This window comes from Candoia aspera, chromosome 8 (genome assembly GCF_035149785.1).
Source record: "Candoia aspera isolate rCanAsp1 chromosome 8, rCanAsp1.hap2, whole genome shotgun sequence".
NCBI lineage: Eukaryota > Metazoa > Chordata > Lepidosauria > Squamata > Boidae > Candoia > Candoia aspera.
In genome coordinates this window covers 64,503,677-64,624,160 of record NC_086160.1, presented here as the reverse complement: position 1 = coordinate 64,624,160, position 120,484 = coordinate 64,503,677, and the positions used below count along the sequence as shown (strand labels likewise).

The window sequence follows — 120,484 nt, the reverse complement described above, 5'->3', positions numbered from 1 at the left end:
AATGTGATTATACTCTTGGTCCTTTGTTTTTACATGCATGTGGGATTCAGTGGTTTATAGAGATAGTTATCATTAGCAGATGGTAAATGAATAAGCAGATTAGACTCAGTGACTTAACAGCTTGTGAAACTCTCCTAGCTGCATGTATTTGCCCTGCTAACTGCCCATTTTTATATATATCCTTCAATGTCTTCGTCCCATCCCCAGCCCATACCAGAGACAGCTCATACCCTTAAAGTCTTCTTTAGCTGTTCCAGTTTTAAAGTATTTTCTTCTCCCAATACAGTTTTTGCCAGGAATACAATCTAAGATGCTTCATGGACAATGTGGTTGATGACTTGTCAGGGGTTGGGATCTACCCAGCTACTATGAATACATTAGGCTGCTGTGGCCACATCCACGCTCTCTGGTCACAGCCCTGAATGGCAATTTTTGCTTAGGCTGCAAGAGAGACCGGACACCTGGGTTCAGATACCTGGGTTCATCCTGTGTAAAGCCTGGCCAATACTTTATGAAGGATTTGTCTTGACTCTTCTGTATGGCATCAGAGGGGGCAGAGAGAAACTGTGGAAGGCCTTTGAGATTCTATTATTATACCCTACAACAATAAAGTGGAGTTCCGGTAGTCCTTGTGGTGTCTGTTTCCTGCTCTGACCTACTGCAAAAGGCTGACATTCTTCTCTGATTTTCTCCCCATCCTGAGTATGCTAAAATGGGCATTATTTGAGGTTGGGGAAGGAGAAGTGTACTTGTGGAGAAAGAATAATGTGCAATTGCTTTGGACACACACTGGTGGTGACGGTTGCATGGACAGATCAGGGAAAGGAAGAGAGGAGAGGAGCCAAAGATCAGTTGTCTCAGGGAGAGAAGGCTGGGCATCTCCTTCCTTAGGAAAGCCCCAGAGAAGGCTTCTGCCCCTGGTGTCCATTCCATATAGGGGATTTGCCTTGGAATGTATTTATTTTTTACTTATTTACTTGACTTACGTGCCTCTCCAATCATATGCACCTCTGACATGTTGTGTTCTAGAACAAAGATTAAAGTAGCAATGAATAAAAGCCATAACATAATTGGCTCACTCACTGAGGAACAACCAAGAAACTAAATTGAAACAGATACTCATACTGCATGAAGAATCAGCCACAACATATCAGCCTCCAAGGCCTTCCAGAAAAGCCAGGTTTTAATAGCTTTCCAAAATCTCAACAGGGTTGGGATTGGAAGAGTATTTTGGACATAAAGAAACCACCAGCTAGCTGAAGCAGGCAGGAACTGCAGCCCCAAGGAATTTATATTTTATATAAATTTTAAATATTTTATATATTTTATATTTTATACTTATATTTTTATGATGTACTTGTTTTTATGATTTTAATCTCTTGTTATTTTAATTGAATTGTAAACTGCTCAGAGTCGCTTGCAAGATGGGCAGTGCAGAAATGTGAGAAACAAACAAATAAATAAATAAATGTTTGAACAGAATGTAGCCTCTTTGAAGGCTTGCCCAGCAAAGAATTTCTTCTAGTGATCATGATGGATAATGAAATTAATGAACTATATAATAAACACTCAGTCTAATGAAATATATGCAGTTCATTCAAATGCATAGGTGCATGGATAAAAAGAGATTAAGTGTAACATCATGCTAGGGTGGATTAAAAGAATGATGTGCCAGACTCTGAGAGAAGATCTAACAACTCTCCAAGAACAGGAGAGACCCCTCCCTAAATTTTCTTCTAAATTTAACAATACTCCATGACAAGACTGATGAAAGCCATCTGGTCAGAATCCAACACTTTTAGGTTATAAAATAGGAGAGGAAGAGATGCTCTGTATAACATGTGGAACTGATGCCTGTAGTGTATAAAAGCCTCTCTGGTCAATAGATTGCTGTTTTGTTTGCTGTTTTTTGTCTGATACCTCTCTTGCTATTTTTTCCACAATGGGAAATCTTTCTGGAATTAAAGAGATACAAGACAATTTTTGATAACTGATTACTAATCTAAATAACCTCTCTGTTTACATTAGTTGAGAAAATTGTGTTGATCGGTAATGTGTACCTCTACTTAGATATGCTGGAACTGAGAAATGAAAGAGACAACTGTATTCAAGGTCTGAGTCAATAAACCTATGCAAGTGTTGTACAGTATGCTTTTGCCTTCTGCGGTAATTGTTCCCATAAGGGACAAGTGGGAAGAAAGGGATTCCATATATTTTCCCTTTTTTCCTTAAGACAATTGCAAAATATTGCCCCCACCCACCCACTATCTGTCCTTGTAAGTCATCCAGAAGAATACATGATTGATGGTATTGAATGCTGCTGAGAGATCAAGTAAGATCAGCAGGGTGGCAATTCTTCCATTCTGGTCTAGCCAAAGGTTATATAGAAAAGTATTCTAGGTATCATACACTAGACTTGTCAAAGAATAAGACGGAAATTAACGATTTGGAGTTAGAAAGAGAATTGGACAACATTGTTTTCCTGGAATATGAAGAAAATGAAGAGAAGGAATTTAAGGTCCCAGAAGAGAACTTGGGGTTCTTAGGATGGGAAGAAGAATACACTCTTGCGTGTCTGCAGAGTCCCAAAGACTTAGCAAAGCCCACCACCTATTATGTCTGTCCTGGTTTTCCTGACTTACCTTACAATGATAGTGTTGGGCAGCCATTTCAGTTTCCCACAATGCTTCTACAATATGGTCAGGTTCAATTCCTGTATAGGATAATGGTTTATAATGGCCATGGGTATGTAAATGAAGGTTTTGTTGGGCTGTAAAGCCAAGAGAGGCAGCTTTGTGTAGTGATGAAGGTATCAGGCTAGAAACCAGGAGACCGTGAGTTCTAGTCCTGCCTTAGGCACAAAAGCAACTGGATGACCTTGGGCCAGTCCCTCTCTCTCAGCCCTAGGAAGGAGGCAATGGCAAACCACTGCCAAGAAAACTGCAGGGACTAGTCCAGGCAGTCACCTGGAGTCAACACTGACTCGAAGGTACCAAAAAAAAAAAAGGCAAGATGTTAACAGAATCTTTTTTTCCATCTCTAATAACAACATTCCTGTTTGCTTCTCTTGTTCTTCAGGTTATTGTAAATGGAAAATGAAGAGACTTTGACCAGGCTGGACAAGTCATTTATAAAAATGAGGATTATTTCATCTCATTATCCAGAGTTTAAAGTCCAAGAGGTTAAAGTCCATGTGTGTAAATGTATGTGTATAGACATGAAGGAGGCCCAGATGCCTAAACAAAGGGCAGCCAGACAGCAGACTTGAGTTTGCATAGTTGTCCTTATTTTGTACCACATTGTTGTTGTTTATTTGTTCAGTCACTTCCGACTCTTCGTGACTTCATGGACCAGCCCACGCCAGAGCTTCCTGTCAGTTGTCAACACCCCCAGCTCCCCCAGGGATGAGTCCATCACCTCTAGAATATCATCCATCCATCTTGCCCTTGGTCGGCCCCTCTTCCTTTTGCCTTCCGCTCTCCCTAGCATCAGCATCTTCTCCAGGGTGTCCTGTCTTCTCATTATGTGGCCAAGGTATTTCAGTTTTGCCTTTAATATCATTCCCTCAAGTGAGCAGTCTGGCTTTATTTCCTGGAGGATGGACTGGTTTGATCTTCTTGCAGTCCAAGGCACTCTCAGAATTTTCCTCCAACACCACAGTCCAAAAGCATCTATCTTCCTTCTCTCAGCCTTCCTTATGGTCCAGCTCTCGCAGCCATATGTTACTACTGGGAATACCATTGCTTTAACTATGCAGACCTTTGTTGTCAGCGTGATGTCTCTGCTCTTAACTATTTTATTGAGATTGGTCATTGCTCTTCTCCCAAGGATTAAACGTCTTCTGATTTCCTGACTGCAGTCGGCATCTGCAGTAATCTTTGCACCTAGAAATACAAAGTCTTTCACTGCTTCTACATTTTCTCCCTCTATTTGCCAGTTATCAATCAAGCTGGTTGCCATAATCTTGGTTTTTTTGAGGTTTAGCTGCAGGCCAGCTTTTGCACTTTCTTCTTTCACCTTCATCATAAGGCTCCTCAGTTCCTCTTCGCTTTCAGCCATCAAAGTGGTATCATCTACATATCTGAGATTGTTAATGTTTTCCAGCGATTTTAACTCCAGCCTTGGATTCCTCAAGCCCAGCACATCCCATGATGTGTTCTACATACAAGTTGAATAGGTAGGGTATGAGTATACGACCCTGCTGTACTCCTTTCCCAATCTTAAACCAGTCTGTTGTTCCGTGGTCTGTTCTTACTGTTGCTACTTGGTCATTATACAGATTCCTCAGGAGGCATACAAGATGACTTGGTATCCCCATACCACTAAGAACTTCCCACAATCTGTTATGGTTCACACAGTCAAAGGCTTTAGAATAGTCAATAAAACAGAAATAGATGTTTTTCTGAAACTCGCTGGCTTTTTCCATTATCCAGCAGATATTGGCAATTTGGTCCCTAGTTCCTCTGCCTTTTCTAAACCCAGCTTGTACATCTGGCAATTCTCGCTCCATGAATTGCTGAAGTCTATCTTGCAGGATCTTGAGCATTACCTTACTGGCATGTGAAATGAGTGCCACTGTTCGATAGTTTGAACATTCTTTAGTGTTTCCCTTTCTTGGTATGGGGATATAAGTTGATTTTTTCCAATCTGATGGCCATTCTTGTGTTTTCCAAATTTGCTGGCATATAGCATGCATTACCTTGACAACATCATCTTGCAAGATTTTGAACAGTTCAGCTGGGATGTCATCGTCTCCTGCTGCCTTGTTATTAGCAATGCTTCTTAAGGCCCATTCAACCTCACTCTTCTGGATGTCTGGCTCTAGCTCACTGACCACACCGTCAGAGCTATCCCCAATATTGTTATCCTTCCTATACAGGTCTTCTGTATATTCTTGCCACCTTTTCTTGATCTCTTCGTCTTCTGTTAGGTCCTTGCCATCTTTGTTTTTGATCATACCCATTTTTGCCCGGAATTTACCTCCGATGTTTCTAATTTTCTGGAAGAGGTCTCTTGTCCTTTTTATTCTATTGTCTTCTTCCACTTCCACGCATTGCTTGTTCAAAAATAATTCCTTATCTCTTCTGGCCAACCTCTGGAATTTTGCATTTAATTGGGCATATCTCCCCCTATCACTCTTGCCTTTTGCTTTCCTTCTTTCTTGGGCTACTTCCAGTGTCTCAGCAGATAGCCATTTTTCCTTCTTGGTTTTCTCTTTCTTTGGGATGTATTTTGTTGCTGCCTCCTGGACAATGTTGCGAACTTCTGTCCATAGTTCTTCCGGGACCCTATCTACTAAGTCCAGTCCCTTAAATCTATTCTTCACCTCCACTGCATATTCCTTAGGAATATTAGTGAGCTCATATCTAGCTGATCTGTGGGTCTTCCCTAATCTCGTTAGTCTGATCCTAAATTGTGCAATAAGAAGTTTGTGATCTGAACTACAGTCAGCTCCAGGTCTTGTTTTTACCGACTGTATAGATGTCCGCCACCTTTGGCTGCAAAGGATGTAGTCAATCTGATTTCGGTGTTGTCCATCCGGTGAAGTCCACGTATAAAGCCGTCTCTTGGGTTGTTGGAAGAGAGTGTTTGTTATGCAGAATGAGTTGTCTTGGCAAAATTCTATCAGCCTAAGTCCTGCTTCGTTTTGTTCTCCCAGGCCATGCTTACCTGTAATTCCAGGTGTCATTTGACTGCCCACCTTAACATTCCAGTAATAACAGAGAAGATAACATCTCTGTTAGGTGTGTTGTCCAGTAGGTGCTGCAGATCCTCATAGAACTGCTCTACTTCAGCTTCTTCAGCATCTGTGGTTGGGGCATATATTTGGATCACTGTGATGTTAGATGGCTTGCCCTGAATTCGAATTGAGATCATTCTATCATTTTTTGTACCACATACTTTTATTTAAACCCATTTTTAAATGGATATGAACATAAACATTGGCACATGTTTTCCTTTGTTGGGTTGTGGATGTAATAATGATAATCCTAATAATGCTTGCAACTTGCAAAGGTTCAGGCTAGATTTAGTATCAATGCAATTATGCAGAGCAACACAAATCAAAGACAGAAGCAAGTCTGTGTTCACACACACCTAAACAATTTAAACAACAACAACTGTGCAGAACAGCACAAAGCCCTTTGAGGGATCTTGCTCAGGCTTAGTTAAAGTGCCACTCACTGCTCCTTGAGTTGCCAAAAAATCTGCTAGCATAAATTGGACCCCTCCCCACCCCTTGCCTTGCCCTCCATAGTACTGAGGTGGAAAGTGATGCTATCCTTCATGCCTATTGTCCAACTGCGAACCCGGTTAAGGAAAGTGGTTGCCGGATCCCTGTGGCTTCATTTCCCCTCCCACCAAGCATCATCTGTCAATGGGAAAGCAACCACCAGTCACTCTCCATGAACTGGTATGAGGCATGATTGGACAAGTTTAGGCTGATGCTTTGAATGGTAGGTTTAATCACCTGTCAGGTTGCCTAACAGCTCAGAACTGGATCTGTGGGATGAAATTGGAGGGAGCTCTCCTGAAGCTTTCTGCAATCCTCTTCCACACCCATTAATTGAGCTATTTCTGAACAGTGGTATAGTGCTGTTCTGAAAGATGCTGATACAGGTGTCAAAATTATGCATCCTACTACATCTTGTGATAATTGGTGATCTTGCAAAATGCTGTCTTTTCATTTTCTTTCTTTTCTTTTTTAATTAAATACTGTGGTCCTGCTGATGTCATCTAATGAGATCCTTGGTACCTGTAGGTGGAGTCCAACCTTAAGTGGTAATCTATGTAAAACTTTCATTGATGGTAAAGGAGGGTTATGATAATCGCACATTTCAGATTAGTATATTTAACATTGTCAGGGTGTAAAAACGTAATCTTGAAATCTGTAAGAGTAAATTCCCAGGTGGATTTACAGTGAGTTAATTAAGGCAGAATCTCTTTGAATCATCTCCTCCCCAAGGCTCCCACATTTGAGCTGTGTAGCCTCTTCTCACATACAGCCCTCTTCTATCTCCTTCCCATGCTTTTTCAAATTAATTATTCTCCCTCCCAGATGCCAAAGGGTTGCAGATTTTACACACTTCGAAGCTGTGATAGAATTGTGTCAGCTAAAAGGGAAAATACAATCTATATTTCCCAAATATTTATGAATTAAGGCTGTTTCATTCATGAGTTGGGAATGAGATGAAGACAGTGGCATGGAACTACAGGACTGGAAGTGTCAAATCATAAAGGCTCTGTGCAATCCCATAAGCAAGGAGAGGGCTGGAGAAGTGATGCAGGCTGAGGGTGGGAGCATACCTTGTGCTAAGCTAGAACGTGATTTGTTTGTTTTGGGTTTCAAGTGTTATAAAACAATTATGATTTATTCATTAAGCCACAGTTACTGCAACCTTAGTGTGCTGTGTAAATCATTACTCAGGGACTTCTGGATAATGATTCACATCAGTTCTTTTAGTGGAGAAATATATGACAGTTATTCATGTTAGAGTCTGCTGAATTTTTTTAAAAAAAGGTTTAACTTGAGTACTTACAAAGAGTTGGGTTCTTGGTGTTCCCTGTGCTTGGTTGTTTTTGTGCAGATGCTTCATTACCAGGCTAAATAATAAAGCATCTCCAGGGAAACAATCAAGCTCAGAGAACACTTGAAGCTAAACTGGTAACCAGCACAGAGCCTGCAATATAGGCGTAATATGCTCCCAATGGTAGGAACAAGTTGTGATCTGGACTAATTTTAATTTGCAGGTAGTCTTTAAAGGCAGTCCCATGTAAAGTGTATTGCAGTAGTCAATGCAGGTGATGATGAGAGTATGAATTATGGCTGCTAAATCCTCCACACTAGGTAAGGACACAATTGGTGCACCAGCCAAAGGTAGGCAAAGGACCCACCAGCCACAGCCTCCACCTGCTATTCAAGAAGGTACAAGTCCAGAAGGACCTCCAAATCATGAACCTGCTCCTGGATGAGTAGTGCTTGTCCATCCAGGGATAACACTGGCACCTCAATGTATGAACAGCAACTCGGTCTTCCTTGGGTCCAGTTTGAGCCTGTTCTCTCCCATGTAGATCCTCACAGCCTCCAGACGTCAGTACAGAACAGCAACAATATCTCCTCCACAACCCAGGACAGCCATGTATAGTTGGGTATCTTCACTATACTGATGATATACCCCATATTGTCAGATGACCTACCTTAGCTGGGAAACAGGATCCATTAGGAGCCTGGAGATCATGGGTAGCTCTTCATCACAAGTGAATCAGGGCACAATCTAACTATACAATGGAGAAAGCCCCTCCATTTCCAGATCTGTTCCAAGGCAACCATGAGGTCTGAAATATGACCACCCACTTGAGTCAGGCCAAAGTTGACTTGGAACAAGCCCATGGAGGCCATGAATTCCTGGGCCTTGGCAGGGAGCTGAGGTAAGGATGGTGAAGTCATCCAACACCAAAAGGCACCAAAAGGCTTTCCACTACTAGCCTCAGAGCTCCAGCAGGCTGGAAAGGGATCCCACTAGGCAGCAGAGCAACTGGTTCACCAGTAGGAGCCCTAACTTTTCTCTATAGCTCAATTTAACATGCAGGCCACGGCATCCCAGTATTTCAGGAGCAGACTCCCTGTCCACAGTGGCATGGAACTACCACTGTGAGTGAGTGTCCCTCACAAGCAAGGCCCACCATCACCCTGATCTTGGTGTGAAGATAACTCCTGAATGATTAAAGTATCACCTATTTGCCTGAAGAAGTTACTGGTTGTGTACATCTTACCGAATGTGGAGTTTGCCCAACAGTCTGATGCAAGTATTTGCTTATGTAATCTTTGGATATGTTTGCATATTTAGAAATAGCACTGAGGTAAGGCATATTTACACTACAGTAAGCAAGCTTTATTACTGATCACCCCTCAGAAGGCAATTGTAATGGTTGCCTATTCCAAACACTCAGACTCACAGGAGGTTGCTTAAATGAAATCTGGTTTATTAGGGAAATTATGGCAGATACAGAGAAAGCTGAGAATGACTAAAAGCGCGCCAAATACAAACTAAAAACCCTCGGCTCCAAACGTAATCCCTCCCCCCTACCAGCCATAGCAACCACCCCCCTCCCAGGTGCTGGTAACCGTTTTCCACACATCCTGGGAAAGCAACCTTGAACACATGAGTTAACCCAAACACATTCCAACCCAGCGGCCAACAGATAACAGCTCCCTGACGAGGAATCCTCCTCTCTCCCGAGATCAAACACGTATCAGGCAAATGACATGCGAAACGTTACGATGTACCAAGCACATTGAAACGGTGAACATGACAGCAATCCTCCCCCAAAATGTATGTAAATGTTTCTTTCATGTTTAATTGCAAATAAAGCCAAAAATTATTTACATGAAACAAGCCCAGGAAATCTGCATTATCCAACTCCTGATGTCAGTATTTCCATCCATAACAAACTTGAGTGAATGCATTAAAATGTACAAGTATATCCAAATAACACTTGAACATATGTTGAATTATCAGTCCTTGAAATTTTGATGTGTTGAATGGGCTCCCTGCTGGTAAACAATCCCCAAATGCCAAAGAAAGCATTATTATTAAAAGCTTAATTGAAAACATTCCAAAACTCTGAACTACATACAATGTAATCTATGTAAGTATGTCTAAACAACATACGGTATGTAACTCAATCATGGGGAGAATAATAAAAGTTTGTGGGGGAAAATATTTTGATTTTAATTATGATATGCCAATTTGGAGCTGATGTTACAGTCTTTATCTGTTTCCTACCCATTGTGGGACTTTAGCTGAATACCTTAAAATAAATGGGGAATTTTATACCAAACCATTATGGGACATTCAAAACGTTATTCTGCTCAAAATTTTTAAAAAATGCTTTCTTGTTTCTTATTTATGATTATATATTTATTTTATGATTGTATTTGTATTTATATTTATTTTATGATTTATTTATGCTATATTATTGCAACCAATAACATTGCAATGCTTTGCAATTCATCAAAGGTTCAGGAAGAAATAAAGTTCTTACAATTCCAGCCCAAGTTACTTGGTATTTGTTTATTCATTCATCCATTCATTCAATTTATATGGCTGCTCATCTCAAACATCACTCTGGGTGGCAAAGAGAGAATAAAAACAAGATAAAAATATAAATAAATAAATAACAAATATAGGAGCCAAAAGAAAACTGACAACACAATCAACATAATTAAGATATGGGTTCAACCACATAGCCTGGGCCCCAGGCTTGGCAACCAAACCAGGTCTTTAAGGCCTTGTGAAAAACCAGCAGGGGTGGGGTGAGCCTGATCTCCAGGGCAATGATGTTCCAGAGGGCAGATGCCACAACAGAAAACACTTTTCTCTGGGAAAAAGTGTGTCCAAAGTATGCACTCAACAAAGGACAAACTTGACCGAACATGGGTTAGAGCCACTATTAAGGTCAACCTTGTGGCGGTAAGGGCGGCACCAATATTTCTCTGCCCTTATTGCGTCTGCAGCTAGCTGCCCCCTGGCCCTATTCCGGGTGACAAAAGCCCTCTTGGGTAGAGGTGGCTGGGAGAACCTCTTGCAGGGATGTGTGGAGGACTTTGTTCAGCATCTGCAGGACAGTCACTTGGATTCTCTCTCAGTTGGACATTCGCCTTGTTGCAGGTCTAGAGGAGATGCCTGGGGAGGAGTTTTGCAGATTATATCTGCCTGACCCATTAGATTGGGCAGAGAGGGCATGCGTCAGGCCCTGGTACGGACTGACACTTGGCGGGTCCCAGGAGATGGGCCTTCTCTGCCATGGTGCCCACTTTATGGAACATTCTTCCACCCAAAGTGAGGTTATCTCCATCCCTGCTAATATTCCAGAAGTCCCACAAGACGTAGCTATGTCATCAGGCCTGGCAGTGCCAGGGGACCAGTGACATTTTAAGATGGCTCCATCATTAATATCTACTCTCTCCTGTGCCTGGTGGTTTGCATTTTTTAAATAATGACTGTTTTATATTTTTAATGATTGTTTTTATATATTTATTGTTTTATTTTCAGGTAGTCCTCACTTAACGACCACAATTGTGACCATAATTTAGGTCACTTAGTGATGTGGTCTTTAAGTGAGTCTGGACTCAATTTTATGACCATTTTTGTAGTGGCCATTAAGCGAATCACATGATCATTAAGCAAACCACGTGGTTGTTAAAAAATCATACATTTCCCTCTTGATCTTGCTTATTGGAAGCCATCTGGGAAGGTAAAAAATGGTGATCACGTAACTGCGGGATGCTGCAAACATCGTAAATGCACAATGGTTGCCAAGTGCCCAAATTGCGATCACATGACTCCAGGGATGCTGCAATGGTCGTGAGTGCGACAAACGATCATACAGTAAGTCAGTTTTTTCAGTGCTGTTGTAACTCCAGACAGTTGCTAAATGAACCGTCTAGCTCATATCAACTATTGTGTTAACTGGGCACCTCTTATTTTCAGTGTCACCTTCAGGAGGGTGTTTAATATAAAAAGGCTACCCTATTATCATTTTTTCCATCTTTTAGGTTTCTCCCAATTGGTGCAGCTGCAGCTCTCTGGAGACTATGTGAAACAACATTTGATTCTGACCATGGATACAAGGAGACGGAAAACTGAGGAATTTTATTACTCTTCTAGCTTCCTCTGGATATCAATTCTATTCCAATTTTTAATCTTCAGAAGGTTAAGTTGGAATAAATTTAATCTAACCCTCTGTAGACAGAAAATGTATACCAAAACTGTAAACAATGTTTCTGTGTATAAATGGAACAGAGAATATATTTTTTCCAGCAATTGTTTTATCTCTTATTTTAAGGATATTGTTAATCCATACCCATTTTAATCTCTTAACAAAGAAATTAGTGTGCTCCCCCCCCATAAATAAATATGGACCCATATCAGTTCCAGGGAGAACAAAAATGATAATACTATCTGGGTGAAAGTAATACAATTTATCACTGAGAAGTGGCTCAGATACCCAGTAAGAACTCTTTGTCAATATGTCCCTCAAAGTAATCAGTAATGCAGCAAAGTCTCATCAACAACCAGGGATCTGAAAAAGGAGAATACTGAGTATTATTGTCCGATCATGAAGGCAAAGAGGGATAGGAAAACATGGTATTCCCTGTACTTCAGAGACAGAGGAATGTGGGATCAGATGATATAGTCTGTCAGTTGCCTGACTGCTTAGGGGCACTTCTACCTTTTTTTCTGCCTACTGTATGTCATATGGCTTCCCACCTGGAAAATGTATGATGTTCCAACCACCCTTGCAATTATCTTGTTGCTCCTTGCTTTGGGTTGGTCACAGTTCTCAACAGAGATCTTTAGATGAAGAACACCTCGATGGGTTTCTACCAAAGCCTCTACAACCCATTTAGCCTAGGTATTCCTGCTTTGCACTAGGAGACTTGTTCAATTATTTTTAACTTTGTTTGATAAGGGAAACATGGTTTCATAGTAAAGGTCTTCACACATGGTCCCTTGCTAGACTGCTACACTTAGGTAGGGTTGCCCAGTTCCTCACAATGTTGAATGTGGCTGAAAATCCTTGTCCACCTGTGGCCAGTTGCATTCCTTCCTTCTGGAACAATCTGTCTTGCGATTAATTGAAGTCTTCTAGAGGAACATTTGTGAGGACGTTAGAAGAGCATACTGTCCTGATGATGGCAATGCTGTTCAGTATTCAGGCCAATGGTTGGATGTCTCGCCTCCATATCTTTCCCTGCCTGCCACCCAAATTTAGTCTTTCTTCAGAAAGTGCCCATTCCTAACAATTCAAGGTGTTCCTGCCATCCTGGAAGGCACTTCTTCTGAGATATTGTGCCATGTAATTAATTCCCTTAGACGCACATGAGATCGAAGAAATAAAGCAAAAAAGAAGCAGGATCACACAGAATTTGCAGAGCGGTTTTGCTCTAAGAACATGACATCAGAATCAGTGGGTTTGAAGTTACGTTTATGTCTTTTTATATGCCAGGAAGAAATAAACTCTTCACAGTGTTGTACTAGCACTTTAAAAGATATCTTAATATAGATTTGTGAAGAAGAATGCTTGGGATTCCTTTGGCAGGTTACATATTAGGAGTATTAAACGGTGACATTAGAAATGTGATTCCACAGAACCTAAAATTAGGAAAGCTTCTGAAGATCTGAGACTTTGAGTCATTCTTTTTTCTCCGTATCAAATTTGATCTTCATTACTTTATCCAAAGCTACCAAAGCACGCTCAGGGAGAATTCTGGGGGGAAAAAACATGACAGGACCATTAAATAAAAACCTCAAAACCTGCTTAAATACAAGACCTTGATTTCACTGCTTGTTTTTTTGTCTATGCTATAACATGTATTTTAAATCTAACTCCCAATGCAGAAATTCAGCCCTTAAGCACCCTGCATACGTACACTTCCAGCAAAGGATACAATTTAACGTGAGATGGCATAAAAATCGTCTTTTGATTGCAGAGTATCCCATCCATGAGCTTACTTGCAACTTCTTCGGGTTTCAGAATAGGCAATAACCTGGAATTATAAGAAACAAGATTGTTGATGTTATTAATAGTGAAATATCAATTCATTATATTTGAAAAGAAGGGACTGGCAGGTCTTGTGGACTATAGCAATCTGTGATACTGATTCCATCTGCCCAAGCATGGTGGTGAGAAACCCATGGCTCCAGAGGTGCATGACCACGAGCCCCCCTTTTGCAGCTGACAGTATACCTTATTTTTATTCATGAGAATGCTTTTGGCCTTGCAGGCATTTTTCAGGAAAAAAAAGGGCATGGGGAGGGTGCAGCTATACTCCAGGGTATGGTTCAGAAGTCTGCCTACATTGCCCAGAAAAATAAAGGTGGAAGATGGAGTGAAAGACCTTCAGGGGATGGTGGGGGAGAAGCTCATCAGCTTTCCTCTGGTCACCAGGGTGTTTGACCGGGCAAACCCTTCCCATGGCAGCCATTTTGGGAGAGGCTCCACAACATGCTCTCCAGATTCTGTTGACTTCAAAAGGTTAACAATGTGCATCTAGACTAACTAGGCCCATCCTGACTCTTACCTTGACCGTGGGTTTTTAAAAAGCCCAGTATTTAAAAAAACTGGACAAAGGCAGGTGGTCTTGATCCCATCTTTTCCCAAAGCAGACAATTCTTTAGTGAAGCCTTTATGAAACCCTACAGCAGCAAACTTGCTTGAGCTAAACAGGAGGGGAGAGAAAATAGATTTATACGATTAGGGGAGAAAAGAATCTTATTTCTTTATTGTTAATTTTAACACATTTTTTCCCAGTGTGGTACTCAACTTGCACAATCCCAGACCAGTGTGGCTGAAGGCATATTTGTAATATTTATTTATTTCTTGCTTTTATATAGCCACCCATCTCACTTCTATATGATTCCGGGCGGCTTATAGAATTAAAACAAGAACAATCAATATAATGTATCCATTAAAAGAGTTAAAAACAATTAAAAACTATAACAACAAAAAGACAGGGAAGAATGCAGTCAAAGTTATACCAGGGCTCCACACTTCCATGCGATCTCCATGCCTGATAGCAAAACCAAGTTGTAAGGGTCTTCCAGAAGGCCAACAGGGTTGGGGCCAACCTCCCCTCGGAGGGAGTGATGTTCCAAAGTGCAGTTGCCACAGTAGAAAAGATCTGTATTCTCTTACACAGATCTGAGTTTCTCTGCAGGTGCTAGTTGTCACAGCTGCCTATGGCTCTATGAATATGCCCATATAAATCCTCTCATTGTGAAATCCTGTTTTATTTGTCTGCCATTATTTGTCTCCCTTCATGCACATGAGAGGAAGGCCAATGCAATTTGTCTCCCACTGATTCTATTCTCTGAACTAGCACGAAGCAAAAATGGTGCAAAAGAGCCATATAAATATCGACACAGTTCTTAAAATGATTCCCTTTCTTTCCCTTAGGTGCGTTTTTCCTCCAAAACAAACCACTTTTTGATTTTAACAGAAAAAAAACCTCTTATACGTACCAATAAGGCACCAGAAAAGGGACAGACAGAAACCCACCAGCTGATGCAACAGTGACAATATGACCATGGTTATTTTTCATCATAGCTGGCAGGAACGCTTTTGTTGTCTGCAATTAAGATTTCAAATGTGACCCAAAATACCCCACACATTGCCAGAGGCTTACATTTCTGGTATTTTTCAATCAAAACCACATACATTCTTAAATTGATTAATTCAAGAGCAAGCTATTTGTAATTAGACGATTTCTCCCTCACCAATTATTGGATGCAGTGGTGAACTTAGCAATTTTATACATACCGTGGTGTATGTGGGGCAGGAGTACTGATAAATACATAGGAATTAACTTTCTTAAAATGTATTATTTTTTCATATAATAGGAAATATTTAGCTGTAGTCATATACTACTGTATTTCTTTGAGAACCATTTATCTGGAATGATTTGGCTCTGGGTTTTAGTTATATTAGGTCTTTTCCATTCCAGCTTTAGACTCGGTTTTGGCACAGAGACAGCTCTAGTAGAGTTACCACAGTACTCTCTAGGCCAGAGCAGTACACTTTATGGGATCTTCACGGAACAGCCCTTGAAAAAAGTCTGGTGTGAGGGAGTGAAGTTGGGAAAGGTGGCTTCAGCCAGGCAGAAACACCTCTCAACCCATTTCCCTCATACATTCATTCAATAACCCACAATGTTACTCACGGCGTTCCAGCTACCTGTGATAATTAAGCTACACCCTAGGGTTTTCAAGGATGTGCTAACATCTAGAGGCTGCCTCACCCCACCCAGGCCCTTACCTTAAAAAAACAAATGCTAAGAGTGAAGTGGTGTGTATAGGAAAAAGGTGATAAGCAAACGGCACACAGATAGGGAAGTGGAGGAGATATCTGGAAATTGGCAGGTATCACAAGCGGGCAAGAGGACTGTCATTCAACTGCCAGGACCACAAGTTATGGTGATCAGCATTTCCTGGTGGGAGTCCCTCCTGGAGCTTGGGGCTTGTCATGAGCACCGTTGAGCTGAATGCATCAGCACAACGGCACACATGACAATACCTCGGAAACTAGAGGAAGGGATTTAAAGATAAGCAAAGCACGCACAACAACAGACACAGACCCCGAGGAGAAGAGAACGACCCCGGCCGTATGAACCAGCCATTAGAACACAAAGGCGGAAGAAAGAATGACAAAGACACGGCGGATCACAAGGCACACCTGAAGCTGTCAGCAGGAACGCAACAGATATCGCCCAGCTGACAGCAATCACCGGCTGGAGGAAGAAAACGATTATGAGCGAAGCCCAGGGCACCAGCAGGGGCCCCGCGACCCCTCACCTACCGGCAATGAAGCATACAGGACTTGGGGGGATGACACAACCCAAGGTGGGGGGGGGGCGCTGACCAGCGTGGGCTATTTAAACCCCGCACCGGTGCGCTCCCTTCACTCTCAGCTTTTTCTAGCTATGCACTATGCTGAAATAAACCTGAACCTGCTCTTCCCTGAATCAGTCTGTGTTTTACTCAGTAGTAGGCAGTGCATGACATAAAGCTGAGAGTCATAAACTCAGCCTCGCCAAGCTCCACCGGACAACAACAAGCCGCGGGAGGAACAGACGGCGAGAAGAACCCGAGCGGAGGGCGATGGAGCCGACGCGTCGCAGCCAGGACGGGCGAGCCGCACGGCGAGAAGCGGAGGAGGACTGACAGAGGCCAGAGGCAACGTGGACACCAGGAGCCACGGACACCCTCCCGGCCCATCCAGAGCCTCAGCCCCACCCCCGGAGGGAAGCGGAGGCGACCCGACCACGGGAGGGAGCAACATACCTCCCGAGACCCGCGGAGACCTCCCCGCTCCACATCGCACCCCAGCCACAGGCGTGGAGCTTCAGCCCAACTGCAACAAACGCGGTGGAGGACGGAGAGGCGAACCAGCCGATTCGCTCCCAAGTCGAGGGAGCTGACCAGCGGACAGAAACGCCTGAACCCCACCGGTGGCCCAACTATGCGGAGACGCCGACCAGTCCGATCACAGCCGCGGCGCGGACCTCGGACCGAGAAACGCAAGCCAGACTCACGGCCATGGAGGCCCAACTAAGGGACCTCGGGACCATGCTGCAGTCGCTGATGTCCTCCATGCCTCACAACCACATTCCCGTGCAGGTACACACCCCTATTCAAACCCCGAGCGGGTCTTGGCACCCCCATAGGCCAAATGCTAACCAGCAAGCGTCCCTGGTGGACAAAGCCATGGGATGGGAAGCGAGGAGAGGGGATCCACCAAACACCAGGGCCCCAAAGGACTTCCCCATTTTCTTCGACGGGAACCCCGCGAAGCTGTCGTTTTTCATCACAAACGCCAGGGAGTTCATGGGGCGGCATGGACACTCCTTTGACTCCGAAGCGGACAAGATCGCAGCCATGGCGATCAAGTTACAAGACAGGGCGGCGGACTGGTACGTCCAAATGTACGAGTCCAATTCCCCCGCCCTCTCTGACTTCCACGCCTTCATCACTGAGATGAAGCACTATTTTGAGGACCCGCTAGCCAAGGAGAGGGTTAAAAGCGCACTTCAAGCCCTCAAACAGGGCGCACGAACTGTCGCGGACTATGCCCTCGAATTTAAAGCCCTCGCAGGGAAGATTAACAACTGGTCCGAGACTACCCTGCTAGAGATGTTCAAAAGGGGCCTCAACCGCGAGGTACTCCAATGGGCACTCTACCGCGACGACCCGGAGACACTGCAAGGCTGGATCTACCTAGCGGGGAGACCGGAACACGCGCACCGCACTTTCTTAATGGCGACGGCAGAGGACAAAACAAACACCAGCCCAAAGGTACCCACGCTACACTTGGGGCCGGCCGGTCCCACGTATCAAAAGAAGTTTACTCGCGGACCCTGCGCGAAGTGCGGAAAAATGGGGCACAAAGCGGCAGATTGCTTCTCCAACCGAACACTAACTAGCGCTCCCAAACCCGCACCGAAAACGACGTTAAAACCAACTAACCCGCCGCCGCCCCCCCACCGCCGGATGACCGGAGCCACAGCGACACCGGACGAAGACTGGGACGCTTACTTGGCGGGGGAGGACGCCGAAGTCCCAGACCGGCCGGCGGGAAACGCTTCCCGCCTGCCTTAAAACGCGCCGCGAGGCAGGTGGTGGGACAGGGGCGCGAAACACGTAGACAGAGCGACGAAAGCTCCGTAATAATGGGGTCAATCAGGCTTTCCGTCAGCAACAGAGCCACCACGGCCGCGGCGCTAGTGGACTCGGGGTGCTCCAAGAACATGATCCACCCCGACATAGTTGCCAAGCTCGACCTGCCTTGCCTCCCCCTCCCCACGCTGCTGGCTTTCCACCAGCTGGACGGCTCAACAGCGGGAGGGAAACCAGCCACGACGCAGACCGAGCTGGTCACCCTGCAAATGGGCACCCACACCGAGCGAACATCGTTTGTGGTAACCTACATAGGGCGGCCCATCGTAGTCTTAGGAATACCGTGGCTCGCGACCAACAACCCACGCACTAACTGGAAGACCCGCACCTTCCAATTTGACGACGGCACGTACTGGGTGCCAGTTCCGGCGGGCAGGATCAACCCCACGGTGGGACGGGCAGAGGCGGCAGCCCAGGACAACACAGCAACCCCAGAAGACCTACCTGAGCAATATGCTGATTTCTCAGAGGTCTTCGGAGAAGAGGAGGCGGACCAACTACCCCCCCACCGCAAGACGGACTGTAGAATTGAGCTGCTTCCCGATGTCCCCTTACCCAGGCCGAAGATTTACTCAATGACCCCGAAGGAGATGACAACCCTCCGGGAGTTCATCGATAAAAACCTGGATAGGGGTTTCATAGAGCCGGCATGCTCACCGGTCGGAGCGCCCGTCTTATTCTGGGAGAAAAAAGATGGCACCCTACAGCTCTGCACCGACTACCGGGGCCTCAACGCGGCGTCCCTATTCAATAAATACCCCCTACCCCTCGTGAAAGACATGCTCGCCCACCTGTCCACGGGTAGAGTATTCTCCAAGCTGGACCTTCGCGAGGCGTATTACCGGATCCGAATCAGGGAGGGGGATGAATGGAAAACAGCGTTCAACTGCCCCCTAGGCGCCTTTCAGTACAAGGTGCTGCCATTCGGACTAGCAGGGGCCCCGGGAGTGTTCATGCAGCTCATCAATGAGGTACTGCATGAACACCTGTTCAAAGGGGTACTAGTCTACATAGATGACGTCCTCATCTACACCCAGACGCACGAAGAACACGTAACCCTAGTCAGACAAGTCCTCGAGAAGCTAAGAAGGGCGAAACTCTATGCCAAGCCCTCAAAGTGTGAATTCCATAAAGCACGCCTAGACTACCTGGGGTACCGAATCTCCGGGGAAGGCATAGAAATGGACCCCGCAAAAGTCGAGGCGGTGGTGAATTGGGAACGCCCACGTAACAGGCGCCAACTCCAAAGCTTCCTCAGCTTCGCGAATTTCTACAGGTCATTCGCATGGGGGTTCGCGGAGATAGCCCTCTCCCTAACAGACCTCCTCAAAACTAAAGGAGTTGGGGACACACGGCGAGCCAAGAACCCAGGGACAGTACTAAATTGGACTCCCGCGTGTCAGACAGCGTTCAACAGGCTGAAAGCGCTGTTCACCACGGAGCCAATCCTCGCACATCCGGACCCAGAATGGCCGTTCGTGGTCCAAGCGGACGCCTCAGACTTCTCCCTGGGGGCCATACTGCTCCAAAAGGACCCCACAGGAATCCTGAAGCCATGCGCCTACCTGTCAAGGAAATTCTCGGAGACGGAAAGGCGCTGGCACGTATGGGAGAAGGAAGCGTTCGCGGTAAAATCGGCGCTAGAAACATGGAGGCATCTACTGGAAGGAGCCACCCAACCATTCGAGGTCTGGACAGACCACCGGAACCTCGAGGCCCTCTGGACGCCCAGACGCCTCAGCCCGAAACGGGTCAGATGGGCCCAATTTTTCAGCCACTTTAACTTTCAACTGAAGTTCATGCCAGGCAAAAAGAACTTCCTGGCTGACGCCCTCTCCCGACTGCCCCAAGACGAAGAGCCCATCCCAGATATGATTGGGACGGTCCTATCCGCCTCCCAGCTGGGGATGGCTGTGACCACCCGGAGCGGCGCTCAGAAATAGCTCGACCCGTCTCAACCGACGGCAAGCCAACCAGCGACCAGATGGCACCACCCGCGACTGCCAGGAGGAATACGCGCGGACCTCACCGCCGCCCTCAAAACCGACCCATGGCTACTAGCAAACCCTGACAAGGTGACGGTGGCACAGGACTTAGCATGGGGTGAAGGTAGAATATATGTCCCGGACTCGCAGCGCCAGGTGATCCTGCGCAGATCACACGACAGCAAACAAGCGGGACACTTCGGGTTTCTAAAGACCCTACATCTAACACGACGACAATTCTGGTGGCCCGCATTGAGACGGGACGTGAAGGCCTACGTAGCGTCCTGCCTGATATGCGCGATGGCCAAACGGGCACCGGGTAAGCCCCCGGGACTCCTACAAACGGTGGCGGAGCCCTCCCGACCATGGGAGGAAATCTCCATGGATTTTATACCACCCAGCCAGAAGAAAACATTTGGGTGGTGAAAGACTACTTTTCGAAACAAGCACACTTCATCCCCTGCTCATCAGTCCCGTCCACCCAGCAACTGGCTAAACTCTTCCTTATACACGTGTACAGGTTACACGGATGTCCCGTACACGTGGTGACCGACAGGGGCACACAATTCACCTCGAAATTCTGGCGGGCTTTCCTAAAACTGATTGGGACCCAACAAGCCCTATCCACGGCCTGGCATCCCCAGACGGACGGAGCCACAGAGATCCTCAATGCCACCCTAGAACAATTCATACACTCATATACCAATTACCACCAAGATGACTGGGTCGACCTGCTTCCGTTCGCAGAAGTCGCATACAATAACGCCGTTCACACAAGTACAGGGAAAACCCCATTCGAAGTAGTCTCCAGGCGCGAGTTCATACCCATACCGGAGCTACCGCAACCCCCGGGACCCCAAGTGGGTGCTAGTGACTGGGGACGGAAGATAGCGGAATCATGGCCAATAATCACGGCAGCTCTGAAGGAAGCACAGTTGGCCTACAAACAACAGGCCGACAAGCACCGGCGGCAGCAACCGACATTCCAGGCAGGGGATATGGTCTACCTATCCACCAAATTTATGAAATCACCTCAACCCTCGAAGAAACTGGGGCCTAAGTATATTGGGCCGCTTCGAGTAACACAGATAGTGAACCCGGTGGCAGTACGCCTGGACCTGCCGCACAATCTAAGGAGACTCCACCCGGTATTCCACACCAGCCTCCTGAAACCAGCAACCACCTCCTGATGGCACCCAAGCACGCCACTGCCCTCCCCAGTGATGATCGACGGCCAACAACATTTTGACGTAAAAGAAATACTCGATTCCCGCCGTCAACAGGGCACACTACACTACTTAGTGAAATGGAAACACTTCCCCCACCCAGAATGGGTGGCGGCTCAACACGTCAAGGCACCGGACCTGACCCGAGCATTCCACACGACGTACCCCGACAAACCAAAGGGGCACCCAGCCGAACCGGCCCCTAGAACACACTTCCCCCCTCGGGCCTCCCCCCCCACCCGCCTCGCCCCCAGGGGAAGGGGCCCCCCAAGCCTGCGACTTGAGTAGACCTCCTCCCCCCTGGGACTCACCCTCCCCCCGCCCTCCCCGGGCCCACTGGGGAGAGAAGATTGGTCATAAGTGCATCGCCAGGGGGCAAACACCCAGGATGCACACATGACAAAACGACGAACATCAACATAAACAAGCAACAAAACAAAAAGATAAGGATCCTACCTGGAGCTGAAAAGCACCCGACCAGCCACGCCTCCTCTCACGACGAACTGAGCACGAACAAGCAGGGTGTGGTCGAGGCATGCGCACTCGCAGGGTGTGGTCGAGGCATGCGCACTCGGAACACACCCAAAAGATGGACATGAGGTAGAGGGCGGAGCGAGGGGAGGGGTAAAAGCACTCCGGCGGGGGGAAAAAAAAAAAAAAACTTTTGACAGCTCTCCTGGGAAAAACCGGAATGCCGGGGGGGGGCACTATTCGAAAGGGGGGCAGTATGTCATGAGCACCGTTGAGCTGAATGCATCAGCACAACGGCACACATGACAATACCTCGGAAACTAGAGGAAGGGATTTAAAGATAAGCAAAGCACGCACAACAACAGACACAGACCCCGAGGAGAAGGGAACGACCCCGGCCGGATGAACCAGCCATTAGAACACAAAGGGGGAAGAAAGAACGACAAAGACAGGGCGGATCACGAGGCACACCTGAAGCTGTCAGCAGGAACGCAACGGATATCGCCCAGCTGACAGCAATCACCGGCCGGAGGAAGAAAACGATTATGAGCGAAGCCTGGGGCACCAGCAGGGGCCCCGCGACCCCTCACCTACCAGCAGTGAAGCATACAGGACTTGGGGGGATGACACAACCCAAGGTGGGGGGGGGGGCAATGACCAGCGCGGGCTATTTAAACCCCGCACCGGTGTGCTCCCTTCACTCTCAGCTTTTTCTAGCTATGTACTATGCTGAAATAAACCTGAACATGCTCTTCCCTGAATCAGTGTCTGTGTTTTACTCAGTAGTAGGCAGCGCATGACAGGGCTTTGCCAGGAGCTCGGCAGCAGCTAGAAGAGGAGCAACCACACTGAGACAGCACCTCAACCTATCTAGTGCAAGAACTTTTGGAAGGGGCAAAGATTGTGCTGGCATTATGGAATCTTCTTGAGTTGGTTCTTCCTTTGTTCTTCCTGTTCTCTGTCCCAGCCCATTTTTTGGCTTTCATATTGTCATACCTCACTTTTGTTTGCAGAGTTTTCTGCTGCCAGAAACTGTTTTACGGGCAGATGAGCCCCATCCTAAACTTCCCTAATGACACACCCTAATGGCACGCTAAGCTAATATAGGCTCAGTTAAACTTGAGCACTCTATTACTATTATCTACTGTATAAAGTTTAAACTCTCAGTGATACCTACCCAGTGATGAGCTAGAATGTTGACATCAAATATTTTTTCTATTTGCTTGTCCTGGATGGAAAGGAGATCTCCTGTTGGTGCCACACCGGCATTATTCACTAAGATAGTAACATCTCCAACATCTTTTCTCACCTTTAAAAGTAAGAAACAGAAATTATTGTACTTTGCACTGTTTAAAGTTGGTCTTCTTTTTTCTTTTGTGCTGCCATACACATCTTGCACAGGCTGAAAGGCACAGTAAAGATTGAATGTTTGAAAAGAAAAAAACCCACACACTTACAAATTCTAGATCAGTCCCAGCATTCTCCAGATGTGCTGGGACTGTAATTCAGTATGTTGGCTCTAAAATTTGGGGAGCTGCAGTCTCAACGTATCTGGATAGCCAAGGAAGGCTGATGTAGAGGGTAGGTGACACGGTCGGCCGATACGTACAGTGACTCTCTGAAGAAGCTATTTCTGTAAAACTGGAAGTATTCTGTTTTTGTTTTAAAATTTTGTTGGCTGCTTTGACTGCTTGCCAGGGTAGAGAGGCGAGGTGTACATGAAATAAGCAAGCAAGAATTCACAGGATCTCACTGACCAAAATGTGACCCTGAAAAGCAAACATAGCAGCATTTCTATGTTCCATTTCTTTCTTCAAGTAGCAATAGGTGAGAGAACCAGGAGAAAATTCATCTGCAGAAATCCCTACATGATGTGGACTCATCCCAAGACTGATAACAATATATTGGGAGTCCTTGACTTATGACAACAACTGGAACTGGACTTTCCATCGCTAAGCAATACGGTCATAAAGTGTGACCACATCGCTTCGCGATGGCAATCCCTACAGTCCTGGTTGCTGTCATCAACTGAATCCCATGGTCATTAGGCAAGGCAACTTCCTGACAGCTTTCCACAACTAAAGTCAGTGGGTACCCGACAGGAGGTTGCAAGTTCCAGGCCTGCAGGCAGGTAAGAGTCTGCTACCAGGTGGGGGAGGGAGTGAGGAGGTGCGTGTGGGTCCGTGGGGCTGCAGGGGAGGTCAGGGAAGGCATGTGAGAAGTGCCACACAGCACAGGGAGGGCGCTCGAGGATGTGAGGGAGGGTTGGGGAGGGTGTGTGAGGGTTTGCGAGAGGTGTCGCATGGGTCAGGGAGGATGAAAGAGTGTGCAAGAGGTGTGGGTCAGGGAGGATGTGTGAGAAGCACTGGTCGGGGAGCGCGTATGAGGGTGCACGAGTGCCTGGCACTGCAGAAGTGCAGAAGGGCTGGGGAGGGTGTGCGGGTGGGGGAGACTTACCTCAGTGACTTTCAACCTTCCCTGCTGGCTCCCACATTGACTTTCTAGTGAAACCAGCAGGGAAGGTTGCAAATGGTGATCCTGTGATCGTGGGGCGCTTGGCAACCAGTCATAAGTGCGAACAGGTTGTCAAGCACCCAGATGGTGATCACGTGACCACGGGGCTTCTGGGAGAGCCAGAATTCCAAGCACTGGTCATAACCGCCATTTGTTCAGCGCCTCGTAACTTGAAACAGTCATTGACCAAATGGTTGTAGGTCAAGGACTACCTGTAAAAGTCTATTTTTCAATATTCCTGATGTTTCCAACTTTTGCAGACTGGTAGGTATGCTTGAAATTTTGAGAACTTGTTGTGAAGACTCTCAGAAAATGGTTGATTAAGGGCCTTTCCATTCACAAAATTACTACCATGAGAACCTCACCAATCACCAACCATCACTTTACCAGAATGCTTCTCTCTAGCTTCTCTCCTCCAACAAGCTCCCGACCTCTGCTTAACTTCGTTCTTCTTCTGGACAAGGGGGCAGTCTCTGAAAGGCAGCACTTGGTAGCAACTCTACATCAGCTTCATTTTTTAAGAAGCTTTATGGGGGCAACCAGGACCGAGAAGCCTTCCTCAAAGTAAAGATTATGCTTGAGGCTGGCATTTTACTTTGCAGCATAACAACTTCCTTTTTTAAAACATTTTTTTAAATCAAGAGTATTTCTAAGGCAGGTGTTGCAGAAAGCTTGGTGAGGACCATGAGAAGTGTTTGCCAGCACATTGGCACCCCCACACTCTGCACTCTGGACAGCAAATCTAGCCAGTTTTGGAACTCTCCGCTCAGGCAAGACATAAGGAATTTTGTATTCATCTATAGGTTTTTTATATTAATTTCTATCAATAAAGACTAAGAAATGAAAGAACCGGAAAATCTTTGATCATTGTTATACAGTAACTATATTGTGCTACGTAGGAAATATACCAATTTCTAAGCTCATTACAATGTGATATTCTTTTTTTGAACAGCTTCTTTTCCAAAGCTTCATGAAAGGAGGGGAAAGAACAGACATTTACAGAATTCTCACTTTCTCGGCCGCACAGTAGATTTCCTCCTTCGAACTGCAGTCTACCACAGAAGGATATGCTTTGGCTCCCAGCCGTCTGCATTCTTCAGCTGTTTCCTCTACACCAGGCTACAATGAGCAGGAAAGGTTAATGCATCAAAGAAGAGGAGAAGGTTACTGTGAGCAAGACTGTAGCTCCAGGATTGAAAGTTAGTGTATGACCAAACCAAGATAGACATTCTGAACAGTAATGGATGGGCCTCTCTGAAAGGACACTCCCTTCCGCATGGACCGGTCTGTTAACGGGGCAATGGTAGAGGCTCTTTGTCTTGGCTACTTCATCCCCACTTTTCCAACTGTTTCCAGTGAATAGTCAGCACTTGGTGGCCACTACGCTTGTTTAGTTTTCACCGGGGAATTCATTATGCCACGTAAATAGTGATTTTAAAGCAGAAGGACGAATTCGGGTCATGTAGACTTCGTATGATCACCTATAAAATCCCATTCAAATGTATGGAGCACTGGGACTCATCTCCACGGCAGATGTGCTTGGTCTGAGTAACCTCCATTGCAATGTATTGGGTCATCCCTACTAAAGATATCATCAATAAAATTACATCTTTGTTTCTCAGTTAAGTTTGAGGCTGTAATCCTAGACTCTCTCAAACCTGCTGGGAATCTTCCTGGGCAACCCAAAGCATTCTCTCTTTCTTAAGCATGCATAGGGCACATTCCATGTCAGTAACACCTTTCGCCCATTGAATGCTATGCCGTCTAGATAATTCCCTTTCCCTAGCTTCATCCCATCCACTAATCAGTAATTCTACAAGGTAAAGTTTGACCCTGGAGTTAATGAACGGAGGCACCTTGCAGAAATTAGGTTGTCTTATTTCTGTTATGTAAACAGGACTCTTCATAGGAGGGAGGGTCAAAAATGTTAAGATGGCATCCATGACCACATACCTGAAGCCCCATCCATAAAGGGCCAGAGCTTTCATTGCACGGCTGTGGACACAGTCTTGACTCCTTTTACTCCCCAGAATACCCCAGTATGTAAATCACATTTTCTTCCTTGTGTTTCATGTTTTATACAACTTTGCCAGAGCTACAACAAAACAAGCAACTAACAGCAAAATTTACCCTAAACTGTTTATACAAACACATGTGTTCTTGTCCACACACACATATATACACAAACACAAACATTCTGCAGTTGTAAGAAAAACTTCCTTTGTTCCTTTATTTGGAAGGAAACAGCATTTTGCTGCAGAAAAAGATGGCATTCAAAACATTAAAATAATAAAACTAGCACCTGCAATTGGTCAACCACCAGTAGCACCTGTCAGTAGCCAATCGTCTTGAAAAAGCTAAGCAGGGTTGCAATGGGATATATGCGGAAGGGAGATCTCCCAGAAGTAGCAGGTTGTGGACTACATTGGAAGGTTGGAAAAATAATTCCAGATATTATTGTCAAAAAAACCAGTAAGGACTGTCCATGGAGTAAGCAGAAGACAAGGCTGGCCTCAGGGAACCTCGACCTTTAAACTGTGGCATGGGCTACACCCCCCCATTCTCCAAACTCTTGTCTCCCATGTACATATTTACAGCATTTTTATACTGCCCATATCAGTCAAACATAAAAACAATCCATACAACAAAATACCATAAGACCCCCCTCCTCCAGTGTACAAACCTATACAAGCGTATGCAAGAACAAACAGCAGCAGCCCAGTCACCACTGAGCTTCAAAAGCCTGTCTGAATGAAAGCGTTATCACAGGCTTGTGAAATGTCTGTGAGGAGGAGCCTTGGCACACCTCTAAGTTTAAATGTAAATTCTTGATTTGCTTTAAAAAGGACAGCGTACCCAAAGATGCAACAATGTGAAACACGGCTCACCGTAAAGAATTAAGGTCAAGTATATAGGAAATCCATGGAAATTCTTTGCTGAATAAGAATGAAGGTTGGCTCAGCACTGGATGAGCAGGTTCAAAGTCTTCATTGCATGCACCAGTCCAAGGCTTTTGGGCCCTTTCCTACAGCCTTCCCTTTGCTTTTACAATCCCTCCCTCCCAGCAAGGCTTTTTAGAAAAGAAGGAGCAGCCTGACCCCAGTCCAAATATATTTTCCCCAATGCTCTGAAATAATGTACAGTATGAAGAGGGCCACCTGATTTACCCTTTCTACAGAGTAAACTGCGGTGGACGCTAGGTAAACGTGCTTTAAGCTCTTTGAGAGGAAACTTTATTTCTGTTAATTACACACACTTGCTTCCACAAGCAGCTTACAACCTTTCCAAACATAACAGAAAGCAGGTTTCCATTGAAATCGGTTCCACAGAAATCTTTAGATCTTATTTCCAGGAATGTTTGTGAGCGTTTTGCTTGTTCTTCGTTTCTCTCTCCCACTCCGCCCCCCCCCCCCGCCTCTTTTAATTCCCTAATTCTAAAGGAGAACAATTGCTATGTTGTACCTTGTTTATGTCCCAGAGAACCAATCGGCTCCCGTGTTTGGCAAATTCAAAGGCTGTGAGTCTTCCGATGCCGTGTGCAGCTCCAGTGATAAGGACAATTTCACCAGTGACAGATTTCCTCTTCACAGGAATAAAACATTTCACCAAAGCTTCAATATAGGAATAGATTGTAATGACCAAAAACCAGAGGAGATCAAATATTAGAGGCATCCTTGCTTCCTTCTACAAAGAATCCCCTGCGATTTGACCGGCCCTGGGTTGGACTATGCAACTCCACCCTATGCAAATCTACTTACAAAATAAAGCAGAGGAGTAAGGAGATCCACTTTTCAAAGTAGATGACAATCAGCAGGCTGGCACAGAGCTATCACTTAGGGGTGCTTCCAAATAAGCCTTTTTCTTTTCAGCAGTTCTGACTCACCCAGAGTATTTTATGATAGGATAAATGGTGGTATTATTCAATTCTTCCATTCCTTCTTCTATTAAAAAAAATACAGAATAGCTGACTTCTGGTGAGGGAATGGTAGCTTGAGATGTGTCTTCGTAATCCCCCCGGTAGACCAGTCAGCGTGGATTGTTTTTTTTGGGCTCAGGCAGGTTTTCCGAGAGCTCAGAAGTGTTTTCTGGATTAAGGAGAACCCCAGGAATCTCCCTGTGTGCTCTCCGGATGGCTAGTCACAGCCAGAAGACCGCAAAACTCTGTTCGCTCGGAGGCGGGATTATCATCTCTTCCTAAGCTGCGCTGAGGCTGAAAACAGGCTCTAAAGCTGCCCACCCCATTTCTAAAACACAATTTTCCCCCTGTTTGTTATTAAAGACAGGCTTTTTACAAGAAAAAAAATGAGGAACCTCTTGGTGATTTTAATTATTTTTAGAATTTATTAATTTGGAAATTTGACTTTTTAAATAATTAAATCATAATGTGGGGACTTAAAGATTGTTGTTTGCTTGCTGCTATTTTTTTTAATGTTTTGAGGATTATAAAAGATCTACCTACTTCACTGAATCTGCGGAGCTGAATTCTGATCTGAATTCTGCTTTTACTTTCCCGTGAGAATGGCTTCTGTTTACACTTTATTTCATGTTTATAGAAGACTTCCTGAAGATTAATGTCAGAATCCACAATCAAATGATCGATGAATCGTTTGACCGTGTTCATCTGCCATGATAAGTCAACACGTGTCAAGTGCCGATGGGGAGGGGGAACCAGCAAGACGTGTGAAAGTATACCGTTTGGGCTAACCAGGAGAGTCAAGATTGTACCAGCAGAAGACATCTGTGCTTGGCATGCATGGCCGTTGGAATTAGATGGGAAGAATAGAAAGGGGGGTGGAGTGTGATTGCTTGCTTTTAATTAGGTAGTTTAGGTGGGAATCTTCAATCACAGCCTTTTTCCTTGATCTGTACACATTCTCAATAAATCTGAATTCTGCATATGTTACTTGTGCATGAGTCGGACTATTATTGGGATCCAAAGGGTCACATTCTTACAATTAACTGAAGGACTTTCTCAATCTCCTGCCTAATGCACGTTTGAGGCACTAGAGGGCACAGTAATGTTCTATGGAGGGACATTGAAGAAATCAAAGCAATCTTCAAAGAATTTTATCTTAGGGTTACCCATGTCCAGGAACATCTATCAGAACTTGTGGAATCTAAAGTTTACCAACAAACTGAAGAAGATGACAAGGGTGAAAACTACTTTGAGAATAATACTCCTTCCTTAAAGAAGAAAATGAGGATTAATGTTTTGAATCCAAAAAGTGAAGGGAGGAAAATTGACCTCTGGAATGTTAACCCTAATCTTGAAGAAGGAAAAGCTCTGGGTGTAAAGGGAGAGATGGAAATGGCCGCATTCCTGGAATATTGAAAGCAAAGAAAAGAATCAAGCTTCAAGGGCTGGAAGGTTTCTGAAGATTATTTGGACTTCACAAGGCAGGCTGCTAAATTTGAGATTTGTAAGGAGAAAGCCCTGTCTCTAATACTAAGACAGGTAAATGCCTTGAAGTGGGATAATTGTATGATTGTGTTTATCAGGATAGTCTCTTAAAGGTTTAGATGGATGCTTTTTGCTTTTGGGATAATGACTTTATTTTGGGTAAAAGGATATTAATAAGGTTCTTGTTTAAATATGTAATGTATATAAATGCTTTGGTCAATTGCATAAATATGTTTATTAGGATGTAGAGTGCATTGCAGTAACCCAGTTGGGAGGTGACCAGGGCATGAGTGACAGCGAGCAGAGCCCCCTGATCCAGGAACAGGCGCAACTGGTGTGCAACACGAAGCTGTGCAAATGCCCTCCTAGCCATGACTGCCACCTGCTCTTCAGTCAGGACTCATGAGTCCAGGAGGACCCCCAGATTGCACACCAGGTCTGTCTGGGGCAGTGCCACCCCATCCAGCACCAAAAATGGCATAGTCTCCAGACCACAAAGGCATTCCTACCATCAATGATGAGGAATAACCAGGGTCAGATTGTCACTTTGGCTTCTGCTGGGGTGTGATGATTGCCTTAGCCTAAATAAAACTCCCAGACTCAGAATCTTGATTCAGGTTCTTGGTTTATTTAGAAAAGAGTGCAAACATGTAAAAAGCTGAGAATGAGGAAAGCGCGCCCAAACTCAAACTAAATAGCGTCTTTGCAAACATCACTCCACCCCCTCCCTCACAAGCAGCCCTCCCCACATTCCCAGGTGCTCCTAACGAGCTCCGCTGATCAACGGGCTAAAAGACCTTGACATTTAAGAGATAGCCCAAACACATTCCTCCCTGGCACAATCCAGCCCGTTTACTGTACAAGTTTCCCAGCAGTACCCTCCCAACCAGTACACATATCAGCACCATGGCAAGCGAACCGTTACGATGTAATAACACCTGAACGGTGAACATGACATGGGGGTCATATTGTAGCTCCTTTTCTCTTGGCTTATTGGTATGCATTGGACAGGTATGGCTAGTTAGCAGAAAGGATTTTTCCAGTTCAATTATTGGAAAAATATTCTGGAGAGTTTATGTTACCATTAGCCAACATGTATCAGACTGTTTTTTTCCCTTCTTTTTCCTCAGTATTTGCATGGTAACAGCATTGCTGCTTATATCACAAACCCCTTGAACTCAATAGCATGTCCTGCATGTAGCTTTAGACCCCCAATCCGCTGAGACGATCCAGAAGGATACGGTGGTCAATGGTATTGAAAGCCACAAAGAGGTCAAATAGGGCAAGGCGCGACCAATGCTGTATCCTCAAAATAGAGTCATATTTTTGCAGCCTCTCTGAAGCCCAATAGACAAGTCATTCCATAGAAGAGGAACATCACTAAACAGCTTGACTACAAGGTCCATATAGATGGCATTACCTTGGTGCAGGGAATCTTTATAAGCCTTCTTCCTCCGCTCTTACTGGATGGGCAGATTCAACCTGGAGAAGGTGGTCTCAAAGATATCCAGGTCCTGAGCCTTGAAAGGCTTTCATGATGACAATCAGCATCGTGAATTATATTGGAAGCTAACTAGCAGCCAGTACTGCCAGTTAGCTTCCAGGTACAGTTGCTGTAGCAGTGGTGTTACATGGATGAACCCTGGCATGTCTATACCTATCCTGGCAACTGCATGCTGCGCCAGTTGAACTTTCTGGATGGCAGCCCCATGTGTGAGGTGGGCAGGACTTCTGGCTCGAAGACCCTGCAATAGAACAAAAACGAAATCCCTGAGAGCACTGAACCTGAACAAGCCTTCTACAACAAATGTAACACAGCCTTCTGTAAGCAGGATTCTTCCTTCCTCTTTTTGTGTTGGAAGTCCTGGCAAATCCAGCATGCCTCATTAGCATATGGATGGTTGGTCTAGGATGCAAATTCTGCATGCTATTGAGGAAGCTGTTTGTTGACACTCCCACTTCCTCTCTCTCTCTCTCTTCCTCCTTCTTCCACCCAGGGATAAGCAAGCACGTGCTCTGCTCTCCATTCATCAGGGCCATGTGCTCAGGCCTTGATGAAGGATTCTGTCCCTTTCTTTCACACAGCCCTTGGCAGCAAATAGGGCTGAGGGTTTAGGACAAACTAAGTATTTAGAAAGGAAAAAAGAACAAAGGAACTTCCATCTTTTCCACCAAGATGGATGTGACAAAACCAACAATAAAGTCAGTAAGGTATTATTTTACTTCTCTTAACCTAAACTGTCTAAGTGTGTGATTCTTTATGCTTGGGAGGGCTGAGTGTGTAAGATCAATAACCTGTGTTTCTCTGGTGTGCTCGTTAAAGCTATTTTAAAGATAATATTATTTTTCTGTGCCAGCGTCTCAGCTGTGTTATGAGCTCTGCTCCATTTCAGGGGTTCTAGCAGGCCACTAAATTGGCTTCCTTTTGAAGGTGAAACAAGAGATTGGCAATGTGGATGTCTTGATGAACAATGCTGGTGCGATAACGCCTACAGATGTGCTCTCAGCTCAAGATCCTGAGATTCAGAAAATATTTGATGTCAGTATTCCTGTTCATTATTGGGTAATAGCAATTAAAATGCTCGTTTAGTATAAGCAGATTAAAACGGTTGGTTTGAAGACAGATACCTGCATAATAGCATGCTTCAATGATTGTTGCTGATGCAGAATGAAGATGTCCTGCAGTGAGCCCCGGTCCTCCAGATGCAAAGGCATCCATCCCGAGGCACAGCGATGCCAAAATAACGAAACAGGTTGTGATGTTAGGATGCAAGTGTCAACTTGAACTTGCATCATGATTTGCGCAGAAGTGTGTATGTAAGGGACAGAGTTTGCGATGTGCTGTTGTGCTGCCCATTTGCTTCCCTATGGCAGATGTGTTGGATTTCGACCCCCAAATATCCTGACTGGTATGGCTTCTGTCACTTGGGTATTACGGCAGTCAAATCCCAAGTTAGCTGAGCAGCAGGCAGCTAGAGATGATGGAATACGTCCTAAGTAATACAGATGATGTTGACATCATACTGTTAGAACAGGCTATGAATAACTGCTGCAGTGTTGTGACTCAGAACAAAGCTGTAATGGGTTCCAGAAGCGAGTTACTAATACTACATCTGAAAGGTATCAAATTTGGGAGGGTGGTTCTAAAAAGAGATGGTTTCCTGTATGGTCTGTTTTCCTCCCTTAAGGTTATAGTTGCTATGTTTAATTAAACATAGACTTTCCTTCAGCAAAGGATCATTACCTCGCCATGGTGCTGGAGCTTGAGCACCTCAGTGATGCCATGAGCTAAACGGTGAAGGGCCACCCAAGACGGGAAGGTAATGACAGAGAGGTCAGACTAAATGCGATCCCTGGGGAAGGTAATGGAAACCCACCCCAGTATTCTTGCCATGAAAACTAAATGGATCAGTTCCACCAGAGATATGTCGGTATACCATCGGAAGATGAGACCCCCAGGTTGGAAGATGGACAAAATGCTACTGGGGAGGAACAGAGGATGAGTTCAACTAGCCCCAGACGTGATGACGCAGCTAGCTCAAAGCCGAAATGACGGCTAGCGGCCGACGATGCTGGTGGTGAATGACGAATCCGATGTTCTAAGGATCAACACACCATTGGAACCTGGAATGTAAGATCTATGAGCCAGGGCAAATTGGATGTGGTTATTAGTGAGATGTCAAGATTAAAGATCAACATTTTGGGCGTCAGTGAACTGAAATGGACTGGAATGGGCCACTTCACATCAGATGACCACCAGATCTTCTACTGTGGACAAGAGGACCACAGAAGAAATGGAGTAGCCTTCATAATTAATAGTAAAGTGGCTAAAGCAGTGCTTGGATACAATCCAAAAAAAGATAGAATGATCTCAATTCGAATTCAGGGCAAGCCATCTAACATCAGTGATCCAAATATACCACAGATGCTGAAGAAGCTGAAGTAGAGCAGTTCTATGAGGATCTGCAGCACCTACTGGACAACATGCCTAAAATCTTATTTTTATCACAGGAGACTGGAATGCTAAGGTGGGCAGTCAAACGACACCTGGAATTACAGGTAAGCATGGCCTGGGAGAACAAAATGAAGCAGGACATAGGCTGATAGAATTTTGCCAAGACACCTCACTCTGCATAACAAACACTCTCTTCCAACAACATAAAAGACGGCTTTATACATGGACTTCACCAGATGGACAACACCGAAATCAGATTGACTACATCTTTTGCAGCCAAAGGTGGCGGACTTCTATACAGTCGGTAAAAACAAGACCTGGAGCTGACTGTAGTTCAGATCACGAACTTATTCTTGCACAATTTAGGATCAGACTAAAGAGATTAGGGAAGACCCACAGATCAGCTAGATATGAGCTCACTAATATCCCTAAGGAATATGCAGTGGAGGTGAAGAATAGATTTAAGGGACTGGACTTAGTAGATAGGGTCCCGGAAGAACTATGGACAGAAGTTTGCAACATTGTTCAGGAGGCGGCAACAAAATACATCCCAAAGAAAGAGAAAACCAAGAAGGCAAAGTGGCTGTCTGCTGAGACACTAGAAGTAGCCCAAGAAAGAAGGAAAGCAAAAGGCAAGAGTGATAGGGGGAGATATGCCCAATTAAATGCAAAGTTCCAGAGGTTAGCCAGAAAAGATAAGGAATTATTTTTAAACAAGCAATGCGCAGAAGAAGACAATAGAATAGGAAGGACAAGAGACCTCTTCCAGAAAATTAGAAACATCGGAGGTAAATTCCAGGCCAAAATGGGTATGATCAAAAACAAAGATGGCAAGGACCTAACAGAAGAAGAAGAGATCAAGAAAAGGTGGCAAGAATATACAGAAGACCTGTATAGGAAGGATAACAATATCGGGGATAGCTTTGACGGTGTGGTCAGTAAGCTAGAGCGAGACATCCTGAAGAGTGAGGTTGAATGGGCCTTAAGAAGCATTGCTAATAACAAGGCAGCAGGAGACGATGACATCCCAGCTGAACTGTTCAAAATCTTGCAAGATGATGTTGTCAAGGTAATGCACGCTATATGCCAGCAAATTTGGAAAACACAGGAATGGCCATCAGATTGGAAAAAATCAACTTATATCCCCATACCAAAAAAGGGAAACACTAAAGAATGTTCAAACTATCGAACAGTGGCACTCATTTCACATGCCAGTAAGGTAATGCTCAAGATCCTGCAAGGTAGACTTTAGCAATTCATGGAGCGAGAATTGCCAGATGCACAAGCTGGGTTTAGAAAAGGCAGAGGAACTAGGGACCAAATTGCCAATATCCACTGGATAATGGAAAAAGCCAGGGAGTTTCAGAAAAACATCTATTTGTGTTTTATTGACTATTCTAAAGCCTTTGACTGTGTGGACCATAACAAATTGTGGCAAGTTCTTAGCGGTATGGGGATACCAAGTCATCTTGTATGCCTCCTGAAGAATCTGTATAATGACCAAGTAGCAACAGTAAGAACAGACCACGGAACAACAGACTGGTTTAACATTGGGAAAGGAGTACGGCAGGGCTGTATACTCTCACCCTACCTATTCAACTTGTACGCAGAACACATCATGCGACATGCTGGGCTTGAGGAATCCAAGGCTGGAGTTAAAATCGCTGGAAGAAACATTAACAATCTCAGATATGCAGATGATACCACTTTGATGGCTGAAAGTGAAGAGGAACTGAGGAGCCTTATGATGAAGGTGAAAGAAGAAAGTGCAAAAGCTGGCTTGCAGCTAAACCTCAAAAAAACCAAGATTATGGCAACCAGCTTGATTGATAACTGGCAAATAGAGGGAGAAAATGTAGAAGCAGTGAAAGACTTTGTATTTCTAGGTGCGAAGATTACTGCAGACGCTGACTGCAGTCAGGAAATCAGAAGACGCTTAATCCTTGGGAGAAGAGCAATGACAAATCTTGATAAAATAGTTAAGAGCAGAGACATCACACTGACAACAAAGGTCCGCACAGTTAAAGCAACGGTGTTCCCCGTAGTAACATATGGCTGCGAGAGCTGGACCATAAGGAAGGCTGAGAGAAGGAAGATCGATGTTTTTGGACTGTGGTGTTGGAGGAAAATTCTGAGAGTGCCTTGGACTGCAAGAAGATCAAACCAGTCCATCCTCCAGGAAATAAAGCCAGACTGCTCACTTGAGGGAATGATATTAAAGGCAAAACTGAAATACTTTGGCCACATAATGAGAAGACAAGACACCCTGGAGAAGATGCTGATGCTAGGGAGAGTGGAAGGCAAAAGGAAGAGGGGCCGACCAAGGGCAAGATGGATGGATGATATTCTAGAGGTAACGGACTCGTCCCTGGGGGAGCTGGGGGTGTTGACGACCGACAGGAAGCTCTGGCGTGGGCTGGTCCATGAAGTCATGAAGAGTCGGAAGCGACTGAATGAATAAACAACAGGACTTGATTTCAGAGAAACTAATCTTCCTTTTGGTTTCTTTCCAGACCACAAAGGCGTTCCTACCACCAATGATGAGGAATAACCATGGTCATATATATTCCTCATCATTGGTGGTAGGAACGCCTTTGTGGTCTGGAGAGAAACCAAAAGGAAGATTTTATTTATTTATTTATACACACAGACACACACACACACACACACACACATATTTATCAAATTTGTCACTGCCCATCTCCGCCGAATGCAGGGACTCTGGGAGGTTTACAGCATAAAACAATAACTATACAATAAAATTCCAATATAAAATATAGACTAAAACAATTTTTAAAACTACCAAATATAATAAAATCCTGATGGCTATGGTCTCATTCAATCCTTGTGTAGGAGGGGCACTTCAAGGCACTAGCCAACCCCAAATATGATTATTCTCCTCCCTGCCCCAAGCCTGATGGCAGAGCCAGGTCTTCAATTCCCTCTGGAAGGCTAGGAGCAATGGGGCTAATCTCACCTCCAGGGGCAAGATGTTCCAAAGGGTGGGTGCCACTGCAGAGAAGGCCCGCCTCCTGGACCCTGCCAGATGGAATTCTCTTGCAGACGGGGTCCGCAGCATGCTCTCTCTGCATGACTGGGTGGGACAGGCTGATGAAGCGGGGAAGAGGCGGTCCCACAGGTAACCTGGTCCCATGTCATGTAGGGCTTTAAAGGTGATAACCAACACCTTGAATTGGACTCGGAAGCAAACTGGCATCCAGTGCAGCTCACGAAGCAAAGGTGTTATATGTGCCCTTCTAGGGGCACCAAAGATAGCCTGCGCGGCTGCATTCTGGACCAGCTGAAGCTTCCGGATACCCTTCAAGGGTAGCCCCATGTAGAGCACATTGCAATAGTCTATATGGGAGATAACAAGGGCATGAGTGACTGTCTGAAGGGCCTCCTGATCCAGGAAGGGGTGTAACTGGTGCACAACTTGCAGCTGTGCAAAGGCCATTCTGGCCATCGTTGCCACCTGCTCTTCAAGCAGGAATCATGAGTTCACAAGGACCCCTGTTACGCACAGGTCTGTCTGGGGCAGTGCAACCCCATCCAGAACCAAAAATGACAAAGTCCTGGATACAGCAGAGCCCTTAACCCACAGCCTCTCCGTCTTACCAGGGTTCAGCTGAAGCCTGTTGTTCCCCATCCAGACCCCCACAGCCCCCAGACACTCAGAGAGGGTGGTCACAGCATCACTTACTTCACCCAGGATGGAAATATACAATTGAGTATCACAGCATACTGATGATACCTCATCCCATGGTGACGGATGATCTCACCCAGCGGTTTCATGTAGATGTTGAATAGGAGAGGAGAGAGAACCGAACCCTGCAGCACCCCACAAAGGAGGGGTCGAGGGTCGGATCTCTCACTTCCTATCACCACCAATTGGGACCGGCCCTGGAGGAAGGAGGTGATCCAGCGCAGAACCAAGCCATCCACGCCCAACTCCCTGAGCTGACCCAAAAGGCTACCATGGTCAATGGTATCGAAAGCCACTGAGAGGTCAAGAAGAGCAAGGATGGATGCACTACCCCCATCCCACTCCCGCCAAAGATCATCCATAAGTGCGACCAATGCCATTTCTGTTCTATATCTGGGCCTGAAACCTGACTGAAAGGGGTCTAGATAATCTGTTTCCTCCAGAACCCTCTGGAGCTGTAATGCTACCACTTTCTCAGCCACCTTTCCCAAAAAGGGGAGGTGGGAGACTGGACGAAAATTATCCAGTACAGTAGGGTCCAGCAATGGTTTCTTGAGGAGGGGTTGTACCAGTGCCTCCTTAAAGGCAGTTGGGAACACCCCCGCCCCAAGGATGTATTAACCATCTCCTGGACCCAGCCACATGTCAACTCCCGAGCTGCCTTCACCATCCAGGAGGGACATGGGTCTAGATGACAAATGGTGGCATTTACTGTCCTGAGGATCCTGTCCACTTCCTCAGGTCCAACAGGATCAAACTGTTCCCAGATAACATGGTAAGTACACTCCCTTGGTATCTCCACAGACCCTGCCTCACGCTTGGAGTCCAATCTGATGGCCGTTCTTGTGTTTTCCAAATTTGCTGGCATATAGCATGCATTACCCTGACAGCACCATCATTTTTCCACCTACGGTATGTCATATGGCTTCCCACCTGGAAAATGTATGATGTTCCAACCATCCTTGCAATTATCTTGTTGGTCCTTGCTTTGGGTTGGTCTCAGTTCTCAACAGAGATCTTTAGATGAAGAACACCTCGATGGGTTTCTACCAAAGCCTCTACAACCCATTTAGCCTAGGTATTCCTGCTTTGCACTAGGAGACTTGTTCAATTATTTTTAACTTTGTTTGATAAGGGAAACATGGTTTCATAGTAAAGGTCTTCACACATGGTCCCTTGCTAGACTGCTACACTTAGGTAGGGTTGCCCAGTTCCTCACAATGTTGAATGTGGCTGAAAATCCTTGTCCACCTGTGGCCAGTTGCATTCCTTCCTTCTGGAACAATCTGTCTTGCGATTAATTGAAGTCTTCTAGAGGAACATTTGTGAGGACATTAGAAGAGCATATTGTCCTGATGATGGCAATGCTGTTCAGTATTCAGGCCAATAGTTGGATGTCTCGCCTCCATATCTTTCCCTGCCTGCCACCCAAATTTAGTCTTTCTTCAGAAAGTGCCCATTCCTAACAATTCAAGGTGTTCCTGCCATCCTGGAAGGCACTTCTTCTGAGATATTGTGCCATGTAATTAATTCCCTTAGACGCACATGAGATCGAAGAAATAAAGCAAAAAAGAAGCAGGATCACACAGAATTTGCAGAGCGGTTTTGCTCTAAGAACATGACATCAGAATCAGTGGGTTTGAAGTTACGTTTATGTCTTTTTATATGCCAGGAAGAAATAAACTCTTCACAGTGTTGTACTAGCACTTTAAAAGATATCTTAATATAGATTTGTGAAGAAGAATGCTTGGGATTCCTTTGGCAGGTTACATATTAGGAGTATTAAACGGTGACATTAGAAATGTGATTCCACAGAACCTAAAATTAGGAAAGCTTCTGAAGATCTGAGACTTTGAGTCATTCTTTTTTCTCCGTATCAAATTTGATCTTCATTACTTTATTCAAAGCTACCAAAGCATTCTCAGGGAGGATTCTGGAAAACAAAACAAAACCAGGACCATTAAATAAAAACCTCAAAATCTGCTTAAATACAAGGCTTGTTTTTTGTCTATGCTATAACACGTATTTTAAATCTAACTCTCAATGTAGAAATTCAGGAATTCTGGGGGAAAAAAAAGAAGGACAGGACCATTAAACAAAAATCTCAAAACCTGCTTAAATACAAGACCTTGATTTCACTGCTTGTTTTTTTGTCTATGCTATAACATGTATTTTAAATCTAACTCCCAATGCAGAAATTCAGCCCTTAAGCACCCTGCATACGTACACTTCCAGCAAAGGATACAATTTAACGTGAGATGGCATAAAAATCATCTTTTGATTGCAGAGTATCCCATCCATGAGCTTACTTGCAACTTCTTCGGGTTTCAGAATAGGCAATAACCTGGAATTATAAGAAACAAGATTGTTGATGTTATTAATAGTGAAATATCAATTCATTATATTTGAAAAGAAGGGACTGGCAGGTCTTGTGGACTATAGCAATCTGTGATACTGATTCCATCTGCCCAAGCATGGTGGTGAGAAACCCATGGCTCCAGAGGTGCATGACCACGAGCCCCCCTTTTGCAGCTGACAGTATACCTTATTTTTATTCACGGGAATGCTTTTGGCCTTGCAGGCATTTTTCAGAAAAAAAAAGGGCATGGGGAGGGTGCAGCTATACTCCAGGGTATGGTTCAGAAGTCTGCCTACATTGCCCAGAAAAATAAAGGTGGAAGATGGAGTGAAAGACCTTCAGGGGATGGTGGGGGAGAAGCTCATCAGCTTTCCTCTGGTCACCAGGGTGTTTGACCGGGCAAACCCTTCCCATGGCAGCCGTTTTGGGAGCGGCTCCACAACATGCTCTCCAGATTCTGTTGACTTCAAAAGGTTAACAATGTGCATCTAGACTAACTAGGCCCATCCTGACTCTTACCTTGACTGTGGGTTTTTTAAAAGCCCAGTATTTAAAAAAACTGGACAAAGGCAGGTGGTCTTGATCCCATCTTTTCCCAAAGCAGACAATTCTTTAGTGAAGCCTTTATGAAACCCTACAGCAGCAAACTTGCTTGAGCTAAACAGGAGGGGAGAGAAAATAGATTTATACGATTAGGGGAGAAAAGAATCTTATTTCTTTATTGTTAATTTTAACACATTTTTCCCAGTGTGGTACTCAACTTGCACAATCCCAGACCAGTGTGGCTGAAGGCATATTTGTAATATTTATTTATTTCTTGCTTTTATATAGCCACCCATCTCACTTCGATATGATTCTGGGCGGCTTATAGAATTAAAACAAGAACAATCAATATAATGTATCCATTAAAAGAGTTAAAAACAATTAAAAACTATAACAACAAAAAGACAGGGAAGAATGCAGTCAAAGTTATACCAGGGCTCCACGTTTCCATTGGATCTCCATGCCTGATAGCAAAACCAAATTGTAAGGGTCTTCCAGAAGGCCAACAGGGTTGGGGCCAACCTCCCCTCGGAGGGAGTGATGTTCCAAAGTGCAGTTGCCACAGTAGAAAAGGCTCTCCTCCTGGGCCCCATCAAACAAAGCTCCTTGGCTGATGGGACCTGCAACATACCCCCCTGCTGGACCGGATGGAAGGGTGGATGTAGTTGGGATGAGGCCGTCCCTCAAACAACCTAGATCCATGCCATGCAGGGCTTTAATGCACCTGAAGAGGAAGTCTGGCTTGATAAATGTCTGATATGCAGGGTCTGAATGTATAACCACAATCACTGACTTGCACAGATACATGCAATAAGCCTTTCCAGAACTAATAAAAATAAACAACCTTGCAGAGTGAAGCAACATAATATTGACCAGAGTTTTATACAACTCTGATCTGATGGCTTTCTCCTCTCATGAACCACCAGTCTTTAGCTTTTAAATATGAATAACTCTTAACATGTAGCAGAAGGCTAGTGAAATGTTGTCATGGAAACTTGAATGGTCCATTAGATTAGAGGCAGAAGTTACTCATCATTTTTATTTGCTCCCTTGAGCCTGGATGTGGGAGCAAACTGTAAGAAGGGAGCAAAAGCAAAAAATGTGGTTTGATGTAGTGTGAATCAGCTAAAGACATAAAGTTGGGGTCTCTGGATGTTTCTCAGAAAGTTGGCTGCCTCCTTGGAAATTTGAATTGAGAACCATAGATTTTGGCTCTCTGTTGGAGTAGTCACTCTGTGCCTTTGTACATAAACTAAATATTACAATGAGTCTCTTGAGATTACTTTCAAAAGGAAAGAAAATGTGGGAAAACCCTAGTTGTTCTCACTACTGGAAAAACCAAGATATACTGTATACAGCGGAAATTCTTCACCAAATCCTAACCGATTCCAGACAATTCCCTAAACTCAGATGAACTTGCAAGGAGGGCAGGGTACTGCATAGGAGGATTCCCAAACACTGGAAATCTTGCCTTGTACAAGAAAAGCATTGTGTTTGCCAGAATGGGAATCACTGTTCTTGTTTGGAAAATCATTGCCACCTTAATGGCTTACACTCAAGAGTCCAGTGTGGATCTTGCACAGATCTCAGTTTCTCTGCAGGTGCTAGTTGTCACAGCTGCCTGTGGCTCTAGGAATATGCCCATATAAATACTCTCACTGTGGAATCCTGTTTTATTTGTCTGCCCTTTGTGCACATGAGAGGAAGGCCAATGCAATTTGTCTCCCACTGATTCTATTCTCTGAACTAGCACGAAGCAAAAATGGTGCAAAAGAGCCATATAAATATCGACACAGTTCTTAAAATGATTCCCTTTCTTTCCCTTAGGGGCGTTTTTCCTCCAAAACAAACCACTTTTTGATTTTAACAGAAAAAAAAACCCTCTTATACGTACCAATAAGGCACCAGAAAAGGGGTGGGCACAAACCCACCAGCTGATGCAACAGTGACAATATGACCATGGTTATTTTTCATCATAGCTGGCAGGAACGCTTTTGTTGTCTGCAATTAAGATTTCAAATGTGACCAAAAAAACCCCACACATTGCCAGAGGCTTACATTTCTGGTATTTTTCAATCAAAAGCACACACATTCTTAAATTGATTAATTCAAGAGCAAGCTATTTGTAATTAGATGATTCCTCCCTCACCAATTATTGGAAGCAGTGGTGAACTTAGCAATTTTATACATACCGTGGTGTATGTGGGGCAGGAGTACTGATAAATACATAGGAATTAACTTTCTTAAAATGTATTATTTTTTTTCATATAATAAGAAATATTTAGCCACAGTCATATACTACTGTATTTCTTTGAGAACCATTTATCTGGAATTATTTGGCTCTGGGTTTTAGTTATATTAGGTCTTTTCCATTCCAGCTTTAGACTCGGTTTTGGCACAGAGACAGCCCTAGTAGAGTTACCACAGTACTCTCTAGGCCAGAGCAGTACACTTTATGGGATCTTCACGGAACAGCCTCGAAAAAAGTCTGGTGCGAGGGAATGAAGTTGGGAAAGGTGGCTTCAGCCAGGCAGAAACACCTCTCAACCCATTTCCCTCATACATTCATTCATTAACCCACAATGTTACTCACAAGCATCCAAACTGGCGTTCCAGCTGCCTGTGATAATTATTCATTTAGCGACCATTCAAAGTTACAATGGCGCTGAAAAAAGTGACTTATGACCTGTCATCACACAACTGTCACAATGTCCCTGTGGTCACATGATCAAAATTCAGGCACTTGGCAAGTAGCTCACACTTATGATGGCTGCAGCATTCTGGGGTCATGTGATCACCATTTGCAACCTTCCCAGTCTGCTTCTGACAAGCAAGTCAATGGGGGAAACCAGATTCACTTAACAACCGTGTAATTCTCTTAATGGCCACTGTGATTCGCTTAATTACCGCAGCAAAAAGATCATAAAATCAGGCGTGACTCACTTAACAACCACCCCACTTAGCAACAAGTTCCAGTCCCAATTGTGCTCATAAGTTGAGGACTACCTGTATTAGGTCTTATCCTGTCCAGGTTTTGGCACAGAGAGTTACCATAGTAATCTCTAAATTTTCTTACAGTTTTGGGCAGAGTTTTAATATTTTTTTATTACATTTGCAAACTGTATAGAGCAGCCTTTCTCAATTCTGACCCTGGAGGAACCCTTGAAATACTTTTTCAGGCCTTGGGGAACCTCTGCACATTCAGGCTCAAATATAGGCCAGAGGTTAAGAAAATTATTATATTTGTTTCATGTGTAGGTCTGAATATATGCATTAACAGTGTTCTTAAACTGAAAATAAAGAATGAAACTTACCTCTTTAATGTGAAATTGGCTGAATTTGAAATATTTTTTTAAATACATCGTGATCTCCCAGGGAACCCCTAGTGACCTCTCATGGAACCTTGGTTGAGAAGCCCTGGTGTAGAGCCACTAATGGGAGTGAGTGGCATGTACAGTTTTAAAGGAAAGAAATACTGCTAGTGTTTGAACTATTTTATCTTAACGTAATATTCACAGTATGAACAAGCCTTGTGCTTCCGATATGCAGCCACCTTGTGTGATTTAGCAAACTAATCAAGAAATCTTTAGTAAACTTCCCTTTTCCATTATGGCCAAACCAGGAAGACAGAGGTTAATACCTCTGGGGGGGAAAAACAGGAGATAAAAGGATAGCTTCCAATTGGCTTGATATCCTTCTGGGAGGGAATGAAGATGGGATTGCCGTCTACGCTTGGGAAAAGCAGCTGCAGCCAGGCAGAAATGCTTCCCAACCCCACGTCCCTCATGCAGCCATACATGCACTCACAACTTTACCCACAAGCATCCACTCTGGTATTCCAGCTGCCTGTAACAACTGAGCCACTCCCTGGTGTTTTCAAGGACCTGCTGATGTCCTGAGGCAGCCTCACCCCACCCAGGCCCTTAGCTTACAAAAGCAAGCGCTACGACAGAGTATTGGTAGGTGTGTAGGAGAAAAGGAGAAGCTGAGGCGAGGTCTGGAGTCTGGCAACTGTTACAGGCAGGCAAGAGGACTATCAGTCAACTCCCAGGACCACCATACTGAGGCAGCACCTTATCCCAACTAGTATAAGAGCTTTTGGAAGAAGGCAAAGGTTGTATGCCACTTTACAGACTTTGAGACTTTTCTTTGGACTACTTATTAAAGGACTGAGTATTAAAGACATATTCACATGGCAACATCACCTTGAAAAGTCTGGAAGGGTGAAGAACAATAGCTTGTTGTTGGGGAAGGCTGTGCTGCAATAAAGCACTCTGTACAGATCTGCTACACCGCGGTGTGTCCAGTCCTTGGAAAGCAAAGAACCCTCACACCGTCTTGTTCCAAAGCTGTTAAGCATAGTTTCTGACTTCAGATAAAAATCTAAAGCCATAATTAACCAAATACTTCCTAATGTACTTATTGCTTTTCAAAACAGCTATGCATGAATGTTCAGGACCCAGTTGTACATTGCCTGATATAGGCAGCCCAATCTTGATTAGCCAAAATGGTCAAGGGTCAAAAACGGAATTATCAATTGTCTGAACCTAGGCTGAATGCAATCCAGAAGATGGAAAATAGTTTTTGGAGCTCTTGTGGGGTTGGATGTGTTGGATGTCAGTGAGGACTACTCTCAATGTAGCCCACCTTTGTGCTTGCATTATGGAATCTTCTTGAGTTGGTTCTGAGCTGCAAATATTCTATTAGAAACTGGTTTTATAGGCAGATGAGCCCCATTCTAACTTTCCCTAATGACACATTTTTAGTTAAGATGGCACGCTAAGCTAATATAGGCTCAGTTAAACTTGAGCACTCTATTACTATTATCTACTGTATAAAGTTTAAACTCTCAGTGATACCTACCCAGTGATGAGCTAGAATGTTGACATCAAATATTTTTTCTATTTGCTTGTCCTGGATGGAAAGGAGATCTCCTGTTGATGCCACACCGGCATTATTCACTAAGATAGTAACATCTCCAACATCTTTTCTCACCTTTAAAAGTAAGAAACAGAAATTATTGTACTTTGCACTGTTTAAAGTTGGTCTTCTTTTTTCTTTTGTGCTGCCATACACATCTTGCACAGGCTGAAAGGCACAGTAAAGATTGAATGTTTGAAAAGAAAAAACCCCACACCTTTACAAATTCTAGATCAGTCCCAGCATTCTCCAGATGTGCTGGGACTGTAATTCAGTATGTTGGCTCTAAAATTTGGGGAGCTGCAGTCTCAACGTATCTGGATAGCCAAGGAAGGCTGATGTAGAGGGTAGGTGACACGGTCGGCCGATACGTACAGTGACTCTCTGAAGAAGCTATTTCTGTAAAACTGGAAGTATTCTGTTTTTGTTTTAAAATTTTGTTGGCTGCTTTGACTGCTTGCCAGGGTAGAGAGGCGAGGTGTACATGAAATAAGCAAGCAAGAATTCACAGGATCTCACTGACCAAAATGTGACCCTGAAAAGCAAACATAGCAGCATTTCTATGTTCCATTTCTTTCTTCAAGTAGCAATAGGTGAGAGAACCAGGAGAAAATTCATCTGCAGAAATCCCTACATGATGTGGACTCATCCCAAGACTGATAACAATATATTGGGAGTCCTTGACTTATGACAACAACTGGAACTGGACTTTCCATCGCTAAGCAATACGGTCATAAAGTGTGACCACATCGCTTCGCGATGGCAATCCCTACAGTCCTGGTTGCTGTCATCAACTGAATCCCATGGTCATTAGGCAAGGCAACTTCCTGACAGCTTTCCACAACTAAAGTCAGTAGGTACCCGGCAGGAGGTTGCAAGTTCCAGGCCAGCAGGCAGGTAAGAGTCTGCTACCAGGTGGGGGAGGGAGTGAGGAGGTGCGTGTGGGTCCGTGGGGCTGCAGGGGAGGTCAGGGAAGGCATGTGAGAAGTGCCACACAGCACAGGGAGGGTGCTCGAGGATGTGAGGGAGGGTTGGGGAGGGTGTGTGAGGGTTTGCGAGAGGTGTCGCATGGGTCAGGGAGGATGAAAGAGTGTGCAAGAGGTGTGGGTCAGGGAGGATGTGTGAGAAGCACTGGTCGGGGAGCGTGTATGAGGGTGCACGAGTGCCTGGCACTGCAGAAGTGCAGAAGGGCTGGGGAGGGTGTGCGGGTGGGGGAGACTTACCTCAGTGACTTTCAACCTTCCCTGCTGGCTCCCGCATTGACTTTCTAGTGAAACCAGCAGGGAAGGTTGCAAATGGTGATCCTGTGATCGTGGGGCGCTTGGCAACCAGTCATAAGTGCGAACAGGTTGTCAAGCACCCAGATGGTGATCACGTGACCACGGGGCTTCTGGGAGAGCCAGAATTCCAAGCACTGGTCATAACCGCCATTTGTTCAGCGCCTCGTAACTTGGAACAGTCATTGACCAAATGGTTGTAGGTCAAGGACTACCTGTAAAAGTCCATTTTTCAATATTCCTGATGTTTCCAACTTTTGGAGACTGGTAGGTATGCTTGAAATTTTGAGAACTTGTTGTGAAGACTCTCAGAAAATGGTTGATTAAGGGCCTTTCCATTCACAAAATTACTACCATGAGAACCTCACCAATCACCAACCATCACTTTACCAGAATGCTTCTCTCTAGCTTCTCTCCTCCAACAAGCTCCCGACCTCTGCTTAACTTCGTTCTTCTTCTGGACAAGGGGGTAGTCTCTGAAAGGCAGCACTTGGTAGCAACTCTACATCAGCTTCATTTTTTAAGAAGCTTTATGGGGGCAACCAGGACTGAGAAGCCTTCCTCAAAGTAAAGATTATGCTTGAGGCTGGCATTTTACTTTGCAGTGTGACAACTTCCTTTTTTAAAACATTTTTTTAAATCAAGAGTATTTCTAAGGCAGGTGTTGCAGAAAGCTTGGTGAGGACCATGGGAAGTGTTTGCAGGCATGACGGCATCCCCACACCCCACACTCTGGATAGAAATCTAGCCAGTTTTGGGACTCTCCGCTCAGGCAAGACATAAGGAATTTTGTATTCATCTATAGGTTTTTTATATTAATTTCTATCAATGAAGACTAAGAAATGAAAGAACTGGAAAATCTTTGATCATTGTTATACAGTAACTATATTGTGCTACGTAGGAAATATACCAATTTCTAAGCTCATTACAATGTGATATTCTTTTTTTGAACAGCTTCTTTTCCAAAGCTTCATGAAAGGAGGGGAAAGAACAGACATTTACAGAATTCTCACTTTCTCGGCCGCACAGTAGATTTCCTCCTTCGAACTGCAGTCTACCACAGAAGGATATGCTTTGGCTCCCAGCCGTCTGCATTCTTCAGCTGTTTCCTCTACACCAGGCTACAATGAGCAGGAAAGGTTAATGCATCAAAGAAGAGGAGGAGGTTACTGTGAGCAAGACTGTAGCTCCAGGATTGAAAGTTAGTGTATGACCAAACCAAGATAGACATTCTGAACAGTAATGGATGGGCCTCTCTGAAAGGACACTCCCTTCCGCATGGACCGGTCTGTTAACAGGGCAATGGTAGAGGCTCTTTGTCTTGGCTACTTCATCCCCACTTTTCCAACTGTTTCCAGTGAATAGTCAGCACTTGGTGGCCACTACGCTTGTTTAGTTTTCACCGGGGAATTCATTATGCCACGTAAATAGTGATTTTAAAGTAGAAGGACGAATTCGGGTCATGTAGACTTCGTATGATCACCTATAAAATCCCATTCAAATGTATGGAGCACTGGGACTCATCTCCACGGCAGATGTGCTTGGTCTGAGTAACCTCCATTGCAATGTATTGGGTCATCCCTACTAAAGATATCATCAATAAAATTACATCTTTGTTTCTCAGTTAAGTTTGAGGCTGTAATCCTAGACTCTCTCAAACCTGCTGGGAATCTTCCTGGGCAACCCAAAGCATTCTAAGTGCTCTTTCTTAAGCATGCATAGGGCACATTCCATGTCAGTAACACCTTTCGCCCATTGAATGCTATGCCGTCTAGATAATTCCCTTTCCCTAGCTTCATCCCATCCACTAATCAGTAATTCTACAAGGTAAAGTTTGACCCTGGAGTTAATGAACGGAGGCACCTTGCAGAAATTAGGTTGTCTTATTTCTGTTATGTAAACAGGACTCTTCATAGGAGGGAGGGTCAAAAATGTTAAGATGGCATCCATGACCACATACCTGAAGCCCCATCCATAAAGGGCCAGAGCTTTCATTGCACGGCTGTGGACACAGTCTTGACTCCTTTTACTCCCCAGAATACCCCCGTATGTAAATCACATTTTCTTCCTTGTGTTTCATGTTTTATACAACTTTGCCAGAGCTACAACAAAACAAGCAACTAACAGCAAAATTTACCCTAAACTGTTTATACAAACACGTGTGTTCTTGTCCACACACACATATATACACAAACACAAACATTCTGCAGTTGTAAGAAAAACTTCCTTTGTTCCTTTATTTGGAAGGAAACAGCATTTTGCTGCAGAAAAAGATGGCATTCAAAACATTAAAATAATAAAACTAGCACCTGCAATTGGTCAACCACCAGTAGCACCTGTCAGTAGCCAATCGTCTTGAAAAAGCTAAGCAGGGTTGCAATGGGATATATGCGGAAGGGAGATCTCCCAGAAGTAGCAGGTTGTGGACTACATTGGAAGGTTGGAAAAATAATTCCAGATATTATTGTCAAAAAACCAGTAAGGACTGTCCATGGAGTCAGCAGAAGACAAAGCTGGCCTCAGGGAACCTCCACCTTTAAACTGTGGCATGGGCTACACCCCCCCATTCTCCAAACTTTTGTCTCCCATGTACATATTTACAGCATTTTTATACTGCCCATATCAGTCAAACATAAAAACAATCCATACAACAAAATACCATAAGACCCCCCTCCTCCAGTGTACAAACCTATACAAGCGTATGCAAGAACAAACAGCAGCAGCCCAGTCACCACTGAGCTTCAAAAGCCTGTCTGAATGAAAGCGTTATCACAGGCTTGTGAAATGTCTGTGAGGAGGAGCCTTGGCACACCTCTAAGTTTAAATGTAAATTCTTGATTTGCTTTAAAAAGGACAGCGTACCCAAAGATGCAACATTGTGAAACACGGCTCACCGTAAAGAATTAAGGTCAGGTATATAAGAAATCCATGGAAATTCTTTGCTGAATAAGAATGAAGGTTGGCTCAGCACTGGATGAGCAGGTTCAAAGTCTTCATTGCATGCACCAGTCCAAGGCTTTGGGGCCCTTTCCTACAGCCTTCCCTTTGCTTTTACAATCCCTCCCTCCCAGCAAGGCTTTTTAGAAAAGAAGGAGCAGCCTGACCCCAGTCCAAATATATTTTCCCCAATGCTCTGAAATAATGTACAGTATGAAGAGGGCCACCTGATTTACCCTTTCTACAGAATAAACTGCGGTGGACGCTAGGTAAACGTGCTTTAAGCTCTTTGAGAGGAAACTTTATTTCTGTTAATTACACACACTTGCTTCCACAAGCAGCTTACAACCTTTCCAAACATAACAGAAAGCAGGTTTCCATTGAAATCGGTTCCACAGAAATCTTTAGATCTTATTTCCAGGAATGTTTGTGAGCGTTTTGCTTGTTCTTTGTTTCTCTCTCCCACTCCGCCCCCCCCCCCCGCCTCTGTTAATTCCCTAATTCTAAAGGAGAACAATTGCTATGTTGTACCTTGTTTATGTCCCAGAGAACCAATCGGCTCCCATGTTTGGCAAATTCAAAGGCTGTGAGTCTTCCGATACCGTGTGCAGCTCCAGTGATAAGGACAATTTCACCAGTGACAGATTTCCTCTTCACAGGAATAAAACATTTCACCAAAGCTTCAATATAGGAATAGATTGTAATGACCAAAAACCAGAGGAGATCAAATATTAGAGGCATCCTTGCTTCCTTCTACAAAGAATCCCCTGCGATTTGACCGGCCCTGGGGAGGACTATGCAATAAAGCACAGGCTATTCATCTGCTAAACTAAACTCCACCCTATGCAAATCTACTTACAGAATAAAGCAGAGGAGTAAGGAGATCCACTCTTCAAAGTTGATGACAATCAGCAGGTTGGCACTTACGGATACTTCCAGATAAGCCTTTTTCTTTTCAGCAGTTCTGATTCATGCAAAGAATTTTATGATAGGATAAGTGGTGATATTATTCAATTTTTTCATTCCTTCCATTAAAAAACATACAGAATAGCTGCACAATAATTTTTCAGTTAGAAGGAGTAGCAGCTGTTGAGTAAAGCTGAAGGGTAGTATATTTAGGACAAATAAAGGGAGCTGCTTTTTCACCCAGGGCATTGTTATCAACAACAACTTATTTGCACAAAAGGGAGAGATGGCAGCTGGCTGTAAAATGGGATTAATCAAATGAATCAAGGAAAAGTTTAGTAATGACAGCTAGTCATAATGATGATATAGAGTCACACAGATAAACCTTTCTTCCCCCCACCTTAATGGCTCTTTTCCCCCTTTTATGATACTTCTTATGGGACCTTTTCCTGCTACTCAAATGTTCTCTACCCATCCTGAAGTTGGCAAAAACCTACCCAGGGAATAAACCTGCTATTTCCATTGTTCATCCCTATCCTGCCTCTATTGCCTCTGTTCCTTGTCCCTGCCAGACTCCTAACTTCCCTCCAGATAACAGGTGCAAAACCCAACACACTTGATACTCCTTCAGGCTGTCTTTGGATGGAATAACTTGAGAAAAAAAAGCTAATTTATTATTGGAATAACTTAAGCGTGCCTCAGGAATGAAATGAAGACAACTCCCTGAAGATGTGGACCAAACAAAGATGTCACTGGAGTGTATTTATGCTATCGTTTGGTGCAAGTGGGGAAATGCATAGAGGCTTTAAGTGCCCTAGAGGCCATCAGGGTCTGGATGGAACAAACAAATTCAGATTAAATCCTTCCAAAATTGAGTTGCTGTGCTTTAATAAACATCCACAATTTGGAAGCTGCAATTGGTCCAGAATAAGGCACTTCGACTGCCGGTGGATCAACACTGCCACTGCAAAATAACCCTGATTTTGAAATCACTGCCCTGGTTATCATTAGACTTCTCGGTCAAATTCAAAATGGTTATTAGCTACAAAGCTCTAAGTTTCTCCCTTCTGATATTCCCTAAAGTGATGCAAACATTATTTCACCCTGCCCTAATTAATTTTTGTGGGCCCTCCTCTTCAGCAGTTTCATCTGGTTTTGATATGCACTTTGATGTACGCTGCGCAGTATCTCCCACAGAAATTCTTCAGGAAATTCAAAGGCCTAGTAACAACAACAGGTCCACTCAGAAAACAATCTGAGGAATGGAAATTCAAAGTCTACCCAACTGTTTCCAGCTGGGTGTCTAAGGGGCCAACTACCCTGGTTTTGATGGCCAGGCTTCCCTACTGGAAGAGCAGACGCTCATGCATTTTGATTTGACAGATGAATTGCTCCAATCCAGACTCTCACAGATAAGCCCTTTGATACTGCTGAGGAATTCTGGGAGTTGAGGTCCTCACATCTTAAAAGTTGTCAAGTTTGAAAACCACTGTAAAATAAAAAATCACTGTATAAGCAAAATCGCAGGGCATTTTTAAAAAGTTGAAATAAATGCATCAATGGAGTAGGGTGAGATTTGTTTCCAGTGGATTTTTTGAATGGATTTTACTGGCAGAAATGATGGCTTCGTAAATAAAGACTGAATTTACAGAGAAATAACGTTTCTATCTCTGCGGGGTGGACAGAAGTATCATTCTCCTCTCTCTGCAACTTTTTCCATAGGAAATAATTTATAACGCCATTGCGCGCAGCTCCACCTCCCTTCTATCTCTACGGCTGAGAAAGACGGTTGCGAAAGCGGCGTGGAAAGGCCGACTAAACCAAAGGGAGGTCACGTGCTCGGCCCCACTCTAATCAGAAGCCTGCATCTGCGTGACGTAACGGAACGACAAGGTTTGAGGGCAGACTGAGACGAACCACCGTGCAGCTTTCATTACGACACGAGTGGGCGGGGCTAAAGAGAGTCTGAGGGTGATACTTTCGTGGTATTGGCGGGAGTTGATGTCTTTTTTTGAAGGAGGCGGAAGAAGTGCAGAGAAGTAGTCTCTGGGTAAGAGGAGGGGAAAGGCAGGCGCTCAGTTATTAGCTAATCATGAGACGACGCTTTGTTTGAAGGCGGAATCACGTGATGAGGAAGAGGAAGGAAATTGACAGGGTGAGTTTGGAGGAAGGAAGGAGCGGGCTGGAAAATAAATTCGTTTTCCCCCTCTCCAGATTATAATTACCTTATTTAAGGAATGATAAACATATCATATTTATATATTATGTAATATCTTACACATTTAGATAGGTATTTGCATTTATATATTACATATAGATTATATATTCCTTATTTATTAATTTATAAGGCTGGATACGTGGTGCTAAGGCATCACTGCTTGTCGAATAACTCACAGTTGGGATTTGCGCAATGCATTCAGCCAAAAAAACCAAACAAACCACGTTATGGCATAGCATGTTGCCTGAACTCAGCCCTCAATATATCCCTCCTTCTAAGTCACTTAAGGGTGATGGATGCCTGGTTCCTTTTTCTCCAGTTTTTACCTCACAACAACCCTGTGAGGTAGATTATACTTAAGGTAACAGCTACCTTAAGGTCATTCAGCATGCTTCCTAGCTGGGAGATTTGAACCAGCATACTGTAATTGAATAGTCTTCCTCCACATAAGTAAAATATAAATAATATTCTGCTTGTCCATACGGGTGAGGTTGTAGAGTCTGAATAAAACTATGGCCTTGTTTATTTAAGAACATTCAATAGAGGGATGGCAGGATGTAAGAAATGTAAGTAAAGCAAATATAAGTAAAATGTAAATGAAACAGATATTTCCGGAAAAGAAAGATTTAAACTGGGGAAGGGGTAATTTCCATTTAATTTTCAGGATTTTCATAGGAATGGTATCTATAAGACTGACCATAATTTCATGTATTATATCCTGTTCATTCATTTTAACCATGCTGTGTCAATGTTGTTTTAATTAGATTCTCATTAATATACAAGTGTTTCTTATCTGTGATTAATATTACCAAGGAAAAGGGGAAGTCAAATGTAATGAAATACTATATTGGACTATAGAGAAATACCCTATTGAACTAATGATGTAAATGATCAAAACTCCTAATATATTGTTGCTAGGAAGTTTAGGAACAGATCATATAGTCCCTAGTATCACTATAGTTATCTGTTTTCTTAATATGTGTATTTTATTGTGCTATGTTAAATATTGAGGAATTAATTTTTTTTGTTGATCTGCTGAGATAAGTATTGTTAAAAAGCAGCTGTGTCTTTTCCTAACTCAACTGTCAGTTTAATATTAAAATAAAAAGTTATTACAAATAAGAGACACAAAGATGTCATTGATACATATATATTAACTTCAATACATAAAAGTATGAATTAGGGAAGCAAATTGACAGACATGGTCAGTAAGGAAAAAGACTTTGAATTAGGATCTGCAACTGAATACAGTATGCAACTTACGTCCAGACTTGTAATATATACGTGTTAAAGTGATAATCATTTTATCTTGTAGGTAATGAAGAAGTGAAGACAGCATATATCACGCTCAGTTTCTTCCTATTTGGTGTCCATGCTTTTCTACATGCATTTGGTGTTTCGTTTTGAAGAGGCCAGCTGCTTGTGAACTCATTTCATGGAATGGCAAAAGGTTACCTGGCCCAAACCATTACTGTAGTTTCTCTTTCTGTAACTCTTTCAGTTGTTACTGCAAAGTCCTGCCACAATTTCTCTCCAGTATTCCAGACAACAAGGAATCTTGCTTACAGGTATTTATCGCACAATCTAATTTACTTTCTATATTACCTTGGTGGCAGAGAGCCAGGCGTTTGACTGGGCACCCAGGCTCCACGCTAAGCCACAGAGGCTCACTGAGTGTCTTTGAGCTAGTCACTCCCTCAACCCAAACTATTACATAGAAATGTTGTGGGGGGAAATGGGAAAAAAGTCCCTACATGAGCCACTTTTTGCTTCTAAATAAAAGGTGCAATGTAAACCTAACAGGCAAACCAACGCAGCGCTGAAGGCTAGAAAACTGCCATAACCCAATATTTTGTGCTGAGAGTTTATTAATATCTAAGCTATCTTTACAGAACAGCATAAATACAGGTACACATTTAGTGTGTTTAGAATTATTTGTTTGTATTAACAAGTACTAAATTAGAATGTTTATAAATTGTTGTACATATTCTCATCAAACAAAAATGCTTCTGGTCAGGATTCTAACCAGCCATGTGCTTTATGAGTCATCCCGTGCCTCTTCAGTGCCCTTTTTCTGTTTTTTAACTCAAGTGGTATTCAAAATTCCCTCACTGGTGTAAATGTACACGTATACGTATAGTTCTTGTTTTTCAGTGTCCTTGTTGGTTTAGTGTTAGAGGTAATAATCATTTAATGGTCTAATAATCAATGTTGGTAAATTAATTTTGTCATTTGTTAAGCATTGTACCTACCCTTTCCTTCTTTCTGAAAAACTGATACTAGGAAAGGTTGCCATGCCATTCCTGTGATCTCCACACACCACCATACACATGCAGTGATATTAACTTATACAGTGTTCAAATTATAGCTTTGCTAGAAAGTCAAGATCTTGGATAGGGGGAAACTTCCTATATTTCCAGAATACTATTTTTCTTTTTGTTTACATTAAAACAAATCAGTCACATTATTTGAATCTTATTGAAATCTAACAAAATGAGATGTATTTTTCTGTACTGATTAAATACTGGTGAATTAGAATTAGAATTAAATTCTAAGTGTAATAGAGAGCAGGCAACATTTTCCTAATAGCATGTCAGATTCTGTAAAGAACAAAGCATCACATATTTACTTTTTTGTTTCTGTCTAAGTGTACCTATATTCCACAGCCCATCTTCACATCACTGGCTCCATAGAGATACAACTAAAATGTCAGATTGTAAGGAGCCAAAAGAGAATTTGCATAAGAAAGCCAGGACATCCCCATATCCAGGATCAAAGGTTGAACGCAGCCAAGTACCTAATGATAAAGTGGACTGGTTGATCAACTGGAAGAACTACAGCCCTGTGGAATATACAGCACCAAGTGTTTTGGCAGGACCTAAATGGGCAGATCCAGAGATTGGGTGAGTGTTGATAGTCACTCAATAGGATGAAGAGAGACAGAATGGCTTAATTTAAAAAATAACTTCCCATTGTGTTTCTTTATATGAAAATGGGCAGGGTGCTTATGAAAATTACATAGTGGGCAAATTATTCATACTACAGATCTTTACACCCAATTATAAGGTATCATCTATAGTCTTCCCAACTCTGAAATTTCTGGATTGCTGAAAATTACTGCAGGATACTTTTTTTAACAAGGTGTCTCAAGGTCACCCAGCCGGCTTTCATGCTTAAGGCGGGACTAGAACTCACACCCTCCTGTTTTTAGCCCGCTGAATTTGTTCCATGTAATTTATGCCCCATCTCTGTTATACTTAAAGCTGCTGATAGATTTATAAAATACATATGACTCTATGTCTTAGAGTCTAGAGTCATATTTATGACTAGAAATTACTTCCAGTTGGTGTACAAAGAAAATGTGGTTTCTGACAGATTAAAACTTCTTCCACATGTATCTTCCATTATGGTATTGTTGGCACAGTATAGGATCCAGAAAGAAAGTTATTTATATATGTGGTGCTAAAAGAAATATCAGCGTCAGGACAGGTTTTATTTTCAGCTATGGTAGTAAGTATTTTGTTAGGAAGAACTAAGTACTGTGATCTGTGCTTTAATTAAGAATAATAACTTATGTACAACTCTTGTTCTCTCACTGCAAGAGAAGAAGCATTAAAGGTAGAAGCTAAGTCCACTCCCAAAATTCTATAGCTAGATTGCCATGTTAATGTTGTAGTGGTTGCTTGATGAGCTTTTATTCAGTAAAATAAAAGAAACTTTATTTAGTAAAGTTGGTTTACTTTATTATTATATTTTTATTAAACAATTTTGTGAAAGGGAAAAAGAAAAAAAAGACATATAAGAAAAAAGGCAAAAGAAAAAGAAAACACCAAGTGAATAAACAGAGAATTTACAAGCATCATAGAAAAGATAGGACTAAAAGAATTTCCACTGTTTTATTTATGTTAATTTTACATAATAGTATCTTTTTAAAAAACTGCAAAGCATTGTAAAATATGAGATTTATTTTGCATTGGTTGATTATGGTTTTCTTTTTTCTTTTGCACGCTGCCCAGAGTCACATGGTTGGCCATATATAGTTGTAATCGAAATTATTCAACCCCCATTGCAAATCAGGTTGATTGTCAAAATGTACAGACTTTCAGCTGTTTGCAATGAACAAATCAAACAAAAGCAATTGAAATAGCTCAACACAACGAATGCTTCAAGTGGTGTCCCCAAATTCAACTGAAAATGCAAATTCGCTCCCGGTCTTCCGGAAGAACTTAAAAACCTGGTTCTGCCGCCTCTCCTGGGGTGGGTGGGGCACCAGTTCTTCTTGGGGGTGGCTAGTATCATAGATCTCTCCCCAACGATTAAGATCTTCGCCTCTTGGATTTTATATCTATTTTATCTTTATTTATTGGTTGGTATATTGTAATTTACATGCTTTTAATTTTTGATTTTGTTGTAAACCGCCCAGAGTCCCCCTTCTGGGAGAGATGAGCGGTAATAGAAATTCGAAAAATAAATAAATAAATAAATAAATAAATAAATAAATAAATAAACAAACTTATAATGACTTCTCCAGTCTCAAAATTATTCAACCCCTTCATGGCAAGCATATTCAGTACTTAGTAGAGCACCCTTTTGCTGTTATGACTTGCGGCAAACGAGATGCATAGCCAGACACCAGCTTCTGGCAGCATTCCTGAGGAATCTTAGCCCATTCCTCATGAGCAATGGCCTCCAGTTCAGTAATATTCTTGGGTTTGTGTGCTGCAACTGCCTTCTTCAAATCCCATCAGAGATTTTCTATGGGGTTCAAGTCAGGTGACTGTGATGGCCACTGTAGAATCTTCCAGGACTTCTTCTGCATCCAAGCCTTAGAGGAATTTGAGGTATGCTTGGGACCATTGTCCTGTTGGAAGGTCCAATGACGCCCAAGCTTCAGCTTCCTTACAGACGGCATGACATTTTCTCCTAGGATTTCCTGATACTTCAATGAATCCATGTTGCCATCCACACGCTGCAGGTTTCCAGTGCCAGAGGATGCAAAGCAGCACCAGAGCATCACCGAGCCACCACCATGCTTAACCGTAGGCAGAGTGTTCTTTTCAGCATATGCTTCATTCTTCTTCCTCCAGACATACTGCTGATCCATCAGGCCGAAAAGTTCCAGTTTTGTTTCATCGTTCCACAGAACAGAATCCCAAAACTTCTGTGGCTTATTTATATGATTTTGAGCATATTGGAGCTGACTTTTCTTGTGCTTTTGGGTCAGTAATGGTGCATGTCTTGGAGTTCTGGCATGGAAACCTTCTGTGTTTAGTACGCGCCGTACTGTGCTCACTGAAACCTCAGTGCCTGTTGCCACCAAGTCTCGCTGCAGGTCTTTTGCAGTCACTCGAGGGTTTCCCTCTGCCTGCCTTCTCAGAAATCTGGTTGCGGCCACTGACAGCTTCCTGTTTCTGCCCTGTCCAGGTAGTGTAACCACTGTTCCTTGAACTTTGAACTTGTGAACTATGCTTCCAACAGTGTCTCTAGGAACATTCAGTGCCTTCGCTATCTTTTTGTATCCTGTTCCTTGTTTGTGAAAGGCAATGATCTCTTCTCTTACCTTTTTGGACCATTCTTTTGACTTAGCCATACTGTATTTCTGGCATGCAGTCAAACATGACACTCAACAAACCCCTAGCCAGCTCAGGTATTTCATGTGTTCCAGCTCAAGCACACCTGGTGCAACTAATGAAGCCCTTCATTAGTTGCATCAGGTGTGCTTGAGACAACACCTGTTTTGCATACTGTATGTGTGCTGTTGTGACAGATTCTATTCAGGGGGTTGAATAATTTTGAGACTGGAGAAGTCATTATAAGTTGCATTTCCAGTTGAATCTGGGGACACCACTTGAAGCGTTTGTTGTGTTGACCTATTTCAATTGCTTTTGTTTGATTTGTTCATTGCAAACAGCTGAAAGTCTGTACATTTTGACAATCAACCTGGTTTGCAATGGGGGTTGAATAATTTCAATTACAACTGTAAATGCTTTAATAAATTAATTAAAAATCCAAGTAATATACAAATATTAACAGCAATAATCAGCACAGTATATAATACAAAGTAAAATAATTACAGTACTTTCTGTCTGAACATTGAAAGCTCTATCCTTATAGACTGTTGAAAGTCAGTACCTGAAGAATTTATGTTAAGAGAAACGTAAATTTCGAATGTAGTACAAGCCCATGTATGGAAGTATAATCCCAAAATGGTTTCCAACTTGAATTAAAATTCTGTGTCACATTTGTTTTGAAATACTGTACAGAGTTATTTTGGACATTAAGACATGCTTCTACAAGTTAATTAGCCATTCTTCTGCAGAAGGAATTGAACATACTTTTCAGTAAGAATAATAAAGTATCTTTGCAAAGCTAATTTGGTATATTTACTTATTTAATTAATTCAATTTCGAGGTCACCTGACTCCTTAACAACTCTGGGCATTACAATTATAAAAAGGAAACAACATATATCAAAGGACACAGCCTACCTTATGGGGATATAAGGTTTAGTAACATTTAGTTGATTCTAGAGGTGATGGACTCATCCCTGGGGGAGCTGGGGGTGGTGACGACCAGCAGGAAGCTCTGGCGTGGGCTGGTCCATGAAGTCAGGAAGAGTCAGAAGCGACTGAACGAATAGACAACAAAGCATTTAGTTTAAAAATAGCAGGTTGGAAAGGAAATTCAGGTTGTAGAATTTTTTTCATTCTATTATAAATCATTTTCCAAAATTGTCACCATTTGCAACATTGCTACCAAATATGGAAAAATGATCTAGTCAAATTGTTACATTTCCAACAATTTTTAGAAAATGAACTGTCTGTTTTAGTAATCAATGCTGGAGTTATATACCTATTGTAAAACATTTATACCAGTTTTGTCTAAGTGTTTCGTTATCACATTCTGGCTGCCAAATGCTTTACAAACAATGTAAATCAAGCCACCTGGGGTGTAAGATTGTCTTTGTAAGAGCAAACATGATCCTGCTTCCAGTTCCACATAAAACTCCAAAAGTAAAAATGCACACAAACCAGTTTTGAAATCCATCCACTCCTTAGTGTCTCAGATGAATACCCTTTAACATATAAAACATAAGTTGCATCTTTTGTGACAGAAAATATCAGTTTATTAGAAAGGCAGAAAAGCCTTAAATGAAAACACAAAATAAAACTGAATTTTTATAGGGAAAAGATTATTTGCATGCAAATACAGAACATGCCAATACATATTGCTCTAATCCAAGGCAAATGTTTCTGCTTTCCTTGCAGATAAATTTCTAAAGCATCTCTGACATACAGTTCATCACCCCACATACATTCACACCAGGGAAATATTCCCAAAGAGGCAGCAGATAGTTATCAAATTATGGTTATAGGTCCCACAAATATATGGCAGTAAATAGGTGTCATTGAGGAACTGCGTAGGCAAATCATTACCTCAAGTATCAGTGCCTGAAGTGTATGTATGGAATGAAGAACTGGGAGGGGGTTTTAAGGATAGGATACAATGTGAGCATAAATATTCAAAGTGGAATGAAAAACTTAGCTGACAAAAAGCTTATTTGGGATTAGATGTTTTTAAACAAAACTTGGTTTTGAATTACAATGTTCATAACTTTCATGAAATGTTTTATTTAGTCTTATAATATGTTTTTCTTTCTTTTTTGAAAAGAGCCAAAAACTTTTTTCCAAAGTTCAATGAGAAGGATGGGCAAGTGGAAAGAAGGAGCCATAATGGCTTATATAAAGTGGAAAACGGGAGGCCCAGGTACGTGGCAGTCTTTGGCTAAGTGGACACTTCAAACTAAGCAATGGCTTGATAACTATGGTTTGTTGAATAAACTACAGTTCACTGGGTGCACATAACATCATAAACTACATATTTAAATCAAAATCATGTGAAGCTAAAAATCAGTAAATCCACATTTTAGTTTAGTGTGATATATGAATGTGGTCCTTAGATATGTTTATGTATGAAGTTCTGTATCTTGGCATGTAATTAGTTTCTTTTTCTGCAGCCTAGAGCAATTGGGGCATCATGGCATGTCTGCATTGTTAATTTGTACTTGTACTACTTTCTTCATGCTGGCTGGAGAATTCTGAGAATTGAAGTCCACACATCTTAAAATTGCCAAGTTTGAAAAACACTGGATTACAGCCAGACATCTGTTATTTTCAGGAATCCTGTTGGCAGGACAGGACTGGTGGGACGAGGTCTGCTGGGGCGTTGGGGACCCAACCATGCTGCCGATCCTCTAGTAACAAGGTAACATGATACAGACAACGTAGTTAGCACGGAAAGAAAACAGAAATGTATATTCAAGTGAGAATGGTTAATGTTTCTATATAATAGAGAAAAATCCTGATTCCCTTGCCAACATGTGCTTTTCCTTCTACTTTAAAATCTTTTTAAAAAACCAGGAAACTGTAACTTGCTATATCATGAAAACATTAATAGTAATCCATTGCTGGTTTGGGTTTTCTGCCATTTCAAATCCAGGACTCTGGATTTGTTCTAATGTGAATGCCCAGTCATGATTTGACATTAAGTGAATGAACGGTGAACTATGTATTCACTCTCCTGCCTGCCCCCCCCGCCACAACTCTTTTTTTATTCACATGCTCCAGTTGCAACTTCATGCAATGAATTTGACCTTGTGGTGGGTGGAGGAATATGTGAACATACAGCTCTTATAGCCATGTTTTGAGTTACATCTGGACCTACTTGCTCTCTGTCAACCGTAACATGCTGCATTTCTTCTCAAATTTTGAGGGTTTAACTATCTTCTTGGTGCCATTTGCAGATGGAAGAGAGATGGCAGTGGCAATAAAACAGCTCATCCAGTATCTGGTAAAAACATCTTACAGCTTATTGCAATCAAAAGGAAGGACTGTGGAGAATGGGCCATTCCTGGGGTGAGAAGAAAAATGATGAAATAATTGATTTAAGAAAAAAAACCCTGCACTTCTGAAATGTGTGTGTATATGTTTGTGTGTGTCCCAGTTGATTTCTTAGCTAAGCATATGAAAGACAATTAAGATCTGTTTGCAAAAAGACTACCCTTTCTGCATAATAATTTGTGAAGAAGGTTGCTCTAAAGCTACATTGTATCTCCCACTGTTTTAATGGTTTTAATGATATTTGTCAGAAAAACTTACAAGCTGCCCTGGGAAATCTCAATTTGGAAGAGAGGTGTACAGTTTCTTAAAATAAATAAGCAACGTTCTCTTTCATACTGTTCATAGAATGATAATCACCCCCTTCTACAAAGCCACTATTGGTCCTGCAAGGGGAAGCATATAACTAATCAAAATATTTCCTGAACTTAGACATCCAAGAGGAGCCACAATGACTTTGAAATGACATCCTGTATGGCATGATGTGCAAGTGATGCTAATTCCATATTATTATGGCATTCAGTGTTCAGGACGTGATTGGTCTTATTTGTGTGTTGATCTTACAATACGTACAACATCATCCTCCCTGCCACCTGCAATTGCTATTCTTTCTTATGTGCTGAACGCTATTTAAAAGATTATATAATCTTCCTTTAGGGAATGGTAGATCCAGGGGAGAAATTATCTGCTGCTCTAAAGCGAGAATTTAGTGAAGAGGCCTTGAACTCCTTACAGAAAACTAAGGCTGAGAAAGAAGAGATGGAGAAACACCTGAATAGATTGTTCAGTCAGGATCACTTTGTGGTAAGTGATATTTCCTATAATTCTTTTAAGGCTCTTTAAATATTATATGAAAAGATTGATGAGACTCTTCAAGTTAATAAGGGACAATATTACCTTCTCCATTTATAAGCACTGAATAGTAGGTAAGATGCAACATTTAGCTCACTGATCACAGCAGATTTAGATAGTTAAATCAGTTGGAAATTTTACAGTGGTTCTGCTCATTTCAATTCCAGTCAGTGGTGTTCGGGAGGAGAGACTAGCATGGTGCAGTTCCCCCCTCCCCCCAATTATTTAACATCTACATGAAGTTTTGGGCAGGGAGTCATTTGGTGATTTAATCTATAAAGCCATTAATGGCTTGGCGCCAGGTTACCTGCAGGAGTACATCTCTTCATTGGAGTCAGTCCAACCACTTTGATGTTGCCAGAAGAAGCAGCTGGCTGTTGCCCATTTCCAGGAGATCAGATTACCAAATCTTGGAGGCCACATCTTGCTTGAATGGGGCTGGCCCTCTGGAATAGTCTCCCACGGGGAATTCATTTGGCTCCAACATTTTCCACCTTCTGGAAACAGCTGAAAACTGAGCTTTCCCAGAAGGCATATGGGGGTTGATACCAGATGCTGTCTATATTGTGTTGTTGTTGTTATTATAGATGATTATAGATGTTATTTTTCTTATTTGTGAGCTGCCGAGAGCCTACGTATGATGGCGGTGGGATGTAAATCTGATTAATGAATAAATACAACAGTAAATAAATTGTAACACATTTGTTGTAACTGAATAATAATTGTAACTGAATGCCCTGTACTTTACTTTTCTAGGCTTATAAGGGATATGTGGATGATCCTCGCAATACTGACAATGCTTGGATGGAAACAGAAGCAGTAAACTATCATGATGAATCTGGTGAGAAGAGAAGCCTACTATACTAACATCTTTGGTGCTAATTCGGCAATGTTGAATATACTGTCACACAATATCTTTGTACTTAGTCAGTTCAAGAAACAACCGTATGCTGTCCTGTTTTATATTAGATAGAGACACAAGATATTATTCTGCATCAAGTTAAGACTTTGTTCCATCCAGATCTGTATTGGCCACATTGATAGTGACTCTCCTGTATTTTGGATGTCAGAGATTGAATTCAGAATCTCTTGTTGCAAAGCATATGCTCTGCCGCAGAGCTATAGCTCTTCCCATTAAGTCTGATTTCTGGGCGTAAGGCAGGCAATCCATCATCAAACAAATCCTACCAGCTCTAAGATTTTAGTCATAACAGAAGATTCAGCAACTATAATGCTTTGGTTCTATGCTTTTGGGTAGCAGCTGATACAGATTGGAAGTAGAAGCAAATGAAGGGCCAGCCCATTTTGTACAATAAAGAGAGGCAAGGAATCAGATGAATGCCATAATCTCTCTCTTTGTATTAACAGGTGAAGCCATGGATAATTTGCATCTGGAAGCAGGAGATGATGCTGGGAAAGTGAAATGGGTGGATGTTAGTGAAAAACTTACACTGTATGCCAGCCACTCTGACTTTGTCAGACTTGTAACAGAGAAAAGAGGAGCTCACTGGAAGGAAGACCCTAACTTTTGTTGCCATGATGGAACAGGCATCAAACCATAAATTACATCCTATCATTTCAGATGGTAATTTACTGGTAGGATAGGAAGTAAATGCTGCTTTAGGACATTGGTGGTACATGATTTAAAGCTGCAAGATTTTAAACCTATTCCTAACACTTGTGTTGAAATGATTGCAGTTTAAAAATGCTTAGCATTAGCTACATCATACCTTTTCTTTTTAATCAAATAATAGTACTAAAGGGTTTTACTTCAGATTATAGAATCTCTGTTCTGTACCTGTTCTGTATGGAAAATAAATGAGTAAATTTGAGGGTTTTGTGGTTCACCGATAATATTGTTGAAAGATATTTGCAGCTGCCAAAAATCTGTGTAGTTCTCAGGCACTGATAATGTTTTGCTGATTAGATAACAGCTGAATGATAACTGATTCCTTAGGCTTCACCTCTTTTTTCCTTACTGATAGTGATAAACTTTGCATGATAACACTATTTTTTATATATATAATTCTAGGATAACAAGGCAAATAAAGCTGCAGTGCTGTGCATACGTATCAGAGAATAAGCCCAACTGAATGTTTTACTTCTGAGTTAGAATCTGAACTGATTTAATATTCATTACTGTCTTGCTGGGCGGTTGTGTAATTATATTACTTTCATTTTCCTACTGCAAATTAAAAAAAAAGATGAGTGGGGAAGATTAAATATAATTGAAGGAAACATTCTGATTTAAGTTTCAGCACAAGGGCACATAAAATTCTAACATGAAATACTCCTGTGGTTTGCTTAGAATTTTCCTTAATTTAAAAATTAGTCTTTTACTTTTGCACACCCACAGTGCATTTTTCTTCCTTTGATAGAATCGCTTTTGTGTGATAATTGCTATGAAAAGATCCCTGATATTCGAGGTATTAATGGTTTAGTGAGTGAAATTGGGCTTGGGAGTCCTAATGGGAATTCTCTCCTTTGAACTGCAGTCATGGAACTTGTTGGTTGGAAATCTCCAGCAGTTCAACACCCTGTTTCTAAGCTCCAAGGAGTCTAAAACCTGAAACATTATACTTCTGAAGCTTAAGGGGGTTTTTTTGGTGCTGTGAATGAAAGGCTTTTGTGCCTTGGAAACATCCCAGAAATGTCACTAAATGGAAGAGTCAGCAGCAAATCACTGATGCAGAAACCCAAAGTGCCAATAAGCATTGTCAGTATAAAGCAGAACTTAGCTTTTCTTAATGAGTTTGTGTTTAGAGTTGCTGTTGCCATTCCTTATGGAGACGGTGGTTTTCACTCCTGTGAAGTTTTCTGTAACATGAAATATTGCTTAGTGCATTGCCCTGCATGACTCATTTCCTTCTGTGTATTGAACCTTCCTTTGGTGTGCTGCAGTGGACAGAGGGAACCTTTGAAGCACAGCTACAGAACTCAGATTGCACGGTCCGATCCCTGATCTCCAATATACTGGAGAAATAGGAAGCACAATACAATTTGGTCAATTCTTCAGTTAGAAGGAGAATACCGTTTATATTCTGGGAATTGATATTTCAGAGGTTCACACTGACAGGGAACATTTGACATTCTGAGAACATCTGGGCATTCTTGCAGAATAGGCAAAGGGCTAGCCTGTTTACAAAATGGTTGTCACTAGACAGTGCATTGTAAAGCCTCAATTTACCAATTCTTTTCTTGCTACCTTCTCTAACATTCCTCCTACAGGATGCTCCCTACTACCCCTGTTTATCTTTCCTCTTTTTCTTTCATTCTTAAGGAAAGTGCTAGGCCATAGCTACCTGTGATTTTTTCCCCCTAAGATTTAAGGATGTGAGATCCAGAGGCATTTTTAGAAATAAAGATGATATGGAGACCAAAGCATTCCAGTTTCTCATTTTAAAAATTATTCATATTGTAAAAAGTCAGCTCAAGATGGTGCAAGAGTCCATTGGCTAGCTTAAGTGTACTGTATGTCTTTTGAGAATAAAGCCATATCTCTAATTCTGCTCTAGGTTATTGACTTAACATTATGTTGTGGTTAGGCTTTTGTGGACTGCTATTGATGCTGTAATGAACAGGAGCAGTGAAAATGTGCAAACTAAAAACTAGGAAATTTGTTTTTGTTTCAGAAAGAATAAATGATGCTAATTTCCAAAAACAGAAATGTATTACACAGGTTTATATTATTTACTTAGGCATTTATTATTAGAGAGGCAATGCATTTGTGCAATAAACTCAACAAAATATCTTAGCTTAGAAGCTGCTGAGACATTTCAGTAAAATGAAGTCGGGTAGCTTGGTAAATCAAAGCTTATGGCTTCTTTTAAAAATTCCAGAAGTTTAAAATGAAAGTCAGTGTTCAATATTTTACCAATGTTATCATTGCCTTACTAGGATGTTTTTGCATCTCATTCAGAACATATCTTCAAAAGAGAAGAGAAATGTACACTGTTGTCAAGGAAATGAATACAGTTTCTTAAAATCATTTAAAGTCAATGTGACATTTAAAATGCAGTAAAGCTGTGGTTTGGCAACTGTAGCAGGAAATTAAAAGTAGGTAAGTCTTCTTGCACGATCTCTCTCGCATTGTTGTGGTCACCTTTAGAAATAAAATCAGATTTTATAGTTGAACAACTGTTGAGTTATATAATGCTGCATTTAAGTAGCGAAGATTTTGGCCACACAGTTCCATATTACAGGCATAGTTTCCCTACAGCACATGATATGTACAATATTTGCAATAAATAGGCAATACTGGTATGACTTTGCTTTTAATCTAGCCTTCCCTCACCTGGTACTTTTCAGATGGATTGAACTTCAACTTCCAGAATTCCAGAATTGATTGAGGAATTATGAGAATTGAAAGCCATCTAGGAATACCTTGACTGCAGTTGAATGAGGCAACGATAGGCAGTGGTGGAAAGCTGAAGAAGCAGGATGCATTGCATGCTCAGCCATTATGGGGCTGGAGTACTACTCAATGATGGAGCATCTACAAGTTACCAGGTTCAATTTCTGGCATCTCCAGTTAGAGTTGGACAAAATTTCTGCCAGAAAAACTGGGAGAGTCAGGGACCAGGGGCCACTCATAAAGCATCTTCATATTTCATTTTTTCCTGCAGTGGAGTATTGTACGTTCTTGTGATCTAATGCTATACGCTTTGATTGCCTTCACAAGCAACATCATTTTAGGCATGGGTATTACAAATTGGCTGCACATGAACAAGGGTCTAAGTCTCTGAAAATCTAAGTGTCAGGTGAAAAGCAGCTACTTAACATGCTCCTGCTGAAAATAAGATTCATCAATAGTCAATAGATATACAGTATGTTGCAGCCTTTGGTCATAAATATGACACCTTCTCAATTAGAAGTTCTGTGCTAAATCTTGTGGACAATAAACATTTAATAAAGTAACCAAAGAATATAAATATAACGAAATACCAGTGAGTGTTCAGTACATACCGAGAGAGGCTATATCTGTTGGGATGCTATTTCTGTTGAAGAAAAGTAATTTTGCTTTGATTTCTCATAATAAAGATCAGAATACAGAAACCATTAGCTTTCACTGTCTTTAGTAAATGCTCTTTGTCTTAGGTAAAACAATATCCTATCTTCATGTACAACAATTCTTACTTATAATCTCTGCCTTTTTTGGAAACCTGAAACCCCAGTTCCCTGACTGAGATGGTGGGGGTTGGGGGACTAGGAGAGCTTCACCTGGATGCTACGGTCATAGTTGATGAGGTCCGGAAAGATCTTCTAAGCTGTTAGCCTTCTCCAAGTCGGTATGCTCTGTGGGACACCTAGGATTTGTCATCCAAGCCCGTTGGGAAGGCACCTGGTTGGAGAAGGCTAGTTTGCATTTTGCATTTATGGAAAGATGTTATGGAAGTGCTACTAAGCATGCCCTTGTGTTACATGCTCTAATAGTCTACATTCAGTGTTGCTCAACCTTGGCAACTTTCAGGTACACTCAGATGCAGCCAGCTGGGGAATTCTGAGAGATGAAGTCCACATAACTGTAAGTTGCCATGGTTGAGAAACACTGGTCTACAGGTTTTAGTCCTCTGCTGTCTGAGACTATAAACTAAGCTGTTGGTGGTTGTAGTTATTGCAATATTCTGTAAGTGCAACAAGATCTAAAAGGATTCTTGCAGAATCAGGGCACTGCCACCATTTTCACTTCTCAGTCCTCCCCCTGCCCCAAGTAATGTTGAAGGCAATGGGATTGTTCCTGCTTGTCTCAGAATGCTGGGAAGGAAAGCCATGCATCAATCACTGCTCCCCAGTTAAGAGTGTAAATATCACCATGAAGTCGGGACTGGCTACAGTCGGTGTACTAAAATCCTGTTGCTCCACATAGACTTTTGGGTGTGTGCGTGTGCAAGGAATACATTGCTGGCCTCCAACCCCATCCTATATTTTAGCACAAGTTGTGACTGGCCATTGTCTAGAAAAAAATCTCAGCTGTTGGTACAAGGGCAAAACTGCTGGCCTTCAAGACATCATTTTTCCTGCATAGAAATTTCCACTGAAAATGGTGATGCTGGCGAGATACTGTTTTGCTGCCAGGACTATTTTCTCATTGTTGTGTTTATGACAGAATAATGTTGGAGGCCAGCATGAGGCAAGAGTTCTGCATGTTGCTGCTTAGAGTAACAGGAAATAAAGCCAAGCAGTTTTTTTTACGCACACACACACACACACTTGGTGTGTGAAACCAACTTCAAAAACCAAGTATTGTTAGATAAAGTTACATGTGAAATTACTGGAAAGCACTTGCTTCAGGCAGTAGGAGGTGGGATGGAATAAGAAACCTATGAACAGCCCATTCCAAGCCACGTGGAACTCCAGTGCTGAACATTCAAATTTGACTGCATAGTCATCACCTAGGAATCTGCCTTTCTAAATCTGTACAAGTTGGACAAGGGCAAGTGAATGAGTTTTATATAAGTATAGCATAAACTACTTACCCCTATGATAGGTGGAAAGCCCTAGAAATGGAGTAGACGTTAGATTATTATAGCAAGTATTTAATAGTAAACTAACTAATATGGCTGAGATGTGGTTATGGAGCCCTTCATTCCACTCCCTCACCAAAGCCTGAGAAATGTGTTCAGCTCAGAGCATCTGTTCTAGGCAACTATGTGCCTTGCATTTCACATGTCTGTTTCTCTAATGAAAACTGCCCTCCCTTGTAGTTCAATGATTTCCTCATCATATCACTGACTCCTCCTCCATCTGCTTTATACATATGATTAGAGTAATTATCTATCTATCTATCTATCTATCTATCTATCTATCTATCTATCTATCTATCTATCTAATTTGTCCCCGCCCATTTCCTCCCGTCGGGGGACCCTGGGCGGTTTACAACAATCGATTAAAAACAATAAATAGTTATCTTAACAATAAATTGTTCCCTAGCATTCTTTCCTAAATATGGAAAGAATGAGGGTGCCAGACTATGTTTTGAACCATTTGGAGGTCTCCAGCACTCCAAAAATAATTTTTAAAAGTCCACCAGCTCTCACAAAACTCAGTATGTTTTTGAGAAGAGGAGATGATGTCAAGGCCACTATGTGAGAAAATGCCATGCTCCTTGTAGACTGGAAAGGATTGCCACTAATTGCTCTCTAGTGTTGGATCAAATGTGTCTTTGGGAGGATGTTGGCCCTAAAACCTATGCTCAAGAATTTGCACTTTAGAAATTAAGTTGTCTCATCTTTTTTTCTTCCACCTTCCTTTCTCCACAGCTTTGTTGGATATCTTTCATTCCTAACATGTAAAAAGTCAGTCCTACTCAAATAATTGGATAATATGATACTGTCTGAGTAGGTCCTTGGACCTTAGTAACATGAGTCTGGTGCAATGCAGATCTTACCGGTACTCCGGGAAATCCAGGGAAAAACTAAAAAGAGACAGAAGGACAAAGGGAGGTATGAAACATAAAATCAGTCTAGTACTTTGAATTTTCATAATAGAAGTTAATTAAGGGTAATGTGTAAGGGTTCATGTGTAAGGGTTCATGTGTAAGGCCCCATCTCCCTATGAAATTGTGAGGTGGAAACCCAACCGTTGATGTCTCAGTGTATGGCAATCATATTGAGAACTAGAATTTTCCAGAATAGGAATGCTGGTAGTTATCTTAACAATAAATTGTTCCCTAGCATCAAGCCTGAGAAATGCAAGGCAAGGTTTCTGTTAAGTCATGGGAAAGGTGGAGAAAATAAGTGCTGAATTAAAAATGCAGAGGGTGTTTAGACAGAAGGACAATCAGCAGCTTAAAAGTGGCTTTATCCTCCTGTTGGGTTCCCTTGCTCACACTCAGCATAAGCTGCCTGGCACACACAAAACAGCATGGTTGAGAAGCTTCAGCAAAGTCCAAGCTGGGGAACCTGACAGAGCCCAGCCTACCTCACTAGGTTGTAAAAGAGAGACCCCCACCCTCATGAAAGCTGCTTGGAGTTGCCAGGGAAGTCAAGATATAAATGTAATATAACAATAACAACAGTACAAACTAGCCACAACTTTGAATGGCAATGCAAGAGCCCTCTAATACATGAGAGAGTTTCACACAAGCTTAACTGATACAGGACAAGTACCTGACAACTGTATCTCTAGCACAGGAATGGCTGAGGACACTTTGGAATATGGGCCAGGAAATGCCATACTGCTTCTCCTTCCCCCAACTGCTGGTCCTCAGCTTCCTGAGCCACATAGTTTTTTATATAGTGTTTTGGAAATTAGATGTCACACTGTTCTTAAAAAGACAATCAGCCTCCAAGGTTCAAACCAAGAGTATTCTGGGGCTCCAATGAAATGACCCTCAGAACTTATCGACTGAAATATGACTGAGTGAAGAACGTTGGTCTTACCGGAGCAGGTCCTGGAACCTAGAGAAAAGGCAGAAAAAGGGGGGAAAATCTTCCATATCACATGAAGTAGGATGATGCACAAACATTCACATTTACCTCCCACATGTAGAAGCAGCTCATGTTGCTGAGCTGCCACATGAATTTTGTGGTGCTCAATTATCTTTGTGGAAAGTTGGCATGTAACCTAATCTATTAGATTTATTCTAAGACTCCATAGTAAGATTTAAATTCTTACTATGTTGTTGAGCTTATTAAAATCAATAGGTGTTGTTAGTTGAGTCAAAGCTAAAACTTAGTATCTGTTCTCAGTGCCAAGTTTCAGCTTGGGAACATGTAAGTAAGAAGGAGACTACCTCTTAATTTATGCATATATACAATTGATTCCCTTATAATGAGCATGGCCAGAGATACACCTCACCATCTTTGTACTTCACTTATCCCTGGTAATTTGCCTTTAGCTAAGCTGCATCTCATCCTCTGCTCTGTGCCCCTTTTTTGGAAGGTCTAGCTTGTGAATTGACATATATGGGCTGTAGATAATCAGCTTTTGAAACCAGATAATCACAATTGCTGTAGAGATACAGAAGGCTCCTTATGAGTTTACATTCTGTATGCAGTACTGAATGCTTAATTAGAAGGATTAAATCCTTCCCTACCTGGTCATGAATTATATGAAAATTACTCCAGTAAAAAATTAAATCTGAAGAGGGAAAGGTTAACTATTTTCTGCCTATGTTCATCCTAGTCTTGGGGAGTTATTTTCTCTATTCAAGGAGCCCTGGGAACTTCCACTGTACAATGTGGAAGACTTTGTAACTACTGCTTTCCCAGCTTGGTAGCCTCTTGAGCTATTGGGATTGCAGTATTGTACTTCTGACACACTGGGGAAGACCTAAGATGGGGAAGGCTGATTAAGATGAATTGTGGAACTTCCACAGAATATTCAAGCTTCTTTAAGAGAAGACTTGACTATACTGCAAATTTATTCAGGTTTTTGTAGCAAACTGTCCTAAGTTTGCAATGCAGAAATGCTTATCCTTTTTACATGCCAACCTAGATAGAAACAATGGAAAACTAATATTGATAAATTGTCTTACTAGGAATGGAGGTATCAGCATCCCATTTGCCTAAAGAAAACGGATACATCTCAGTCAATTCAGTATGCCTCCTACTGCTATGCCCCTCTGATTTAAGTCATGCTGCAATTTTGTTTTAAATGCTACTTTTTAACAAACAAGAATTGTGCCATATAGTGAGGGTGAAGAGACAGGAAACTGTATTGTCTTTCTAGATCCTCCAAGGAACAATCCCCCAAAGTTAATAACTTTGTATGCTTAATCAGACACATGTTGAAATACATGGGATTTGGGTGGCACAGTTTTGAAGCTGGTGAAAGATTCTCATTTGAATCTTTATCTCCCCGCACCCCATGACTGAATTCTCTCATACCTGAGCTGGATCAATGGGTATTGGAATAGGTATCAGCTGTAAAATGAAATGAGTATATAAATCAGTTGTGTAAGATGCAAGAACACACAACAGGGTATATTTATTTGCCTTCATACCCAACAATGTTCATTGGCCTGCTTTTCTATTTTCTTGGCAATCAGTACTGTCTCTGCCCACAAGAGCAATGGCAATTGAATACACATTGTCAAATAAGAGGCTTACAAATTGCTGAAACATTCCTCAATAAAATGTTCAGCCACATTCTCTCTTTCTCTGTCTCTCCCCTCCATCCCCCTTCGCAGTACAGATTGAGTCTGTGTTGGAAAAGTTATCATGAACTTGATCAGCATGAGTTACTTGATGCTACAGTGCCATCTGGTGATAGCAATGCTGTACAAATCTTAGCACATCTATGGAGTGAGTGGTCCTCAGATCCTGAGTGAGCCAGCACTTAGTGGCCACCTGCATTTCTGTGAATTCCATAATAGGACCTTCTGAATGATCTGTCACCAGACAGAAACCTTTTCTTACCATGAATGTTGTCAAAGCATCTGGAGTGGCAGCTCTTAGCTGAAAAGGTTTTAACTAGGTCTACAAAAGAGGCAGGGCCTCAAATGAGATGCAGAAGGCTGAAATAGGAAAGTATGGCAGGCTTGCATTTGCATCATGATCTGGAGAATCTTTCCCTCCCTGGTCATGAATTATATGAAAATTACTCCAATAAAAAACTAATTCTGAAGAGGGAAAGGTTAACTATTTTCTGCCCATGTTCATCCTAGTTTTGGGGAGTTATTTTCTCCCCAGTTATATTCAAGGAGCCCTGGGAACTTCCATTGTACAATGTGGAAGACTTTGTGACTACTGCTTTCCCAATTTGGTATCCTCTTGAGCTGTTGGGACTGCAGTATTGTACTTCTGACACATTGGGGAACGTCCTTGACCTGCCAACATCCTTGACCTGCCAACATCACCACAAAACCTCCTGCTGTAATTAGTAGCCTTTGTCATCTCTAATGGGTGAAGCACCTTTGAACATGGAAGTATAGCCTTCTGTTTTGTTAAGTACAGCTCATGTCACTGGAATGGATAGGTGTCATCAATATGGTCCTTACAGATAGTCACTTCAGTTAAAATTGAGATGGCCTTACCGGTATTGGTAAAGGAGGTAGGTTCGGCTGTGCAGGTGCCTCTGGTGGTGGTAACGGAGGTAAGATTGGTTGTGGTGGTAGCAGAGGTAGTGGTGGTGGTGGAAGAAGAGGAGGAGGAGGAGGGGGTAGAGGAATTAGGAAGCGAGGAATGCGCTGTGGAAATATAACAGAGCACCATTCTGATTCTTCTCAATGAATTAGGATTCTACAGGATTCTAAAGAATTCCATATCAGTTACTTTGGTTGTCTTTTCATTTCTAGGCTCAGTCTAAACTAGTTTTGACCTGTAAAGTCCTGTTCTATTTACCTGAATGGTCACCTCATGTCTATGGATCTGTCTCGGTCCTGTCATCATCTCTGAAGATCTGTTTTTTGCTTGCTGTAAAAGCTATCAGATTAATGAGTGGGAGAGAGTGGACTTTCAGTGCTGGCCCTACATCTCTGCAATCTCCTCCCCTGAAACCTGGGAATGGTCCCTGAGATAATTTAATTGTTCTGTTGGTACCTTTAAAAAAAATTCTCCATCTGAAAGAGAAAAATGTATAAGCCCTGTACTAGTTTGGTTGTTCTAACAGGATAAAAATGGATCTTGCCTGCAAATTAGATGGCCACTAGATGGTGTTCAGAGTTTTCGCTTTGCTGCCATCTAGTGACTACCCGATTCGTGTGGCCCTATCTCATAGCCCTACCTGAGGAGTCATTACAGTGTGCATGTTCTTCTAACACTAATACATTAGCAGATGGGAAATTATAGCAAAGAAGCAATTTACCTGTTCACTGGATCCACTTGCTGACCGCTATGAAAACAGATAAAACAGAGTTAGAACTTAGCTTATAGGAAAGAGTCCTTTATTGTCATATTGTGAGAAAAGACTTTTGAGAAGTATTATTCAAGAATTTCTACCTATCAGGTTCCCCAGTTTTCTTCATTATTTTTCCTTCTTTCATCACATAATCTAGTTAGGGGTGAACAGTATAGAAGAAGGGAACGGATATACGGAAACTTTTCCTCACACACACTTGTGACAAATAGGAATTGTTCAAGGGAAGTGATAGATTTACCTCAACACGTCTCCCACTTCTGATGCCATGATGATCTGCTTCTGCTTCTGCTTTCTTTGTGACTCGTGTTGGGTGTCTTTCCTTCATGGATTTAAAATAAAATTTGTAAGTAGAGAACCAAAATAGTGGAAAAGGGAATGGGTTCCCTCCTCTACTTTCAAAGAAAAGTAGTTTTATAGAAGGAAAGAAGACATCTACCACCATCACCTAATAGTATGCTATTTGTAGGATGAAGAAAAGGATAATATTAATGGAGGAGAAAGGAGGTAGGAGAGGGGAAGAAGCCTGACATTCCTTATTAGTTTTTCCTTTTGGGATCAAAAGCTTCACCCGTTGTACAAAGGGATTCGTAACTCTTTTTGGGTTCATCTCCATTTGTGGAGGATAACTGGATTATTCAAGCCCAATATGTGAACTCATCCACTCATATTTAGTGAGAGAATTCATGCAATATTATCTCCTATTTGTGATTTCCCTTTGCTTTCCAGTGATTCTCTCAAGTTTTTCCTCAATAAATTAAGCCATTAAAAGAGCATGATTGTGGCTTAGTATCATTCATCAACTGTAACCCTCAGTATCCAGCTGTTTGTTGCCACTCCCACTTCCTCTCTCTCTCTTCCTCCTTCTTCCACCAACTGAGGAGGCAGCAAGCATGCTGCTCTTTCTCCCTCCATTATGGCTACATGTTTGGGCCTTGAAGAAGGATTTTTCCCATTTTCTGCATGCAGCTCTTAGCAGCTATGAGGGCTAAGAGTTCATTAAGTTTAGGGAATAGAAGAAACAAAGAATATTCATTTTTCCACCGAAGATGGATGTAACTGAACCAAGAATAAAATAAGTAAGACTCTTTTTACTTTTAAACCTACTTTGTCTAAGCGTGTGATTCTTTATGCTTGGGAGGGCTGAGTGTGTAAGATCAATAACCTGTATTTCTCTGACGTGTTCATTAAAGTTATTTACGATAATATTCTTTTTCTATGCACATCTTTTGCTGTGTTAAGCTCTGCTCCATTCAGTGGTCCTAGATGTCCACTAATAGCTTCAATAATAAATAGTGTAGAAAGTATATCATGTGTCAAGCAGCCCAAATTGCTGTGATTATCTCTATTACACCTTCCACTGATTAAAAAAATAGCCATAATTGTTTATCATACAGGGACAATTATATTATCAAGATGTCCTTGCTCACCCTTACATGACCTGGTCTCTACCAGATGTCTTGGTACTAGAATTCTCACCAACAGGACCTTTAAGAAATCTGGCCATTGTAGTATCAACATTTTGGGAAGGCACCACGCTGGGTTAGCCTAATCTAATGAAACAATACTCATGGTAAGAACTAGAATGGGAAAATGAGAAATCCCAGAGTTGTAGCTAGACTGAGAAGTTGAAGAAACAACCTAAAAGGCAATGGCAAATCACTTCTACTTAAAGCTACATAGATGTTCCTTGGAATCACCAGGAGCTCAGCTCAGTTTAAGGTAATCTTCACTTTAATTCAATGCTACTTACACGGACTGGGACAGCGAGCGCTACATTCAGAAGGCAGGCAAGCAGAATCAACAGTTTCATTCTGGCAGGGAAACCTGAAGTGATATAAGAGAGAAACAGTTCAAGTTATTCTTTTCCTTAAGTTGCTCCCAAAGTTTGCCAGTCTTTTCCTGTACTGGACCTAATTTATTAATTGATCTGTTTGCTTCTGAGTATCCTCTGAATCAGTTCTTATTATTTCTATTTGATCTTGCTTTTTTATTTTTTTAAAATTCTATGAAATACCAAACAGTAAAATTGATTGCTGTAAAACTCAGAGTTTTACCATCACATTTGAATGTCCATCTGATGTTAATTTCAGAAGTAGTTTCTTCAGGTTTTGGACAATAAGATATATGTCCCTACTTGTTCCTGATATGCACTATGGTAATAGCTGATGTCATGAGTAAGGATGGCGAGCAGGGGGCTCCCATCCAGACTGTCAAGCGCATGCGTAGCACTGAGGAATTGTTCAGCCATTCAAAGAGACACAGATCGGGACCGCCTTAACCCTTGGGGGTTATATGTCTGGGTTTTTCCCACGCTTCTTCAGTTTGTTAGGATTCCTGTTAAGTACTAGTAATAAATATTAGAGACCAGTTCCTCGTCTCAGTGTGTTTCCTGGTTGTTAGGACAGCTGATGTAGTTTTTGTAGCTAGCTATCTTTCTATTTAAATCCAGTGTGCTGAATCTCCATCTACCCTTTCACAAATTCTTTTCCTATTGACCAAAGGAGTGTTCATTTTGCACTCTTATCTTTGTGTAACAAATAGACTGAAAGGAATGGATGCCTGTGTAAATGTGGTCTTTCTATGTCCAATAATAATATTTATTTTATTTTATTTTATTTATTTATTTTCTATCCCGCCTTTATTATTTTTATATGGTAGTGTAAAATAATACTCCTTCCTCCTCCTCTTTTCCCCACAACAACCACCCTGTGAGGTGAGTTGGGCTGAGAGAGAGGGACTGGCCCAAGGTCATCCAGCCGGCTTTCATGCCTAAGGCGGGACTAGAACTCACAGCCTCCTGGTTTCTAGCCCAGTGCCTTAACCACTAGAGCAAACTGGCAATATTTTTTGGGAAGCCTCCAGAATGACTTAACAGTCTTGCTCCCATCTGGGTTTGTAACCTGGAAGATGTGCAAGAGTATTGTTCTAGTTAAAACCCCTTTTTGACATTCTGTTAGGTTTAGTCTTATTCAGAAAAACTCCTGAATTTTCCTCTTCCTTTTGTTCAATTTGGTGAAAGAGAATTTGCTTTCAAACTTTGTTTTAAAGTTTAAGAATAATTTCAAATAAAATCTCATGGATTTTTGCAGTTGTTTAGTGACCAGGAAGCCAAAGGCTGTGTGTGTGTGAAGGTCACAGGACTGTTTTTTCTTCAGCTGTATGAGCCTCCCTGGCTTCCTCCTCTTCAGTAAAATCACAAGAGGAGATACCAGGGAGAAACTCCTCCTGGGGGCAGGGGGCTTTTCAGAATGTGGGTAGCCAGGAAGTCTTCTAAATAACTGAGATGTATGATGGAAGACACCAGCACTAGTAGGAGCATCGTCTGCTGCCTCCAACAATACAGCAGGTTCAACTACATTATCAAGGAATTTTGATAGAAATTATCAGGAATCCTGAGAATAAGGCACAGAAAAATACCCCCTTTCTTACAGAATTAGAAAACTAAAATTTATGAGATTTTGGTGTTCTCTCATGAGGCCTTACAAGATTTGAAACTAGAATGCCAAAATCTCATGATATTTCATGTGAGAAAGCTCAAGATGTTGGTATTCGTGCAAGGTTCTGGTCATTTTAATACTTTTTAAAAATGCTTTTGGAGGTGGCTCCCCAGGAGCTGAAAAGATTGTCAGTCCTTCGTACAAATCAAAGGAAGGCTACATAATGTATGGTGGCTCTGCTAGGTCTTTAGCCTCTTGTTTGGATTGGTTGAAATCCAGCGTAGGCAAGAGAATGGTTTTGGAAACTCCAGATAGATTATTTGAATGGAATGACCAAATACTGTAGACTTCTTGAAGAATGTAATTTTGGATCTCTGTCCAAAAGAACCTGAAGTTTTATCTGCAACTAAACTGACCATGAGAGAAAGTTTGGTCTAGTGATTAAGGCAATGGGCTAGAAACCCAGAGACTGTGAGTTCTAGTCCCACCTTAGGCTTGAATGCTGGCTGGGTGACGTTGGGCCAGTCCCTCTCTCTCAGCCCTAGGAAGGAGGCAATGGCAAACTGCTTCTGAAATCCTGCCAAGAAAACTTCAGAGACTAGTCCAGGCATTTGCTGAGGATTGGACACAATTGAATGGCAGAAAACAAAAAGCTAACCATATCTTAATTATCATAAAATACAACTAAACAATATGTAACTGTATATAGAGTACATATCACAATATATCCAATTTATTTGGATGCTTATTCTAAATTATACTAGAATCCTTGCCTTACCTTTGCTTTGTATCAAGGCTAGCAGAAGAAGAACCAAGAAATCAGCTTGATCCAGGAAGCTTTTCTCAGTAGCTGGTATTTATATGCTGTCCTGATGACCTGGCTTTATTCATTAAAAATATAATCATAGGTTACATGAATCAGAACTTTGAAAACACCTGTTGGGTTAAGAATTTGGGGTTTTGTGACTTACCTACAGAAATCCCTGGACGGATGTTTCATCATGACACAAAACTTGCTGTGAAAAGTTACTCTAATTGATTATGTTATGTATTTTTCAATATGGCTAGAAATACCCAAAGTATAATCTGAAGACATTCTGTGAAATAGAGCTTTTTAAGGATGTTTTTAGTTATTTAAGAAGGGCTGGCCTATGGTGTCTTGCCAGAAGAAAGCAAGAAAAGAAATTGTACCCACCTTACATATATAGAAACTGACGGATTGGTAATTGGACCTCATTTCAGTGCTGGAATGGGATAGTGTCCTCTGTTATATCATTTACTATTATTAATTTAGTGGAGGAGCTGGGAGGAAGGAATGGCTTCTGCAGCTGGAATAATCAAAAGGAATATTGTAATTACCTCTACTAGGATAGCATCTGCAGCTAAACCTCAAAAAAAAACACCCAACTAAGATTATGGCAAACAGCTTGATTGATAACTGGTAAATAGAGGGAGAAAATGTAGAAGCAGTGAAAGACTTTGTATTTCTAGGTGCAAAGATTACTGCAGATGCTGACTGCAGCCAGGAAATCAGAAGACGCTTAATCCTTGGGAGAAGAGCAATGACCAATCTCGATAAAATAGTTAAGAGCAGAGACATCACACTGACAACAGAGGTCCGCATAGTTAAGCAATGGAGTTCCCAGTAGTAACTTATGGCTGCGAGAGCTGGACCATGAGGAAGGCTGAGAGAAGGAAGATCGATGCTTTTGAACTGTGGTGTTGGAGGAAAATTCTGAGAGTGCCTTGGACTGCAAAAAGATCAAACCAGTCCATCCTCCAGGAAATCAAGCCAGACTGCTCACTTGAGGGAATGATATTAAAGGCAAAACTGAAATACTTTGGCCACATAATGAGAAGACAGGACATCCTGGAGAAGATGCTGATGCTAGGGAGAGTGGAAGGCCAAAAGAAGAGGGGCCGACCAAGGGCAAGGTGGATGGATAATATTCTAGAGGTGACGGACTCATCCCTGGTGGAGCTGGGGGTCTTGACGACCGACAGGAAGCTCTGGCGTGGGCTGGTCCATGAAGTCACGAAGAGTTGGAAGCGAATAAATGAATAAACAACAACAAAGGATAGCATCCTGCATCTGCTCCATGAGGAAGTCATCCTAAGTTGTATTAATATAGGACCATTATGACATTACAGTATTAAAAAGAGACAATCAGTTGTATTCATTTCTACAGCCAGCAAAATGTAATCCAACTCTTTCTAATAATGACATTAACTAGAATTGCTAACGGATTCCTGAATTATGTTTGGGAGACATGATTTCTAGACTAGGCCTTAGACCTACCAGTTTCTTCAAGCATGTCCAGATACTAGTGAGCCTCTCAGCAAATGTTCATAGATTCTTCCACTGAACAATAGGAGCACTATTACTTATTACGTTACTTCACTGGGAATATTCTGCTCTGATCTACTGTTTCATAATTACATGGAAAATTATTTTGATATTTGTTATGTTAAATGTGGCTATTGGGTTGGCCACAAACTGCTGGCATTTCTCAACCTGTGTCTGAATCTATATTTTTTATTTTAAAAAAGTCATTGTTCTATACAAAATAAAAAGAATAAAAAGCTTTCCCAGATTACTTCATAATATACATTTATTAGGAGTTTTTTAAAAAAAAAAATTGAGTAAATAAAAGAAAAATGTCTTTCTAACATACCTAAAATAATTTATACAACCTCTGTGTTTGTCTGCCTGTTGAAGGGTTGAGGTATATACTATACTGCATATTGTTTAGGCACATAAAAATACATATCAAGAAGACAGAATTTCCCAGGCAACAAATTGCTTAACAGTTCTAAGGACCATAGAATAGATCTTATTCTATAGCAAATACAGATATTAGAATGATTAGAACAGTGTTTCTCAATCTCGGCAGCTTGAAGATGTGTGAAATTGAGAAACACTGGATTAGAATGATTGCATTGAAGGTCAATGTAAGTAAATTTCATTAGTCACAATAGGCAGGGATACCACAACCAGGACTGCTCTCTCAGGGCATTCACTTGGAATCAACCCAGCCAAACATCCTCTATGCTTAAGCTGCTTGTTTACTTTGAAAGCTGATTCTCTGAGTCTTTGCCAATCAGTCATTCTCTTTGCAAAAAGACAAACAAAAAACTGAACAACACAAAACCCCTCTGCAAACTATTAGTGATATCATGAACCACAAATCATTATCTCTTTATTTCAATCTTCTATACCGCTCTGAGTATCTGTTCTACAGCTATAGAGAGAAGCAGAAGGAGGCTTGTTAAACAGTCGGTTATAGACTCAATGTTAGAATCTATCAGTACTAAAACCCTTTGGCTTAACATGCAGCTGCCTTGTGTGACAAGCAATCAGTTGGGAGGCCTGTTTGGCAGCAATATTCTCTTCTACTCTGAGATGATTTTATCTACCGTAGTTGGCCATTGGGTCCTACTGGAGCTATAAACAACTTCCTGCTTGAACTGGGAAATTGGCTAGGCAACAGAATATGCCTGGCTCTTAAATTTTTCTGTATATCTCTTGACTTTGACCCCTTGGGTCATTGGTCACTTCTAAACTGATACCTGCTGCAGCTCAACCTTGACATTCAGGTACAATGGTAAAGACAGTATAAAAAGAACGGTATTAATTCTCACAGCAAGAACTCTCTTTCATCCTCCCCCAGCATTATATTTTGTGTTCTGTACTTGTTTAATCTTTTCCACTAGTAAGTGTTGTTTTGTAAGGGATGGACTAAAAAAACCTAAGTATGGTATTATAGCCTTAATTTAATTTGCAAATTAAATGTTATAATGGCTTTAGTTTAATTTGAGAATGAAGCAAGCAAATGTTGGGTTCACGTACTTCACTTTCTCTTCTCCTGTGGAGAGCACAAAAGGAGCAAAGGAAAAATCACTTTTCACTGATTATGAATAAAGGTCCATTTGAGCATGTCATTTTAACTGTGGTTTGTTTAAATATGCCAGCTTCATAACTCGTTTTATTTATTGATTCGATTTTGATGCTGCCCAACTCCAACCAACTCTGAGAGGCTCACAAAGTACAGAACAACATAAAAACCAGTGATAAATAAGAACACCTCAGTACATTCAATATTGGCTTGTTTCAAGCAGTGCGGTTAAGTTTAATCACAGTTTCTGAAGTTCAGATGATGCAATGAAGAATAGTTTGTCTAAATAGGAAGTGAAAGTTTCTCAACCCTTTGTGGCTATGTTGAGGGAGAAGCTAAGTGGGTTTGTGCAAAAAAGGTTTGTCATTATGGCTGAATGCAATTACTAGGTTATCTCAACAATTGCACTGTGTGAAATAAAGTAGGCATGCTGCACTGTGCCTAATTTTACATACATGCATTTAAATGCCTGTACTTTAAATGTAAGAGCCACTCCACACTTCACAAGACACTCTGAGGAAGCAAGTGAGTTCTGGTAAATCCTAAGACTTAGCAAATTATATTTTAACAACAAGGCATTTCCTGAACTAATACATAACAACAAGGGAACAAAATAAGGATGTGGATTTTTTCAAAAAGAGGAATGTGATTTTTTTAAAGTATAAAAGAGTTCTGTTGTCTTGAAACTGTGAATGAAGAATAGGTGGAAAATCATTAACATCTTATTTTGGACATCAAGTTCAGGACCAGAGTAAAAACTGAGCACCCCCAAGTTCTGAATTCAGAAATTTGGCTGACCCTATTGTTGTTTCCTTGGAATCCCCTCACCAAATACTGGGCAGCCATAAGCCACTTTTTGCATAATGCCAAGTAGTGACATACTGTCATGTCCCCCGTTGCGATGTATACCGATTTAGAGGAAGGGGAAGGAAAGAATCAGGGCTAACCCCGTAAGCACCGAAAGACAATACAAGACAAAGGACAAAGGAAACATACCTTTGCCCTGACCTGGGAAGCCATCATCCTATCTCCCTGACATCTCTGCATTACCACGGGGGACACACCTGCTCCGGACACAGGAAGAGGACAGAAGTAATCGGCGCTAATCCCCCTGATCGCCCATCGAGGCTCCGGAATCGCCCCTTGATCGCCCATCAAGACTCCGGGTTCACCATCGGGCAGGACTTTGGGACAATGTGGGGTGGGGAAGGACCACGTCCGCACCGCGGGTATTTACAGGCTACCTCGCATGCCATGTGCTCATTCCCATCTTTCTCAGTGTATGCATTCTATTCTCAATAAACCTGAAATCCTTAGCCCTGGCTAGTGAGTCTGTGCTTTATTGGAATAAGGGCAACCATCACACATACTGTAACATCAAATCATGGCATAATGGGGAATTTAAATGGCATTACCCCACTTGTCATGGGTTAATGTCAGGTTCCTTTCATACATAAATCACCATATTAGGTACAAATTATTTTGCTGTTGTAATAACCATCATTTTCAGACTGAATGCAATAGTCATTGCCCTTCTAGCCAGCTATTTACCAATTAAATAGCTATAACCAGGATGAATTCTGTGATGTTCTAAAAATCTGAGATACTGATAATATATAACAAGAAATTGGCATGATGTATAGACTTTGTAGGTATGTGAGAATAACACTTGTCCTAATCCTAGTAAATCCAGAACCTTGCTTTGTAATATATAATGATATTTTGGGATTTATTATATTTATGTGAGATTAACTAGCAGATACAACATATATTTTAAAGCCTTTCTATTCTGAAATTTCATCATAATTAAAGTCTCAGTTTGAGGAGTACCCAATCCTCCTCTGCTGGTGGCTCTTCCTTGGTTTTTGACAGAGCTTAGTCATAATTGTTATGGTTTTCTATCAGATTTCTCTATGTATGTGCATTGCCCTTCTAGCCAGTTTGGTCTAGTGGTTAAGGTGCTGGGCTAGAAACCAGAGGACTGAGAGTTCTAGTCCCACCTGAGGCATGAAAGTCAGCTGGGTGACCTTGGGCCAGTCCCTCTCTCAGCCCAAGAGCCAATCAGGTGTGGTAGGAGAATTCTAGTCCTGCCTTAGACATGAAAGCTGGCTGGGTGACCTTGGGCCAGTCACTCTCTCTCAGCCCAACTCACCTCACAGGGTGGTTGTTGTGGGAAAAAGAGGAGGAGGAAGGAGTATTAGGTATGGTCACCACCTTGAGTTATGTATAAGAATAATAAAGGCAGGATAGAAAATAAATAAATAAATAAAAATATTTAGCTAGCCATTCTAGATTTGGAACTGATAGCATAATGTTCTGGAGATGTGTCTCCATGAAGTCTAAGTTAGTTCAAGAAGGTTAGGCTATGGGTTTTGGAATTGGCTTAATTGTTTACTACAGTACTATACATTGTGGAAAAGAAGATACAATCCAATGGGAGATGCTATTTGCGGCAGGAATCCCATGGTTGTTTAGGGAAATTCCATCTTTTGTCACCTCAGAATGCTGACACCCTCTAAATTTACTGCTTTTATACTCCTATGAATGAAGTTTGATAATGCAATAAAGTCAAAAGGGCTTTCCCCCACTTTTATTAACCACAGTTTGAATATCCCCTAATAACATTTCCTTCTTCTGTGCCCCCATGATGCTTCAACTCTTCTTCAGCTTTTGCATGAGATAGCTTTTAGTCAACTAGCTGAATTGGTGTTAGTTCCTCAATGGAGCAGTGGGAAAAGGCCCTATCTATCCACCATTGATGTGGCAGAAAAGTATACTGCTATAACACTTTTTGCCCCCATTGTTGATTTCTAACCTACATTAATTGCCTGCTTCTGCTGCCAAATGGTGGTCTGATTTTATGTCTGCACAGTACACTAAGCAAAGTGATTGACAGATCTCCTGAAACCCTGTCTCCACCCCACTACTAATCAATCATTATCAGGATTTATGGCTTTTTCTCATGGGGTGCAAAGTTCTGAACTGAGGGAAAGCAGCAAAGCCAGAAGATTAAACCAATTGCTTAGCTTCCCACGTTGCACAATAAGAATTCAGGACGTCATCATTTGTCAAGAAGCCAAGTATCAATGCAGAAAAGAGCACCAACTCAGCAGCAGAGAAAGGTCCAAAGGCAAGTCCACTTCCTTGAAAGAGTGGCACTATGGCTTAAGAATTAGAGGTAATCTGTGTTGGGAGGGAGGATTTCTAAATAACCATGGTCAATCAAGAGAACTAGCTCCAGGCTTGAGAGTCATCCTCAGCACATGCTACCATTTGCTCTCTCTCTGTCACATCCACACCCACACCAGATTCAAGATGTTTCCTAGCTTGGCTCATAATGCTAGGTTAGGTATTGAGGTAGGGGCTCAAACCCTTTCAGTTTGATTTTCATTAACAATTGTCCAGGATTTACAAATGACATTTGTTTCTCTGAGGAGGACCATTTTGTTCAGTTCTTGTCCTAATACAAACTTACTTCTAATTTTCAAACCATTATACAAGCAGAACTCAGTCATCCTCAGAAATATGTAGCAAATGTGTTGCTTTTTCACAGATCTTTTGTGCATACTATTAATGGAAATCATTGTGGAAAAATGGCGATATTAGGCAAATTTGCTTACAGAAATGTATCTGAGGGAAATGTGCATCAAAAGGTGCATAAAAATGTCATCAATTTTATCTGATACCCCTCCCCCCGCCAGCTAACTTAAACTGATATATGAAGTGATGAGCCAAACTCACTATTGGAAAAAAAAAGTTGGGGGAAACTGAAATTGACAGAACTGACCACTCTTACTTAAAAAAAAAATAGCAAGAGTAACATATTCATAATCAATTGAATGCTTACTGTGTTGTGATTAGAACATAATTTCTTAAACCTATTTACAACTCTTAATCCTGTGTATATCAAGCTTTTATCCTCTTCCTCATCCAGTTGACAACCAAATTCCCATTATTATTTCATACTTCTTTCTATTCCACTTCCCACTTAATTTACCATGACATCTCCAAGTGCTCACTTCCTGTTCCCTTCCATTTTCCATCCTTCAACATAGATATTCTCCTGCAAGACATGTTTTTTTTTGCAAAACATTACATAAAATTCTTATCACTCCAGTCACATTATCTACTTCAAGAACTGGCATTAACTTGCAAATGTTTAATTGCTTTCCTCTGTAAATCCCTTGGAAACCACAGGGAGTGTTTCCATTGACATCACCATCTTCTGGATTACACAGTAATGCTCAGATTTAATAAAAAATGCTTAAGAACTTGTCTCAGTTGTTTTCCCTTTGAGGTAAAAGGGCAAAACAAGAGTAGATTTTTTCCAGAACGATGATTAAGCACATTTTCAATTCCACACTGATTTATTCCTTAGGTATGAGTGTAATAATTAAAAAAACCAAACTCCATTTCATTACTATTTTCATCATTACTACTATTCCCATTTCAAAGATGTTTCTTCTAAAGCAGCCTTTCTCAACCTTTTGACTTTGGAGGAACCTTTGAAATATTTTTCAGGCCTCGGGGAACCCCTGCACATTCAGGCTCAAATGTAGGCCAGAAGTTACAAAATTATTATATTTGTTTCATGGGTAGGCCTGTTTATATGCATTAACAGTGTTGTTAAACGAAAAATAAAGAATGGAACTTACATCTTTATTGTGAAGTTGCCTGAATTTGAAATAATTTTTAAAATAAATCATGATCTCCCAGGAAACCCTAGTGACCTTTTGTGGAACCCTAGGGTGCCACAGAATCCTGGTTGAGAAAGCCTGTTCTAAAGCATAGGCATCCATAGGAGGTTATGAGGGATGGAAAGTGGTGAAACATGCATCGCAATGTCACTATGTGACAATGCAAATTCCATTATGTAAGTCAGGACACATGACAAAAAGGTGGGGTTTGCTTCATGACATCACTGTGTGCATGTCATTACTTTTTTGGAGGGGTGTCCTAATAATTGATTATGGACACTAATGCCATGGAGTAACTGGAGAGGAAGAAGAATGCTCACAGCAGCCTCAATGGCCAATAGGAGTTGGGCAGGTTCAAAACACTTTGTGAGTGAATTTCTTCATTCAAAGCCGGCCAATGAAGGTCAGAGATTAATATGCTTAGTAAAATAAAGAAACAAAATATGGTTTGCTTGTTAAATGTGTGCTGTCTTTCTCTCTCCCCCAAACATTTTTATTACAAAGTACTCCTTTTTCTTCACTGTGTTGTTAGTGTCCTGTTCAGACTAAGAGATGGCCAGGCAGAATTACAAAAGGAAGTTCTTTATTAACAACCAACTATTTACAACAGAAGAGAGTCCTTATTAGATTAGACAGTACAGTTCAATTAAGTCCACCCAGGCAGTGGAGGAAAACAAGGCAAGACTGCAAGATCAGGAGTAGAAGAAATTTGTGGCAACACAGCAAGGCAAAACTTAGCTAACTCTCTCAATGAAGGGGCAAGACCGGGTGAGACAGGAGCACGTGGCAAGGAGGACGTTTGGGGTTTGACTGCAGGACACGGCACGGAGGCAAGGCTAGGCTTGGTGACGGAGGTGAGGCAAGACTCTGCTAGAGCGACAAGGCTCAGATCTGGAGACAAGGCTGGACTCGGCTGGAATGGCAAGATGAGGCTTGGATCTGGAGGCGAGGCTAGGATTGGTTGGGTTGGCAAGACTAGGCTTGGAACTGGAGAAAAGGCTGGACTTTATTTATTTTATTTTATTTTATTTATCATATTTTTATCACTGCCCATCTCCCACATACAGACTTGGCTAGATTGGGGTGCAAAGGGAGGTAGGTCTGCGTCAGTAGAAGGAGCTGGCACTGATTCCATGTCAGCTATAGGCAAGGCTCTGTCATGTTCACTGTTTCAATGTGTACTATACATCGTAACATTTCACACGCCATGGTGCTGACGCGCGTTTCTGTTGGGAGGGAGCTGCTGTGAATCCTTGTGCCAAGCTCTGTATCTGTGTTTGTTTCAATGGAATGTGTTTGGGTTATGTGCTCTGCTCAAGGACTTTTCCCGCGGACCATCAGAAGCCGTTAGGAGCACCTGGGATTGTGAGCCTGGGAAGATTCTACAGGGGGAGGGATCTTGTTTGTACCGAGGGTTTTTTAGTTTGCATTTGGCGCGCTTTTTCCATTCTCAGCTTTGTGATCCTGTATACTATTCTGTAATAAACCAGATATCTTTGTGATCCTGTTTATGAGCCTGATGGTGTTTAGAATAGGCAATCATTACAGGCTCCGGGTTCTGGCAAGGATTCTCCTGTAGAAGCTGTTAGCTCAATGGATCGGTTGTCTCTGGCAGCTTGCTCTTTGTGCTGGTGCCTTTTTATATGATCCTTTTCACACCTTTTCTCCTCTGTAGCCAATCAGGCTGCCTTTTGCTTGGTGTGTTTCTCAGCTCTCCTCTCTTGAGCATTGATTGGAGGATTCAAACCTCCTTCTGGATACTGCCCAACTAGCGTCTCTGAATTTTCCTGCTCTGCAGAGTCACTCCTGGTTTCTATTTCCCCAATTCCTTCCAGATAAGTTTTGTTTTCCCCTTCTGGCTCAGCATAATTTTTGCTTTCAGAGTCAGAGTCAGACTCAAACCTCACAGTTAGGATGTTGTTGTTTATTCGTTTAGTTGCTTTCGACTCTTCGTGACTTCATGGACCAGCCCATGCCAGAGCTTCCTGTCGGTCGTCACCACCCCCAGCTCCCCCAGGGACGAATCCATCACCTCTAGAATATCATCCATCCACCTTGCCCTTGGTCGGCCCCTCTTCCTTTTGCCCTCCACTCTCCCTAGCATCAGCATCTTCTGCAGGGTGTCCTGTCTTCTCATTATGTGGCCAAAGTATTTCAGTTTTGCCTTTAATATCATTCTCTCAAGTGAGCAGTCTGGCTTGATTTCCTGGAGGATGGACTGGTTTGATCTTCTTGCAGTCCAAGGCGCTCTCAGAATTTTCCTCCAACACCACAGTTCAAAAGCATCTACCTTCCTTCTCTCAGCCTTCCTTATGGTCCAGCTCTCACAGCCATATGTTACTACGGGGAACACCATTGCTTTAACTATGCGGACCTTTGTTGTTGGTGTGATACAGTTAGGATATATGCCCAATATTAGGGCCAACAGATTTCATCTGCAAAATCCAATTGACTGCTAGATGACAGCAGATAGAATCTCTTTTCCCTTTTATTTGCCATCTACTGGTCATCTGAATATTTATCGCCCAGATCTGGTAGACCTACATATTTTAGATAAATCAGGAAATTATGGATGAGAAGCAATCAAGAACAGATGGGGAAATGTGTAGGAATAAGGAACATTCCAAAAAAATCTTTGAATTAATTAAATAAATCCTGGGAGTATAACCAAATTATATAGAGATGTTATTTAGGTCTGTGTACTAAATATCATCAAGAGAAGTATAACTTTCAAATCATGGGAAATAATCATTCTACTCTATTCTGCTGTGGTCAAGCCTCATTTCAAATACAGCATCCAATTCTGGAAAATACATTTTAAAAAGTATTCAAACTGGAACTGGTCAAGTTTTGAGAAAGGCAACAAAGTTGATTAGGTGGACTAGAAAAATAATGAAGGGGCTAAACATGTTTAACTTTGAAAAATGACTTTTGAGCAGGGATATGATCACGTTCTCCAAATTCCACAAAGGATGTCACACTGAAGGATCAAAGGCTGCTGAGAGATCCAGAAGGGCCAGGATAGAGACACCACTCCCATCCCAAGCCCTCCAAAAGCCATCCACAAGTGCAGCCATTGACCCTCATGTCTTCATCCTTCATTAACAGACTCAGCTTAAACTCAGCCTTAGTTGTTTCAATTTTAAACTAATGTTTCCCCTCTTCCCCCAACACAGTTTCCACCTGGGATATGATCTGACATGTTTCATCAACAGTTTGTTGCTGATGTGGTCAAGGGTAAGGCTCTGCCCAGCTTCTGTTAGTCACTTCAGGCTGCTGCAAGCACCCTCCCTCCAAGGTCATTTGGCTTAGGTTGCAAAAGAAATGGTCATCAGTCTTACATGGAGGCATCTCCCCACATAATGTCTGACTGGAACTTTCCAAGCACTTCTCAGGTCTTATGAGGCTCCTTTTCAAGGAGGGGTCTTTGAAAAACCTGGCTAAAATATCAGTTTAAGCCAGGAAAGACAGCTGGGTTCTGCTGTTACTGGTTCTGTTACAAGTTTTCCAGTGCTTCTGCTGAAACAGGGTTTTCCATGCCCATAATTTTACTGTTTTTGCTATTCTTATTCATCCTGAGGAATCAACCTATGACTGTCAGTTTAACTGGTCCGCACTCCCAGGACTGGTATTATCCAGCTGTGGTTTCTGCAGCTGTTCGTGCAATGCCCCATGATAATTTACATTGCCTTTGGTGAGGGGAAGGTGGCATTATTTTGCTTACTCCATTGGTAGCACTTTGGCAGCATTCATTACTGCACAATCACAACTGCATGTTCTCCATGGCCATCCACCAACTACTTCTGAGTGCAGCTAGCCAGGTTAGAACCAGAATTCCTGGTTACTTGCTACTGGCACTGACATTCCCTTTCAACATTGGTTGCGGATGCAGCTTGCTCATGATTCTCCCTCCTGCTTTGCCCTGACCCCTCCTCCATACCACAGATCTGTCAGCCAGACTTAATCAGAGATAGCTCAACTGATAGGTCAATGGACTGGAAGATGGATTCTGCCCAGAAGAAGCATCTGAACACTTCCTTCCCCTGAAGTTGTTGCCTAGCCTGGCAATGAAATGTCTAAAAGAAAACAACAAGGCTCAGAGAGCACCAAGGACTCCACAGTTCAACCCTGAGCTACAAATATTCACTTTGATTGGTACTTCCTTCCCCTTCACACCATGTACCCCTCTGCATGTGACCTGTTAGGCAACCTGACAGGTGACTAAACCTGCCATTCAAACCACTCACCCTCAATTGACCAGACCTATCTCCCCCACCTTAAAGAAAGTTAATGGTAGTTGTTTCTCCTGCTGGTTGGCCAGTGGCCCTTTGTTGAAGGAAACAAAACTGGGAGACCCCACCAATCACTTTCCTGAACATGGTCTACATTAGGTAAGTAAGGGTAGTGCCACTCACCAGACAGAACAGTGATTGACAATGGGGGCAGCATAGTTTATGCTGGCATACTTTTCTACTGGTTCAAAGGCTAGCGGATAATATCTTAATTCAACCATCTGGAAGAGTCCTAAACTCTTAGAAGGAAAGACTTAGAGGAATAGTATGTTTAACCGTGAGAAAAGATAACACAGAGGGACATCACTCTTCAGATACTCTGAAGCCCAAGACCTGTTCTTTACCAAAGCAGAGCGAAGTTAAAGAAAGTCAGAATCCAGCTGAACGTTGGAACACTTCCTGTCAGTAAGGGCAGTTCAACAATGGATTCCAATTCTTAGAGAAGGTATGAGTTCTCCCTGAATGGATATGTTCACGCAGGGGCTGGACAACCATCCCTTACGGATGCTTGCACAGAGCAGGGGATTTGACCCATTGGCCTAAATGGATCTTTCTACCCCAACGGTTCTATGATTCTAACCCTTTCATTTGTGGTAGGGTTGGGGGAGAAATTAATTTCATATACATTGGAATGCAAACTTACTTATTTTGCAGTTCTTCAAACTTTGCAATGCAGTTGGCCAATTAGGAAAGCATATACCTTAAGAATATATTGAACAAAAACGCATAAAGGCATATTCAAACATTAATTACTTTAGAGAAAATTGTTTACAAAATTAGGTACAGATAAAATTGCAAACAAAAATGCAACATTCAGAAGATGGTGCACCAAAAGCCATAGACATTTTAGCAAAAATGTAAGAATCATTCTCAAGTTTGACAAATCACATTGACAGATTTCTAAAAATGAAAAACTAATAAAAAGACATTGACAGATAAGCCCATTTCTAGTCAATGATGAGGCCATATTTCCATGCCACATGATGGTCAAGGAGTTTGCTGGGACTGCATGGTCCCACAACTCACAACACATTTGTTCAATATCCCAGTGGATGTATTTGATCCTCCTTTCCAGGGAACAATAAGTCAGTTAAAACCACCACCAAAGTTGTGCAATATAAGATACTTAAAAGGAAGTAAGGAATTAGATCAACTTAGGCTTCCGGTGGGGAATGCGCAGCTGTGCCTGAGGGCTAAGCGGACAGCGCTGACAATGCAGCACCTTTTTTTGGGCTCAGGCAGGTTTTCCTGAAGCCCAGAAATGTTCTCCAGATAAAGGAGAATGCCTGGAATCATTCCATTTGTCCTCTGAATAGCTGACTGTAGCCAGAAGATCGCAAACAGTGTTTCATGTTTGACTAGTAAGAGCTTTTAGCTGGGAGGCAGGGACATCATCACTTTCCAAGCCATGCTGTAGCCTTAGAGGGACACTAAGACTGGCCACCCCATTTCTAAATCAGTAATTTATATATATTTTAAGTATGTGTACCCTAAGAGAGGCTTTCTACAGTGAGGAGAAGCTGGCTCTCGTGGTGCTTATCGTTATTTTTGGGATTACTTTTTTTAAAGAATTCTTTTTTAAGTTTTGGATTTCGTTTTCCTTCCAAATATAAAGGAGGATTGAGAGTATATCCTTGCTGTTAAAAGTCGGAAGCCACATCTTTATGTAATTTTGAAAAAAAAATTCTCTTGTGTTTTCGCACCTTTTTAGTTTCTTTTTCTTTTGTATTTTTTCTTTTTTGTTTTGTAGCTTTTTTCTTCTTCTTGAAACTTAATAAAATTTTATTTTAAAAAAAAGGAATCAGATCAACATACACAGATAGCCTTCATTCATATATAAACTTTGTTGCATTTCATTTCTCCTGACTTACATATAAAAATATGTAAGTTAGGATATAAAAATAATGTATAGTATTTTTCATGCACACACACACACACACATATATATATAATATTTAAACACACAAAATGCTATTCCTCACCTCCCTGATCAGTTAAACTCCTGAGCAATTTTAGATATAATTGAAGTTGACTTCAACAAGCCACTTCATTGTGCTTCTTCTCTTTTGCAAATAGATATTGCCCTGTTTCTATTCTGTAGAAGAAAATTGCATAGCATTTTAATAAAAGCAAATATTGATTTATGTATGCTTTCTTGTGTTTGTGTGGGTGTGCCTTACATTATTTTTATTTTTCTTCAAAAATTCCCTGCAAAAAAAGAATATTTTAACCATAGAATATCCTTGTGGGTTGTAATTTGGAAAATTATATCATACCTGAGAACTTCCAAAATGAACAAGAATAGGCAACAAAAACAGAAGTTTCCACCCATTTGGAAATTGGATAAGTATGCAAATTCCCTCAGTTAGTATCCCTTTCTGGGCCTCTGAAAAATTGAGGTTTTTAAAAATAACTAGGCTCAGGTTTGCAGTTATTTCTGCCTACTTCACAGCAACTAAAATGGGGAAGAGGCAAAAGAAAGTCCATAATCCATAAATTTTAACTGTCCCATTTTAAGAGAATGAAGCAAGAGAAATATGTCAAGAACTTGTTTTATAAAATTATTAAGAAACAGCCTTTTCTAAAAAGCCATTTTGTGACACCACCCCCCCTTCTTTCTTTTATTGGATTCAAATTTCAAATTACAAATCCAAAGTCTCATTTTGAGGGAAAAAAAATCCCTTCTCACCCCTATGATTGATACATGTCTTCCTCAACCTCAGGTCCTCTACCAGAGGCCTGGGAGTTTGAGGGTTCTGCACAGTATCTTAGCTGTTCCCAGCACTGGACTCTTCTGGACAGAGAGCTCTGATGTTCCCAGGATCTGTTGGAACCACTCTCACAGCCCTGAGTGCACCTACCACCACTGGGACCACTTTGGCCTTCATTTTCTACATCATCTCTAGTTCCTCCTTCGGGCCCTGGTACTTCTGCAGCTTCTTATACTCCTTCCTGATGTTGCTGTCACTTGGTACCGCTACATCTATCACCACCGCTGTCTTCTGGCCCTTGTCTACTACCATGATGTTGGGTTGATTGGCCAGTACCTGCCTGTCTGTTTGGATCTGGAAGTCCCACAGGATCTTAGCCCTGTCATTCTCCATGACCTTCTGTGGCATCTACCATGGGGGGAGGGTCTAGCCCATAGATTGGGAGGGTCTAGCCCATACATTGTGTTCCTGTACACAATGCCAGCTACTTAGTTGTGCCGTTCAGTATATGCTGTTCCTGCCTGCATTTTATACCCTGCCTGATTTTTTTATCCTGTCTAGTGGTTAAGGCAACGGGCTAGAAACCAGGAGACTGAGAGTTCTAGTCCCGGCTTAGGCACAAAAGCTGGCTAGGTGACCTTGGGCCAGTCACTCTCTCTCAGCCCAACTCACCTCACAGGGTTGTTGTGGGGAAAATAGGAGGAGGAAGGAGTATTAGGTATGTTTGCTGCCTTGAGTTATTTATAAAAATAATAAAGGCAGGATAGAAAATGAATAAATAAAAAATAAATAAAAAATTTATAGGCAGCAAACATACTGAGTACTAGGTGTCTTCTACTACATCTCCCAAGAAAAATGTTGAATCAAGGTGTCAGAAAAGCTACACTTCAATCAGTAAGACTTAAGCTGGATTCCAATGTATCAACTCTATTGATGACTAAATCTGGAGCCAACTTCAGTTTTATTAATTCTTTCAGGTTTCATTCTCCTCCTCTATAATTTACCTCACAGGATTCTGAAGGATAAAATGGACAATGCCAAGGAAAGTTTAGATAGAAAGTCAATGCTTTATTTTTCTAACACAAACTGAATGGTAATAAGCACTCCTGATTTTATCCAGATACTATGTAGTCTGGTGCCATCTAGTGACCAAAATATATAATGACACTATCCATACCAGAACAATTTAAGACCCCACAAACTCTTTCACAAAAGGTGGGATAAAACTACCCAAGTTATTTGACAATATGCACAAAATGTTAGTCACATTGTATTCTTCAGCTGCCTGTGTTCCTAAACTGAAGAGAACAGTTTCCATTATATTGTACTATTTCTTAATGTTCAGTAGAGTAATCTTCAACTGTGGGCCATGCCACACTATTTCCACTGCCACATTCCTTAATATAATTATAATTGTATAATTATAAGTCCCTCTTTTGAGGGAGATGGGCGGTGACAAAATTTGATAGATAGATAAATAAATAAATAAATAAATAAATAAACAAACTTGATAGCAATCCTCCATTTTACCACAGTTCTTTTTAAGCTTAATTTAAAAAAATTAAGCATAATAAAATTATGATGATCTGAATTTTGTTTGGGGATTTTGCTGATAGAGATTTAATTATATTGTTTTTTGTGGATTGTTGTTGTTGATGCCCCAAAGCATCCAAGAGTGCCCACTAATACAAAACAAAAAACCCACCACAAAATCCCACTGAGAACTTTCCTTCCTAATAAAAATTGTAAGTATTTGCTTGCCTTTCCATGGCACACAGGAACTGCTGCTAAAAGCAGGGCTGTATTTCACAGGGAGTTATTAGGACCAGTAGATGCCTCATATTTTTACTTCAGAATAATGTAAGGTGGACCACAAGTAGATTGCTTTTCCCATTCAAGGATGTAATCAGGAAAACATTACAGAGAATAGACTATTCCTGAAAGGAAGCACCCCAGTAGGTTCATGGTTGCTTTTTTTTTTTAAATTAAGCTTAAAAAGAACTGTGGTAAGATGGAGGATTTCTATCAAATTATTTATTTATTTATTTATTTAATCTATCTATCAAATTTTGTCACCGCCCATCTCCCTCAAAAGAGGGACTTATAATTATATAATTATAATGGTATTAAGGAATGAGGCAATGGAAATAGCAATCAAGTTATGGAAACACCTACACACATTTTATTTTGTATGTAGATGCACTCTTTTATACTTATATTGTCATGAGTAAGGATGGCGAGCAGGGGGCTCCCACCCAGACTGTCAAGCGCATGCGTAGCATTGAGGAACTGTTCAGCCATTCAAAGAGACACAGATTGGGACCGCCTTAACCTTTGGGGTTTATATGGCTGGGTTTTTCCCACGCTTCCTCAGTTTGTTAGGATTCTTGTTAAGTACTAGTAATAAATATTAGAGACCAAGTCATTGTCTCAGTGTGTTTCCTGGTAGTCAGGACATATATGGTCTGAATGAAGAAATAACAAAGCAAACAAATATGGCACAGAAATATTACACCGGAAAACACAGAGTAAACATTTTCCATTCCCCAGAAAATTAGATGTTTAAGGAGTGCAGCCTGAAAACCCCAGCCTAACTGTGTTTCAAGACAGTACCTGTATTTTCTGCGAAGAAAATCTCTAAGCAGAAATTTCATGGCTTTGTATTGAAGTCATACTGAGGCCATCCATCTATTAATTTTGAAATGTTTACATTCCCATGGAAATTTCTCAAACATATTCTTGTGGCTAGATTCAAAATAAAGCAGAACACGCATTTCTTTCCATACTGTCTGGTCTCCCTTTCTTTTTTTAAATACTGAGAAATGCACGCAATTTTCCATGTAGTTGTTCCCCCTTTAATATAGTGGTGCTTCTTATAATTTTCCACAGTAATTCACATTTTTACACACATTACCTAAGATTTCCATATGGCATAGTGATTACAGTGTTGCAGTGAAATTTCCCATCAGTGTCATCAACATTTAAACGGCATAAAATTATCCCTAGATAGATTGACAAATTGGATTTTTTAAAAATAAATTTTATTAGGTTTCAAGAAAAGAATAAAAACTACAACCCCCCACCCCACCAAAAAACCCTACAAAGAAGGAAAAAAGAACTAAAAAGGTGCAAAAATTCAAGAGAATTTTTTTTCAAATTTACAAAAAGCTGTGGCTTCCGACTTTTAACAGCAAGGATATAGAAAAATTTCCATAATCAATCTCTTACTCTATATTAAACCAAAACCACATTATTTCTATAAATCATTCCACTTTGGCACATAATAAAAATCATTAAGTACAGTTACTCCTCCCCCTTACATTAAAGTAAAAAAAAAATTCATATAAACCTCCTAAACATCTTTCTCCCCTCCAAAAGATAACACATATTTAATTATTTCCTTCCTACCACTATTCTGTACATTTCTGTCTACTAAAATAAGAATCAAATTAAAAAGCACATAGATTGTCTGTTATTATACTTAATAATACAACAGTTGTAGAATTCTTAATTTTAATAAACCCAAAAAACAAGGACAATTCAAAACAGAAACCTTAAATCAAATCCTTAAAACCTTCCAAATGAACAAATTTTTAACCCTAATAATCTTAATCCAAATCTTTAAAAGCCAATGACATCAATCAGACCCTTAAAGCAAACCTAATAAACATTCTTTAACCCTTATCCCACTTCAAAATAAACCAGAGCATTTACATATCCCCACAATATGCACAGTTTTCTCTTAAAAGAATCAAACAGCCTGACTACCCCCCTCAAAAATTCCAGCTTCTTTTCGTGGCATTCCACCAGAAAGTCAATTTCACGTGTGGCTTGCAGATCTCTCTCTCCCTTAAATTTCTCCAAGTCTACTATCCTATCTTCATCCAACACCTCAATAAAAATCCCAATCTCACTCTTAAAAGAAACGTTTCTATCGCTGTTGAATTCCTCAATTTCATCCACCACACCCCCAACCTGATGGCACATTTTAGATCTCATATTTTCCACGATGCCCTGAATATCTTGCATAAAACCTTGGTAGAAGTCAGAAGAAATCTGTTTAAAATCTTGATGGAAGTGAGAAAAAATCTATTTCAAATTCTCCATGTCTCATGCAGTAGATTATGGTGCCCCCTAGGAGCTTAACCAGCGAAAGTTGAGGATATGAAAAAGTTCCAAAATGTATTTACACAAGTGAATGTGAGATAAACAGTTCCCAGGGGAAAGTGAAAACAGAAAGCTGAAGGTTCAAATCAATCGATTCAATGTGTAGGAAAATGCCAACATCTTCGAATTTAATACAAAAATAATAACAGGAAGATAATTGTTTACTCTCAATCTTCCTTTATATTTGGAAGGAGAATGAAATCCAAAATTTAAAAAAGAATTCTTTAAAAAAAGTAATCCCAAAAATAACGATAAGCACCACGAGAGCCAGCTTCTCCTCACTGTAGAAAGCCTCTCTTAGGGTACACATACTTAAAATATATATAAATTACTGATTTAGAAATGGGGTGGCCAGTCTTAGTGTCCCTCTAAGGCTACAGCGCTGCTTGGAAAGTGATGATGTCCCTGCCTCCCAGCTAAAAGCTCTTATCAGTCAAACGTGAAACACTGTTTGCGATCTTCTGGCTGCAAGCAGCTGTCCACAGGACAGATGGGGTGGTTTCTGTTGTTTTCCTTTATCTGGAAAACATTTCTGGGCTTCAGGAGAACCTGCCTGAACCTGAAAAAGTTGCTGCAATGTCAGCTCCACCCACTAAGCCTGCGGGCACAGCTGTTCAGTCTGCCATTTCCCACCAGAAACCCAACAAATTGGATTTTTAAATCCATGCTCAACCAGTAAGGTCATTGAATAATCTGGGACTTTTGCTTTAGCACTGATGATGTTACCTAGTCGGGTAATGAAACATCTGCAAGCAAACAATCAAGCTCAGAGAGCATCAAGGACTCTACAGCTCAAACTTGAGCTACAGATATTCTCTTCTATTGGACTTTTGCTTTTAATTGAACATAAGCTTGTATCCAAGACTTGGTTCCCCTCCTCCAGATAACAGCTTCCACTTGGACAGCCTTTTTCCACATGGTACCATCCAGATGAGTTGGGCTGAACACCCATCAGCATAGGCCAGCTGGGGTCCTGGGTTAGGGCACTACCAAGGTGCGGAAGCCTGGCTTTGAATTAAATCAGGCAAAATGGAGTACCCACTGCTTATTTACTGGCTGTAATTACCATATCCTTTCTTGAGGTTTGAGCTGCTTAATAAGAAACCTGAAGAAAAAGCAGTATTTCCTCCTTTCCTCAATAACATTTTTGGCTTATCTCATCCATAAAAACTTATATTTTTATTTATTTTAATTCTTCCTGGCTATGTACTCCAGTATAATCCCAGCATTCCTCTGTATCTTGGGTGTTTAAGCAGCATCCCTATTACCCTATCTCATTTTGTGAACATGTTTCTTCTGTTGTTAATTTAGCTATTTTTAATTGATCTTTTAACTTGATATGAGTTTTCTGCCCCTTTTTTTCATATGGTAAAAAAGCTGATTCTTGCTTTCTTGTTCACAGAGACAGATGGATAAATCTTGGCAAGTCATACCCTCCTATTCCCCTTGTTGAAATATATATCCAACATTTTTTTCCCAAAATAGTAAAGGAACAGAAACACATATAGGCTAACAGTGATAAGCAACTCATACAAATTACTGGATTCACACATTTAAATCATAATTTGCTTAGCTATGATTGGCTGAATAATTCACACTTGGCTGGGTTCATAAATTGCCCTAGCCATAATTTATAGTTTTAAACTATAATGGTTGGATTCATACAAAATGCTAAACCAAAGACAATCATGCTACAATCTGGGTTAGTGCAATCCAGCCAATAACTGCTCTGGATGGGAAAAGTAGAGGAAGAAAACCCAAGTTTCATTGGTAATTCAGTGAGGCCCTCACAATTTATTCATAAAGTTGTATGTTTTTGAGAAGCAAGTCCAGAAATGTCAACACTCTACTTTTTATCCTATTGACCATTGGGACATTAGGAGTAGCGAGATAGTAGCAAGTCATCCAGTGAACTTCCCATGATTAAATAAGGGCCTGGACCCAGGACTTTCCAGCCCTTGTCCAGCAGCCTAACCAGATTGGCTTTCTCCCCACGCCACCCACCCATAGGATTGCTTCATGTATTATAAAGAACTTCATGGAAAGCACTTCTAGTGTCAAAATAAAGCATGCTCATTCTGAATGTGTGACAAACCTATGTATATTTGCTTTGGGTGCATTCAGTGTATCTTGGGGTTGGTTGCCCACACAGCAGGAAATAATGAGTGTACAGAGGTGTGTAAGAAACTGGGTTACACCCACATTCCAACATGGCAGTTCTCAGTTTATTTTGGCTTTTAATCCAGGAGGGAGACACGGCTATGACAAGGAAGTCCTTATATGGAGGTTCCTTCCCTACTGCTGTTGTTGTTCTCCTAAAGAATGTCTCCCAAGAAAGTGGTATTTATTCCACATCCTTGAGGGCAACCAGAGTGGGTTCTGCATAATTACCTCAAGCTCAACACAGACAACAGTATCAGCTTGTGAAAGGTGGTGCATGGACTTGTATGAAGAGTAAAAGGCTTGTGGCCTTCTATTCCTCCCATACAAGAGATGAGTACACTGATTCTATTTTTTTTTAAGTGATAGATGCAGGAATTTTAGACTGATTTATATTGCTAAACCCTAAGTAGAATTTTCCAGTATATTGCCATTTAGAGAGTGTTGAAGCACTTTAAAAACAAGACTTGCAACTCTTAATAATAAGGATCATGATAACTAGGTGAAGACTGGAAATTCTTAGAATACTTTTTCAATGAGTAGAAAAGTATAGAACGAGTAAAGCCCAGTACTTTTTGGAAGTGTTAATGCTTGCTTAAGGTCAGCTTCAATGAATTTAAAGAGGGCAGTAGTTTTGTCCCTTGCATTTCTGACAGGGAGGGAGGGAGGGAACTACGGTTTGAAATACATGTGTTTGCACATATATGTGTGAGGGAAGAAAAGGCTGGTATGTTTCCACATTTGAAAACTACAGTAACTTATGATAGTTGGCAATGTAAATGTTGCTTTTAATGTGATATTTCAAATAATACAATTTTTTATTTCATCAACCCAGCCTCCTTGCCCAGGTTCAAAGAAGCCCAATTACTGTTTGCATGAGGACATGTCTTCCTCACTAGTGGCAACCCACTAGTCAATAGTGCCAACCCACTATTGAAATAGACTAAAATTGGTCCAAGGCACCAACAGGAAAACAGTAGGGTTTTCCCTGGAAAAATGGAAGAAAATCTCCCATGCAGACAATCTAGGTCAGAGGGCGGTTTTATTTATTTATTTATTTAATTTATATGGCTGCCCATCTCAACAAGTGACTGGGTGGTGAACAGAATTAAAATAAAATAAAAACAATTACAAGTATTAGAAAAATGAAATTACAAAGCAGCCAAGAAACATCAAACCTATATCACTAATACAGCCAAGAAGTGGGTCCCTACACACCCTTGGGGCCCCAGGCCTGGGCACATAACCAGGTCTTCAGGGCCTTACGAAAGGCCAGCCGGACCACGGTCATCCTGATCTCTGGAGGGAGAATGTTCCACAAGGTGACCACTGAGGCAGAAAAGACATGTTTTCTAGGCCCCGCCAATTGGGATTCTTTGGCCAACAGGACCCGAAGCATGCCCATCCTGCCTGACTGGATTGGACAGGTAGAAACACCTGGGAGAGACGGTCCCTCAAGTAACTTGGTCCTAAGCCATGAAGGGCTTTAAAGACAACCAGCACTTTGAACTGTACCTGGAAGCACACTGGCAACCGCTGCAGCTTACGAAGTAATGGTGTTACATGCGCTGAGTAACCGGTCCTATTTACTACCCATGCTGCCACATTCTGCACCAGTTGAAGCTTCTGAATGCTCTTCAAGAGCAGCTCCATGTAGAACACACTGCAGTAATCCAGATGAGAGGGTGTGAGGGCATGAGTGACAGCGAGCAGGTTGGGGATTTGGTGGGCTCAAATCAGTCTGCTCCAGGGCCACTTCCTCCCATCTATCCTCTGGGTTCTCTGACTCTGAGGCCATTTGTACTGTGGCTACCCAAGAGATTTGACAACTTGCTTGCATAGTGTGATGGACTGTGAGGTGGCTGGAAATGAAACTGAAGAGAGATAAGACACAAACAAAGGATAGAAGGGGAGTCCACGGATAGCTTATTTTATAACCAGCAGCTCAGCTCTGGAAAGAAGCATTTCAAATAATTCAGAGTCCCTGCCTTTCCAGAGTCTGGAAAATTCCTATTAAGAACTTGCAAGTTTCTGTATTTACCCCAGACTAGCATTAAATATATTCTTTCTTCTTCAATCTTGCCCAGTTATGTGGACCTTGATGCACAGCTTGTCCTTCTGTCCTTTTTTCCTTTCCTTTTTTTTCCCCCTGAGGTTTTTTTAGGAGAATATCAAATATGGGTCTTGCATAAGATCAGTGTGCTCATTGGTCAACTCCTTTTACTTGACTATTTACTATTTGTTTATTAATGAAAGAAATTTATGTAGCTGACCGTCTACCCAAAGAAAACTGGGCGGCCAAGAGAGATAAAACCAAAAACCAATTCACAAACAATTAAAAGAAAACTAAGTAATCACCAAGAAGGCACTGCCTACCACCCACCAAGCAGCCATGCAAAACTCAGCCCTGCTTGCAGGGAAGTGGTCAAAAAAGTCAAGATGTGGCCTCAACCATGTAACCAAAGCCCCACCTCTTGCCTTCCTTCTCAGGCAGACTCTTTCTGGTAAGCAGAGCTGCAAGGGAACGATGTGGGGAACGGTGTCAGGCAGCAGGAAGGGAGGGACAGACACCTCAAAGAAAGCTAAATGACTCTCAGTGCTTAAACATTATAAACCAGATGTTTAACCAGTGCTTCTCAACCCTGGCAACTCCCAGAATTCCCCAGCCAGCATGCAGTTGAAGTCCACACATCTTAAAGTTGCTGAGGTTGATAAATACTGTGTTAGCCTAATTAAGCCTCTGCCTCTTGAGAGCTGCTTTAGGGCTTGTGGGAGGGCAACGATGTTACCAGCCTTGTTGGTGAGGTGTAGTAAAAGGGACCATTTACTACTGTTTAGGGACAGCTTTTTTCTCAATAACTCTCTGCTCTCTCAAGGACGGGAGGAAGGCACATCAGCCTGGCAACAGAACAACCCCTCTCTAGGACAGGTTCTGTATGAGCTGAGAAGCACACTTTGAGCAGCAAGATACCATGGCATCCATTTTTGTTTGAATCAGCAGAGAAAAGAGCTCATCAGACCTGCTCTTCTGATAAGCTCACATTTTAAAATGTATGTACTGCATATATTTTCTGTGCGGTGTCTGTGGTTGCAGCTATTTTGTCTCCCTTCCCAAATGACCTGCAAGGGAAACTTCCCCCTTTGTGTTTAATGTATGGTGGTTTATCTATTTAAAGCCCGTCTCATCCCACATGAATATTGTTTTGCCAGACAGATAATGACTGGGGTGAGCATAGTTATTTAGACTGCACACCTCTTTTGATCCTACTGAGTCCCAAAAAAGGTAACTTTATAAAATAACCTGTCCCATTCAGCTTTCCACCAGCTCAGCTTTTCCTGCTTAACTCTTGAGCCCCAGTTTGGGTGAGAAGCAACACTGGAAAGCAATGGGAGAAGTGAACTGGAACCCTAGACTCAACACTTGGCAAGACTTTGAGTCAGTCATTTCTCTTGGGTTGACCTGCCTTACAGGATTGTTGTGAGAAAATTAATGAGGAGGGGAGGACTAAAATTTTCCCCAACAATATAGTGCGCGGTGCAGACTGTGCCATGGATGTCTTGCCAGAATCATCCACAGGACTGGAGGCTTTTGACAAAGTGATGAAAGCAGGGTTGCACTGTCATGACACAAGCTCTGCCCTTTTCCTACATGTGTATGACATTACCACACATAATCAAAAGGGGTGGAGCTTCTGTTATGACAACATGACTTTGCTCTCATCATTGCCCCACCTCGGCCTCCACTCATGGTTGATTTCTGAGCGAAACTGATCTGGGTTTTGACACTTATTCCTATGTCATGTTTTATTTTCAGTGCTTGGTTCATCACCAAATATTTAAATAAACTTTAAAAGGAGCAGAACATAAACAAGGGACATTGGGCAGGCCCATATGCTTTGCTGGAGGGATGGCTCCTTGGAGCTAGGGGGCTGAGATATCTGGATGCATAAGCAGCAGGTGACAGAACCACCTCACCCCATGCGCCATTCTTAGCATGTGCTCTTTGAAGTGACGCTAGGTACTTGTCTGCAAGCAATGGCCTCAGGGCATCATTCTGGCAGCACCTGCAAAGAGGCCTTAGAGGGGCCATCTGCTCCAGAGCTATGCTGTAATATCATCTTAGGAGGCCATTAAAGTGGGCACCTGCTTTAGATATTGAATGGCTGTTGGTTTGGCCACAATTAATGTTCCATGTTCACATCCAGAAACAGCCACCTCCTTGTGTCTAATGGTAGGGCTGGGAATTCTGAAGGGGAAGATGAAGCTCTGTAGGTGACTCCCTGTATGACTGAGAACAGCCTTCCCTTCCCTCCTGCAGGTGTGCTGAGCTACAACTCCTTAAAAATCCCAGTACAGTCCAATATAGTATCAAATGCTAGAGTACCTAGTGTAGTATCTACTATAGTAGCAAATACAACATAGTCTGTCAAGTGCTAATTACCACTAAGTTGTGTAATTATAGCAAATGGCATTTACTATACAGACTTTCACCCTGGTGGGGTCTGTGGATGTTACACTTGCATATGCAGAAAGAATATTTGCTAAGAAATAAATTAAGAGATAGCAAAAGCATCTACAGTATATATTAAAACTCTTGTGTCTGTCTGATACTTTGTAACCTTTGACTGGGCAAAATGGTGTGTCATCGGCCAACAATTTTTGAACCAAGGTACCTCAAAAGGGCTAACTTACAGAATGCATCCAATATAAATTTGCATGGAATATAAATTTGTGTGGAATAGAAATTTGGCAAATTTTATAAAACATTTTATGATGCAAACATTATCATAAAACATTTCATGACATAATACAAAATGCCATAAAACATTTCCTGTGGTCAACTTCTGATGTTTGACTGTGCTATACAGTTCAATATGAATGACCTGGGCTATTTTCAAGGCAGATACTGTACATCTCTGAATATCTCCCTGAATTTTTTAAGAACTTTTCCAGCAAAGGCAGTACATTAGAAGCTCTGCCATTGTTGAAGAGATTGAGGAATCTGGTAAGGAAATATCTCTGAAATGATGACCCAACGGGTCACGGGTTGTCTAGTACCACCCAAAGTAACTTCTTGCTTGGGAATGTTGGCATTAGCTATACCACTTTCCCAGGCTTGGGGGCTACTCCCTGAATTACAGAGAGAACCCATACAGTATATTTAGTCCACTGGAGGCATAATTATAGCACACAAAACCAGAGGACTTTGGCTTCTTTTGTGAGAACAGCTGTAGGCATCCTATAGGAATGTTCTTTTCCCTCTTGGAGCCCTTTTGTTTCTCCTTTTCTTTGCATTTTAAATCTGACATCTGCTTTGACTTCATTTTTCCATCTGCTGAGGTCTGTTGTTTCCAGCAGTTCCTCCATCTCATCTCAGCAGCACAAAAGAAGGACTTTGGACTGATGACTTTTCCTAGAATGTTCCATTTTGGATTTTGGATTTAACAATGTTTTCTGATCTAGAAGGAAAAATCCTGCACAATTCAAATGAGCTTATCAATAAAAGGAAGGGCTGTAGTTTTGCCTTCTCCCCAAATGAGTTTTGTGTGTTAATTGGTTAAATATACAATTATCTTTCCTGTAGGTGAATTTGTTTTATTATTTTTCTAGCACCATAGGTGGGCCACGACAAGCCGTGATGATGTCTCGTGGGTTGTTGTTGTGTTGTGTTTATTCATTCAGTCACTTCCAACTCTTCGTGACTTCATGGACCAGCCCACGCCAGAGCTTCCTGTTGGTCGTCAACATCCCCAGCTCCCCCAGGGACGGGTCTGTCACCTCCAGAATATCATCCATCCACCTTGCCCTTGGTCGGCCCCTCTTCCTTTTGCCCTCCACTCTTCCTAGCATCAGCATCTTCTCCAGGGTGTCCTGCCTTCTCATTGTGTGGCCAAAGTATTTCAGTTTTGCCTTTAATATCATTCCCTCAAGTGAGCAGTCTGGCTTGATTTCCTGGAGGATGGACTGGTTTGATCTTCTTGCAGTCCAAGGCACTCTCAGAATTTTCCTCCAACACCACAGTTCAAAAGCATCGATCTTCCTTCGCTCAGCCTTCCTTATGGTCCAGCTCTCGCAGCCATATGTTACTACAGGGAACACCATTGCTTTAACTATGCGGACCTTTGTTGTCAGTGTGATGTCTCTGCTCTTAACTATTTTATCGAGATTTGTCATTGCTCTTCTCCCAAGGATTAAGCGTCTTCTGATTTCCTGACTGCAGTCAGCATCTGCAGTACTCTTCACACCTAGAAATAGAAAGTCTTTCACTGCTTCTACATTTTCTCCCTCTATTTGCCAGTTATCAATCAAGCTGGTTGCCATAATCTTGGTTTTTTTGAGGTTTAGTTGCAAGCCAGCTTTTGCACTTTCTTCTTTCACCTTCATCATAAGGCTCCTCAGTTCCTCTTTGCTTTCAGCCATCAGAGTGGTATCATCTGCATATCTGAGATTGTTAATGTTTCTTCCAGCGATTTTAATTCCAACCATGGATTCCTCAAGCCCAGCATGTCGCATGATGTGTTCTGCGTACAAGTTGAATAGGTAGGGTGAGAGTATACAGCCCTGCCGTACTCCTTTCCCAATCTTAAACCAGTCCGTTGTTCCATGGTCTGTTCTTACTGTTGCTACTTGGTCGTTATACAGATTCTTCAGGAGGCAGACAAGATGACTCGGTATCCCCATACCGCTAAGAACTTGCCACAATTTGTTGTGGTCCACACAGTCAAAGGCTTTAGAATAGTCAATAAAACAGAAATAGATGTTTTTCTGAAACTCCCTGGCTTTTTCCATTATCCAGTGGATATTGGCAATTTGGTCCCTAGTTCCTCTGCCTTTTCTAAACCCAGCTTGTACATCTGGCAATTCTCGTTCCATGAATTGCTGAAGTCTACCTTGCAGGACCTTGAGCATTACCTTACTGGCATGTGAAATGAGTGCCACTGTTCGATAGTTTGAACATTCTTTAGTGTTTCCCTTTTTTGGTATGGGGATGTAAGTTGATTTTTTCCAGTCTGATGGCCATTCTTGTGTTTTCCAAATTTGCTGGCATATAGCATGCATTACCTTGACAGCATCATCTCTCAAGATTTTGAACAGTTCAGCTGGGATGCCGTCGTCTCCTGCTGCCTTGTTATTAGCAATGCTTCTTAAGGCCCACTCAACCTCACTCTTCAGGATGTCTGGCTCTAGCTCACTGACCACACCGTCAAAGCTATCCTCGATATTGTTATCCTTCCTATACAGGTCTTCTGTATATTCTTGCCACCTTTTCTTGATTTCTTCTTCTTCTGTTAGGTCCTTGCCATCTTTGTTTTTGATCATGCCCATTTTGGCCTGGAATTTACCTCCAATGTTTCTAATTTTCTGGAAGAGGTCTCTTGTTCTTCCTATTCTATTGTCTTCTTCTGCGCATTGCTTGTTTAAAAATAATTCCTTATCTCTTCTGGCTAACCTCTGAAATTTTGCATTTAATTGGGCATATCTCCCCCTATCACTGTTGCCTTTTGCTTTCCTTCTTTCTTGGGCTACTTCTAGTGTCTCAGCAGACAGCCATTTTGCCTTCTTGGTTTTCTCTTTCTTTGGGATGTATTTTGTTGCCGCCTCCTGAACAATCCTGCGAACTTCTGTCCATAGTTCTTCCGGGACCCTATCTACTAAGTCCAGTCCCTTAAATCTATTCTTTACCTCCACTGCATATTCCTGAGGGATATTAGTGAGCTCATATCTAGCTGATCTGTGGGTCTTCCCTAATCTCTTTAGTCTGATCCTAAATTGTGCAAGAAGAAGTTCGTGATCAGAACTACAGTCAGCTCCAGGTCTTGTTTTTACCGACTGTATAGATGACCGCCACCTTTGGCTGCAAAGGATGTAGTCAATCTGATTTCGGTGTTGTCCATCTGGTGAAGTCCATGTATAAAGCCGTTTCTTAGGTTGTTGGAAGAGAGTGTTTGTTATGCAGAGTGAGTTATCTTGGCAAAATTCTATCAGCCTATGTCCTGCTTCATTTTGTTCTCCCAGGCCATGCTTACCTGTAATTCCAGGTGTCATTTGACTGCCCACCTTAGCATTCCAGTCTCCCGTGATGAAAATAACATCTCTTTTAGCCGTGTTGTGCAGTAGGTGCTGCAGATCCTCATAGAACTGCTCTACTTCAGCTTCTTCAGCATCTGTGGTTGGGGCGTATATTTGGATCACTGTGATGTTAGATGGCTTGCCCTGAATTCGAATTGAGATCATTCTATCGTTTTTTGGATTGTATCCAAGCACTGCTTTAGTCACTTGACTATTAATTATGAAGGCTACTCCATTTCTTCTGTGGTCCTCTTGTCCACAGTAGAAGATCTGGTGGTCATTTGATGTGAAGTGGCCCATTCCAGTCCATTTCAGTTCGCTGATGCCCAAAATGTCTATCTTTAATCTTGACATCTCACCAATAACCACATCCAATTTGCCCTGGCTCATAGATCTTACATTCCAGGTTCCAATGGCGTGTTGATCCTTAGAACATCGGATTCGCCGTTCACCACCAGCACCGTCGGCCACTAGTTGTCCTTTTGGCTTTGAGCTAGCTGCGTCATCACGTCTGGGGCTAGTTGAGCTCATCCTCTGTTCCTCCCCAGTAGCATTTTGACCATCTTTCGACCTGGGGGTCTCATCTTCCGATGGTATACCGACATATCTCTGGTTATACTGATCCATTTAGTTTTCATGGCAAGAATACTGGGGTGGGTTGCCATTACCTTCCCCAGGGATCGCATTTAGTCTGACCTCTCTGTCATGACCTTCCCGTCTTGGGTGGCCCTTCACGGTTTAGCTCATGGCATCATTGAGGTGCTCAAGCTCCAGCACCACGACAAGGTAACGATCCTTTGCTGAAGGTCTCGTGGGTTATGACATTACAATTCAAATGTCACAATTTGTGCAGTGACATCATGATTCACATCATTCACACATTCATCATGATTCACATGCTGTCACTCCCCTCTCCAAAAAATGCCCATGCTAACACCAGAAAAAATACCTTTTTAATCTCTTAGCATTGTTTTAAGTGTTCACAGTTAGGTCTTTAAGATTTTATGGTTTCACCCCATTCATGTTTTTATTGGGATATTATTGCATTTTTAGAATGATCTATCTAATATTGTAAAATCACTCTGAGAAACAGTGTGAAGACCTGTATGCTTTAATGATTAATTTATTACTGCATAAACTCAGAGTTTTATTAAATATTTGTTGGACATAATGTAATTAAGAAGATGCATTTGATAGTCATCTCACATAGAGATCAGAATGATTAAAAAATATAGGCCAGCCATCTCCAACGTATTTCAATCTGTAAATTTTGGGTATTACAGTGTCAGTAAATTGGGGGTAGGTTTGCAGTTTGGACAAGACTAAGATAAATCATTAGTTGGTCCCTATCAGGATTTTGCACTGTTTTTAGAAAGTTAAGGAAAGATTACTGAAAATGCTATAATGATTGGCTTTATATATTTTGCCATTTAGTGAGTAGCATCATCTGATCAACAGTATAATGTTTACTCTTATTTCACTTAAAGTGATTGGCTGGCTATTCAAGAACAATTCAGTTGCAGCAAAAATATCAATTAAAAATTGTCAAAATTCATGGGTAAGTAACATTAATAAACAACTTTTGTCTTCAGCAGTGATTAAATTGGACCTTAATTTTAATGCATGAATGATCTGAAAATGTTCAAGCTGAACATTTTTTTAAAAAGGTTAATTTTTTAAAATAAATTGATTCTTTTCCTTTTTTTTTTTACCTACACATTTTGGTTCACATTTTATAGATAATAGATGCCATCACAGGCTGGTCTTATTACTGTATGGATGGATAACCCTTGATAAAAAAAAAAATAACAAACATAAACAAAAAGATTCTCAATGCACCATTTTGCTCCTTGAAGTTTTCATTTTGAAAAAAAAGATCTATGCCCATAGATTGAATGATAGGCAATTATTTTATTCCAAAATTCTGCTTAATTGATACTTTTAATTATGTGACTGCAAAAAATACAGCAGTTTGAATTTTATTCTTTTTTGTTGAAAGGTAGATTCAGAGATCAATTATATGCATGTATATAATTTAGGGGAGTTTCTTACATTGCGCTCTGGAGATTTTGCTACACTCTGAGAGCCTTCCACATATGTGAAAAACGTTGCATTACAGAGTTGAATGTAGGGGAGTGCAGAATATACCATAGAATTTGCATCAGAACAAGTTTCAGAAAAAATGACCAACTTTGCCTGTACTTTTGTTCATCTAGCCTGGCTTTTCTAATCTGGAAACCTACTCCCATCATCCTGATCATTGGGCATACTTACTGGTCCAATGGGAGCTGGAATTAAACAAGAGCATACAAACAAGATCATACATTCCCTTGAATACAAAAGTAATGCCAATATTTTCCCTGGTTCGAATAATGATTTCTTACTGCACTAACTTTCAAACTGTATTCAGGGGAGCCCTGGGTAGCATGAAAGCTTTTCCAAGGTTTGCACAGTGTGATCAGTACTGAGACAAAAACCTATGGCGAAAAGGGGGTAGGTAACATCACACGCATCATTACAGGTTATCCTTGCTTAACGACCACAATTAGGACTGGAATTTTGGTTGCTAAGTGATGTGGTCATCTGACCCAATTTTACAACTGTTTTTTGTGGTGTTTGTTAAGCAAATCACATGGTTCCCCATTGATTTTGCTTGCTGGAACCAGTTGGGAGGGTCAAAAAATGACAATCATGCTGCAACAGTTGTAAATGCGAACCAGTTGCCAAGTGTCCGAATCATGATCATGTGACTGTAGGGACTCTGCAATGGCCATAAATTGGGCTTAACAGTGCAAAATTTGGGTTTTATTGGGTTTTAACTTCGTAAGTCTGAACCGTTGCTAAACGAATGGTGGTTAAGCGAGGACTACCTATATGTCGTTGTATGCTTTGACTAATGCAAGGTTTTTTTTTAAATGAGCTCATATGCATGAGATCAGTGTGGGTTCTCATGGTCACCTGTGCCATCAGATCATGGATTGCCCATTTGTGGGCAACAGAAGCTTAGAATGTCTCCTTTCTATTGTCTGTATTCTAGAGAAGCATTTTTGTTATTCTCACAGGGGAATTTTGAGGACAAGTCAATGAAGTCCTTTTCCTTCCTGGCAGAGTAGTGCAGTAGAATTTCTGGAGTTTACCATATGTATTCAGAATGGGGAAGATATTTGTTTATTCTGCACTGGAAGATGAACTTACTTAATTTTGTATTTTTGAATCAAATATGGATCAAAACTCTATCATCCTTTTGAAACTGGCAATAACAATACAAATCCTTTATTACGGTCAGTGACCAGATATTTGAAATTAGCAATTCCTTTTGTAAATTTTGTAAATCAGTGTGCTTATTTAAAATAATTCATATTAGGCACATATTCATGAAGAGAATGTAAAAATGCACTAGTGGTACAGCAGGCAGAATTATTTGCAAATAAAAGTGTACATTAGGCAAAATGCAAACAAAATTCATGTTCAGAGAAATGTGCAGGAAAAAATGCAAACGTGTTTTTATTAACACAAACGTTTAAAAACAACATGAAAAGAAGAGACCAAATAAAATTTAAAAACGGAAACATGAGAAATTGATAGAAATCAGATTCACAAAAATGGGAAACTGAGAAACACTGAAATTGATAGACCTTCCTAACCTCTGGGTGTGTGTGTTTGTGTGTGTGTGTGTGTATGCATGTGTGTGTTCTTCATAATTCAGTTCTCTGAGGCACAATACCCATCTCAAATCCAGCAAAAAGAAGTAATACTGTACCTTAATAATAGCACTAGGGAAGCGGAGACATGCAAGTGGGAAGTGGGAATTGGGAAGAGAACATGTTTCCCATGGGCCAAGGAATATTAGCACAAATGGAGAACTAACATCTCTGCTGGGAAGTTCTACCATTGTTTAAATACTCCTGTGCTCTTTTCTCATTGAGGCATTGCCCAATAGCCTTAAATCATGAGCCCTGAAATATGATGCTGACCTGACTCTCTGCATCACCAAGTCTGCTAGTTACTAAAATCCAAGCTCTATTGGGGGAAACTCCCTACCAGTAAGAACAGTTAAGACCGGACTCAGTCAAGCACAAGGTGAACTACTCGGAATGGTTTAATGTAAATTCCTATTCTGAGCAGGGGGTTAGACTGGATGGCCTAAGGGTTTCTTCCAGTTGTATGATTCTATAAATCTGACAAGAAAAGACACTAGCCACTACTATTGGCTAAACTTGCAGAATGCTCTTTTTATTTTATATAACTTCAGTAAGATAGATTAATAAACTTTCTTGCCAACTGTCTGCTTGTAACCCAGATAATACATATAGTCATTCTTACATTACCCTGACAGCCAGTTTGGTGTAGTGGTTAAGGCACCAGGCTAGAAACCGGGAGATTGTAAGTTCTAGTCCCACCTTAGGCACAAAGCCAGCTGGGTGACCTTGGGCCAGTCATTCTCTCTCAGCCCTAGGAAGAAGGAGGCAATGGCAAACCACTTCTGAAGAACCTTGCCAAGAAAACTGCAGGGACTTATCCAGGCAGTCTCCGAGAATCGGATATGATTGAACGGATCTATTTATCTATCTACCTTACCCTATGCAAGGACCTTCTGCACCCACTTTCTAGCGTGTACTGGTGTGTATTCACCATCACAGGGGAATACGCCCACTGGAAACAAACCACTGGAAGAATGATTGTCTTTACACTATGCATGTGAGCTGTCCAGGATGTCTTGGTTGACCATGATGGAGAAAGGATAGCAATATAATTGCTTGCTTTGATCTTTTAAATATATACACCGGCATATCTGCAGACATTCTCCAGGTAACTTTCAGGGATGGGTGGTGAAACAAGAAGAACGCTTGGCCAGGCTTTATCAAGTTCTCATAAGTTAGAACATTTCAACTGCAATCTTATTTGACAGTAAGTCTTGCTGAACTAATTAGGACTTAGGACTGCATAGATGTATATCCGACTGAACTTACTGTACAGAGGTTTCTGTCTCCCGTATTAACAGGTTTACTGGATAATCTATTAACTTCCACCAACTCCCACACTTTTATCCCTTTTAAAATAGTGTGCATAACAAGAGGCTGAATGTATCATGACACATCAATTGGGCAATTTCTATCACGCTATTTGGTTAATTAATGCCATCTCAAACAAACCAGGGGATGCACCAAGAAAGGCTATTCCCTGGAGAAAGTTGATTATAAAGCTAAATGGGGAAAAAAATGTCTAGGTCACCATGTCTGGAGGCAGAGCTCACTATTGTAGCCAGCTGATTCTATATATTTAAGAGAGCGTAAACTCATTTCATGTGAGCTTTTTAATTAAGTGGACAGAAAGCAGTCTAGTCACACTGGAACCGGGTAGATTTGGGGGCTAGGATAGCCTGTTGTCCAGTTAAGGAAGCGTGGGCAGTTAATATGTACTTCACCACCAAAGTTGCATCGTTCAGTGCCCCAAGAGCAATGATTGGTTAGTATCTTGCCCAGGCAAGAGTTTAAATTTCAGAAGGTTCAAAGGTGACAGGGAAAACGTCCACCAGACTTGTTGCAGTGGTTTGAGATCTCAAAAGTAGTGCCTTTCTTGGAAGTGAAGGTAAGAAATCACAGAGTTTGACCATCACCTATTTTATTTCTATTAGAACAACAAAAGGGACTCATAATGCCTTAGAGGTTAATAGATTTATTGTGACATTTGCTTTCATAGAACAGAGCCCAATTTAAAGTATAAGATGCAGCATGATGTAGATAACTTGGTATATGAGATGAGGGGCTTCTTCCCACCTAGTAGGTCTACCTGTGAGTATGCAACTGCAACAAATTTCCAGTTGCATGAAGAATGAAATCTTAATATTCCTTTCTCCTTCATCTCTTGGGGAAACATTTCAGGTCTTTTTCTGTTAGTATGCATGTCAAAATGGCAAGGAGAAAATAAGGAACAGTCACTTGCCATTGAATATACAGCAGGGCTGTAGTTAAGAGGTTTGAATGACTCTGGAGAAAAGCTCTTGATTAAACTGTATAATGTGCAAATCTGTATCACAAGGGTTTGTAAATACTACCATAATTCAGACAAGCCTTGTCTGGGGAAGGATTGTGAAAAAAACAGCAAAAGCAAGAGTCACCTGTTCCACCCAACCTTTTTTCATACTCTGTGTGTCCTGCAGCATCAAACCGTTTCCAGTTAGAAGGTGGAGTAGCTGCCGCAGGACTGAGATGTGTTTCAAATTAAAGTTGGAGTATATTACATTCCTTACACTTGATGGAAAGCAGTATGCTTTGTGTAGCTTGTTAGTGTAATCTTGGATATGTTGTAGGCCAATGTGCTATCTTAGCATGTTGGAAGAAGCAACATATCAGATTAAGCCTTCATGTATGTTATTTGGGGGGGCAGAAACTATTCATGTGTACACAGCAGTTGTGTCATATAGATTATGTGAACTGAAGCATCGTGTATCTTCAGTGAAACAAGTCTCAAATGTTTTATTTTGGAACTGCTGAGAATGAAAGTAACAGTCTTTCATACAGGTAAATCAATCACATCCCAGTCAACTGAACAGAATGGAAGCAGGCCAAAGAGAGTGGTGGTGGTGGTGGTGGTGGGGTGTTGGCCCTTCTGCTTTTTTACAGTTGCCTACAGTGACTAGGGCTTCAAAATATGCCTATTAATATTCAGTGAAAGTGTTTAGGAAACATCATCAGCTACAACAACTATAATAACAATCTGTTCTCTGTACCCAAAATGTTTCTAAAGAAATACTACATAAAATGCACCACAATAATACAATACATTGTCACTTATCATTAATTAATTAATTGTAATTAATGTTAAAGCCTTGGTTCAGCTAGAACATAAGCAACAGTCTAAACTGCAACAATGGCAGGCTTGATCAATCAAACATTTAAGAATGGTAAAAAATGTATTTTCAGCAGCTGTTGACAGAAATTGAGACTGACAGAACTAATTTGGAAGGGATTGTTGAAATTCTGGAATAGGAAATTATCAGGTCTCAATAAAACTGAGAAAGACCTCTTGAAATCTTGAAGAGTTTACACAGGGAACAACACTGGATTTGTAGATCAGTCCCTCTTACTTTTTTACCTTTCTTTAATTATCTATCTTTACTATCTTTAAAAAAAACTATTGTTGGCTGATATATATTAAAGCAGGGGCCAAATAAATGTTTGACTCAGTAAAAGTCAGCTTGCTAAACCAGAATATTCAGAGATAAACTGTATCAGCATTTCAAAATTGGGGGAAAAAGAGGGTGGAAGTCAGCAAGAAAAAAATGTTAATCCCACATGTGTGAGGTGGCCACAGCCGGTCTGCATCACTGTACCACCCACCCTAGCCCTCGTACCCCCCATTTAGTGCAGCCTATGGTTACCAAAAACTTGCTTGCCTGTGCAAATGTATCTCCTATGTAGCCACAACCATAGAACTCTCCATCCACATAGGTAGATATAAGCAAACCTGTTGGCACCCCAACTTTGCAAAGTACAAAATAGTATTTATTTTTTTTTTAAAAAAATGTGGGTTAAGGATTGGCAGGGAGAGACCCAACAAAGGTCAGTGAGTTCAGAGCATGCTCTATGGGCAGACTGCTGGCCAGCTGTTGGGGGAGCGGAGGGGATGGAGCATCCAGAAAAGAACCCTGAGCAGGAGCATGCCTGTTGTCACATACACATCCCATTTCTTTAATGTTCCATTTTCTTTTCAGCCTGTCCTGAATAGTATAGTGCAGTACAGTCAATGTTCTGAAAATTGTATACATCACCATATACATTCTACAGTGTGTTTGGACTTCAGGTTCATTGAATTTATTTATTTATTTGCAGCCTGCTTCTAAGGTCAGGCTGTGCCTGTCATTGAGGATGGAGAAAACAATTGTGTTTCTTTGTATTGTTGTAACAGCCTGGGCACTCCCGGTAAGTCTTTTTTATGGCTTCATTGAATTAATGTCAGATCTGTTCATTGGCACAAATTAGGAACTGCATGGTTTATAGAAGGAAATGAATATTCTTCTGCAGGAAAGCAAAGGCTATTAAATAGACTGACTGCCGGAATGTAAGTATTCCCATTTTGGCTTACTTCTATGTCAGTCTCAGAATTCATTAAAAAAGAAGTCCATGGGATGTCTGCACATTTTAGTGCACTTCTTTGAAAAATCACTTTTAAAACTAATTTTCCTAGCATGCTCCCATTTTTCAAGTGACTTTTCTTTTGTTTGTGCTTTTGTTTGTACTTTTACCAACCTAGGCTTTTATATGCATTTTGCTCTTAGTAAAGAGCACATGCATTTTTGTATGCCTTTATTCATTTGCAAACAATACTGTGAAAATTATGAAAATTACAGATTTGGAACACCAGTTTGTCCATTTATTTATTGCAATGATTTTGACACTACTTAATCCAAAGAAGTTGTGCTATTTTATATTTTGGTCAAGATGCAAATTGGATATTTTTGTATAAAACTTGAGAACTAATTCCCCTTGCCCCACCAATTCATTGCTGTACCCAGAGGTAGGTAGACATCCATGAGGAATATACTTAGGAGGTTCCAGTATGTTGCCTGATGAATTACATAATTAATTCAGCAACATGCCAGAGTTATACATAACAACTCTGTATGTGTAAACTACAGTGTGGCCCAGAGTTTTCATGATGCTATTATGAGTCACATCAACCTCTTGAAGAAAATGCCTCATACCCAATTATTATGCAATGATTTTATCATGCCACATCTGGTCAGACAGAACATTGCTCATGTTCAGCAGCAATTAATTATTTGGTAATTTATTATTCAGCACTGCGCTGTTCATTTACCTTACTGTTCATTATTAGGTGGGCACTCCATTTTGAAAGTTGGTAATCTGTTAATCATTATTATATCAGAAAGAGGAAGAAATAAATATCCAAAGTATCCAGATGACAAAGTTCAAAAAGAATTCACTCGAGTGAGAAATCAAATAACTTTTCTTGAGCAAGTACAAATTAAATAGATAACTTTCATGGACTGTTAACAACCTCTTTTGTGTAAGCTCTCCCTCTCCGTTCATTCCCAGACTGTTGTGTTATATTGCATAAATTCCCGCAAAGCCATTTACAAATCAAGCACAAATATTCTGGATGTTCTGCACTGATTATTATTTTCAGTAAACTTCAGTTGCTGTTTCAACTGTTTTTCTGATTTACAAGGTCCTTCAAAATGAACAAAGGAATATTAGTAGCACCAGGGACAATCAGGTGAGTAAATCCCGATGAAACCTCAGCATGCATGTATGTGACTTAATTACACAATGGGATATGAGATTTCCTTTAAAATATGTGCATAGTTAATTGGTTTAGGATATTATTTCTATAATGCTTTTCTCATTGCTAAAAACTTCAGTATAGTTTAGAGTCTTGAAGCTTGTTCTCATGCCTTCCTCCAGAATACAGTTTATTGAGAAATTCAGATTAAAAAGAAGGGCTATGCTATATTAAGCTGCAGATATGGTTAAGGGTAGGGAAAGAATAGCTTAATAAACAGGGCAGTTTGGTACTACATTTGTTGAACTGGGAGTTTCTGTTCCAGAAATATCTTTCACATTTTGTCACAGAACCATTATGGAGGGTGAGGTAACGTCCTCTGAATTTGGGATATCATAATGAAAGGACAGCCACTGTTATTTAACAGGGAGGTAGAAAGACATTTTAAGTTTTTTTTTTCAGTTCAGATATCATTTACCCTTCCATCTTGAGCAACAAACTATCCTGGTGCAATCCTGAGTAGTCCATGCAGTAACTCACTTGTATAATTCAACAAAATGGAAAGGTGTTTAACTTGAGATGACTGGCAGTGATAGGAACAAATACCAAACATTTATTGAAGGCAAAGAAGGAATTATTGTCATATGCAGGGTGGAAGAGGGACAGTAAAATCTGCTCCTAATATTCACCATGTTACTTATGTCAGAAAACAAGAGACTGCTACCAGGATAAGCTCAAGTTATTTGTTCAAAAACCCTTGGTCTGCCAAGAGGTATGCCAAGAGTATGCCAAGGGTAAATTCCCAAGAAGTAAGTGGAGCAAGTCCAGAAAGTGAGTGGGACAAGGACAAAAATTGTATTTGATTTATACTTATTTCCATTTTCATTTAAAATGGCTTTACATTAATTAAATGCTTAAGATATGACATTCTCCCTCCCTGTATATTTAATAATTGTCACCAGAACTCACACAGTTTGGTGGCAAATGTGGACTTGGCCACATCAAGGTTTTCAGGGGCCACCAATGGCTTCTGGTTATACAACCTTGAGGGGCATAGTATCAGTACACCATAATACTATTTTCTCCATTCACAATAGAAATTGATTTCTTGGAAGTCATCAAGAACTTTCAGAGACAAAGGCTTCCTGGCAGGGATACATCTCTAGTTTGAGAGAAGCATTGGTGGGGGGCAGGGAAATGTCAAAGGATAATGCAGCTACTCTTCTGGCATTTTTCTTGGTTATAGAAATAGAAGGGTCAGGTGATGCTGTCTTTACACCAACTGTGTCGTTTTGATCCTGTGCGCCTTTGAATTCTGACATTCTGTCCAGGTTTAACTTGGTACTTCCTGACAAACTAATATTTAAGGAACAGTGGTTTTCCTGTCTCTGCCAAATTAAGCTCCTGTTTTAGTTTCTAACACAGGTGCCAGCATTTGGCCTTAAACCTAACAACAGCACCCTACCCATCTGCCATTGCCATCCTTCAGACCAAGCAAGAGAGCCCCATCACTTTGCTCTCTTTAAAAGAATTTTTAAAAATGTTAGGAAAGATATATTTCTTTAAAAGCAATGTAATGATTATATTGAAAAGTAATGAATGTGGCAGAGAGAGAGAGAGAAAGAGAGAGAGATAGAGAAAGATAGATGATCAGGATGATTAATAAACTAGGTTCTTAACTGCAATTGTTTTGTATCTGTTGTTGTTGCTTAAAAACATAAACTACTTAAATTTGTCATCTCAGTCTCTGCTCCCCTATGTATACATACATACATACATACATACATACAAATAAAATATTTGTCTCAGACTTGTGTCCTGTTTGTGGCTTTCTCTTTGTCATCTGACTGGACCTTGAGGGAATAAAATCTGGGCCAGACTGCTTCTTATGACCCTAAAGAAACCTGCTGAGCATGTATTAGGGATGGAGCTCTTTTTGCCACAGGTTTCAATTACAGAATCTCCCTTTCTATGGAAAACTGATGAGCATCCTTCTTTGCATTCCTTGCAAAACATTTTTATTTAGGAAGTCTGCTTATCTTTTGTTTTTAAATATTTGTTTTTAGATCAATAGTGTCAGCTGTGCTCTTTAGTTTTTGAGTTATTATTGATCTTGACATACAGATATACATCTCTTGTGAGCAGATTTGATTAAAAAGTGAGGTACTAATTTGTAAAAAATGAACAAAACAACTTCATTTTCCTACAGCAGCCATGCACTGCTGGTAATATGAAGCCATGGCTCCACGCACTGAGTAAGATGGTGACTTTCTCACTGGAAAACTGAAAATCCATGGGACAGCCAGATCCCAAGGCCAACCCATAGGTGCGGAATTGTCCACTCCCAATTTAGCACTGCCATCATGCATTTGTCAGACTTTTTCTCAGTCTGGCCAAAACAAGCAAAGGCAGAAGACAATTAATTGATCAGGTCAGTAAGGAGACCTGACCTGATTACCTCAATGAGGCCATATGAAGCTCTGGGTCTTTTGATGATGTAGTTAATCTCCGTCTACTTACCTCCTTGGGCCAGAATTGAGATATGACATGCAGGTGACAACAACAAAATGTAAGTGGGACTGCAACAAAATGTTTCAAGTCACACATAAAAAACAGGCAGAGCTTCAGTTGCACTGTCACAGACATCATCTTGACTTTATCAGCCATACCCTGCAGACACCCCCGTTCAAGATGGATATTCATGTTTATTCTTTCAATCACTCTTTCATTCTCTCTTTTAGAATGTTCCATTCCGTAGGCCCTCCATCCAGATTTCTGCCTTTTCCCCAAGCAGTTAATTGCTATTCCAAACCCCCTAAACATGTTCATCTCTCCTTAGATTATTTTTGCCTTCTCCCCCTTTTTTTCTTTCTTTCTAAAAGTATTTTGAATGCCAGCAAATATTAGGCTCCTCCCAAGCTTCTTAATACCTCTTTCCTGCAGATGGATGATGCTGATTTGGCTACATAAGAATAGGTACTTGGAGGGAATGATTTTAATATTAGTAACCAGATTAATCAGATATTTCCATTTACCACCAAGAAGCAGATACTATGTTAGTGATTTCTCACTAGCTTATGATTCAGCTTTGAATTTTCTCTACATCAACTACAAATTTTGCAAAGATGCTGCAGGGAGGCTCATGTGTTGCTATGTTCCTACTCTGAGAGCAGAAACCTAACTCAACCTTTGGGTTGATTATTCAAGACTCTTCTTAGGTTTTTATGCTCTCATGACAACCCCCACTTATAGCAATGGAACATGAAATCAACCCTTAAGTTCACCCTTAAAATGCCACTCCTTTCATTCTTGTTTCTTTATTCCTGTTCTTAATATTGTATCCCTTTATAGGATGCATCAAACACAGGTCATAATGACAATGGTGCAGAGAACCTCAAGCTTTTATTCAACAACCAAAGATATACCGGTGGAAATATTAATTGTGTTAATGGAAGGAATATTGGCCCTGGCCATGAAGAATGTGAAAGAGAAGGATCTACTACAAATGCAGATAGAGTTCATGGAACTACTGATTTTGTTAATGTCAGTGAAAATGAAAATGAAAGAACTGAAGGTAATCTGAGAACAAATGGAAACAGAGAAG

General features: G+C 41.4%; 3 protein-coding genes across 5 annotated transcripts; 1 reads left to right on the top strand and 2 right to left on the bottom strand.

The window, feature by feature from the left end:
- Window positions 1-13,034: 13,034 nt before the first annotated feature.
- Window positions 13,035-28,146, bottom strand: LOC134502381 (estradiol 17-beta-dehydrogenase 11-like). The gene is made up of 7 exons (XM_063310715.1): window positions 27,895-28,146; window positions 25,444-25,551; window positions 23,096-23,227; window positions 15,027-15,133; window positions 14,087-14,224; window positions 13,436-13,552; window positions 13,035-13,272 (listed from the first exon to the last, which is right to left on the bottom strand). Exons 1-7 carry the CDS (start codon window positions 28,102-28,104, stop codon window positions 13,197-13,199), a joined length of 888 nt encoding a protein of 295 aa, XP_063166785.1. The 5' UTR covers window positions 28,105-28,146; the 3' UTR covers window positions 13,035-13,196.
- Window positions 28,147-39,189: 11,043 nt separating this feature from the next.
- Window positions 39,190-50,347, bottom strand: LOC134501903 (estradiol 17-beta-dehydrogenase 11-like). Its single transcript, XM_063309908.1, has 7 exons — window positions 50,062-50,347; window positions 47,607-47,714; window positions 45,260-45,391; window positions 42,291-42,397; window positions 40,373-40,510; window positions 39,722-39,838; window positions 39,190-39,427 (listed from the first exon to the last, which is right to left on the bottom strand). The coding sequence occupies exons 1-7, from the start codon at window positions 50,269-50,271 to the stop codon at window positions 39,352-39,354; spliced, it is 888 nt and encodes a 295-aa protein (XP_063165978.1). The 5' UTR covers window positions 50,272-50,347; the 3' UTR covers window positions 39,190-39,351.
- A 3,628-nt stretch (window positions 50,348-53,975) lies between these two features.
- Window positions 53,976-64,256, top strand: NUDT9 (nudix hydrolase 9). 3 transcript variants are annotated; one of them, XM_063309849.1, is made up of 8 exons: window positions 53,976-54,222; window positions 55,321-55,557; window positions 60,325-60,420; window positions 60,832-60,918; window positions 61,457-61,568; window positions 62,208-62,354; window positions 63,159-63,243; window positions 63,771-64,256. In XM_063309849.1, the coding sequence occupies exons 1-8, from the start codon at window positions 54,095-54,097 to the stop codon at window positions 63,962-63,964; spliced, it is 1,086 nt and encodes a 361-aa protein (XP_063165919.1). In that variant the 5' UTR covers window positions 53,976-54,094; the 3' UTR covers window positions 63,965-64,256. The 3 variants fall into 3 exon arrangements, with proteins under 3 accessions (XP_063165919.1, XP_063165920.1, XP_063165921.1); XM_063309850.1 differs by lacking the exon at window positions 60,325-60,420; XM_063309851.1 differs by lacking the exons at window positions 63,159-63,243; window positions 63,771-64,256 and adding an exon at window positions 62,705-62,953.
- Window positions 64,257-120,484: the final 56,228 nt, after the last annotated feature.

Excerpts from the sequence above, each read along its gene's own strand:
- LOC134502381 (XM_063310715.1), bottom strand. The coding sequence starts at position 28,104 with ATGCCTCTAATATTTGATCTCCTCTGGTTTTTGGTCATTACAATCTAT. Across the intron at positions 25,552-27,894 it reads TTCTCTGGGACATAAACAAG|CCTGGTGTAGAGGAAACAGC; the intron begins GTACAACATAGC and ends TGCTCATTGTAG. Across the intron at positions 13,273-13,435 it reads TTGTATCCTTTGCTGGAAGT|AATTCTCCCTGAGCGTGCTT; the intron begins GTACGTATGCAG and ends TTTTCCCCCCAG.
- LOC134501903 (XM_063309908.1), bottom strand. The coding sequence starts at position 50,271 with ATGCCTCTAATATTTGATCTCCTCTGGTTTTTGGTCATTACAATCTAT. Across the intron at positions 42,398-45,259 it reads ACATTCTAGCTCATCACTGG|ACAACAAAAGCGTTCCTGCC; the intron begins GTAGGTATCACT and ends TCTTAATTGCAG. Across the intron at positions 40,511-42,290 it reads CCTTTTCTGGTGCCTTATTG|CTCAAGCAAGTTTGCTGCTG; the intron begins GTACGTATAAGA and ends CCTCCTGTTTAG.
- NUDT9 (XM_063309849.1), top strand. The coding sequence starts at position 54,095 with ATGGCAAAAGGTTACCTGGCCCAAACCATTACTGTAGTTTCTCTTTCT. Across the intron at positions 54,223-55,320 it reads ACAAGGAATCTTGCTTACAG|CCCATCTTCACATCACTGGC; the intron begins GTATTTATCGCA and ends TATATTCCACAG. Across the intron at positions 62,355-63,158 it reads TCAGTCAGGATCACTTTGTG|GCTTATAAGGGATATGTGGA; the intron begins GTAAGTGATATT and ends TTACTTTTCTAG.